This window comes from Dendropsophus ebraccatus, chromosome 7 (genome assembly GCF_027789765.1).
Source record: "Dendropsophus ebraccatus isolate aDenEbr1 chromosome 7, aDenEbr1.pat, whole genome shotgun sequence".
NCBI lineage: Eukaryota > Metazoa > Chordata > Amphibia > Anura > Hylidae > Dendropsophus > Dendropsophus ebraccatus.
This window is the reverse complement of record NC_091460.1, coordinates 24,613,904-24,758,082: the sequence shown is the minus strand read 5'-3', so window position 1 is coordinate 24,758,082 and position 144,179 is coordinate 24,613,904. Positions and strand designations below refer to the sequence as shown.

Sequence of the window (144,179 nt, the reverse complement as noted above, 5' to 3'; positions counted from 1 at the left end):
TTATGATGAGCACTTACAGTTAAATGTGGCACTCTGACAGAGTAAGAAGTATTGGCTAAAGGCAATATTATGGCTGCTGTCACAAAAGGCTGCTCTCTTCATCAGTGTTATCGACAATCTTTGCATAGAGCCTACCTGAAAGCAGACTCTATGCACAGATGGCCAATCCCACAGGATGGAGGTAAGTGACTTACCCCCGCCCATCGGTACAAGCGATCAGTCAGTGACAGGTGCTTATCCTGTCACTGGCTACCTTAAACGCCATGATTGCTATAGATCGCAGCATTTAAGGGTTCATGACAGGCAGCTGCTGGATCACAGCTGCCTGTCATTATCTATGGCCCCAGACACACTTTTATGTGTGGGTCCACTTTCACTGCAGAGTGCAGAGGCCCTTGCAGCAGGAGTGTATAGATACATTCCTGAAGTAAAGGGTCTTCACTTCAGGAACGTATGTATACACTCTTGCTGCACGGGCCATGTGCAGCAGGAACGTATATATACATATCCGATCTCATAGCATAGATTATGACATTAATATTCTTCAATCTTTACAAAGTTTTCTGTATTCTAGGACTTGTAAGTTAAATATACAGAATTCTCCTTAGAATATCTAAATAATATCTAAACTAGTTTCTACACTGACAGCTCTTAGAATATATAAGCTAGCTGATTTCACCTACCAGCCTATAAAACGATTCATCACCTAGGCTGCCATACAGAGCTGCTCTCTGCCAATATCCGATCATTTACTGAAGAGGTAATGCAAACACCTATTAGTCAGCAATGTCCGGACAATTTCTTCTTCCCAGGACTGCATTGTTTTGCAGTGTCCTGCTGCTGATACAATGTCTATGCGCCGAACCTCAATGTGTTAGAGAGAAGAAACAATCTTTAATTGATACAGATTTGTTCCAGAATGGAGATATCATTATCGGAGGAATATTCACTGTGCATTATGTATTTTTAGGTGAATCCACCATTGGATCAATAGAGTCACAGAATTATTGTCTTATGTAAGTACTCTATGTAAAACTACAATAAAGCAGAGAAATAGGAGATTGAAGGACCATCCAGTCTGCCCTCATGTTATACTGTTTGTGTTACCTGAGACCTGTACTACATTTTTGCTAGAATTTTTAGAATTTAGAATTTTTTAGAATTTTGCTACATTTTTACATTTTTGCTAGAAGTTTGTTCCATACTATTTAATGAAGGCTATTAGTCTTTAAAGTGTCACTGTCATTTCATTTTTTGCAGAAATCAATAGTCCAGGCGATTTTAAGAAACTTTGTGGGGACTTGGGGGGTGATGGGAGAGCTTCAAACTGCTTTTTCGTGATATAAATGCATTTTTCGGCTAATAAGCTTATTTACAAAGTTTCTTTAAATCACCTGGACTATTGATTTCTGCAAAAAATAAAATTAAACAACAGTGACACTTTAAGTAAAATTTCTGATTTTCCCCCAATTAATATTAGACTCTGCCCCCTTTTTCTGTTTTGGTTGTCTAAGCTGAACTGTTTATTCTGAATTGGGCAGGTGGTCCAGGATGCAATAAAATAGACTACACCTACCTGGCCTCCTCCTCCTTTGCTGACAGTTCCATGAGCTCCCAGTCTCTGCCACAGTCCTCTTCTTATAGCAACTCACCATAGATATCAATGACCAATGGAACTAGTGGTCTGACAGGAAGTAGTTGTGTTGCAGGAAAACCTAGGTAAAATGTTAAAAGGTTTTTCTAGGATACTTGCTTTCTTCCAGAAACAGCACCATATCTGACATCAGGCTATGCTTGGTAATATAACTTGGCTCAATTTACTTCAATGGAACTTTAGCTTTTGTTTCTGGAGGAAAGCAGCTATGTGTTTCTAATCCTGGATAATCTTTTTAACATCAAACACATAACAGGACAACACAGACTGACAGAAGAATCTGACAACAATAGGACCAGAAAACACTCCCAAAATAAAATATATATATAAAAAAATAATATATATATATATATATATATATATATATATATGAGAGACTAAACAGGGTATAGACAGCATACAAATGCAAACCAAACAATATCAATATAAATCAATATATGCAGATTGAGACAGACTAGACTTGTTGTACCTAATTTAGTTTCTATTGTAGTGTCTGTAGTGTTTTTTCTTCTTACACCTTGGTGTAAAAGTGTACAGTATCTAGTGTCACAGGTTAGGACAGGTGGCCGCTGTTCCTTACTCCAACCTCTAGATGTCACACTCTTACAATACAGCTGCAGCTAATACTTCGGTCTAGCTACACACACACTTCCTTTATAACAACATCTTCCTTTTGTAGTTGGTTAATTAGTTCCTGGCTACTTATTACCAGTTACTCAACCACTATGGGTCACTAGACAAGACTCCTAGGGAAACCGGAGACAAGGAAGTCTTCACCCTTGCCTACACTGAGGATTCTACAGCTAAAACAGGGCAGTCACCGACCTTAGAAAAAAGGGACAGATAACCGGACCTGCTGTAGAGCAAAGTACCAGCAAGTACTCTCTACTGACAAGCCACTCAACTTTGTTTTAACGGTTCTACAGGCCAGCTACACCAGGAGCAGGGACCTGGGATTTGTACTACCCCAGAAGGACAGAAACCTAACACTGAGGGGCAGAAAGAGGTTAGGTGAGATAACTAAGACTCATCCATACGTGAGTATGAGGATTTCTCCAAACACTCTAAGGCTGCGTTCACACTACGTATATTTCAGTCAGTATATTTCAGTCAGTATATTTCAGTCAGTATTGCAACCAAAACCAGGAGTGGATTAAAAACACAGAAAGGATCTGTTCACACAATGTTGAAATCGAGTAGATGGCTGCCATTTAATGGCAAATATTTGCTGTTATTTTAGAACAACGGCTGTTATATTGAAATAATGGCCGTTATTTACTGTTATATGGCGGCCGTCCGCTCAATTTCAACATTGTGTGAACAGATCCTTTCTGTGTTTTTAATCCACTCCTGGTTTTGGTTGCAATACTGACTGAAATATACTGACTGAAATATACGTAGTGTGAACGCAGCCTTAAGATGCTTCACCACATCCCGGCAGAGTACATGGTACATTAGGCAAGGGCCCTCCTGTCCGGTCCCTGACACCTGTTACCTTACTGTTTTATTCTATCAACTCACCTACCTGTTGTAGAATAATTGCTGATTATTTATTGCACTAAGTACCTGAACACTGTTTTAGATATTTTCAAGTAAAGTTTGAAAGTTGTTTAAAGTGGGACTCTATCATCTCTGTTGCCGCACTTGCACCTACACCTCGCACCTCACCTTAGTTCTGATCAAGGTTTAGTTGCCGTATTTCTGGAGGTGTGTGTTACCACTCCTGGCCACCGTGAAAAGTAGCCTCCAAAACACCAGAACCCACCAGCAGGTCGAACACCAGTTGCAGCAACTCATGCCAAGGCCCTATTCCAGTATAGTCTATAAGCTAGTTTGAGCAGGCCAGCTACCAACGGCCTACATACAGTAAAGCGTCTGTGTCGGAATTCCTTCCACAAAGTGGCACATAGGACTTTTCTCCACATTATGCATTTTAGACACCATAGAGAAACTTCACTGTCAGGTCTGAAGAGGGGTATGAGCCTCGGAAAAGGAGACCATGGCCATAAGTGCAACAAAAAAGACTTGCCAAAGTGGGTTAACTTCAGATGCAAAATTTGTTGCATTCGAGGACTGACTACTCTAAGTTTGCACATAGAAAGTTTTTATAAATTGTTGGTTTATTGTCATAAAAATAAATGTATATTTTAATGCATCGAGTTTTTATTTTCTGTTTTATATACACAGGCCTTTACCTTCTTACTATAGATATGTTCTAGCTCTGATATTTGCCATAGATGAGATTAACAAGGATCCTGATATTCTTCCCAATGTGACTCTGGGATACCATGTGACTGATTCCTGTAACAATGTGAATAAGGCCATAGAGAAAGTGTTACAGATTATATCTGGTCCTGGGGACGTAATTCCTAATTATTCCTGTACTGATCAATACAACTTAGTCGGTGTTATTGGGGATCAGTCCTCGAAGACTTCTTTACAAATATCAAATATACTAAGTATGTATTGTTACTCGCAGGTACGAATAGTGAAGCAAAAGTTGTGTTTTATAGGCTATGTTCACACAACATCAAAAATAGATAAAAGGCATCCGATTTTGATATTTTAAAAAACGTCCATTGACTGCATTGACTGCAATGGCAATGCTTCGAAGTTAATGGGAAGACAGACGTCCAATGCATACAATGCATTGAATAACGGACGTTTTTACCACGGACGTCAAATTAATGAACATGATCATTTTCGGACGTCTTTTGCAAACAGCGGACATTTTTTGTTAGTTGTTCACACACAGTTTTTCTTTTGTCACCGTTCTTTCTCCATTTTTACTATTAACCCTTAGAGGATCGGGCCAATTTGCATTTTTGCAATTGCGTTTTTTTCCTCCTTGTGCTTAAAAGGCCATAGCACTTGCATTTTTCACCTAGGAACCCACATGAGCCCTTATTTTTTGCACCAATAATTGTACTTTGCAATGACAGGCTGAATTTTTCATAAAGTACACTGCATAACCAGAAAAAAAAAAACAATGTGTGTTTGGGTGTATTGTTTTTACGCCATTCGCCCTGGGATAAAACTGATTTGTTATATATGTTCCTCAAGTTGTTACGATTACAACAATATATAACATGTAAAACTTTTATTTTAAGTGATGGCTTGTAAAAAATTCAAACCATTGTTAACAAATATGTTCCTTAAAATCGCTCCATTCCCAGCGTTTTTATCCTTTGGTCTATGGGGCTGTATGAGGTGTCATTTTTTGTGCCATGATGTGTTCTTTCTATCGGTACCTTGATTGTGTATATACGACTTTTTGATCGCTTTTTATTACAATTTTTCTGGATTTGATGTGAGCAAAAATGCACAATTTTGCCCTTTGGGATTTTTTTGCGATTACACCGTTTACCGTGCGAGATCAGGAATGTAATAAATTAAAAGTTTGGGCAATTACACATTCAGCAATTATGCACGCAGCTATACCAAACATATTTATTTATTAATTTTTATTTTTATTATGGGAAAGGGGGGGGTAATTCAAACTTTAATTAGGAGAGGGGATTCTTTTATTAATAATAACATTTTTTTTTTTTACACTTGTGCTAGAATCCCCTCTGGGGTTAGGGTTATTCTCCCTGGGGTTAGGGTTATTCCCCCCCTGGGGAACTTCTAGTGTATGCACACTGATCTCTCACTGAGATCTTTGCAGTATAGTTACACTGCATAGATCGATAAGATAGGCACTGGACTGTTTTCGGCTGCTGCAGCTGAAAGCAATCGAGTGCTGAGCTGGGATCAGTGCCATTACGGCACAGACCCCAGACAGTGGCAGATGTAAGAATCCCCCCGTGACTATGCCATACACTGCAAATTAAAAGGAAAATCTGGCCATCATTTTGAAGTTAAAATGTGGCCATATTTTTAATATATTAATGTGCCCCTTCGGAGTCAGTGTGAAATTGGATGGCAGTGCAATAAATTACGACTGCTAAATATTGAACATGCTCATTATTTGTGACCGACTTCTGCAGCATTTGACAGAAAAAAAAGGAAAAATTGGCAGCATATCTATGACTCTGCACAGTCCACACTACAGGTTGCAAGCTGCTTGTACAGACAAAAAAAACAGAAGGTGCAACAGCAACCAACAGGTGCAGGGGCTCTCCGAATATACTCTTCCCAGCGTACACACGGTAAACACCTGCTCTGTAGATATTAAAAAGTGAGGATCTTAACAAACTATTTGATCAAACAGAGCGTACCATGTCGCCACGTTAAGGCGTCCTTGTGTTTTTGACTAAATCATGCCCTTTCTTGGCCCTGTAAATGGAAAAATTAGGTCTCTTAGAAGGAAAAGAGGAAAACAAAAAGTAAAAATGCAAGTTTGTCCCTAAAGGGTTAATGACCATCCTATTACACCTGTTTGCAGCCATTAACCATGATAATTTAGGTGTGGGAGGAAACTACGCCTCCTCCCCACCTTACCATGTCCACTGCTTGCCCATCAGACATACGGGGCTCAAGAGTAGTTCGCACAAAAATCAGTATAGATAGATTAATAATCAGTTTGGATAAAGAACCTTCTAAGTTTTTCTTCTTCATTAGCCCCTTCGCGTCAGTAACATGTATATATACGTACCCCGTGCCTGTTGGAATGTATATTTACGTTCCTGACACTGACAGGGTTATTAATGAGCGCGGGAGCGCTGCAGAGAAAGCGATCCCGCTCTCAACAGTCTCCAGGGCTTGGAGACAATGGGAGTCAGCTGTGATCCCTACAGCGATCGCGGCATATAAGGTGCTCAGTGACAGATCAAGCATCTATTACTGAGTGATCAGGACCCAATCGCATGTGCTGACAGGCGGGAGTAAGCTCCTTACCTCCATCCTGTCGGATCGGCAATCTATGTGTAGAGCCTTCTCTAAGGCAGGCTGTATACATAAATCGCTGATAACACTAATCTATGCTATGCTATGGCATAGCATAGAGCAGTATATGCAATCTAATGATTGCATGTTTTACTGTCTAAAAAAAAAAAAAAAGTTTTTAAAAGTATTTAAAAAAAAACCTCCCAATAAAAGCTTAAAATATCCCCTTGCCCATTATAAAAAATTAAAATCCGATCTATTAAAATATACCATTATTGTTCCCGCGCGGTGAACGGCGTAAACGCAAAAAAAAAAAAAAAAAAAACGCACCAGGATTGCTGATTTTATTAAATTATATATCACAAAAAAATTCATAAAGAGCAATCAAAATTTTTCTGCTACACCAATATGATATTAATAAAAACTAGAGATTATTGCGCAAAAAATCACACCCCAACCAGCCCTGTAGGTAGAAAAATAAAAGCGCTATGGCTCTTAGTGAGGAACATTGCATTCATTTGACCCGGACTTTTGTGCATCAAAGGGCTCTGTCTTGAAGGGGTTAACGAGTCAACCCCTAAAACATCTCACCTATCCACACAATATTTCTTATTTGACTCACTATTACATTGGCTGAGAAAAAAAAAATGGAGGTTTATTCTATTCTATTTTTTAGATCAGCTATGGTGCTACAGATATTATTTTGACAAATAAGAAAATACATCCATATTTTTTCCAAACACTTCCCGATGACAGAACCCAGTATCTGGCGATTGTGAAGCTTCTGATATATTTTGGTTGGACATGGTTCGGAGTTATCGCCTCTGATGATGATGGGGGACATAGACAAATTCAAGAATTAAAGACAATAACAAAAAATCATGATATCTGCATTGAGTTCATTATTAATATGAGATCTGAGGAAGCAGAGAAGAAACCAAATATTTCCGAGATGGATAAAATAATATTTAGTAGATCAACCTCGAAGATCATTGTGCTTTGTGGCACCATTTCATTTCTTACAATGTCTTATATTGAGTTAAAAACCAGCAGCGGCCATGAGAAGACAATTATAGTCCCTGCAGGGCCAAATTTTCATGTTCTGTTATCTTCCATATTTAAAAAAACTCTCCATGGGAGTCTGGTATTTTCTCCACCCACTAAAGAGATACCACATATGAGGACGTTCCTAGAAGCCGTGAGTCCCGCAAATCGTCCCAATGACTTGTTACTGGAACATGTACTTGCACTGTTTTTGAACTGCTCAACTTCCAATCCCATTCTGAACACGATATATGAAGGGTCTCTTAAATTCAAGCTTTACAACTGCAGCAAAAGTATAAAATTAGCAAGAGTTGGCTATAATACATACTATACAAAATCGTTTGAAACATCTTATTTAGTTTATAAATCTGTCTATGCTATGGCCCATGCTGTCCATGAAATGCAAATATGTATGCTTAGAAATCGTGAGGGAAGCATGAAAAACTCTAAACACATGGTGAAGGTAAAATAATAATAATAATAATAATAAATTATTTTTTAGGACACTGGTGGATTCCTTTAAGACTAGGGACAACTTAGATTTGAGAATTTTGAATTAGGGGTAGACTGTGTACAACAATATAGAGTATGGCCATCCATGCTTCCCCCACCACTTTCTAGAATAGTATAAAAATGAAAATAGGTAAAAACTTGGAGAAGTTCTAAGCTGTAACTAAATAATATTGTGAGAAAAAAAAAACATGCCATTTTATAACTTTTTGTAGTACTTTTTAAGAAAAATTTACTTCCAAGATCCATTGGGAGAATTTGTCTACTTCAATGAGAAAGGAGAAATGACCACTAACTATATCATAAGCACCTTTGCTTCTCTTAATATTCCAAATTCTGATACATATGTCTTAACAAAATTTGGGGAGTTCAATGAATCATCGAAAGATGAAGAACGGCTGGTTATCCAACAACCACCCAAATTGTGGAAGAATGGTAAGGTCTGTGTCATAATTTTCACTTAAAAATACATAATCCTTAACCTTATAGTAATTAAGGAAACTTTACCCTTCAGCCAAACATTTTTAGGCTTTGTTGCCACAATGTAAAAATAAGTGCAAATAACATCCGCAGTCGCAAACAACAACCATCATTAATGAACATGAAAGTTAATAATGGCCGTTGTTTGCACTTTCTTTTATATTGTGTGAAAATAGCCTTAGGCTATGTTTACACAACATAATTTTTCAGTAAAAAACGGACACTGATTCAGCATCTGTTCTTTACTGCAGGGGTGGCATTCAATTGAAGTTAATGCCATGCCACCCGCTGTGCCCACACAGTGTTATGTTACCGCCCGTTCTTTAAAATAATGTACCTGCCTATTATTTCAGGACGCTGTTCAATGAACAGTGTCCAGAAATAATAGCTGTTCAAACAATGTAATGTGCGGCGGCGGGCACACATTACATTGAAGTGAATAGCTAATTGATTTGCAGGCACACCTGGTGGTGCCTGCAAATCAATAGTAAAAAAAAGGATGTTCCTGCAGCCAATATAGAGGTAACGGCTGCAGAAACGTCCTAAATGCAGCTCAGCGACCAGCAGTTTAACAGCGTCCATTGCTATGCAATGGACACTGTTAAATCAAGTGTGAACATAGCCTCATCCTTTTTTAGTCAAACATTCTAAAGTTATTATTTAAACACAGTAAAATATTACCAAAGGGTGACTGTAATTACCACCATAATATCATAATGCACTCTATTATAGTTAATGGGAATTTGCCCGGCAGTGCACACATCTTATAGAATAATGGTCTTACTTGATTACACCCATTTAAGAAGTGATAAGGCTTATTATTTACCTAATTTTCTGAAAAGCGGACAGTTATTTTCACCTGTTCACACATTGCTTTCCTTCAAAAAGGATGGCCATATTTTTACAATATTTTACTTTGTGTTAACATAGCAAGAGCTATAACTTTTCTTACTTATTTTTCTTAGCACCAAATGAGGTCTCTTAAAAGTAATGTCTTACGGCACCATTTTTGAGTTCATACAAGTTAACATTTTTATTTTATATTAGGAGAGAATAATGAACAAATGTGTGATTTTTCTCTTTTTGTGTGTGTGTGTCTAAGTATTTAGCTGAGTTGCCCTGATCACATCATTAAGTGAAATCTGTAGAAACACAATGGGGGACATTTACAAAGGCCAAGGAGAAGGCGCAGGTTCACCCCTTCTCCCTTGTGTACACCTGCCGTGTCCTCTGCTCACAGGGTATTTAGGCTTGCAGGCATAAATCTTGATCTATATCTACACCAGCTGGAAGCAGATGCAGATTTGGTATGCTGGACACAGAGTCTTAGTGAATTTGGCTGGGGGAAAGGGGACGGGGTCAGTCTTCATAAATCACCCCCCCCCCCTTCCCCCGCACCCATTATGACTATGTTTACAAATAGTAGTTCTGTCAGTCTTATGGTCAGTCTTTTTTCAACCAAAAACTCGAGTGGGCTGAAAACACAGAAACTGTGCAAATGACTGATCAAAAGAGGGACGAAAATACTATATGTGAACAAACCTATTGGCCTATTGGGTTCTAAAAAATTATTTTCATTAGTGAAGTGAGCATCCGCCTGACATAATCAGTGGTCGCACTTCAATTCTACTGTGTTATAAAAATTTTTTTCATTATTGAACTGAGCATGTGCCTTACATAATCAGTGGTCTCACTCCACTCCTACTTTGTTTTAAAAAATTATTTTCATTAGTGAAGTGAGCATGCACCTCATGCTTAGTGAAGTGAGCGTGCGCCTTACATAATTAGTGGAGACACTCCACTCCTACTACGTAGTAATGAAAATGAGTTTTCAGAACACAGTAAGAATGGAGTGCAACCACTGATTAGTTAAGGTGCATGCTTACTTCACCAATGAAAACAAATTTTTAGAACACACTAGGAGTGGAGTGCGAGCACTGATTATGTAAGGCGCACACTCCATTCCCTGATCCCAGTTACTTGGTATAACTCAATAGGAGTTTACAAGAGTTTACAGTGCCCAGTGAGTGAATAATATGGACTGTGTCTTCACTGGTCCCTGTGAATTCCTATAGGCACCCGTTTACTTGGTGAACTGAACACTTGGTTCACAGCTTCAACAAACAACCACCCACAATCATCCCTCCTATCCTCTCCTCTCTGTCCCTATATGGCTCTGTTAGTCTCTCCATGCTCTGCTGTAACTGCTTGCTGCCATCCTGCTCTCGCCTCAACACACAGCCAACTGGCCGCCTCCGTTACCTCCACCTTACATAGAGGGTGCGGGAGAACTGCTAACATCACAGAGGGGCCTGCAGCTGATTGGACGCCCAGTGATGCTCCACACAGCTAACATGTGCAACATGTGAGAGGCCTTTAGCCTTTGAGAAGCTCCTTAGATACCACAATCACATTGACTTCCACATCTAATGGATTACATGACTTGGGTTAGAGGTTTCTCTGATTTCTGGTTATGAGTCATAGCTGGGTTAGTGTTGTTGAAGGTAAGGACACCATTATTGTACAATTCTAAGTCATGGGACCTCCCAGTAAGGCAATTTGTGATGCTCTATTTTTTCTATACCTTCTCTTATTGTAGTATTTTTCATTATTTTTCTAGTTTCCAATCTCTAAATGTTCTGAGGATTGTCCTCCAGGTTCTAGAAGAGTCGTGAAGAGAGGAATCCATAAGTGCTGCTATGACTGTGTCAAGTGTTCAAGAGGAGAAATATCTACTAGGCCAGGTGACATTGTCTTTTCTTAAAGAAGCACTCCCTCTTTTTTCTTTTTAATTGGCTCCCTGGCTGTATGCTTACCTGTATACTCAACCAAGATGATCGGTTTTCCATTCATTTCGATGATCCAACGCCTTTCAAATCCTGCTGGCACCCAAGTGACCTTTTCTCTTGCTGCCCCACACCTATAGAGGCTGGAAGCACTCTCATAAGGATGCATTGAAGACACTGATTTCTATCCTTTAAAATCTCCACAGACAGAAAAGATTTGATGCAAGCGTCAGCGAAATCTGAATGGCGTTAGAGCACTGGAATCACTCCTCACTGTGGAATGTCACACTGTGGTGAGGGGTTTTGCAGCTGGGGGCTACGTTCACACGACTTAAGTTTCCGGCCGTAGCGCGTGAATAAGCGGCTGGAGATTAACGTAGTTTGCGTACAATGGAAAGTATACGATCTACAGCCGCACAGTTCACACTACGTACGAACTTACGCCCGGATCGTATGCGGCGCCGTAGAAAATGAACCAGACCATTGTTTCGGGACGGAAATGCTGTAACTTACGCCCGTAGCGTAACATGTGGTCTCGTACGTAGTGGTGATTTCTTCATTTTAACACCTTTTTGTGCCGATCCAAAAGGTTTCCATGGGGTGTCCGGGGCTAGGTGAATATATCCAAGTAAAAGACCACTGTCAGATCACTACGTACGCTGTTTTGGAAGCGTACGTAGCTTACGGGCGTAAGTTCGTGCACCGTACGTAGCCGGCCGCAACTTGTGTAAATCCAGGCCGGAGTTTTACACGTATATGTGAAAAATATGCGGCCGGACATATACGTAGTGTGAACATAGCCCAAATCTGTGAATGGAGCTGAATTGTTATACCACACACAACCTGAAGACAGGGGTGGCGCTGCCTTTCAAGAAAGTAGCAGTGTCTTTTTCCTAATCCTGTTTAAGGCTATGTTCACATTACATAAGAGACCGGCCGTTCCGTGACCCCGGCCGGATAATCTTTCTGGCGGCAGAGCTCTGATGCGGGCGCATCAGCGTGCGCCCGCATCAGAGCTTCCCATAGCGCACAGTGAAGCAAGCGGCCTGAGCCGCTTGCTTCACTGTGTGAACTGACAGGTCAGTTATTTGCGGCCCCGCGTGGGATCCCGGACGGAGCGTGTACGATGTGTATACGCTCTGGCCGGGATCCCATTGAAAGTAAGGCATTGTTCCACCGTGGTGTGAACATAGCCTAACTATGTAACAAACATGTTGGGGGAGATTCAAGGGTGATGATTCAAATGTTGCTTTCATCTGAAAATTCCCCCTTGTTTACTCAGCTAGCTTTACCAAGAGGTTCATGTATTTTGATAAATCCCATATACTCAGATTTTCTTCTAATCTATACCTGGGTACTAATGTAAAGGATGAAACCTTGCCTCCCTTCCAGCAATACTATGTCAGAAGAGAGGCATGTTATTATACACTTTTTGGCTACTTGGCAAGTTTTGCACAGACCTGTAAAATATTTCAATTTTTGCACAAGTCAGGGCTTTGTCCAAAAATGTTGCCACAGATTTTGATACCATACCTACCCCATGCTAACAAACATTGGTTAGATTGTGTTTTGAATGTTGGAATTAATTTCAGGCCAAGTTCACATCATGTTTGAACAGCGGCAGCTGTCTGAGATGTTCACCTGCAGCATCGGCCGGGTGAACAACACTTCATGTTAGATGGAATGTGGCCACATTCGGTCGTGCCCGCTCTCCAAATAACTAAAGCACACAATGTACAGTGCCATATTTTACATTGCGTGCACAGGGTATGTTGTGCGGCCACTATTCACTGAACAGGGGCTGCACAAAATAGACATGTTTTTTTTTTTTGCACAGCCACATAGAACAACGGCCATACTGTATACTGAGTGTATACACTACGGCCGTTGTTCTATTGAAACTAACATTATTTCATATAATATCATATAATATCAATAAATAGCGGCTGGTGTTGCAATCTGCAACAATGGCCATTATTTATTGAAAATATACATAGGGTGAATGTGGCCCTAGGGTGCATGCTCGAGTCAGATCGTTCAGCATTTGAAAATGAGTGGCTGAAGAAGTTGGATGCCATCATAATAGGTAGTCTGAGAAAACATGGATACATAGCCTGTGGCTATGTTCACACTGTCAAAATGGCAGTTGTTTTTACTGGACGAACACCAACAAATAATGTCTTTTATTTTAAAACAATGCACACTTTTATAATATCAATAACAGATGTTTAGTTTTTTTAAAATAAGGGCTGTTGTTCGCTGTTAAATGATGGCCATCCAATAGAGACAGTTGTCTACTTAACGGTGTGTGAACATAGCTCACTGTTGTATCCATGTTTTTTAAGACTCCATAGGGCTGCCCAATGATCACATACTTAAGCAGGGTCGAGCTGCCCCTACAACTGCCCCCCCACCCCCCCGTGTCATACCATCGCGGAAGGGAGATCCTTCCAGGCTTTAGCATTACAATGGCGCTGATCCTGTTTCTGCAATCTCCGCAATATAAAACCTCTGCAATGAAACTAAACAGCATAAGCGCAAAATTGCTGATTTTTAGTCACATCAAATCAAGAAAAATTGCAATAAAAAGATCAGAAAGTCACATATATACCAAAGGAAAAAAGCATTGTAAGGATGGTAATAGAGCAATTTTAACCCCTTAGCGACCCATGACGTATCTGATACGTCATGGTGCCGGGGTGTGTGTTCAGAGCGGGGTCCCGCCGGGACCCCGCTCTGAACGGCGCTGATCCCGGCTGACACGTGCAGCCGGGCCGTGCCTCTGTTAGCCGGCGCGGGTCCCGTTGCCGCGCCGGCTAATTAAGCACTTCAATGCAGCTGTCAAACCTGACAGCTGCATTGAAGTGCTTTATGCACACTATCCCTGGTGTCTAGTGGGTCGGATCTCCGGGAGATCCGTTCTTCTGCCCGTGCCGGGCCTCAGCGTCGGAATAACGCTGATCCCGGCTCGGCAATAGATTGCTATGGCCTGCAGCAGGCCATAGCAATCTATGACCAATCTAATCGATCTTTGCTGTGTATATACACAGCATTGATCTCTATGAGAGATCAGTGCTATGTATATACAAGCCCCCCAGGGGGGCTTCTAGTCCATGTAAAAAAAAAAGGAAAAAAGTGTTTTTATTAATAAAAAATCGACTCCCCTAATAAAACTCCAAATCACCCCCCTTTTCCCATTTTATAAATATAAATTAATAAATAAACAAATAAATAAACATATTTAGTATCGCCGCACACGTAATCGCCCGAAATATTAATTAATCTCACTCCTGATCGCGCACGGTAAACGGCGTCAGCGCAAAAAAATTCCAAAGTGCAAAATTGCGCATTTTTGGTCGCATCAAATCCAGAAAAAATGTAATAAAAAGTGATCAAAAAGTCGTATATGCGCAATCAAGGTACTGATAGAAAGATCACATCATGGCGCAAAAAATGACACCTGACACAGCCCCATAGACCAAAGGATAAAAGCGCTATAAGCCTGGGAATGGAGCGATTTTAAGGAACATTTATTTGTTAACAATGTTTTGATTTTTTTTAAAAGCCATCAGATACAATATAAGTTATACATGTTATATATCGTTGTAATCGTAACGACTTGAGGAATATGCATAACAAGTCAGTTTTACCATAGGGCGAACGGCGTAAATGCAAAACTCCCCGAAATCAAAACAAATTCGTTTTTGTTTTCAATTTGACAGCGCAAATGATTTTTTTCCGGTTTCGCAGCATATGTTATGGAAAAATAATGCCGGTCATTGCAAAGTACAATTGGTTTTGCAAAAAATAAGCGCTCATATAAGTCTCTCGATGAAAAAATGCAAGCGCTATGGACTTTAAACATAAAATGGAAAAAGCAAAAGGGCAAAAACGAAAATTGGCTTTGACCTTAAGGGGTTAAAGAACGTTGTGATTTAAAAAAAAAAGGCTTTACATTTTTAAAACTGATCAAATAAAATAAAAGTTAACAAGTTGCATATCGTTGTAATTGTACAGACTTAGTACATACAGTAGATAACATGTCAGTTTTACCATAGGGCGAATAACAAAATTCAGTTTTCTCTTTAATTTAACAGCGCAAATATTTTTTTTTTTCAGATTTTGCAGCGTATTTTATCTAAAAAGTATGTCTGTCATCTCAAAATAAATTTAGTGGCACAAAAAACAAAGGCTCATGTGAATCTGTAGGTGAGAAAAGTGTTATGGCGTTTTAAAAACAAGGAGGAAAAAATAAACCAAAAATTAGCCTGGTACCGAAGAGGTTAATATTTAATGTGATTTAAAAATTGCTTACAATTTTTTTTTTTTTTTTTTTCATTTTTACTTTAAGGCATATTATATCATATTATATCTTCACACACTTTCCTTTTTGCAGGCAGCATAATGTGTCAACGGTGTCCAGACAATCAGTGGCCGAATGACATAAACCAGTGTGTGCTAAAGCTTATTGATGTTCTGTCTTTTAAAAATGACCTCACAGTACTTATAGTCTCAATAATTTCTGCCCTTTGTTTTGCCAAAACATCTATAATCTTGGGCATCTTCATTCTATTCCGAGACACTCCAGTGGTCAGAGCCAATAACCAAACCCTGAGCTTCATCCTACTGGTCTCCATCATGTTGAGTTTCCTCTGTGTATTCTTGTTCCTGGGTCGCCCTACACATATCACCTGTATGCTCCGCCAGACTTCATTTGGGATCATCTTCTCAGTAGCCATCTCTTCTATTCTGGCTAAAACCATCATGGTCTACATGGCCTTCAAAGCCACCAAACCTGGAAGCTCCTGGAGGAAATTTATTGGTGTAAAAATTACAAACTGTGTTGTCTTCTTCTGTTCATTTCTTCAAGTGTTACTCAGTATCATCTGGGTATCTACATCTCCTCCATTCCCAGAACAGAACACTCAGTTATATCAAGACAAGATCATATTCCAGTGTAATGAAGGGTCAATGCTGGCCTTCTCCATACTCCTGGGCTATATGGGACTACTCGCTGCTGTTAGTTTCATTGTTGCTTTCTTGGCCAGAAATTTACCAGATAGTTTTAATGAAGCTAAAAACATCACATTCAGCATGCTGGTTGTGTGCAGTGTCTGGGTGGCTTTTATCCCGGCCTATATGAGTGTTACTGGGAAGAATACAGTTCTTGTAGAAATATTTGCTATAATATCTTCAAGTCTTGGTATTTTAGGCTGCATATTCTTCCCGAAATGTTATATAATACTGCTGAGACCAGAGTTAAATATAAAAATTAGTTTATCCAGACAAATATGTAACAAATAGTGATGAGCGAATCGTGAAATATTCGAATATTCGATATTCGTATGAATATCTCCCGAATATTCAATTGAATATTCAATCCCATTAAAGTCAATGGGAAAAAAGTATTCGATTATTGAAAAACATCTATTCGACCACTTGGAGCTAAAAAACGGAAGCTGTGATATTTGAACGCTTATCGAATATTTTTTGAATATTCGGTGAACTATTCGATAATATTCTAAAGATCGAATACCTTACTATTCGATCGAATATCTATTCGATCGAACAGTATTCGCTCATCACTAGTAACAAACCATTAAAATAGATCTTTAAGACCTTAGATACATATGAGAAGCAGCAAAAATAAAGTTAATTGTGTAATAGGTAACCTTTACGTAAGTAAATAATAATAAAAAGAAAATTACATTTTAGTGCCTTTTTATTGGGTAATAGCATCGGGTGTGTCGGGTTTTGATCCATTCAAATAAAATGAAATAAAAAACTGTATATTACACTATTGAATGTATTTGTTTTCGATTAAGTAAAAATGCAGTAAAACTTTGTTTCTCCTCCTACCATGCTTGGCTCTTTCTTTTAGCCAATAACTATGCAGGGGGTGTGTGAAAGGCCCTAGTAACACGCAGGCATCGCGAGAATAGCGTCTACACACATTGGCTTGCTTACTCATCAGATGCCATCTTGAATCTAGTGAGGGAGAGATCCTGGAGTAGGGACAGTGAGGATTTTAGCTGATTGTAGGCAGGCAAGATCGCAAAAGCTATTCTTATAGCTACTATAATACACAGCACAGCATATAGCTCTTAAAATACAGTGAATAGGCCGGCTACCAACACATCAGCTGCTTATTCTCACAAACAGACAGGCAGCTGCTGTTTATTCTGAAAATAAGGCTTCATTGGACCTATTTGCTCTTACAATCTAATTGTTGTAGGATAAGTTGAGGGATATATCTTGGAGTAGGGACAGTGAGGATTTTCACAGATTTTAGGCGGGCAAGACCTCAAAAGCCCTTGATAGGGCTACTACACAGCACAGCATAGAGTTCTGTCCATACAGTTCATAGATTATCAGTAGTGAAGAGTGAATAGTGAAATATTCGAATATTCGATATTCGTATAAATATATCTCCCGAATATTCGATCGAATATTCGATCCCATTAAAGTCTATGGGAACAAGTATTCGATTATTGAAAAACATCTATTCGACCACTCAAAACGGAAGCTGGGGGATTTGAATGCTTATCGAATATTTATCGAATATTCGGCAAACTATTCGATAATATTCGATAGATCGAAAACCTTACTATTCGATCGAATATCTATTCCATCGAACAGTATTCGCTCATCACTAATTATCAGCACATCAGCTACCTAGACACTCAGGCAGGCAGTTTATTATTCTCCTGAATACACCTGTATTGGCCTATTTCATATTACATTCAAAAAGTCGCAGGACACCTTATTGCGCTCTGCGCTACATATGAAAAAAAATACATAAGTACATAAATCTTTATAAACCTATTCTATGTGCCAGTGTTGGCTTAGTTGAATTCCTGTTAGACAAAAATTGTCATGGGAGAGGTTATTGCAAGGTTTAAAAAAAATACTCTGTTATGTATCGCCTGCCACCATACGTTATACTTTCATGTGCAATAAAGGGCATATGAAAGTGCCAGACAGGTTTCAAAATTTAAACAGATTGTGTCTAACCACATCACACACAATGTTGGTTAGCAGTTGGTGATGTGTGATTTCCCCCTTGCCTATGCCATCTTTGGTTATCCTTGTATTTTTTCCTTTTTAAAGAGAGGTTATGTTGTGTTTGGAGTGTATTGTTACGAGGCTGTGATAGTGGCGTAATATTAAGATTTGTATTAGATCCACCCAGGCATGCTTCCCCTGCTGTCCCAGTTGCATTCCATTAATTAAATCAATGTTTGAGGTGTCATTGTGGACTTGGTGACTCCAAATGGTCAAATTTATGTTTCCAAGAAACAATTGTTTACTCACGGTTTTTCTTTTTTCACTGTCTTTTCTCTGTTTTTACTATTAAATTAAGAGGACTTTTCAATTAAAGACACACTCAAACAGCAATTAGTCCACACAGCCAATCCTCAAAATAACAGAAGTCATTTTGGACTCAAAATGACAGACGTCATTTTAACCCCTTCAAGACCGAGGTCATTCGTGCCATAATAGAATGCAGGAAGACTCGGCACTCGGTAGCTGCTTCACACACAGGTTTATTCAGCGTACTTAATTACAGCTGCATGCGTAGCGGCTCACACTGGGCCTTTCTCAACAGCAACAGCAACAGTAGCTGTTGAGAAAGGCCCAGTGTGAGCCGCTACGCATGCAGCTGTAATTAAGTAAGCTGAATAAACCTGTGTGTGAAGCAGCTACTGAGTGTCGAGTCTTCCTGCATTCTCTTGACTTCACATCTACGTGCACCGGACCGAGGCTGAGGTGCTGATCCCTCTTCCTAATTCGTGCCATGATGTCAGGGCCAAATAATGCAATGTTCCTCCCTGCCTTCTAAGAGTCATATTGCTTTTAATTTTCCACCTACAGGGACAGTACAGGGCAGCAATCCTTGTGGGTTTTTTTTCCGTTTACGCCTTTCACTGTGTGGGAACAATAACGTAATATCTTAATAGATCGGACCATTCCGCACGCTACAATATATAATATTATTATTAGAGATGAGCGAACCTCGAGCATGCTCGAGTCGATCCGAACCCGAACTTTCAGCATTTGATTAGCGGTGGCTGCTGAAGTTGGATAAAGCCCTAAGGCTATGTGGAAATCATGGATATAGTCATTGGCTGTATCCATGTTTTCCAGACAACCTTAGAGCTTTATCCAAGGTCAGCAGCCCTTGCTAATCAAATGCCGATCGTTCGGGTTCGGATCGACTCGAACCCGAACCTGGTTCGCTCATCTCTGATTATTTATTAAATTTTTTTAAACTATTTTTATGATGAGCAAGGGGTTATTTTAAACTTTTATGGGAGGGGGGGGGGTTGAAGGTTTATATATATATATATACTTTTAAAAACTTTTTTTACTACACTTTTTTTACACTTTTGTCCGTTTAAAACTATTTTAATCTATTGATTGCATATACTGATCTATGCTATGCCGTAGCATAGCATAGATCAGTGTTATCAGCAGACTCTATGCAGAGATCGCCGGACCGACAGGACGGAGGTAAGAGGCTTTCCCCCGCCCATCTGTATACGCAATCTCTTGTCACTGAGTACCTTAAATGCCACAATCTCTATAGATGGCAGCATTTAAGGGGTTAATGAGCAGCAGCTGCGGGATCGCAGCTGCCTCTCATTATCCTTGGCTCCCCGGATACTGATATGTGTGGGACCGCTCTAACTGCAGCGATACCGCACACATCTACAGCCCCTTCAGTCAGGAACCTATTGCTGACATGAAGGGGTTAAACATTTTAAACAGACAAGAAGAAATGTTGTGGGAACATGAATTTTAGGCCATTATTTTTTTTAAAAAAGAGTAGCACCAAATTTCAATTGGAAATTGCACCAAGCTTTCAAAAGTAATATTGAGATCAATCAGCAAGATAACTTGAAGTGTATCACATTTTAATTGATAAAACTTTTGTGGTTTGATTTTGATATTTTAGCATAGATTTTGATACTGAGATTCTTAAGTCTTTATAAAACTCTTTTGTTTTCTATTCATTGCATGTTAAAAATTAAGATCTGTTCTTAGAATATCTAAAGAATATCTAAACCTAGTATCCCCCGACATGAACATTCACAGCTCCTAGGATATATAACACTAGCTGATTTCACTTACGAGCCCATAAAAGAATTCATCACATAGGCTGCCATACAGAACTGCTCTCTGCCAATGTCTGATCGTTTCACTGAAGATGAAGAAATGCCAAAAACTGAATCTTCTTCCTAGAACAGCATTGTTTTTCAGTATCCTGTTCCTGACCCAATGCCTGAAACTAAGCAGCGGTCCTCAATGTTTTATAGTGAAGAAACAACCTTTATTTAATTCAGATTTGTTCCAGGATGGAGATATCATAATCGGAGGAATATTCACTGTGCACTATGTACATGCATATCTATACCCCTATGGACTAATAGAGTCACGGAATTATTGCACCATGTGAGTAGTTTTTGTTAAAATACATTAAGACATACTAATATAGAAGGTTGATGGTCCATCTTGTCTGTCCTCGTAATATACTGTTAACATTACCCCAAACATGCTACATTTACTTTTTGTTCATTTTCAACTACATCTACTAGAAATTTACTCCACGCATCTATAACTCTTTCAGTAACTTTTTTTCAAGACTTTTCTTCCCTGGTTTTCTCCACAACTCATGTAAGACAGTTCTCTCTTAAGGTACTAATTATCGTCCGTACTTGGCCTATTACAGACTGTTCCTGCCGATAATCGTTTAGTGTAATTGGTTATGCTAAAAGGCAAAAATTAGCTGACATGCACAATGTTGGCTGATTGTTGTCTTAAAGCATGTTTAAAAAAAAAAAAAAAAATCACGATAGCGAAGGTCTGCTGGTCACCGCTCTGTGCAATAAGCGGTGGCAGCAGATAGATGCTCTAATCTACTGGCCACCCTTCAAACTAAAGATTGTGTAGCATCATCAATGCTTTTCTTCCCTCTTCATGAATTCATGCTAGCCTAACTGTGTTGGAGCTGTAGTCTAGGGGTAAACCTTCCATCTTCAAATAAATAGCGGTTTGTTTGTGTTTTATTTTTTCCTGGGTGGAACTTTTCCCTGATGGAATTGAAATATAGGTATTTATTTATTTACTTTTCTCATTACTGTGTAAAAAATACTGAATTTAAAAACTGATTTGAACTTGATTGGATTTTTTTTTGTACTTGTAAAATTGATATAATAATGGCAAAAAAAAAAAAGAAATATATATCTATAGTTCAATTGCATTAGGGGAATCGAACCTATCAAACTGTTGTTAATTTCTACACAGACAATTTACCCCTGGACAATGGCTCCTGCACAGTTAGGGTACTATTACACGGAACGATAAATGTCTGAATCGGCCCTATACGGCCTATTATCGTTCCGTGTAATAAACACACTGATCAGCAGATGATCGTTGTCATTGGCTGATCATTGATATAGGTTCTGACCTATAATTGTCGGCCACCGACCATGCACCGCTACGTGTAATAGCGGTGCGCGGACGGCGGCTAACGATTTGCTAAATAAATAAATTACCTATCCATCGTCCAGGGCTCCTCCTGCTCCTCTTCTCCCTGGGTCCCGCCCGCTGCAGCTCCAGAACAGCCTTTCTTAGCTGACAGGACGCTCAGCCAATCACAGGTCGGGACCACCATGGCCAGTGATTGGCTGAGTGGCCTGTCAGCTAAGACGGGCCGCTCTGAAGCTGCAGCGCGCAGGACCCGGGGAGAAGAGGAGCAGGAGGAGCCCTGGACAGGGGATAGGTAATGTATACCAGTTTATCAAAGGCTGCAAGGACATCAGTAATAAGCCCTGTAAACGAGCGCCGATCTAGCAGATCAATGCTCGTTTACATTTATTATCGGGCACCTATCGGCCCGTCTAATAGTACCCTTAGGCTTGGAAATTCAACTAGATCTAATTGCAGATTAGGCTTCTCTAGGAAGTTTATATCTGAAATAAACACTCAGAGACACTGGTTGACACTGAAAGCAGTGGTGAAGTGGGCCAGAGAGCGGCACAAATGCTGAGCCACAACTCCTCTCCTCTGTGACTCTTCATTATAGAAGGAGACCCGAGATTGTGGGTAATCCAATCCATGGACAATTCTCTGAAAGGTTACATAGTTACAAGGGGACTACAGCATCACAGGTAGGATGCAGGTGCTGACAGATTCCCTTTCTACTTACCTCCATTTCTTTACCATACGCTCACAAATCAACAAGTCTAAGTGGTCCTGTCCATTATATTATTGAGCTGAAGGTCATCTCTATAAATGAACTATTACCAGTATAAAGGCTTTTAGCAAAGAAGAGTAGAAAGCTAAAAACCGTTTTGGAATCAGCATCTTTTATCCTTCTTACAAATGACTTTAGTTTAGAGGTGGAAGGGGTGGGGGATTGTAAGTGGCTTTGAGTGGCTTTAAGTAATTTTTTTTTACTTGTCTCTGCACAGACCTTTACCTCGTTACTACATATATGTTCTGGCTTTAATATTTGCTATAAATGAGATTAACAAGGATCCTGGTATTCTCCCCAATGTGACTCTGGGATACCATGTGACTGATTCCTGTAACAATGTGAATAAGGCCATAGAGAATGTGTTACAGATTTTATCTGGTCCTGGGGACCCAATTCCTAATTATTCCTGTACTGATCGATACAACTTGGCCGGTGTTATCGGGGATCAGTCCTCAAAGACTTCTTTACATATATCAAATATATTTACTATGTACGGTTACCCACAGGTAAGAATTTTGAAACAGAGTTGGATTTTCCAATTAATTAACATTTAATGTCATTACAAATAGTTAGGTATATTTGACCCGAGTGTGAAATTTATGGAAAACTTAAAAAAAAAATCTCACTCCAGTGATATTATATTATGAAAGTAGGGCATTTAAGTATGTAAGTACAAGCAGCAATGGTGATCCCTACATCTTAAACAGTTTATCAAAACAAAAGCCAACAACAGTTGTGAATATACAGTGTTTCATGCTGTTTAGCTGTTCACAAGTTTAGTTATACTCTGTTGAGGCATGGCATCCCACTCTTCTTGAAGGATGGCCCACAGGTTACTGAGGCTCTTGGGTAAAGAGTTACATATTTATTTAATACTTCTAAATTCTAATATAATATAATCCAAATAGCTATGATACAGGATCCAACATGGGTCCATTCGGCAGTTAATGTCCTAAAAACAACTTTAAACTTTTCGCCCTGTGTCAAATTGGCGTAGCCTAGAGCCTAGTAGCCTAGCCTGTCTGTGCCCTAGGCTTGCACCGCCTCTCCATCCCTTCTCGCCCTCTTCATCATTAGGAATGCCCAGGCAGAATTTCTCCTATCCACCACTTGTCTAAACACTGCACATGTGATGGATAGGTAAGGCACCTGTGCAGTGTTTAGACTAGCAATGAAAAGGAGAAATCCTGCCCAGGAGTGCTTCTAATGATGAAATGGGTGGGAAGGAGGGTTGGAGAGGTGGTGGGGGCCTAGGGCACTGACACTCTAGGCCACGCCAATTTGGGCTGCAAGTTTAAAAGTTGTTTTAGGACAATAACTGCATGACCTGCTGAACGGATTAAAAGCAGCTATCCGAAGGTACAAGTGTATGGGGGGGGGGGGGGGGGGTGATTGTGAGTACATAGTCGCTTTAAAGAAGCACCACATAGAAACGTAGAAGATTGTCAGTAGAAAAATATCATTTGGTCCATCTACTCTGCCCTTTTAGTACTTCCCTTCCTATTATCTTAAGATAGATACAGTGGTACCTTATATTCAGGGCTGTATTAACAGCTGCTGCTGCCCTAGGCACTAAACCTGAAGACGCCCCATCTTCACGCACGTATTGGCGATACCAGACCTGACCAATACCACTATACCCCCTACCCCCCTGGAAAAGACACCAGATTTACTGGCAAGTCTGAACAGGAGGAGGGAAACTAAAATAATAAAAATAAAAAAAAATAGTTTTTTTCTGTCCCCCTGCTCCCTGGAGCTCCCTTTCTGCAAGGTGCTGCCCTAGGCATCGGACTACGGGTGCCTAGTGGTAAATACCGCCCTGCTCATATTATGACTAACCTGGTAAATGCGTGTTTTGAAAGATGAGCTCAGGATTTTTAAAAATTATAACTCAGTTAACTAGCTTTACTTTGCAAAACTAGCAGCTCCCCCTGAGCCTACATGTTAATCCTGTATGTTCTGCACTCCCCTTCACTGTTCAATCACACTCCGGAGCTGCTGCCTGGCTCTCACATGGACATTGCACAGCACTACTACCCTTACAGTGTCAGTACTGCCCAGTACAGGTTCGAGAGGCGGCAGGAGCTATTCCAGTGAAAAAAAAGGCAGACATTTCAAAGTAACAAAAATGTTTATCCTCAAGGCTGGCATTTAACATTCACCATATCTGTCACGGCTGTGGCCACCTCTCCGACCCTACAGGGTGACTCACAGAACCATGATTCTGCTCCTCTCACCCATTGTTGGATAGCATGCCAGCTTACTAAGGGTGCCTTTACACAGAGAGAGATTTACTGTATCTGACAGATTTTTGCAGCCAAATCCAGGAACAGACTAAACAGGGGACATGTCATAAAGGAAAGATTGAGATTTATGCTCTTTTCAAATTCATTCCTGGCTTTGGCTTTACAAATCTGTCAGATAAATTTCTCTGTGTAAAAGAGATTTAAAGGGCCATTGTGCCCTTGATTGGCCGCAGCCTGCAGCTTTTCTTTATTTAAACTCTGGCTTTCCTTTTGTAGACTCTGCTATTGCAACCTTGCATAGTGGTTCCAGCTCTCCTGCACTCTGTGACTCCGGCTTACCCCCCCCCCCCCCCATCGGTAGAAGCGATTGAATGGCTGAGAGGGTCCCGATCAGTCAGTGACAGGAGCTTGTACTGTCACTGACTACCTTAAACGCCTATATCTCTATAGATCGTGGCATTTTAGGGGTTAATGACATGCAGTTGTGGGAGCGCAGCTGTCTGTCATTATCTTCGGCTCCAGGGACACTGATGTGTGCAGGACCGCTCTCACTGCAGCAGTCCCACACACATCAAACCCCCTAACAGTCAAGAACGTACATATATTCTCATGCTGCATAGGGTATGTGCAGCAGGAAAGCATATGTACTGTACATATTGCTGACGTGAAGGGGTTAATAAATCTTGCACAGATATTTATGAAGTTCACAAAAAAAAAGTGCAAACACAATGATAAATGTCCCCTATGTGTTTAGACTATCACTCAATGCTACTGACTTAATGGGGGTATAATATGGTCTGAACTAGTATGAATTGGCCTAACCCGAAATATACCCTGGGGTATAATTCACACAACATCAAAAATAAAGAAAAGGCGGACGATTTTGATATTTAAAATAATGTTAGTTTTTGCCGTGATTTACTTTACTGCAATGGCAATGCATTGAAGTCAATGTGAAGATGGACGTCCAATGCACACAATGCATTGAATAATGGATGTTTTTACCGTGGACGTCAAAATAATGAACACGATCATTATTTTCGGATTTATTTTGCAAACAGTTTTTTATTAGTTGTTCACACACAGTTTTTCTTTTTTCACCGTTCTTTCTCCATTCTTACTATTAAATTTAATGGACTTTTCAATTAAGACACACCCAAAGGCCAATTAGTAATCCCAAACTAGAAAAATGTACCAGCAGCCGCTATTGCACTAAACGAAGGCAGCTAAATAACAGCCGTTATTTTAGCCTCAAAATAACGGACGTCATTTTAAACGGAGCTTATTTTAAAGGTTTAAATTTTTAAAAGCCTTCAAATAATATAAAAGTTATACAAGTTACATATCGCTGTAATCGTACTGACTTGAGGAACATAGATAACATGTCAGTGTTACCATAGGGTGAACGGAGAAAAACACGAAACCCCTCAAAATAAAAGGAATTATATCTTTTTTTCCAATTTCATTGCACATATAATTTTTCCTGGTTTTGCACCATATTTAATAGAAAAATTAAGTATGTATTTGCAAAGTATAATTGGTGCCGCAAAAAAAAAAAAAAGGACTCATGTGAGTCTGTAGGGGAAATTATGCAAGCGCAGAGGCCTTTTAAACGCAAGGGAAATTAAATTGGCTCCGTCCTTAAAGGGTTAAGTTATCTGTAGTTAGCGTGCAGGTTTAATCATGTGATAGATTTATTGCCAGCATCATTATGGATGTGATGATACTAAATATGTGTAATTTTTTATTTTAAGATTTTTTTTTCTATTTTTTGTGTTGGGGACTATGGGGGTTAAGGCTATGTTCAGACTTTGTAAGAGACCGGCCTTTCTGTGACCCAGTCGGGTCACGGAACGGCTTGTCACAGAAAAAAATCATCCCGGCCAGTACTGCAGTATCGGCCGGATGATCTTTAGCGCTGCAATGAATAGCGGCCACAGAAAACTGACATGTCAGTTTCTCGCAGCGCCGCTAGGAATCCCGGCAGGAATGTATACTATGTGTATTCACTCCGGCTGGGATTCCCTCAGCCCTCAGCACAACATTTTGTACTATTTTGTACTATTCACGGCCGTTGCAGCAATGGCCGTGATTAGTACGGAATTTATGTTGTGTGAACAAAGCCTAAGTGTGTATTTTACTTTGTTTATTTATATTTTGTCAATGTTTTTTTTTACTTTATTTTACTGTCCCACCATGGGGACTTTACTTTAGTATTGCCTGATTATTGCTGATCTCTACTGTAATGCAATGTGCCTGTTATAGGCAAAGCTGACCAAGCTCAGCCTTAGGGGGGGTTCACATTGAGGAATTCTCGTGGATAAACTCGAAGGAATTCCGACGGCTGTACACGCTCACGGTTGGGCGCCTTTCCGCCCGCTCCATAGTCACCATTCTATGGGCTGGCTTATTCCGCATTCCGCCGAAAAAATTGATATGTCAATTCTTTTGGCAGAATGCGCCGGCCCATAGAATGGTGTCTATGAAGCTACGGAAAGGCCCGTACAGCTGGCGGAATTCCGCAAAGTTTATCGGCAAGAATTCCTCAATGTGAACCCACCCTAATAGAGCATTTATAAACATAGATTTATCTAAAAGATTTTTTAAGCCAAAGCCAGAAATAGATTTGAATTGAGAAAAGAAATCTCAGTCTTTCCTTTATGACCTGTTTATAGTTTGTTCTTGGCTTTGGCTTCGCGAACCTGTCATATAAATCTGCCTGTGTAAACGCTACATTATGCTATGTCTGATTAGCAAGTGCCTTGGGGAAGCCCTCCTGATGTCTCAGCAACCATGGCGGCTGTGCGATAGTTTCGCCCAGCCCTGATGGGGAAAAGGAGGAGGATTTTCTTTTCTTTCAGCACTATAGGTGCTATAGGAATTTGAGTGAGAACAAAGCTTAAAGTGTAACTGTCATATCCCCCCCCCCCCCCAGAAATCATTATGTAAGCGATTTTAAGAAACTCTATAATAGGTTTTATTAGGCAAAAAAGCTTCTTTCTGTACTCAAAAGGCAATCTCCCAGCTTCCCCCCTCACTTCTTATCTGTGCATTATCACGCAAACCCGTCTTCATTACAGAGAAGCCAGTGAAGATGGGTTCTGCTATGTCCATTATATCCTATGGAGGTGGGAGGAGCCAAGGGGGGTGAGCAAGAAGGAAGAGAAGACATGAAGGTCAGCTGTTGGTAGACTGGGCACCTAAAAAGCTGGATTTAGAGGTCTGAAAGGTGAGTGCTTATCTAGGAACTTGCTGAGAGAAGATTGCAGGATGTTGTGCTGTGCAGGACTGCTCCTGCTCACTTGGTCCTCTCAGCGCCCCCCCCCCCTCTCCATAGACACATAATGGACACAGAAATCCTGCTTCTTCTGGTGTCAGGGGGAGCTACAAAAACAGCTTTTTCAGTACAGAAGGAAACTCTCTTGGTAAATAAAACCTATTACAGAGTTCCTTAAAATCACTTGTACTATCGATATTTATTGTTTTAGAAAAATGACCCTGAAATGACAGTTACCCTTTAACCAGAGAGTTGAGAATGTGGCCCAGGCATGGCATGTGTGGGAGGTGGAGTAGAGGTTGGTGGTGCAGAATAGAGAGACAGTAATCCAACATATACATTTTTGAGGCTCTCATTTAAAAAAAAAAAAAAAAAAAAACATTGATATTAAAATTAAATTTGGAATTGACAATTAAAAAACAATGTAATGCTTGTTTTCTTCCTGGATCTGTATGTGTCTCCCACTGTCACCCCCTTCTACTCTTATGTTGCTTTGTTGTAAAAATATTTAGCAAATTTGAGGAGGGGGAGGGAAAAAAAAAGAAAGAAAAAAAAAAACGAGAGTCACCTCTACTGACATGTTTCATCCTGCTTGAAAAAGAAGCAGAAGGCAGAAGACATAGACGTTATCATTAGAGATGAGCAGACTTTTCAGATTTCTGGTTCGTGAGAACCAGAAGGATCGGCGTCGGATTCCCGCTGTCTGCTCGCTCCGTGTAGCGGGTGGATACCTCCTAAGGAGGCATTGGCTGTATTCCAGTTTTCCAGGCGTTCTTTAGGAGGTATCCACCCACTAAGGAAGGACCTTAGGGCCTTAGGGGTTGCAAGACCACTTGTTACGGCCTGCCTTCTCCCTCTTGCCTCCCCACTGCCTCATCGAGCCTACGGTGAAACACAGTGCAACTCTCTGCTCACCATGCTAACTGCTTATGATGAGCTCTCTCCTCCCACTAAGGCAGGGCCTAGGTTTCTCATTGTGGCATCAGGTTCCCATAAAATGGTGGCGCTGTGTGACAGTTAGTAGAGAAGTTTGGTTCCAAACTTAGTAAACTTTTTTTCACTTGAGGAGAGGCTGGTCTTTCTTCTTCCCTTGCTTTGGACAAACCTGCTCCACTATATTGAAGGGCCGTGGCCATGAATAGGGGGAGACTTTGAGCTTTAAGAATACTAATAAAAGTGATTAGGCATAATCCTGTGCTCATGCCACTGTCCTAAAACATCTTAAAACATTTCGGGTTAGGTCGAACTCAACCAAAATTCGGTTCATTAACAAACCAAATTTTTGTCAAAGTTCAAAACGAAACCGGCTTCGACAGGTTTGGTTTGCTCATCTCTATTCATTATCATCATTATTTTGCACTAAAATTAAGTTATTGTTATTGACCTGACCTGAGGAATATTGCAGTTTTTTTTTTTTTACTTCACTTTGCAAAGATATTTTTTTCTGTTGTTGTAGTATACTTGACGATAAAATGTATGGTGTGTATACAAAAGTATAGCTAGTGCCATACAAAACAAGCCCTATTACAGATCTGTAGACACAATTCTTATATATATATATTTTTTTTTCCTTAACTTTCTATAGCAATAGCTGAAAAACACAAAATTGGAAAGTTATACCATTCTATTATATTTTTTTTAGATCAGCTATGGAGCTACAGATAAGATCTTAATCAATAAGAAAATATATCCATCCTTCTTCCAAACTCTCCCCAATGACAGAACCCAGTATCTGGCAATTGTGAAGCTTCTGATATATTTTGGTTGGACATGGTTCGGGGTTATCGCCTCTGATGATAATGGGGGACATAGACAAAGTCAGGAATTAAAGACAATAGCAGAACTTCATAATATCTGTGCCGAGTTCATTATTAATATCAGATCTGATGATATAGAAGGTAAACCGATCATTTCAGAGAAGGATAAGATAATATTTAATAGATCAACTTCAAAAATCCTTGTTCTTTGTGGTACAGTTTCTTTACATACAATACATTATATTGAATCGGAAAGCAGTGGAGGCCATGAGAAGACATTAATACTCCCCGCAGGGCCAAGTCTTCAAGTTTTATTATCCTCAAAATACAAAAAAAATCTTCATGGGAGTCTGGTATTTTCTCCATCCATTATAAAGATACCACGTATGAGCAAATTCCTAGAAGACGTTAGTCCTGCAAATCGTCCCAATGACTTTTTACTGGAACATATTCTTGCCACCTATCTCAACTGCTTAACTTCGAATGCCGTTCTCAACACTCTGCATGAAGGGTCCGTTCGATCCAAACTGTACAACTGCAGCAAAACGATCAAATTAGTAAGAGTTGGCTATAATACATACTACACAAAATCATTTGAAATAACTTATTTAATTTATAAATCTGTCTATGCTATGGCCAATGCTGTGCATGAAATGCAAATACATCTGCTTAGAAACCATGATGGAAGCATTAAAAACTATAAACATATGTTGAAGGTATTTTTCATATGTACTTTATTTAGAGCATGTATGGGTGGGTTCCTTTAAAGGAAAAGTCCGGCCCTGGCAGGGTTGTGACAGGTGGCAGGGGCAAGGAGAGCGTAACACTGAAGCAATTCTTACCTTTTCCCTTGCCTGCGATGTGCCATCTGACCAGCCCCGTGACCTCCACTGGAATGCATTTTCCCTCGAGCTGTAATGATGTCACAACGTCCTGGCTGATGGAAAGCAGACTCATCCAATCAGTGACTGGTACGGCCTCCCGCCCCAGTCATTGACTGGCTGAGCATCCAGTCCATCAACTAGGTTGTGATGCAGCACAGGAGAGCCTAGCGTGGTGATCCGGTGCCAAAGAGGCATGGGGTGAGGGGAATTAGTGCCATTGGGTATTTTCCCTCGGTGCCCTGCCTCGGTGCCTGGTCAGACTTCTCCTTTAAGACCATTTCATCGCTTCCTTCTCTATCTCTTTCTAGGATATTGTAAAACTTTTATTAATAGATGAAAACTTGGAATCACTCTAAGCTGTAACTGTATGATAATAAATAACAGAATAAAAAACATGCCACTTTATAACTTTTTGTAGTACTTTTTAAGAAAAATTTACTTCCAAGATCCATTGGGAGAATTTGTCTACTTCAATGAGAAAGGAGAAATGACCACTAACTACATCATAAGAATGTTTGGTTCTCTGAATAATACACAATTAGATACATACTTCTTAAAAACGTTTGGGAAGTTTAATGAATCGTCAAAAGATGAAGAACAGCTGGTTATCCAACAAATACCCAAATTGTGGAAGCACGGTAAGGTCAGTGTCATAGTTATCCCTTGAAATATACTCAAATGATTAACCCTTAAGTGACCGAGCCAATTTGGGCCGACTTGTTTTGTCTTTCTTTTCATTAACCCTTAAAGGACCGGGCCAATTTCAATTTTTGCATTTTCGTTTTTACCTCCTTGTGCTTAAAAGGCCATAGCAGTTGCATTTTTTCACCTAGAAACCCAAATGAGCCCTTATTTTTTGGGCCACTAATTGTACTTTGCAATGACAGGCTGATTTTTTTTCATAAAGTACACTGTGAAACCAGAGAAAAAATTCAATGTGTGGTGGAATTGAAAAAAAAAAAAAAAAAAAAAAAAAGGATTTCTTTTATTGGGGGGGGGGGGGCTGTGTGAGATGTCATTTTTTGCGCCATGATGTGATCTTTCTATCAGTATCTTGATTGCGCATATGTGATTTTTTGATCGCTTTTTATTACAATTTTTCTGGATTTTATGCAACCAAAAATGTGCAGTTTTGCACTATGGGATTTTTTGCGCTTGCGCAGTTTACCAGGCGAGATCAGGAATGTGATAAATAATAGTTTGGGCTAGATAATTTATTTATTTTTATTTATAACATAGGAAAGGGGGGAGGGGGTCAAATTTTTATTTGGGGAGGGGCTGTTTTTTTTTTTTTTTTTTACACTTATACTAGAAGCCCCCCTGGGGCTAGGGTTATTCCCCCTGGGGGACTTCTAGTATAAGCACACTGATCTCTCATTGAGATCTAGTTATACAGTACAGATCAATCTGCTGCAGCCGGAAGCAATTGAGTGCCGAGCCGGGATTAGCGCCATTACGGCGCAGACCCCCGCAGGTTCAAGATTTGTGGATCTATCCTGCGGGAAAACGTCCCGGGGAGCCAATCAACCACACTAGACACCAGGGATGGATGCATACAAGTAATCAAATGCAGCTGTCAACTTTGACAGCTGCATCTGATTACTTAATTAGCGGGCACGGCTAATGGACCATGCCCACTAATAGCAACATGTGGCACCCGGGACCGAGGTGGTTCAGAGCGCTCCCTCTGCGCGGCCCCACTCTTAACACCCGTAGGCGGCCCTGGATGGACAGTATCGTCTAGGGGTTAATGCATTCTAAGGCTCACACACAGTAAAGTAATACTAAAATAGAGCCAAATTAATAATAATAATGCGTTCCACTGAAGTCAATGGGAAATTGGTCATAATTGATTACAGCTGTCAAAACAATGAATATACTTATTATTTACTACCTGCATTCTTAAAAGAAAAACCCAAAACACCAGTATGTTTCCCTTGTTAACATATTACGACAGTGTGTGAACTTTTTTTATTCTTGATCAACAGTGCCATATGAAGACTTTTTAACCCTTAGGGGACACAGCCAGTTTTCATTTTTGCGTTTTCGTTTTTCCCTCCTCGTGTATATAAGGCCATAGCGCCTGCATTTTTCCACCTAGAGACCCAAATGAGCCCTTATTTTTTGCGCAACTAATTGTACTTTGCTAAGGCAGATGTAATTTTTGCCTAAAATGTGCCGGGAAACCAGAAAAAAATTATATGTGTGGTGAAATTGAAAAAAAAAACGCATTTCTTTTATTTGGGGGAAATGTGTTTTTACGCCATTCGCCCTGGGGTAAAACTGACTTGTTATGCATGTTCCTCAAGTCGTTACGATTAAAACGATATGTAACATGTATAACTTATATTGTATCTGATGGCCTGTATAAAATTCAAACCGTTGTTAACCAATATACGTTCCTTAAAATCGCTCCATTCCCGGGCTTATAGCGCTTTTATCCTTTGGTCTATGGGTCTGTGTGAGGTGTCATTTTTTGCGCCATGATGTGATCTTTCTATCGGTACCTTGATTGCGCATATATGACTTTTTGATCGCTTTTTATTACAATTATTCTGGATTTGATGCGACCAAAAATGCGCAATTTTGCACTTTGGGATTTTTTTGCGCTGACGCCGTTTACCGTGTGAGATCAGGAATGTGATTAATTAATAGTTCGGGCGATTACGCACGCGGCGATAGCAAACATGTTTGTTTATTAATTAATTTATTTATTTTTATTTATAAAATGGGGAAAGGGGGGTGATTCAGACTTTTATTAGGGGAGGGGATTTTGTGTTATTAAAAATACTTTTTTCTTTTACTTTAGACATATACTAGAAGCCCCCCTGGGGGGCTTCTAGTATATGCACTCTGATCTCTCATAGAGATCCATGCAGTATAGTTATACTGCATGAATCCATGAGATCGGTGTTCTATTACTTTTGGCTGCTGCAGCCAAAAGCAATAGAATGCCGAGCCGGGATCAGCGCCATTACGGAGCAGACCCCGGCCCGGTATGGATGCAGGGATCGCCCCCCCGCAATCGCGCCGCAGGGGGGCGATCCCCCCACTAGACCACCAGGGATGTATAACCGCAAGTATTTAGAAGCAGCTGTCAACTTTGACAGCTGCTTCTAAGTACTTAATTAGCGGGCACGGCGATCGGACCGTGCCCGCTAATAGCCGCGAGCCCGGGCTACACGCGGCACCCGGGATCGCGGCAGTTCAGAGGGTGGTCGCCGCGCGACCCCCCTCTGAACTCCCATAGCGGCACGAGGACGTTAAATAACGTCCTGGTGCAGCTATGGGTTAATGTACTTTCAAATCTTATTATATACTTTCCCTTTCTTTTTTTGGGAGGGGAGGGGGGTCATGATTATTATTTTTTTTTTTTTTTGTATTTTTTGTTTTAAAATGACTTCACCATGCTGTGTAGATTATTTTCTCATATATATATATATATATATATATATATATATATATATATATATATATATACCATTACTGTTGGTGTTTGCCATGGCCATGCATAAAACTAAATTTAACTGGAATATTATTAAAGGTGGAACAGGCAGGAACCAGGCCCAGTAGCAAGCTGCAGCGCTTTCACATCGCTTTGAAATCAAAGCAACTGCAAGGGCCCCCTTGGGGATGGGGGCCTTAGTCAGTTGCCCTGTTTGCCCCCCCCATGCTGGCCCTGCCTGCCACCCTTGGTGGAGTGGCAGGGAGCGGAGCAGCGCTAAAAAGGCAGGCGGCTTGATGAGCGGAGAACAGATCAAACAAAGCACTTTGTTTTGTTTAGATCAGCGATTTGCTCATCTCTCGTTTGTCTCTTTTCAGCCACTCCCCATCCTCTCTGTCCCTCTCACCATTGACTTACTAAGGTAACATGTCACCCGATCAGTCAGTGAGGTGGCAGCTCATCTCAAACATGATGTTTTTTTACAACTTTTTCTTAGTGAATGATGAGTAAAGGAATCAGGAGGGAGGAGATAGTCATTTTCTTCCAAAGTATTTGACTAAGGTAAAAAAAAATCCACAATACATGAACATGTTTCATTCTCTCATTACACTTTTCAGATTCCAGTCTCTAGATGTTCCGAGGATTGTCCACCTGGTTCTAGAAGAGTCATAAAAAGTGGAACCCATAAGTGCTGCTTTGAGTGTATCAAGTGTTCAAGGGGAGAAATATCTAATGGGACAGGTGACATTGCATTTCCTTACAGGGGGTATTTCCATCTGGGCTAGTTATTCACAGCATAAGCCATAACTAAAAATGGGGAACCCGAAATCCCCACAGACAACAGCCTTATTCCCAAAAAAATCTATGGCAGCTTTTAGCTGGTGTAGATTTTTTGTTTTACAAAGCAATGTAAGCATAAATAATAATAAATCTTGTGCACAAGATGGAACACTTTCCTTTTCATAAGGGTTTTGGACATTAAAGGAGACCTGTCAGCCGTCGTGCCGGGGTGACAGGCTCCCGACCCCAGCTAGAGCCCCTTATTCTGACCTCATCCCGCCGAGTCCCACTGCTGAAGCCGGTCCCGGGACGGAGATATCCCTGCCAGAAGCCGGCGCCCGCGTTGTGGAGATAGGTCCGCCGTCCATGGAGAATGAATGGAGCCGGACTCATCTCTGTAGCGCGTGCACGGCTCCATTCATTCTCTATGGACGCCGGACCTATCTCCACAGCGTGCGCGCCGGCTTCTAACCGGGATATCTCCGTCCTGGGACTGGCTCCGGGAGCGGAACTTGGCCAGATGAGGTCTGTATAAAAAGATCTAGCTGGGGGTCGGGAGCCTGTCATCCCGGCACGGGGGCTGACAGGTCCTCTTTAAAGCGGCTCTGTACCCACAATCTGACCCCCCAGAATCGCTTGTACTGTCAGATAGCTGCTTTTAATCCAAAGGTATAAGTGGTTTGGGGGGGACAGGTTGTGGGTACAGAGTCACTTTAAAGGGAAACTATCGCCGATTATATGTCCCGGCATCTGCAGGGCTGCTTATTCCAGTGCCAGTCTTCTTATGTTTCTTTGTGGGGCTGTTTAGGAGGAATTTTTTTGCAGAGAAATATGAAGCAGATAGCCACAACATAGGAAACTTAGGTCAGCTCTCCATGGAGACAGTGTACACTTGGTCCAATACTGGGGCATGGACGAAAGAAACTGACCGAAAAATAAAAATAACACCAATAGTTAAAGGCCATACAGGTCCAGAACCTGTCTGAATAGAGATGCACACTGCATACTTACCCAATGCATGTTTCACTTTATGCCTTTGCCAAGAGTTTAGCTTGAAAAAGCTATAACATGAAAAATGGGTTGGGCGAGTAGGTGTTATGTATCTGTCTTAAGGCAGGCACTGGGCTTATATTTGAAAGGCATGTATATCACTTATATACTTCAATGTTAAACTTTTACATTTGGTCATAATTGAGCTACAAGATCAGCCTATGATATTACCATCCTTCGTGATATGCAGTAAAAAAATGTATATCACAAAGCATATTTTAAAGCATATTTTTACATTTTTGCACATTTCCATATTTTACAGACACCATAACATGTCAAAGGTGTCCCGAAGATCAGTGGCCGAATGACATGAACCAGTGTGTGCCAAAGCTTATTGATGTTCTGTCCTATGAAGGGGACACAGTAGTTATTGCAGTCACCATTATTTCAGTATTTGTTTTTGTGAAATCTACAGTAATCTTGGGCATCTTTATTGTATTCCGAGACACTCCAGTGGTCAGAGCCAATAACCAAACCTTGAGCTATATCCTCCTGGTCTCCATCATGTTGAGTTTCCTCTGTGTATTCTTGTTCCTGGGTCGCCCTACACATGTCACCTGTATGCTCCGCCAGACTTCATTTGGGATCATCTTCTCAGTAGCCATCTCTTCTATTCTGGCTAAAACCATCATGGTCTACATGGCCTTCAAAGCCACCAAACCTGGAAGCTCCTGGAGGAAATTTATTGGTGTGAGAATTCCAAACTGTGTTGTCTTCTTCTGTTCATTTCTTCAAGTGTTACTTAGTATCATCTGGTTATCTACATCTCCTCCATTCCCAGAACAGAACATTCACTTATATCAAGACAAGATCATATTCCAGTGTAATGAAGGGTCAATGCTGGCCTTCTCCATACTCCTGGGCTATATGGGACTACTCGCTTCCATTAGTTTCATTGTTGCTTTCTTAGCCAGAAATTTACCAGATAGTTTTAATGAAGCTAAAAACATCACATTCAGCATGCTGGTTGTGTGCAGTGTCTGGGTGGCTTTTATCCCGGCCTATATGAGTGTTACTGGGAAGAATACAGTTCTTGTAGAAATATTTGCTATAATATCTTCAAGTGTTGGTATTTTAGGCTGTATATTCTTCCCGAAATGTTATATAATACTGGTGAGACCGGAGTTAAATACAAAAAGTAGTTTATCTAGGCAAATATGCAACAAAATATTAAAATAAGTTTCATCTTTAAAGGAGAAGTCTGGCAATTTTTTTTAGAATCCAACAGTTTGCAGGAGCAGGAGGAAATTTGACAACAAGTATGAACTCACCTCTCCCTTCTCGGGACCTTGAGCACCCCCACCGGAAGGCATTTTCCCCTTAGTTGTAAGGACGTCAGGACTTGGTGGAAAATGGCTACCCCGGCTAATAGACTTGCCGCTCAGCCAATCAGTGACTGGAGCAACGTCCTGTCCCAGTCACTGACTGGCTAAGCGGCCAATCCATCAGCTGGGTTATGACATGTGCTGCACCGTGTTTTCCAGAGCCCAGAGGGGGTCCTGAGGCCAGCCCTACCGCTTTCTGCCTGCACAAGGAGTGGTAAGTTATACTTGTTATCGGATTTAAAAAATGGCCAAAATTCTCCTTGAAGAACTTAATCACATGGGCAAAATCTTTATTTAAGTGAATAATAAAAAGAACACTTTTAGCATTGGGTAAAGACATTAAGAAATATATATTATGATAATTTTTTGGAGGCAACATGATTCTTGGTTATAACTGTGGTAATCTAAAGGAAAATCTTTCAGCAAAGCAACAACAGCCTTCTGGCTCTATACCCTCTAGTATGCAAAATCTTCTGTAATCAATTACATATTTCAGCACACGGCAGCATACTGTAACTACACCTCACTATCCTCTAAATGTTTCAATAAAGGTGTATCTGTGTACTGTATATGACAGGTGATATATGTAGACAGGGCTGGTCACAGATGGTGAAATCACTCGGGTTGGGGCTTGAGCTCACAGACGAAATCTAGCAAAGCTTTATTTTATATATCCTTGTATGATAGTTTTATTTAAAAACTTTTTTTAATATTAGAATTCCCCTTTAGGTATACTAGATTTAAGCAAGAGGAATTAATGTCATTGCTTGCTATGGAAAACTGTCCCACTGTATTCTCCCCGCTCTGATTAATGAAGTACACTATTGCTATTGGGAAATAAAAGTAAAAAAATAGAATAGCAGATACTGTATATCAAAACGGTTGATGACTTTGTTCCTGCTATCATAAGTTTTTTTTTTTTTTTAAAAAGACGTCCGTCATTTTTCTGTTTGACAGCTCCCCAGTGCCCAGCTGTTGGTACATTATTCTAGTTTAGGTGGACTTATTGGCCTTTGGGTGTGTCTTTAACCGCTTCATGACCAAAGGTCAAAATGAAGCAGCGCTCTCTTCCTCCCCTTAAACTTTTATTTTTCCACCTATAGTGCTGGTTTGGGTGTCATTTTTTGCACCATGATGTCTTTATTTTTTTGGTTTTGATAATTTTTTGGGTTTTGATAATTTTTTATTAATATTTTTATGATATATATAATTGTACTTTTTTTCCCTCTTCATTTACGCTGCTCATACTGTAGGGTGATTATTATTTATTTATTTATTTTTGTATAATGGGAAAGAAGGTAATTTAAACGTTTATTGGGGTTTATTTTATAAGGGCTTCTTAAGAATGTGTTTTAAAACTTTATTTTTACACATTTTATAAGTTTATTATATATGCAATGCTCAGATTGCATACACTGATAAATGCTATGTTCTTCCAGTTTCTCAGGATTGTATCCAGCATTTCCCTTGCACTAGAGGTGGAGGGCTGAAAAGCAAGTGGCTTGACGAATGGAGTGCTGATCAAATGAATCACTTACAGTAGCTTCATTTAGATGAACGATTCGCTAATTTCTAGTCTTGATCAGTCAGTGACAGGTGCTTATTCTGTCACTGACTTTCTTAAAACCACAATCCCTATGCATCACTGTGTTAAAGGAGTAATAACAGCTGGGTGATGTTTTTTTTTTTTTTTTTTCCAGACAAAAACATTTCCTAAAACTGCCCATAACAATCAATCAAAGACTAGTTTTTCTATGGATCCCCTGCATACAATCCTGTTTTAATGGCTGAGAACAGAAAACAACAGTGAATAAATGCTTTATACATCCAGAAAGGTTGTATCCTTTAAATAAGCCTTCCCAGGCATCCAATGTACTATTATCCAGTGACTCTGCCATAAAATTTCACACAATAACCAGTTATAAACTCCACACTGACCTAACAGGCTGACAGAGTAAAGATTAGCAAATCTAAAGAAATAGATCAGCTGTGAGACACTCCTCAACCACCTCAAATAGATTAATTAATAGAAAATTTCAGTTACAAGTAAAAATGAGACCGGACATATGTAGAAGAAAGGCCATAAAATGGTTGACAAACAAACCCAACAGACCAAGACATGAGCAGAATCCAATGCTAAAAGCTAGTGCTTGTTTTCTGAACAAGGGCACCTTTATTAACCCAACAAAATTCAGTGCACTCTTGAACATCATGGAAATGAGCCTGTCACCATAGATTCATAAAAACAAAAAACAAATGATAATAATAATAATAATAATAATAATAATAATAATAATAATAATAATAATAATAATAATAATAATAAAAAGCAAAGGACTGTGAGCATAGCCTATAGGAGGTCAGTAATCACTGAAGTCATTGAATTTTACCTGAAGAAGATTTATTTTTTTTTCCACCAAGGTTTCATGATTTCATACAAAAAATTTTTCCCGACACCTGTTTTAAAAGGGTTGTCATTAGAGATGAGTGAACCCGCTGGATTTCTGGTTCGTACGAACAAGACATCTAGGCATCTGACTCCCGCTGTCTGCCGGCTCCGTGCAGCGGGTGGATACAGCCTAAGGAACGCCTGGAAAACTGGGATACAGCCTATGGCATTGGCTGTATCCCAGTTTTCTAGGCGTAACTTAGGCTGTATCCACCCGCTGCACGAAGCAGGCAGACAGCGGTAGTCAGATGCCGAGATTTCTGGTTCGTACGAACCAAAAATCCGGCGGGTCCGCTCATCTCTAGTTGTCATCAGGAGGCGGGGGAAAAGTGAGGATTAAGCCATGGTATAACATGGGCTGTATGTTCCCACAGCATAGCTAGAGTTCAAACCACTGTAGAAGGAACCGAGAGATTGCAGTCCATTTATTTGGGGAGGGAGTCCTTGTTCTACAAGTCCAGTGTTAAACCCTTTACTCTGGTGTTCTTCACCATAACCCCTTATTCTTTGCCTTACGCAGTGTTATACCATCCTAACCAACCCAACTCTATACCTCCACAAACTCTGCTCTCCAAGTCAACTTCCAGTCACAGTAATACTCCTCCCTGTTCTCTGAACTTCCTTCAGTCACTTTATACTCAGTGAATTCTGAACAGTGGATTCTGCTCCTCTAATCATAAAGTAGACTTAAAGTGACTGTACCACCAGGCCCAGGCTGAAGCACTGGAGGCGGGCCGACCTACCCTTAGTGGGAGGAAACCCTAGCCCCTCTATGATAGGGTTCCATTGATTTTAATGGAATCACGTCATGGAGGGGCTGGGGTTTCTTCCCACTAAGGGTGGGTCGGCCCACCTCCAGTGCTTCAGCCTGGGCCTGGTGCTACAGTCACTTTAAGTATCACTACCTCTTCGATATTACTAACTCTCAACTCAAGAGTTCCTCTATGACTCAGATGCAAGAAGGCCATGTTTTCCGGCAAAACTGTCTATGTAAATCGCAATTCTAGGGCATAGACACTCTAGGCCACGCCAATTTGAAACAGGGCTGCAAGTTTTAAAGTTGCATTTTACGACAATAACTGCATCACCACCCGAACGGACCCCAGGACAGATATTGGATTAAAAGCAGCTATCTAAAGGTACAAGCGGTTGGGGGGGGGGGGGGTCAAATTGTGGGTACAGAGTCCCTTTAAATGATGGCAGCATAAACTAATGACAGAAATGCGGAACAGATCGGTCTATTACTTATATCATTCTGTTCAGCTGTTCTCCTAATCTCCTGTCATGTCGCAATACTCGCCACAGAGTTAGACTTTGACGTAAAAGGGGCCACCCTGGTATTTCCCTATTTATGTTCCAATACTGGCAACCGAGTGGGACTTAAGGGGCTACGTATCAGGGTGGTTTGATGTACTCCCCACTGGGAGGCACCCCCTTGGCAATAGGCTTCCTTCCCCTGGAGGGATATCTGGCTATTCCCGTGTTTTGAGACTCATAACTGAGACTCCACTGACCCTTCTTTTTGCACATTTAAATTTATAGGGAGCAATGCATCAGTGGAGTCTCTTTAGTGAGTACTCCATCTGATTTTTTTGTCGCTGGTCTCCCTGAGCTCAGCGATTGAAATTGTTGGCTTATAATATCTACCACATCCACACATCGCACGAGCCCAGCTACTAGGATATATAAGCTAGCTGATTTCAGCCTATATAACAATCCATCACTACTATACAGACCTGCGCTTTGCCAATACCTAATTATTTTCTTACAATGAGTAAATGGAAATATCTATTAGCTTATAATGTCTGGAAAATGTATTCTCCCTAGATCAACATTGTTTTTCAGCGTCTTATTACTGACACAATGCCGAAAACTAAGCAGCGGACCTCAATGTTTTATAGTGAAGAAACAACCTTTATTTAATACAGATCTGTTCCAGGATGGAGATCTCATTATTGAAGGAATATACACTGTGCATTATATGTACACAAATCTATACCCCAATGGACTAATAGAGTCCCAGAATTATTGCACAATGTAAGTATTTTCTGTACAGCTACCATGTATTTACTTACTGTATATCACCTCTGCTGGAAGTTTGTTCCAGGCATCTACTACTCTTAAATAAAATAATATTTCCTCAAATTGATTTAGATCTTCTCCCGAGTAACCTCAGATTGTTGTAGGTAGAGCTATGGAGACTCACTGGGTCGGGCCCAGTAAGTCATTGAGTTGTCCACATTGTTGTTCTCCCCCAATACCCCTCCCTCATTGTTGGATTACCATGGATACATCAAGGGTGAGTTCCGTGCATGAGACATATTCTCATTCAATAAGGTTCCTGCAGAGACCATACCTGGTTTGGACATATTTGCATTTAGACAGTACAAGTTTAAGGGTCCTTCAGACACAGTCAGACAGCTATACACATTAAGGACTTCCCCATGTTTCATACAGGCTTTGCTTTTTGCTATCTACTCTGAATTGCCAATCCCGACCATCAAAAATCAACATACACCTAATGCAGTATATTATAAAGGGATACATTGCACTTCCCCAGCTATTGGCTATTGGCACATCCTAGCTGAAAGGAGCACAAGGTATAGGATGGTGGAGGGATACCTTAACTGAGTACATAGTAGAGGGCGATTGATATCGCAGATCTTGCCAGTGGGCTCAGAGACATGGTTGGCAGGGGGCTGTAGGTGATGTTTTGGGGGCCACTGATTCAGGGCTCATGGAAGCAGAGCTTATGACAGATGCATCCCAGGTGCTTCTCAGAAGTGCAGACCTCCATGCTTGCAGTGGTTTATAGAGTCAGAGAAGGGCAAACAAAGTCTGAAGATGGACAGTAGAGAGTCCAGCAACCAAAGGTTAGGGTTCACAGAGGTTTTGGTGTGGATATGCTGACATTAATAGGTAATTGTTGGGTGATCCCTTGGTGAACTCCTGGAACTCCTGCAGAGCACATCTACACCACTCTCCACATGGTCGGGGACCATTATACAGAGGAAGAGATATGAAGCTTAATGCTATGCTACACCAATGTTATATCGATTTCGTTCTTCTTCGATGGGAACGTCTGAAGTCTGACTTCATGAACCATAAAAGGACAGCATATCCCTGAAAATTATCATCACTTTATATGAGAATAACCCTTTTACTTTGCTGCACAACTCCATCTCTAATAATATTTAATGTATCTCTGCAATGGCTACATATCATAAAAATAAATCTAATTTCAAATTTTACTTTTAACCAACAAAGCGCTAATGATTTTTGCCCCGTCCTATATTTCGTCTCCTATTTTCAGAGAACCCCACCCCCCCCCGATATTAAAGAGGTACTCCAGTAGCAAAAAATTGCTTCAATTTTAATTTAAAAAAATCCCCTAATAATATATAACTTTCTAATATAATGTTGATAGTTGCTTAATTTCTATATTTTCTGACTTGTGCCTACACAGACCTTTACCCTGTTACTACAGATATGTTCTAGCTCTGATATTTGCCATAGATTCGATTAACAAGGATCCTGGTATTCTCCCCAATGTGACTCTGGGATAAAGCTAAATCATTTTCCATATTACTGACACCTTTGGGTACATTAACTATATTGCACCAGCATCAGTTAACAGACAAACCTTACCTACCAAACCTTCTCCTATGTCTCTATCCTTACCTACCAAACCTTCTCCTATGTCACTAACCTTACCTACCAAACCTTCTCCTATATCATTATCCTTACCTACCAAACCCTTTCCTATGTCACTATCCTTACCTACCAAATCTTCTCCTATGTTACTTATCTTACCTACCAAACCTTCTCCTATATCACTATACTTACCTACCAAACCTTCTCCTATGTCACTATCCTTACCTACCAAACCTTCTCCTATATCACTATCGTTACCTACCAAACCTTCTCCTATATCACTATCGTTACCTACCAAGCCTTCTCATATATCACTATCCTTACCTACCAAACCTTCTCCTATGTTACTATCCTTACCCACTAACCCTTCTACTATGTCACTATCCTTACCTACCAAACCTTCTCTATGTCACTTATCTTACCTACCAAACCTTCTCCTATATCACTATCCTTACCTACCAAGTAGGGATGGTCCGAACCCGCCTAGGTTCGGGTTTGGAAGAACCCGAACGCTCAGCATCGGATTCCCGCTGTCTGCCCGCTCCGTGCAGCGGGCGGATACAGCGGGAGGACCACCTGGAAAACTGGGATACAGCCTATGGCTATGGCTGTATCCCAGTTTTCCAGGCAGTCCCCCCCGCTGGATCCGCCCGCTGCACGAAGCGGGCAGACAGCGGGAATCCATTACCGAGGGTTCGGGTTCGTACGAACCTGAACCGAACTCGGTTCGGACCATCCCTACCGCCAAGCCTTCTCATATATCACTATCCTTACCTACCAAACCTTCTCCTATGTCACTTTAAAATTTACTAAAAAGAATAGGACCCAGAACAGACCCTTGTGACCACCCCCTGTAACCAGTCATTTTTTAACAGGGTAACAATAGCCTTTTACCCACAATTATAAGGAGGGTCCCAACAGGTGCTGTGTGTGAGCACAAGACCCTTCTTTGAGTGTAATGAAGGGTGTATGGGATTCCATCTTTCATTTTTATATCTGTCAGCCCTTACACTTGGTGCATTGGCTTGATGAGTCAACAAGTCCATACTTCGAAATGTAATCAGCATGGGTCTATGGGACCATGTGACCCATACGCAATGACAGTTAATGTTGGATGTTGTTTGGTTTCTCCTCTGTTCTGGCATACATGTCAGAGATGGGAACTATGGTGAAAGATAGGCCAGCTTTTAAGAGATGTAGGAGGATTTTTCTTTTATACTTTTCCCTTTTTGGTTTCTCTGCAAGTAAATGTACAGGAAAAAATGTTTCCTGACTTTTTCACCCACTTTAAAATGAACCTTATCTTGGGGTGGGTGTGCAGCATTGTCAGTTTGCAAAAGTGGTGCAATTCTGGAACCTGGAAGTCTTTTTGCATCGTACATGCTCCTACATGTGTTTCTACAGCCATAAAGTAGGCTTCAGAAACACTAGCTCTTAGACATTGCTAACTCTCAACTCAATTCAAGAGCTCCTCTAAGACTCGAGACTGTGATATTTTGCATCATGGCAATAAGGTAACGGAGTCTTGCACTCTGTTATTGGTTGGAGTTGTGCCACAGAAAGCATATAAAGGATCCAGGACTTCTGTCAAGCTTCATCATGAACACTCAAATTTAAAGGACCAGGGGCTTGTGGACTCCTTTAGTGAAAGGCCCCGCAGCAGTGGCATGGTCTTCCTCTATTGTAGCTACGCTACTGCTGATGACATGTCAACAGTTTATTTTTCAAGGAAAGTGACTCTTCTTTAACCCCTTCACGTTAGTAATATATATATATATATATATATATATATATATATATATATATATACATATATATTTCTACTGCACATACCCTGTGCAGTAGGAATGAACATATAAGTTCCTGACTGTGAGGGGTTTAATGTGTTTGGGATCGCTGCAGTGAGAGCGGCCCCACATACATCAGTGTCTCCCACAGCTGCCTCCCATTAACCCCTCAAACGTAATGATCTATAACCTCTTAAGGACGGAGCCAATTTTCGTTTTTGCGTTTTAGTTTTTTCCTCCTTGTGTTTAAAAGGCCATAGCACTTGCATTTTTCCACCTAGAGACCCACATGAGCCCTTATTTTTTGCGTCACTAATTGTACTTTGCAATGACAGGCTGAATTTTTGCATAAAGTACACTGCGAAACCAGCAGAAAATTCAATGTGTGGTGAAATTGAAAAAACAAACAAACAAACAAACAATTCTATTTAGGGGGTTTCTGTTTTTACGCCATTCGCCCTGGGGTGAAATTGACTTGTTATGCATGTTCCTCAAGTCATTATGATTACAATAGTATGTAACCTGTATAACTTTTATATTATCTGATGGCTTGTAAAAATTCAAACCATTGTTAACAAATATACGTTCCTTAAAATCGCTCCATTCCCAGGCTTATAACACTTTTATCCTTTGGTCTATGGGGCTGTGTCAGGTGTCATTTTTTGCGTCATGATGCTTACTTTCTATCGGTACCTTAATTGCGCATATACGACTTTTTGATCGCTTTTTATTAATTTTTTTTCTGGATTTGATGCGACTTAAATTGCGTAATTTTGGATTTTGTTTTTTTTTTGGCGCTTACGCCGTTTACCACGCGAGATCAGGAATGTGATTAATTATTAGTTCAGATGATTACGCACGCGGTGATAGCAAACATGTTTATTTATTTATTTACTTTTACTTTTAAAACCTGGGAAAAGGGGGGTGATTCAGACTTTTATTAGGGGAGGGGGCTTTTTACTAATAACAACACTTTTTTTGTGTTTTACACTTATACTAGGGGTTATTCCCCCAGGGGTTATTCCCCCCTGGGGTTAGGGTTATTCTCCCTGGGGTTAGGGTTATTCCCCCTGGGGTTAGGGTTATTCCCCCTGGGGTTAGGGTTATTCCCCCTGGGGGACTCCTAGTATAAGTATACAGATTTCTCATTGAGATTTTTGCTGTATAGTTATACAGCAAAGATCAATGACATCGGCACTCGGATCCTTTTGGCTGCTGCAGCTGAAAGCATCCGAGTGCCGAGCCGGGATCAACGCCATTTTGGCGGAGACCCCGGCCAGCGCAGGGAAGTGCTGCATCCGGTAATCGGATGCAGCTGTCATCTTTGACAGCTGCATTTAATTACAGTATTAGCGGGCACGGCGATCGGACCGTGCCCACTAATAGCCGCGGTCCCGGGCTATGCGCGGCACCCGGGACCACGGCGGTTCAGAGTGAGGTCGCCACGTGGCCCCGCTCTGAACACCTAATGCGGCCGCATGATGTACCGGTACTCAGTGACAGGACAAGCTTTTGTCACTGAGTGATGGCATGGCTGCGGGGGTCCCGATCAATGGTACCGACAGGAAGGGGTAATCCACTTACCTCCATCCTGTCGAATGTTCGATCTATGCAGGCTCTACACATAAATCACCAATAACACGGATGGCATAGCATAGATCAGTATATGCAATCTAAAGGTTGCATGTTATACTGTAAAATAAGAATGTAAAAAAAAAGTGTAATAAAAAAAAAAGTTTTGAACAGTATTTTAAAAACCCTTGTAAACCCCCTCCCCAATAAAAGTTTAATAAACCTATTTGCCCATTATTAAAAATTAAAAGGATAAAAAGATAAATAAACACATAAACATATTATACTGTATATTGTAGCATGCAGAATTGTTAGATCTATTAAAATATAACATTATTGTTCCCACACGGTAAACAGCGTAGTGGGGACACCAGGATTGCTGATTTTATAAAATTATATATCAGGGAAAAAAATTATAATAAAAAGCGATCAAAACTTTTCTTTTTACACCAATATGATATTCATAAAAACTAGAGATCATGGCGCAAAAAATGACACCCCAACCAGCCCAGTAGGTGGGAAAATAAAAGTGATATGGCTCTTAGAGGAGGAACATTGCATTAATTTGACCCGGACATCCGTGCATCAATGGGCTTTGTCTTGAAGGGGTTAAATAAAATGTTAGTATGTAATATTTTTTACTTGCAGTTTGATTCTATATTGATATTCTTCTTTTTTTTCCCTTACTTTTCTAAAGAGAATTGTCCTTAAAATATCTACTGCATCCATACACTGAGCAAGCACAGCTTCTAGGATATATAAGCTGGCTGATTACCACTCACATAACAGTTCATCACTACCATACAGACCCACGCTCTGCCCATATCGCATTACTTTAAAAAAAAAAAATGAGTAAATATCTATTAGCCAATAATGTCCGTACAATTTCTATTTGTTAGAACGGCTTTGCTTTTCAGTGTCCTGTCGCTGACACAATGCCTAAGGTCAAGCAGCGGACCTCAATGTTTTATAGTGAAGAAACAACCTGTATTTAATACAGATCTGTTCCAGGATGGAGATCTGATTATTGGAGGAATATTCACTGTACATTATATGTATACAAATCTATACCCCAATGGATTAATAGATTCACAGAATTTTTGCTCCATGTATGTATTTTCTGTACAGCCACTGTACATTACAGCATAGAAATATACAAGTTTGACAGCAGAGATGTATCCTTTTTTTTTTTTTTAAATCTTATAATATGTATATCCCAAGCTTTTACTTTTGTTCTAACCATCAACTACTATTTCCTCCACAACTGACTGCTGATTGTTATAATCTGATCTAGGAAGATTTACTGGACCGGGCACAGAAAGCCTAACTTATTGAGTCTCCCACCACGTTGTTTTGCTCCCCATCTATTTTTTTGTTCTCTGCGTTTTTTTTAAGCCCAGCACATTATACTTTTTCCCAATTAAACAAACTTAATGGACCTTAAAGCGGCTCTGTACCCACAATATGCACCCCCCCCCCCCAAAAAAAAAAAACACCTTGTACCTTCAGGTAGCTGCTTTTAATCCAAGATCTGTCCTGGGGTCCGTTCAGCAGGTGATGCAGTTATTGTGCTAAAACACAAATTTTTAACTTGCAGCCCTGTGTCAAACTGGCGTGTCCTAGAGTGTCTATGCCCTAGGCTTGCATCACCTCTTCATCTATCTTCATCATTAGGAACGCCCCTGGACAGCATTTCTCCTATCCATCACCTGTCTGAACACTGCACAGGTGCCCAAAAGATTCAACACATGTGCAGTGTTCACACAGGTGATGAATAGGAAAAAACCTTCCTGGGGCATTCCTTATGATGAAGAGGACGAGAAGGAGGGATGGAGGGGCAATGCAAGCCTAGGGCACAGACAGTTTAGGTCACGCCAATTTTACACAGGGCTGCAAGTGTGTTTTTTAGGACAATAACTGCATCATCAGCTGAACGGATCCCAGGACAGATCTTGGATTAAAAGCAGCTATCCGAAGGTACAAGCGATTTTGGGAGGGCAGATTGTGGGAAGAGAGTCGCTTTCATTATCGCTGGTTTATTGTTTAGTACTGGGGCTATGTTCACACATGAATTTTCATTGCTTTACTGCAACATTCAATTACCATCTTATCTTCCTTCACTGTGTTAACACAATGAAACTCAAATATGTGTGAACACAGCCTAAGAGCAGGCCAGGCAGGTCAGGTACATTCACTTTATATGTTGCATATGAACAGAACAACGCCAGCATGGGCTAAGGCCCTGGAATGGTACATTTGCTCTAAACAGTCACTATAGAGCTGTATGGCTATGTTCACGAATAATAAGTCTGTCAGTCTTTTGGTCAGATTCGTTCAACCAAAATAAGGGGGGGGAATTGACAGGGCAAAATTATAAAAAAAAAAAAATCAGCACAGCTTGGCCATGTTGCCACTTCGGGGGAATATCAAGGAAGGTGGCCATGTTGTTACATAGACGGCCGCTAATTATGATCATGATCATTATTAGAGGCCATTTAAAGAGATTGCTGCCTTCCGACGATATTATCATGAAGTGGGGACACAGCCGCTCTGTGTTTTCAACCCAATCCTGATTTTGGTTAAAAAAAAAGACTGACGGAAATGCTATGTGTGAATATAGCCTATGCTCGTAATGTAAAGTGCCACAAAAACTAGTGTCTATATGGCCAGTGATGTGTAGAAAGGATATTTGAGGCAACTCTCACCCCCCCCCCCCCCCCCCTTCCCTTTTACAAGTTAGCTTTCCCTCATTGTCGGTGTTTCTCTCCAACTAGGAGTCTTAAACGTGACTGGTGAAGTATGCCAAATAAGAGCAGGGGCGGTCTTGGCATTTCTGGGGCCCCAAGTGAAGTCATGTCCGTTCCCCCTCCCCCCTCGACATGTGCTTCCCCCTTCCCCAGCAGTCCTCTTATAACCCTCCTACCATCATACAGAGATTACATATTGCCTCAAAACTGCTCTGAACAAAACAGAAAGATATCACCAATGGTGCTATTACATAATACTGCCACATTATGAGAACTATCACTACAAGCCAATAACAGAGTGCAGATACATCCAGTGACTCACAGGGGGCGTTTTCTCTGACCAGCATCTATTACTTCTTTTTTTCTCTCTCCATCCCACATGGGCCACCTTGAAGTCTTCTCCCGGCTGTGAATCCTCTCTCCAGAATCTGTCAGAGAAATATTTTAGGCTCCAACACATACAGTAGTAAGGTCCCCTGTACCCCTCTATAGTAGTTGCACCCCTCTGTGCCCCCACAGATTTAAGGTGTCCCTGTGCCCCCACTTAATAATTAGGTATGTTCTGTGCCCTAGTATAGTAGTAAGGTATATAGGCACCTCTGTGCAGTCCCAATGTAATATAGACCGTTGTGTGCTGCCCTCAGTAGTAAATACCCCTTGTGAGCTGCTGCCAGTAGTATATACCGCTTGTGTGCTGCCCCCAGTATTATATACTCCTTGCAACATGAACTGGAGAGAATGGAATGGCTGCACATCCCATCTATGGCTGATACTAATGCCGCTAGGCCTATATTAAAAATCAACACCAGAGTGTCTGTATATGAATTGATCAAGCCATATTGCCCCGTGTACCACCGTGCAGGTCCTCTGGTCCACACGGGTCCCTACGCTAACTCCACACCGTGTCGGTCAGCGACCGCCAACCCCGCAAAGCGTGCACGTGCATGGAAGGGAGGCCATGGAATGGCCCTGCAACCCCAATGTCACAGGACCAGACCCAAAAAGCCCCACCAAAACCCGGCCAGCACCACCGGCGGGGAAGGCTGCCCTCAAACGACACAAGTATGGATATGGTATTACACTTACCATTGCTGCTCTCACAGAATGGGGAAGACATAGGGTCCAGACATGTGAGCAAAGGCATATCCTGCTAATTTTGGTCATGTGGGTCTTATAAAGGAGTGCTAGCTGTTCAGAGAGGGAGAACTGTAAAACACGAACTGGAGAGAATGGAACAGCTGCACATCCCATCTATGGCTGATACTAATGCCGCTTGGCCTATATTAAAAATCAACACCAGAGTGTCTGTATATGAATTGATCAAGCCATATTGCCCCGTGTACCACCGCGCAGGTCCTCTGGTCCACACGGGTCCCTACGCTAACTCCACACCGTGTCGGTCAGCGACCGCCAACCCCGCAAAGCGTGCACGTGCAGGGAAGGGAGGCCATGGAACGGCCCTGCAACCCCAATGTCACAGGACCAGACCCAAAAAGCCCCACCAAAACCCGGCCAGCACCACCGGCGGGGAAGGCTGCCCCCAAACGACACAAGTATGGATATGGTATTACACTTACCATTGCTGCTCTCACAGAATGGGGAAGACATAGGGTCCAGACATGTGAGCACAGGCATATCCTGCTAATTTTGGTCATGTGGGTCTTATAAAGGAGTGCTAGCTGTTCAGAGAGGGAGAACTGTGAAACACGAACTGGAGAGAATGGAACGGCTGCACATCCCATCTATGGCTGATACTAATGCCGCTAGGCCTATATTAAAAATCAACACCAGAGTGTCTGTATATGAATTGATCAAGCCATATTGCCCCGTGTACCACCGCGCAGGTCCTCTGGTCCACACGGGTCCCTACGCTATCTCCACACCGAGTCGGTCAGCGACCGCCAACCCCGCAAAGCGTGCACGTGCAGGGAAAGGAGGCCATGGAATGGCCCTGCAACCCCAATGTCACAGGACCAGACCCAAAAAGCCCCACCAAAACCCGGCCAGCACCACCGGCGGGGAAGGCTGCCCCCAAATGACACAAGTATGGATATGGTATTACACTTACCATTGCTTCTCTCACAGAATGGGGAAGACATAGGGTCCAAACATGTGAGCACAGGCATATCCTGCTAATTTTCGTCATGTGGATCTTATAAAGGAGTGCTAGCTGTTCAGAGAGGGAGAACTGTGAAACACGAACTGGAGAGAATGGAACGGCTGCACATCCCATCTATGGCTGATACTAATGCCGCTAGGCCTATATTAAAAATCAACACCAGAGTGTCTGTATATGAATTGATCAAGCCATATTGCCCCGTGTACCACCGCGCAGGTCCTCTGGTCCACAAGGGTCCCTGCGCTAACTCCACACCGTGTCGGTCAGCGACCGCCAACCCCGCAAAGCGTGCACGTGCAGGGAAGGGAGGCCATGGAATGGCCCTGCAACCCCAATGTCACAGGACCAGACCCAAAAAGCCCCACCAAAACCCGGCCAGCACCACCGGCGAGGAAGGCTGCCCCCAAACGACACAAGTATGGATATGTTATTACACTTACCATTGCTGCTCTCACAGAATGGGGAAGACATAGGGTCCAGACATGTGAGCACAGGCATATCCTGCTAATTTTGGTCATGTGGGTCTTATAAAGGAGTGCTAGCTGTTCAGAGAGGGAGAACTGTGAAACACGAACTGGAGAGAATGGAACGGCTGCACATCCCATCTATGGCTGATACTAATGCCGCTAGGCCTATATTAAAAATCAACACCAGAGTGTCTGTATATGAATTGATCAAGCCATATTGCCCCGTGTACCACCGCGCAGGTCCTCTGGTCCACATGGGTCCCTACGCTAACTCCACACCGTGTCGGTCAGCGACCGACAAACCCCGCAAAGCGTGCACGTGCAGGGAAGGGAGGCCATGGAATGGCCCTGCAACCCCAATGTCACAGGACCAGACCCAAAAAGCCCCACCAAAACCCGGCCAGCACCACCGGCGGGGAAGGCTGCCCCCAAACGACACAAGTATGGATATGGTATTACACTTACCATTGCTGCTCTCACAGAATGGGGAAGACATAGGGTCCAGACATGTGAGCACAGGCATCTCCTGCTAATTTTGGTCATGTGGGTCTTATAAAGGAGTGCTAGCTGTTCAGAGAGGGAGAACTATGAAACACGAACTGGAGAGAATGGAACGGCTGCACATCCCATCTATGGCTGATACTTATGCCGCTAGGCCTATATTAAAAATCAACACCAGAGTGTCTGTATATGAATTGATCAAGCCATATTGCCCCGTGTACCACCGCGCAGGTCCTCTGGTCCACACGGGTCCCTTAGCAGGAAGCACCTGTGTACATAAGGGGAGGATCTCCTAGCATTCTCCCATTCTACCTGCAGAGGAATGGAGAGAGGTAAGAGCTTGTTCACACTTGTGTTGCTTGGCGTCCACTTTTTCCGCCGGTGGCGCCTGCGGGGTTCGGGGGGGCCCTTTAGGGTCTGGTCCTGTGACAATGGGGTTTCGGGGCCATTCCGTGGCCCCCCTTCTCTGCTTGCGCACGTTTTGCGGGGATTGTGGTCGCTGACCGGCACAGTGATGTTTTTTTCGGTTAGGGACTCATGTGTATCAGAAGACCTGCACGTGGTACATGAGGCAATATGGTTTGGCCAAATTATATACTAACTTCTGATGTTGGTTTTAAATGTAGCTGAATAAGCTTTCGTGTCAGCCATGGGTACGATGTGCAGCCATTTCTGTCTTTTTGGCTTGTGCATATTTTATGTATTCTGTCCCTTTTTTCATTGTGGCTAGCACTCGTGCTTTGTAAGACCCATGTGATCCAAATTAGCAGGAAGCACCTGTGTACATAAGGGGAGGATCTCCTAGCATTCTCCCATTCTACCTGCAGAGGAATGGAGAGAGGTAAGAGCTTGTTCACACTTGTGTTGCTTGGCGTCCACTTTTTCCGCCGGTGGCGCCTGCGGGGTTCGGGGGGGCCCTTTAGGGTCTGGTCCTGTGACAATGGGGTTTCGGGGCCATTCCGTGGCCCCCCTTCTCTGCTTGCGCACGTTTTGCGGGGATTGTGGTCGCTGACCGGCACAGTGATGTTTTTTGGTTAGGGACTCATGTGTATCAGAAGACCTGCACGTGGTACATGAGGCAATATGGTTTGGCCAAATTATATACTAACTTCTGATGTTGGTTTTAAATGTAGCTGAATAAGCTTTCGTGTCAGCCATGGGTACGATATGCAGCCATTTCTGTCTTTTTGGCTTGTGCATATTTTATATACTCCTTGTATGCTGCCCCCAGTAGTATAAAGACCCCTGTGTGCTCCCCCAGTTATATATAGACCCCTGTGTGCTGCCCCCAGTAGTATATACCCTTTGTGTGCTGCCTACAGTAGTATATAGACCCCCTGTGTGCTCCCCCAGTTATATATAGACCTCTGTGTGCTCCCCACGTTATTTATAGATCCCCTGTGTGCTGCCCTGAGTTATACATAGCCCCCCTTTGTGCTCCCTAGTGTACTATATAGACCCCTGTGTGCTGCCCCAATTGTGTATACCCCATGTGTGCTCCCCCAGTTGTATATACCCCTGTGTGCTCCCCCACTTGTATATAGCCCCCCTGTGCACTTCCCCAGTAGTATATAGCCCCCTGTGTGCTCTCCCCATCTTTATAGACCCCCTGTGTGCTCCTCTGTTTATAAAGACCCCCATGTATGCTCCCTCCATTATAGAGCCCCCCTGATTGCTCCTCTGTTTATATAGCCCCCCCCCCCTGTGCACTCCCCCCTCCATTTATATAGCCCCCGTGTGTTCCCCCGGTTTATATAGACCTCCGCTGTGTGCTCCCCCCTCCCATATAGCATATAACACAAAAAAACAAACAGTTAAACTCACCTGGGTCCTGGCGTCTCCTCTTCTCTTCACTCTTGTGGCCGCGGGAACTGTTTTCCCTGCAGTCACAAGAGGCTGCTCTCCTGTTGTCATGGCACTGGTGCTCCAGTGACTCCTCTAGAGCGCTGGCACCAGAGACACAGAGCGGCCTCTTGTGACTAACAGGGAGGGAGCCAATGGCTCTCACCCTGTCAGTGCCGCTGCTGCCTGTAACCATGTGCGCTTTTTACGAGCGCACATAGTTATAGTTAAGATTGCAGCAGCGGGGCAGCGGTCTTGGGCACTAGAGCGTGGCCCTCTGGATGTCGGGGGCCCCGAGCAATTGCGTGGGCTGCTTGGTGCCCAAGACCGCTTGGTGCCCAAGATCTCTCTGTTAAGCCTATTTCTGGAGAGATCTCTGGCTTGGCATATATTCCCAGTCATGTTTTTAGACCTCTAGTTGGAATGAGACACTGACTGTAAGGGAAATTTAACTTAAAAAGGGGATGTCAGAGAGCTGCTTTACTCTACTGACAGCCAGAAATAATCATCATGATCCTTAATTAAAGTAGTAGGTAGCGTTAAAAACAGGCCATTGTTTGTACAGAGCATTATAGAATACTTTGCAAATAATAATTTTTATGACTGTACCATACTGCAGCTGTTTTTTTTCTCTTTTAATAATGCTTTATATGAATACTTTTTTATTTGTATAGTGCACTCAGATTCCACAGCATTTTACATAGTTTCGACAATTATTGCTCCCTGTCCCCAATAGGGCTCACAATCTAAATACACCTAACTGTATGTTTTGGGTGTGGGAGGAAACCGGAGTACCTGGAGGAAACCAACACAAACTCTTTGCAGATGTCGCCCTTGGTGGGATTTGAACCCAGGACCCCAACTATTACAGAAGCTAATGATGTATAAGGCTATGTTCACACTACCTATATTTTTGTAAAACTATGGCCGTTGTTGTTGATTGCACCAACAGCCATCATAATTATGAAAATATATGTTACATTGAGGCCTATGGAATCCTGGGCGGAGTGTATACACTCCGGCTGGGATCCCTAGCCACTGCGAGAAAAATAGCGACCGCAGAAAACCCTGTCAGTACACACTATGGAGCGACATTGTGTGCAGTGGGGAGTTCTGATGCGGGCGCGCACAGATGTGCCCGCATCAGAACTCTGCGGCGCAACAGATCATCCAGCCGAGGCTGCAGTACTAGCTGGGATGATTTTTTCTGAAACCGGTGGTTCTGTGACCCGGCCGGGTCTCAGATAGAGATGAGCGAATTTGCCGAAGTTCGGGTTCGTTTGAACTTGGACTATTGGCTTCTGATTGCCGCTGTCTGCAGCCTCCGTAAAACAGGGTAGATGCAGCCTTACGGACCGCCCAGAAAACTGGGATATAGACATTGACATAGGTTTTATCCCAGTTTTCCAGGGGATCCTTACGCTGCACCCACCCTGTTTACGGAGGCTGCAGACAGAGGGAATCAGAAGCCGATAGTTCAGGTTCAGACGAACCCGAACTTTGGCAAATTCACTCATCTCTAGTCACAGTCTCATACTAAATGTGAACGTAGCCTAATAAATAATAAAACAATAATACATAATAAAATAAGCAAATAATGATAATTATAGAAAAAGAAAAAAAAAAAGAGACAACATTTACTAGTTGTTTAGTTAGATTTAGTTTTTAATATTTTTTTTTCCCCCACACACAGACCTTTACCTTGTTATTACAGATACGTTCTGGCTTTATTATTTGCTATCGATGAGATTAACAAGGATCCTGATATTCTTCCCAATATGACTCTGGGATACTATGTGACTGATTCTTGTAACAATGTGAATAAGGCCATAGATAATGTGCTACAGTTATTATATGGTCCCGGGCATATCATTCCTAATTATTCCTGTACTGATCATTACAACTTAGTCGGTGTTATGGGAGATCAGTCCTCAAAGACTTCTCTACAGATAGCAAATATCTTGAATATGTATGGTTATCCCCAGGTAAGAACTGTAAAGCAGAAATTATTTTAGTATTATTAATATTTATGAGTTGAGCGAATATTGAGCATGCTCGAGTTCATCAGAACCAGAGTGTGACAGCTGAAGTTTGATAAAGCCCTTACGTTGTCTGGAAAATATGGATACAGCCAATGACTATATCCATCTTTTCCACATAGCCTTAGGGCTTTATCCAAGTTCAGCAGCCGCCGCTAATCAAATGCCGAAAGTTCGGGTTCGGATCAACTCAAGCATGCTCGAGGTTCACTCATCTCTACTACCTATTGCTCTAAACCAAGGCTGCATAATGCTGACCTACACAGATGGGGCTGCAGGATGATGGCTGTAGCCATTTTTGGTTATTGGCAGGAAGTGGCATGGGGATCCCAGTTCTTCCAGGCAATGGGGTAATGGCATTCCATAGGCTGACACAAAGAAGTAGTACCTAGGTTTGAACCCATACCCCGACTCACTTTATGGGTACAGATGCTGCAGATAGCATCATGGTCTTTCCCGGCACCAACACGGAAAAGCTGCCACACTATTGATTACAGCGGGGGGTTCTTTGTAGCAGGCACACTGCTAGACCGTACCCCTTCCCCTTTTGCCTCTGTGCCAATGAGCTGTGAATGGGTCTTGACGCTGGCTTGGTGGAACAAATATATCTTCAACCTCTGATGATGACAACATCTGGGGACTGATGTTCAACATGGGGTCTGCAACATCATCATCATAGTCTGGGACTACGTTTTCCTCTCCTAAGCTCTCTTATCCAGTTCCATGCTGTACGAACCCATACTTTTGTCATAGGCTGCCCCTTCCTTGCTCTCCTGACTGCTTTAGGACCAAGAAACCCTGGAGCCTTAATGCTGCTGTCCAATCACTGACTGTTGTGACATCCCTCTAGGAGATCTTCAGAGTAAAGTGGCTGTGGGAGTGCTAGGTTCAAATATAGTTCTCTTACTGATGGTCCTCCAAAGCTGACTTGGGACTGAGACATGACACAAGACAGAGCAGAGGAATCATCCAGCCTATGGCATGGAGTAGTGTTGTCCCTGCTTTATAAGGACCCTTCTAATGATTGTTGGATCCGTAATTGGCTACTGACCGCAGTGGAAATTGAAATTTGTATAATTTCTATTCCATAATAGACTAGCTTGTATTCACCTGACCACTGGGGACTACTGGGAGTTGCAGCCTAATATCCAAGCCTGTTAGGATCACCGCCACTGCCACTGGCCATACCCTGAATGGGGCCAGACTTCTTTGCCTTCTTTGACATCCTTGTAGAGGAAAATTCACCCTGGAGAACTGGTTTATTTGAATTGAACCTAAATTGACAAAAAATGTTGCCACTTAAACTAACAGGGATACAAAGAGTGCCACACAGGGGGAGGTGAAAGGATATTTGAAGGGGGATTGGAACATATATAATGGTTCATTAAAAAAGAATATAAATTTTATGACGCTGAGCCACCAATGTCCACTACTGTCCTGAAATCCTGTGAAACAAATTTTTGACTGCTTCATTCATTTCTAATTGTAACATACAATATAAGGTATAATAAAGAGTTATTCTACGTTTTTATATTATTTAAAACATTTATCTCTTTTTAACATAAGGTAAAAAATTACAGTTAGAGGTTAGTTGGATTATGTCATGTGTTCTATTCTTTTAGATCAGCTATGGGGCTACAGAAAACATCTTGACCAATAAGAAGATGTATCCATATTTCTTCCAAACACTTCCCAATGACCAAATCCAGTATCTGGCAATTGTGAAGCTTCTAATATATTTTGGTTGGACATGGTTTGGTGTTATCGCCTCTGATGATGATGGGGGAAATAGACAAAGTCAGGAATTGAAGACAATAGCAGAAGTTCATGATATCTGCATTGAGTTCATCATTAATATCAGATCCGATGATGCACAAGATAAACCGATAATTTCAGAGAAAGATAAATTATTATTTAGTAGATCAACCTCAAAAATCCTTGTTCTTTGTGGTACATTGTCTTTACTTACATTACATTATATTGAATCAGAAAGCAGAGGTGGTTATAAGAAGACATTAATATTCCCCGCAGGACCAAATCTTCACGTTCTGTTATCTTCAAAATGTAAAGCATTTCAAGGGAGTCTGGTATTTTCTCCGGCCTATAAGGAGATACCACCTATGAGGAGATACCTAGAAGACGTTAGTCCTGCAAATCGTCCCAATGACTTGTTACTGGAAAATATTCTTGCTACCTATTTTAAATGCTTGACCTCAAATCCTTTACTGAACACTGTGCATGAAGAAGTTTATGAGTTGAAACTGTACAACTGCAGTAAAAATATAAAAATAATAGGAATTGGTGAAAAATATTACACTTATAAATTTGGAATAACATATTTACTATATAAATCAGTTTATGCTATGGCCCATGCAGCCCATGAAATGCAAATACATATTCTTAGAAAGCGTGATTTAGGAAACCAGAGACAAGTGCTTAAGGTAAATCCTTTCTTTAACGGGGAACTCTGGATAGGGGAAATTATTTCTTTTAAAAACTTGTTGAAATTGTATAGATGTCTCTATTAGAGATGAGCAAGTACTAAAATTCTCGGAAGCTCGTTACTCGAGACAAATATTTCATGATGCACGGGTGCTCGTTTTGAGTAGCGAACCTCTCAAAAGAAACATTTTAACGCACCCCTTTACATCATGTTGCCTATGACAACTACAGATTGCATAGGCAAGGGGGAAATCAAACACCACTCACCGCTAACTGTCATTGTGTGCATGTTATTTGGTCAGACACATTCTACAGTGGTGTGGTTCTCATAAAAACCATGTAAGAGACCCTGTAATTTGAATGTTCACACTTTAAATCCTTTAAAGAGTATCTAAGAGAAGGGAAATTTAAATTAAATTTGATGGAAAAAACACCCACTACTACCGCCTGATTGATCCTACCTGCTAAAGAGTAACTTTTTCAACCTAAAAGCAAAAATTTATTTTGTGGCCCTTGAGCCCTCCAACACTCCCATTCAATTTGATTTGATTGAATTAAAAAAAAATTAAAAATTAAATTTGATGAGTCACTAACCACAATAAAGAATCATTATACTCAACTCTCTGAGTTTCTAAAGGAAATTAATTAAATGAATAGCTGTTACTATGGGTACCTGAAATACAGAAGAGAACTGCGGGAATGTGAAGATGTTTTTAAGCATCAATATGACCATATACCTATAGAAAGACACTGAACCTATCTTTTAATCTCAAAAATGAATGTACTGGGGTGGGGGCAGCCAGTGGACGCCCTCACTATTTATCATCCATTGCTTATGTAATACTATTAGTTTCACTTTACTGCTTATTGTTTTCTCTATGAGAAACCTATGTATGTTCTTTTAGGTGTATACATACCAACAGCACTCTTGATGTCTATTTACTTATTCATTTATTTATTCTGCTACTAGCCCACACGTTACACTGTCCATCTGTAGCAACCCCCTCTTGTATTTTTTTTTTTTTTTTAATCTTGTCAGTCTTGGTTCATTGTTGTTTTTTATGAAATGTAAAAAATCATGTTTTAATAATATAGTAAATTCATTTTTTAGATTAAAAGAGAGATTCAGTGTCTTTCTATAGGTATTTGGTTAGCCACTAAAACCCAGGTCACATTAACACTCATTCTTCCACACACAATACTATCTATACTTTCTTTGTATTGGAGGATATCTGCGTAACTTTCTTATATGCCCAGGTCATCTAATCTGGCCAGCTAATCTCTGCTATCGACATGTAGGATTCCCACATAATGCTACAAGCTTCCAAAGCCTCTCCTGCATGATGATTGACTGAAAAAAGCCACCAAACAAGCAGGAAGAGGAAGATTCCATTGTCAAGAGTATCGCAAGATGCTTGTCCGAGTAACGAGCACTATCGACTACCCTAATACTCGAACGAGTACCTAGCTCGGACGAGCTTGCTCGCTCATCTCTAGTCTCTATATAATGTACTACTATGTCTGAGTAGTTCTTCGACACTGGTAGTTGATTAAAATCCAGAAAGTGAAGAAAACTAGTCTTATTTTTATCCACTCTGTCTCCTGCTCTCTCTGCTGCCTCCTCCCCCCACCTCTGAGACAAAGGTCATATGACCACTGTCTCACATTCAGTTTGTTCGCTGAGCAAGGACTGAGGATGCAAAGATGACAGAGGGTGAATGGTGGGGGGTCATGGGGGAAGAGCGGTGAGTCATGGTGGGGAAGGGTCAAGGTTATGGAGGTGGGAGAAACAGCATGTTCGGAGCATGCACCACAAAGACTATTGGGAAACGAAGACTGAAAGCAGTACATGGGAAGACGAATATGTTTGGACACAGTTCACAGCAGACTTGGCTTTTTAAAATAACAGCTTGGCGTTTATTGGCAGCATAAACAGTCCAGAAAACATAAGTACAGCAACACCGTGCTTTTTAAGAAAAAAACAAAACACAAAGGTCTTGCCCGTCTAGGCACTTACTAACAAGCAGGTCACCTGTCTGACACTTCAATCCGCAGTATCACACGGTATGAATAAGCCCCAGCAGCGGCAGTATTCTTTCCAGCTGGATCGGGGGGAGGAAATGGCAAGTCCCACTACCAAAACCTACCTGTCATTCCATGTAAATCCAGGCCCGGTAAAACTAAATAATAACTCAGCAGCATAGTACTGCTGAGCAACAGATCCCTCCTGGACTTACCATCTCACCGTGCGCATCAACCTAGGTGAGATGTACACCCCCTCGAACACATCTCCTGTGACATGTCTACAATATATATATATATAAACACCAGTTGATTTAAAAAAAAAAAAGTGCAATTTTTCTTTTTCATTGTAACCTCAAAGAGTCATTTAATTTTTGCCCACATACCCATTTGAGGGCATGTTTTTTGAGGGCCAACTCTTACCTTTTATTGCTGCCATTTTGGGATTCATGTAACTTATTGATTAACCTCTTAAGGACATAGGACGTACCGGTACGTCCTATGTCCTCACTTGCACTTCAAAGCGGGGCCGCGCGGCGGCCCCGCTTTGAAGTGCCGCGATCCCGGGTGCCGCGAGTAGCCCGGGACCGCTGCTATTAGCGGGCACGGTCTGATCGCCGTGCCCGCTAATTAGCTAATCGGAGGCAGCTGTCAAAGTTGACAGCTGCCTCCGATTACCGGAGGCAACGTTTCCCTGGTGTCTAGTGGGGGAGATCGCTCCTCCGGGACCTTGTCCCGGAGGAGCGATCTCCGTTACTGATGCCGGCCGGGGACGCGTCCAAGATGGCGCCGTCCTCGGCTCGGCACTCGTTCGTTTTCGGCTGCAGCAGCCGAAAGCAAACGAGTGCCGATCTCATGGATCTCTGCAGCATATCTATGCTGCAGAGATCTCAATGAGAGATCCAAGTGTATATACTAGAAGTCCCCCAGGGGGGCTTCTAGTATATGTGTAAAAAAAAAAAAAAAAGTGTTGTTTATAGTAAAAAGCCCCCTCCCCTAATAAAAGTCTGAATCACCCCCCTTTTCCCAGGTTTTAAATAAAAGTAAACAAATAAATAAATAAATAAACATGTTTGCTATCGCCGCGTGCGTAATCGCCCGAACTATTAACTAATCACATTCCTGATCTCGTACGGTAAACGGCGTCAGCGCAAAAAAATCCCAAAGTGCAAAATTGCGCATTTTTGGTCGCATCAAATCCAGAAAAAAATTAATAAAAAGCGATCAAAAAGATGTATATGGGCAATCAAGGTACCGATAGAAAGATCACATCATGGCGCAAAAAATGACACCTCGCACAGCCCCATAGACCAAAGGATAAAAGCGCTATAAGCCTGGGAATGGAGCGATTTTAAGGAACGTATATTGGTTAACAACGGTTTGAATTTTTTACAGGCCATCAGATACAATATAAGTTATACATGTTATATATCGTTTTAATCGTAACGACTTGAGGAACATGCATAACAAGTCAGTTTTACCCCAGGGCGAATGGCGTAAAACACAGTTCCCCCAAATAAAAGAAATGCGTTTTTTTTTTCAATTTCACCACACTTTGAATTTTTTTCTGGTTTCGCAGTGTACTTTATGCAAAAATTCAGCCTGTAATTGCAAAGTACAATTAGCGGCGCAAAAAATAAGGGGTCATGTGGGTTTCTAGGTGGAAAAATGCAAGTGCTATGACCTTTTAAACACAAGGAGGAAAAACCGAAAACTTAAAAACGAAAATGGGCCATGTCCTTAAAGGGTTAACTTTTATTAAACCTTTATTGGAAAGATAATAGAAAAATATCATTTAGTTCTCCTTTTTTAAATATTAAACTCACACTCTTTAGTGTGCTGTAAAAATAATATATATATTTTTTTAAGTAAAAATTTATTTTGTATGGAGAATATAATGACATTTTATTATTTGGGGCGGGGTAGAATGGAGAATTTTTAAAGATTATGTTTTATTGTACTTCTTTTTTTTTTACTTTTACACTAGTGTACATTAGTGTATATTATCTAGTGATCTTTTGATCACTGATACAATACACTGTAGTGTATTGTATATGTCAGCATTATGCTCACAAGCAATCTAGAGGCATATCCATGGCAGGCCTGGGGACCTTCAGAAGACCAACAGGTATGCCATGGGAACAGATCGGAAGCAAAATGTCGGCGCTGGACCTATGATCGGCAAGTATAGCAGCATGGGACCACTGGGACCGGTTACTTGCCACTGTTATGATTTTACAATGGCATGTAATGGGTTAAACTACCTGGAGTGGAAGATTTTCCACTTTGGGTAGTTACTGCTGGAAATAAGCTGTCATACTAACAGCTGATCACCCGCAATGTAAGTGCAAAAGCACGTAAAAATACGTAATGGTCGGAATATGGCCCATTAGTGACTGCATATGCGTAAAAAGGCGCATGTGCTCACTAAGGGGTTAAAATAGTTGAAAACATTTCCAGCATTATACAAAACATCAGGTAGCTATTGGGGGAGAACAGAAGGGGCATGGTTACTACTGTGTTCAGAAAGCAGTCTGAGGCCTATGTGGAGACTCAGCCTAAAGAACAGTAAGAGGCTATGTTCACACAATGTTTTTCAGCTCAGTTTAAAATGATGCCCGTTATTTTGAGGCTAAATAACGGACGTTATTTAGCAGCCTGGCCTCTCCTTAGTGCAATAACTGGTGTTTGAGCATTATTTTAGTTTGGGGTTACTAATTGAACTTTGGGTGTGGCTTAATTGAAAAGTCCATTGAATTTAATAGTAAAGACAGAGAAAGAATGGGGGGAAAAGGAAAACTGTGTGTGAACTACTAATAAAAAACGTCCGTTGTTTGCAAAAGGTGTCCGAAAATAATGATCATGTTTATTATTTTGATGTCTGAGGCAAAAACTTCCGTTATTCAATACACTGTGTGCATTGGACGTCCGTCTTGCCATTGATTTCAATGCATTGCCACTGCAGTCAGTTAAATCGCGGCAAAAACAGACATTATTTTAAATATGAAAAACGGCCGCCTTTTTCTCTATTTTTGAGGTTGTGTGAACATAGCCATAACTATACATGTTCTCTTTTCAGTACTTTTTAAGAAAAGTTCATTTTCGAGATCCCATGGGAGAAATTGTTTATTTTAATGAGAAAGGGGAAATGACCACCAATTATCTTATTGAAAATGTGGAATTTTTTAATAATTCAAAATATAAAAAATACAATTTAATACATTTAGGAGAGTTTAATAAATCATCAAAAGAAGAACAGCTGCTTATCCATCAATCACCCACATTTTGGAAACAGGGCAAGGTCAGTGTCAGAATTTTGATTGTAACTGAATATTCAAAAAAAATTAAAATGAAGAAGCAAAATGATAAAATAAAAGCTAAAAAAGTTGAATTTCCAAAAAATGGAGAGGAAATGTACTTTGATGATACTTTATGATAGTATTTTACTATAGTAGGACAATGGACACACCTGCATCATGATTTTGGTTATAGATTGACACCATGACCTATACAGAGGCTCAAGGACCTGGTGAACCCTCTTATTTGCCCTAGAAGGTATTTTAAGCATTTTGCCACAATTATTTTGCCACAATGTTTTTATTTTATCATGACTTTGCACAATTTACAAAAATGCAGTAAAAATTTCCAGGCTCATACTTGTTGGAGTCTTTCTAATAAATCTGCCTACAGGACCTTTCTGGTGATGTCATCAAAGGTTACTGCAGCACTGAGGTAGAGGAGGAAGTTATGGGGAGAATGTGGGAGGAAATGTGGGAGAAAGGAAAAGGTGAGACCAGCAAGTGTAAGGGAAGGGGTGGGGTGCGAAGCATATTGACTGAGGAGCACTTTATAATCTATTTGTTTGTATTGGGGACCATAACCAGAAATCTCTTTGAGTTTGTGTTTGGGTATCAAACAATAATAAAAATTAGAATTTAATATGTTTTGGTGAGGTTTTTGTTTCATAAAATCAAGTGTGGATGAAACGAGCATGTGATTCACAATAGCCTCACAATGTTGCCAGTGTTGCAACAATATTATAGCTATTGTAGAAAGCATGTGGGTATGGTTTTTCCTGCACATGATGATTGCTGCTTCTTACATTTTCTCTTAGAAGGTATACTTCAAGACTTGCAGAGGGCAAAAGTAAAAAAAAAACCCTTTAAAGTTGTATTTTCTACAAACACTTCTGTCTGTCAGTGTATCATTTAGAGGGAATTGTTTAGCAAATTAGGCCTCGCCCCTTCTTCCCTGGCCATTTTCACTAATAAGCTCACACCTCCTAGTAAATCCGTCTGGGCACCCACCCAGCGTACCAAATCTACACCTGGTCGAAGCAGGTGTAGATTTGGATCATGATTTACGCCTCATAATAAATGAGGCGTGGGAGGATGCCACAACATATCCTCGCCCTTCTGCACCGTCCCCCCCCCCCCCCGCCCATCCAGCGAGTGAGCAGGTGATATGGCAGGCCATCCGAGGCTTACGCCTCAGAGGAGGTGCAGTTTAACCCCTTCTTCCTAGCGTATGTTGTTGTTGTTGTTATTATTATATTAGTATTATATTTATTATTTATTTATTTCTCTCTATTATTTCTAGTTTCCAGTTTCAAAGTGTTCTGAGGATTGTCCTCCAGGTTCTAGAAGAGTCACAAAGAGAGGAATTCATAAATGCTGCTATGACTGTGTCAAGTGTTCACAGGGAGAAATATCTAATGGGACAGGTGAATTTGTCTTTCCTTTAAAATAAAAGAGAGACAACCTACAAAGTCCTGCCTATATCAATCTATAGTGCAACAAAATACCAAACAAAAAACCAAAGAACTTGCACAATAAAGTAAACGTATGAAAAAGAGTCTTTATTATAGTCAAACAATTCATAAAAGCAAATAAAATGACATATGGGATAGAACACAGAGGTCAAAACCAAAGGGGGAGGAAGACATCAGTGTGGTATAACAAAGTAAATGAAGATGGAGTGTACTGTGATAGAAGTGTATTAAGACACTGCCATCTAGTGGTCGTTATTTGTATGGCAAACAAAAGAGGCTTCTAGCAAGTAGAAAGCAAAAACATTTAGAACAAATAAGAAATAAATAAATAAATAAATAAATAAATAAATAAATGGAGTATAGGGGAAACTGTATGTGACCCCCCAAAAATATTGGCAATAATGCAGGTAGGTGGGTATAGTAATTAACCTAACATGCACAATAAAGAAGGAATAAAGTGACCATACACAAACTGCCTAAACCATAAACCAACACTGAAGTCTTACCCCCAGTCTGGCACAACAGTCCGACGTACGTTTCGCTCACTTCATCAGGCCTTCTTTAGACAACTCGCCTGCCAGCCATGAAGCGGTTTTTCTGGTATGGCAGAAGATCATGGCTTGTGCTATAGTGATGGATCCATAGATGTTACACAGGGGCTGGAACTTCTCCTCACGGCTGTTGCAGAGCACATAGTACTGCTTGATGGTGTCCAGAGTCTCCTCTTCTCGCTTCAGTTTTATGATGTTCGGTTCAGGGACGACTTTCTGAGCAAATCTCCACACAGAATCCTTAAATGTGGCCGAGAACAGGAGCATTTGGCAATCCCGCGGCAGCATCCTCTGGATGCGGATGCTCTGGTCCTGGTGTCCCTGTGTTGCTATCATGATGTCCGCTTCATCCAGCACAAACACCTTCATCTTCTTGGGATCGATGAATATCAGCTTGGAGCACCAGTCCAGCACGGTGCCGGGGGTCCCGATAACTATCTGTTCAGCAACCTTCTGCCCACGCTGCAATCTGACCAAGTGAGCGAAACGTACGTCGGCTGTTGTGCCAGATGGGGGGTAAGACTTCAGTGTTGGTTTATGGTTTAGGCAGTTTGTGTATGGTCACTTTATTCCTTCTTTATTGTGCATGTTAGGTTAATTACTATACCCACCTACCTGCATTTTTGCCAATATTTTTTGGGGGGTCACATACAGTTCCCCCTATACTCCATATATTTATTTATTTATTTATTTATTTTTTGGCTTATTTTTTGGCTTGTTCTAAATGTTTTTGCTTTCTACTTGCTAGAAGCCTCTTTTGTTTGCCATACAAATAACGACCACTAGACGGCAGTGTCTTAATACACTTCTATCACAGTACACTCCATCTTCATTTACTTTGTTATACCACACTGATGTCTTCCTCCCCCTCTGGTTTTGACCTCTGTGTTCTATCCCATATGTCATTTTATTTGCTTTTATGAATTGTTTGACTATAATAAATACTCTTTTTCATACGTTTACTTAATTGTGCAAGTTCTTTGGTTTTTTCTTTAAAATAAAAGGTATTAAAAAGGAGGTATTCCCAATAATATTTTAATAGACTATACTATTACTTTAAGATCAGTGTAAAACCTTTGGCACCCCCACTAAGGCAGCACTTGTCGCCTTCACAGTCCTCACAGCTCCTTTCCAGTGTTAGGGTATTTCAACAGTGAACACCACTGAGTGAGACATAACAATGATAAGACCGCCGTGCTGGACCAATTATAATTGGTACAAAGTGATATCTTATCTCGACAAATTTTATTCCAATATCCAAAATGTCATTACTGTATTGCATTTATATCCAGAATTCTTTCAATTCTTAGCTTTTCAACAGTTCACCCAATAAGTTGAAGATTCTAGAGCAGGTTAGTTTCTGCACAGCCATCTTGATGCATTTGGGAGACTGCTTAGGACGGGATTCAACCAAAACAATAATCACGTACAAAATATAACATGTCATTAATGTCATACCTGCCAATATGAAGCTTCACAAATGTAAGATAGAAAAATAGGCAGAGGTTTGTATTCTCACATATTTCCTTTGTTGTAGACAGCATAACATGTCAGCGGTGCCCAGAAGATCAATGGCCGAATGACATGAATCGGTGTGTACCAAAACCTATAGAAGTTCTGTCCTTCAAAAAAGACGCATCAGTCCTTGTAGTCTCTATTATTTCAGTCTTACTTTTTGTGAAATCTTCAGTAATTTTGGGCATCTTCATTCTATTCCGAGACACTCCAGTGGTCAGAGCCAATAACCAAACCCTGAGCTTCATCCTCCTGGTCTCCATCATGTTGAGTTTCCTCTGTGTATTCTTGTTCCTGGGTCGTCCTACACATGTCACCTGTATGCTCCGCCAGACTTCATTTGGGATCATCTTCTCAGTAGCCATTTCTTCTATTTTGGCTAAAACCATCATGGTCTACATGGCCTTCAAAGCCACCAAACCTGGAAGTTCCTGGAGGAAATTTGTTGATGTGAAAATCCCAAACTGTGTTGTCTTCTTCTGTTCATTTCTTCAAGTGTTACTTAGTATCATCTGGTTATCAACATCTCCTCCATTCCCAGAACAGAACATTCACTTATATCAAGACAAGATCATATTCCAGTGTAATGAAGGGTCCATGCTGGCCTTCTCCATACTCCTGGGCTATATGGGACTACTCGCTGCTGTTAGTTTCATTGTTGCTTTCTTGGCCAGAAATTTACCAGATAGTTTTAATGAAGCTAAAAACATCACATTCAGCATGCTGGTTGTGTGCAGTGTCTGGGTGGCTTTTATCCCGGCCTATATGAGTGTTACTGGGAAGAATACAGTTCTTGTAGAAATATTTGCTGTAAAATCTTCAAGTGTTGGTATTTTAGGCTGCATATTCTTCCCGAAATGTTATATAATACTGGTGAGAACGGAGTTAAATACAAAAAATTGTTTATCGAGACAGATACAAGCAAAAATATATAAATAAGTTCCTATTTTTAGAATTTGATGAAATTTGGACTTCTTAAATGAAAAATACATCTCACAATGAAATAATAAAGTGAGTAATAAAGTGTACCTGTCATTTTAACTTTCAAAATGTAGATTAAGAGAGATGTGAAATAAAGCATATTTTCAATTTACATTTTTTTTTAAATTTATTTTTTAGTTACCATACTTTAAAATAAAGCTATATTTACTTCAAAGAGATGTACGGTCCCCTGAAGCTTTTAACTTTTTGTTCTTTTGCTGTTTTAAAAAGGGCCCTAAATGCAGAAAGTCACAGTAATCTGTGTCCTTACAGAGAAGGCAGTCATTTGATTCCTGGTTGAAAATGTGACAATTAAAACATATTTGTTAAAAATTATATAAACTACAATAAACAAAAAAAAAATAAGTAATCCTATGTACTGTACATAATTGAATTTATTTTAATGGGCACTGCCATTAACCCTTTCAAACCCGGGTCAAATAATGCAATGTTCCTCCCCGCCTTCTAAGAGCCATAGCGCTTTTATTTTTCCCCCTACAGTGCTGGTTGAGGTATAATTTTTTTTTTTTTGTGCCATGATCTATAGTTTTTACTAATATCATATTGGTGTAATAGATTTTTTTTTTGTTTTTTAAATGAATTTTTTCTGATATATAATTCTCAAAAAAAATAAGCTATCCGGTCCACCTCCACTTCAGTTTACGTGGTTCACGGTGCAGGAACAATAATGTTATATTTTAATAGATTGGACAATTCTGTATGCTATGATATATATATATATATATATATATATATATATATATATATATATATATATATGTATATATATATATATATATATATATATATATATATATAGTATGTTTATTTATTTATTTATTTATTTATGAACACATTTTAATTTTTATAATGGGAAGGTAATGATTTGGTCTGCAACAGGCCAAACCAATAGAGCACCGATCTTATTAATAGGTGCTGTATAAAGCATACTACACTGATCTTTATGAGAGATCACTGTAGTTATATTAGAATTCCCCCAGGGGGACTTCTAATTACTGTATAATTATTATTATTATTTTTTTTAAAACTTCCCCTAATAAAAGTCTGAATCACCCCCCATTTTAAAAATAAAATTAAATAAATATGTTTGGTATCGCCGCGTGCGAAATCACATCCCTGATCTTGCACGGTGAGCTGCATAAGCGCAAAAACATGCCAAAGTGTTAAATTGCGCATTTTTGATCAAATCAAATCCAGAAAAATTATAATAAAAAATGATCAAAAAGTCACATATACGCAATCAAGGTAACGATAGGCTATGTTCACACAAAGTCAAAAATACAGAAAAGGCATCCGATTTTTATTTAGCTGACAGCAATTGCAATGCATTGAGGTCAATTGGAAGACGGACGTCACACAATGCATTAAATAACATACGTTTTTACCGTAGACGTCAAAATAATGAACATGATCAGTATTTTCAGACTTCTTTTGCAAACAGCGGACGTTTTTTATTAGTTGTTCACACACAATTTTTCGTTTGTCACCGTTCTTTCTCTGTTTTTACTATTAAATTCAATGAACTTTTCAATTAAGCCGCATCTAAAGGCCAATTAGTAATCACAAACTAGAATAATGTACAAACACCAGTCTTTGCACTAAGGAGAGGCCATGCTGCTAAATGACGTCAGTTATTTTAGGCTCAAAATAATGGACATAATTTTAAACGGAGCTGAAAAAACATTGTGTGAACATAGCCATAGAAAGTACAGATCATGGGGTAAAAAATAACACACCTTACAGCAACATAGACCAAAGGATAAAGACATTACAAGCATGATCAGTTTTAAGGAATGTTCATTTTCTGTAAAAGGTTTTATTTTTTTAAAAGCCATCAAATAATATAAAAGTTATACAAGTTACATATCGTTTTATCATTCAGCGTAAAAATGAAGCCCCCCAAATAAAAAGAATTGCATTTTTTTTTTCAATTTGGCTATGTTCACACAACGTCAAAAATAGAGAAAAGGCGGCAGATTTTTCTATTTAAAATAACGTCCGTTTTTGCTGTGATTTAACTGACTGCAATGCAATGCATACTGGGCATAGCTGTGATTGCTAGACAACGCCAATAGCAGCAAAGTTTGCTAATTGGCTGCTCAGCAGCCTTTCAACAAACTTTATTGTTTTTACGAATGCCGCACCCGAACACAGTCCATGCTCGAATCCATGTTTTCAAGTACACTGACTTGAACTTTACAGTCTAGGTCCACTTGTCACTATGCATTAGCTTCACCTGTATAATTCCTATATATAAATCAAAATTGTTTAGTAGTCTATTCACTTTGTGTGAAAAATAACTGAAATGTCCTTAGAATATCGAAATCTAAACCTGGCACAAACACACAATCAAAGCTTCTAGGATATATAAGCTAGCTGATCTCACTTACTGGCTCATAAACCCATCCATCACTTAGGCTGCCATACAGAGCTGCTCCCTGCCGAAATTTGACGATAAAGAAATGCAAACACCTATTCATGAGCAATGTCTGGAAATTTTCTTTTTGTTAGAGCAGCATTGCTTTTCAGTGTCCTCTTACTGACACGATGCCTAAAGCTAAGCAGCGGACCTCAATGCTTTATAGCAAAGAAACAACCGTTACTGAAAACAGATCTGTTTCAGGATGGAGATATCATTATTGGAGGAATATTCACTGTGCATTATGTCTATGCAATTGAAGGGGTAATAGGTTCCCGAAATGATTGCAAATTGTGAGTACTTTCTGTGGAACTCCATTAAACATAGAACCATTATGCCAGATTCACACAAGTGTATTATGGTTACAAGTCTAAGGGTGCTTTTAGATGTGACGATTTGTTGGTCGTGGGGGGCAGCAAACCAGCACTGATCAGTGAGATCAGCACTTGTTTGCAGTGCCTTTACATGATATGACAAATCAAGGGGCCCGGGCTGGTTTTTGTATCGTTCGTGCAGCCCGGGAAACTGACAGCACAGGTATGTACGGTATATATTTGTGCTATCAGTTTAACGATCACAACATGCTGGATTACAAGCAGTGCAGATGTAAGTGTTCACTGCTGCTTGTAATCTTTAAAGGGGTACTCTGGCAAAAATATTTTGCTTTCAAATCAACTGGTGTCAGAAAGTTATACAGATTTGTAATTTACTTTTATTTAAAAATCTAAAGTCTTCCCATACTTATCAGCTGCTTTATGTCCTGCAGGAAATTGTGTTTTTTTTTTTTATCAGTCTGAAACAGTGCCACATTTGTCCATGTCAGGAACTGTCAAGAACAGTAGCAAATACCTATACAAAACAATTCCTGACATAGACAGAGGTGGAAGCAGACAGCACTTTGACTGGAAAGAATACACCACTTCCTGCAGGACATACAGCAGTTGATAAGTATGGAAAAACTTGAGATTCTTTAAAAAGAAGTAAATAACAAATCTATATAACTTTCTGAAACCAGGTGATTTGAAAGAATAAGAGTTTACCTGGATAACCCCTTTAAACTGACAACACAGATATAGGCTTTGTTCACACTACGTATAAGACCGGCCGGTCTCTGCCAGGATCATTTCAGCCGGTACTTAAATATCGTCCGGATGATCGTTCCGGCCGCAGAGCTCTGATGCGGGTGCATCATTGAGCGCCCGCATCACAGCTTCCCATAGCACACAGTGAAGCGAGCGTCCGGAGCCGCTCGCTTCACTCTGTGAACTGACAGGGTTTCCTACGGCCACAATTCATTGAATTGCGGACGCAGAAAACTGAAATGTCAGTTCTTTGCGGCGGCGCACAGGATCCCGGCCAGAGCGTATACAATGTGTATACGCTCCGGCCGGGATCCCATAGGTGAATAGGTAGTGTTCACTATGGCAACAACGGCCGTGCTTTTACGTAGTGTGAACATAGCCATATACATATATGTACGGTCACTTTTCTTTTATCTCTATCGGGTTCACATCCCCTGTTTACACAGAAATTAACCTTCCCTACCGCTGCATTGGGGACTCATTGTGAGGTGTTAGGAATTACTGCTCCTAAATCCTTCTCTTCTGAAGCCTTCACTAACACAGAACTGCCGATATGATACTGGAATAGAGAATCTCTTCTCCCCAAGTGCATTATTTTTATTTTTATTTTTTAAACATTGAACTGCAGTTTCAAATGTTTCGACCCTTTACCTATTAAACATATAGTAAATATTTATTAAGATAGCAGTCAGTCAGGGCACATTGAGTGTCCAGGAAGGTCTCTCTAAAGGTCATAAGAGGACCCGGGTGGGACTTAACTGAATTTACTGTGCTAAGGAATGCCCCTGGTTATATTTAAACTTTTTATATTTCACAGGGACATATCTTGGGGTGATGGGGTTTTATTTAAAATTTTCTTTAATCGGAATTCCAGCACCTCCCCCTAGCTGGCTTCTGCTAAATACTTCTCTTGACCTCTTTTATCTATACAATGTTCTATTGTTTATGGACTGTAAACTAGTATGGTCAGTCTAACCATATAGTGCTTTATGTAACTCTACTACACAGTGTCTAGTTGTGTTACCCCAATATTTTAAGGTTGATGATGAATTATAAATAAATATAATGCATATCAGTTAATAGAGAGGGAAAAATATATTGTACATTTCTTCTCCATTTTCTCCCCACACAGACCTTTACCCTGCTACTACAGATATGTTCTAGCTCTGATATTTGCCATAGAGGAGATTAACAAGGATCCTGGTATTCTTCCCAATGTGACTCTGGGATACCATGTGACTGATTCCTGTAACAATGTGAATAAGCCTACAGAGAATGTGTTACAGATTGTATCTGGTCCTGGGTACATCATTCCTAATTATTCCTGCACTGATCGATACAACTTGGCCGGTGTTATCGGGGATCAGTCCTCAAAGACTTCTCTACAGATATCCAATATACTGACTATGTATGGTTACCCACAGGTAAGAATTGTGATTATTATTATAAAATAAATGCAGAAGCTGAGTTAATGAGGCATGGCACTGTTTATAGAAGAGATGAATAAGAGAAATCCTGCCCAGGTGTGTTCCTAATGACATGGAGAGTTGGTGGATATAGTCTCTATATGATTTTATGATGCTCTCTTTAAGATTTATTACCCCTGTCATCAGGGCCGTATTTACCACTAGGCACCCGTGGTCCGGTGCCTAGGGCAGCACCTTGCAGGGGGGCAGCACCAGGGAGCAGGGGGACAGAAAAAACTATTTTTTTTATTTTTTATTTTTTTAGTTTCCCTCCTAACGTTCAGACTTGACAGTAAATCTGGTGTCTTTTCCAGGGGGGTGGGGGGTATGGTGGTATTGGTCAGGTCTGGTATCGCCAATAGGTGCGTGAAGATGGGGCGTCTTCAGGTATAGTGCTTAAGGGCAGCAGCAGCTGTCATCCCATAAACTTTTAACTTGTTTGTTTGTTGATTATTCTGATTGACGGGAAGTCGGGAAGGAATTTTCTCCCTTTGATGGGGCAATTATCATCTGCCTCATGGGGGTTTTGCCTTCCTCTGGATCAACACAGTAGGGTTTCCCTAGGTTGAACCTGATAGACTCTTGTCTTCTTTCTAACTTATTAACTATGTTACTATGTTTGTTTTTATAAACATATTTTTCCCTGCCCTTATTGATTTCTTTATTGTATAATGTTATGTTATCTTCTTTTAGATCAGCTATGGAGCTACAGACACAATTTTGACTAATAAGAAGATCTATCCGTATTTCTTCCAAACACTCCCCACTGACCAAACCCAGTACCTGGCAATTGTAAAGCTTCTAATATATTTTGGTTGGACATGGTTTGGTGTTATCGCCTCTGATGATGATGGGGGAAATAGACAAAGTCAGGAATTGAAGACAATAGCAGAACTTCATAATATCTGCATTGAGTTCATCATTAATGTCAGACCTGATGATACGGAAGATAAACCGTTACTTTCAGGGAAGGATAAAATAATATTTAATCGATCAACCTCAAAAATCCTTGTACTTTGTGGTACAATTTCCTTTCTTACAATACATTATATTGAATCGGAAAGCAACAAGGGTCATGAGAAGACATTAATACTCCCCGCAGGGCCAAATCTTCATGTTCTGTTATCTACAAAATCTAAAACAACTCTCCATGGGAGTCTGGTATTTTCTACGAACTATAAGGAGATACCACATATGAAAACGTTCTTAGAAGATGTTAGTCCTTTAAATCGTCCCAATGACATGTTACTAGAACATATTCATGCAATGTATTTTAACTGCTTGACCTCAAATCCTGTACTGAACATTATACATGAAAGATATCTTAACTGTAAACTGAAAAACTGCAGTAAAAATAGAACATTAACACGACTTGGTGATAAATACTACACTAGAAAATTTGGAATAACATATTTGATATACAAATCCATCTATGCTTTGGCCCATGCCATCCAACAAATGCAAATAAATATGCTAAAAAATTATGAAAGAAGCTTAAAAAATCATAAACATATGCTAAAGGTAATATGCTTTTTAAGAAGGTTATTTAGCGCTACAAAAGCATGTCCACTTTCCCAGCTCTCTTGTCTCTAGTTCACGTGTGGTTTGCAATTAAGCTCCATTTACCTCAATAGATACCTTAATACAAACCCCACCTTATCTGGAGACAGGAGAGGGGAAAAAGTGGACATGTTTTTGTAGTGCTGTATCGCTGAAAAACTTTTTAAGGCTATGTTACCACAACTTGTGATGAAATATTTTGGTTTGACAGGTTTGCTTGAACAAAAACAAAACAAAAAAGTTTGAAGACCCAAACTTCTACCCAAACTTTCGTAAGGACCCAAACCTTATGGAAGTCAAAAGGGTCCCAAGCTTTGGGCCACAAAAAAGCTGTAAAATTGGTGTAGAAAGGGGTTGAGGGTGACAAATGCAACCAAAATGTGAGTTAACAACAGGACTAATTCAAATTAAATTCAAATTTTAAACTAAATTTTAAAAGCAGTTTCTGAGTATTAAAATGCAACAAGTGATTAATACCAAGATAAAACAACCTTCTCTGTGGAAAGTAATTAGGAGAACAGCAAAGAGGATGCAAAACATGGGATGGGGTGATGAGGTTATCTAGACCCCCACATGGACTGAAGACTATGAAAGTCTGGAGGAAGAGGTGGTAGACACGCAGCCTCAGCTAACCAGTGGTCCATAACTAGTTAGACGGCTGGTAAGGGCCAACAAGTCCAGGGCACAAAAAAGCCAACTCGGGGGACTTCATTGGCATGGCATCTTTTCTAGCAAAGTGCTGACAACAAAACATAGGTGGTTGACATGATTTGTTGCCAGGAAGGGGTAGAGGTCTGTAAAATAATGTAAAAAGAGGTTAACAACAGGAATATGGATAGGTAAGAACTGGGGTAGGGTTATCTAACAACTGGGGTAAAGATAAGTAACAACTGGGCTAGGGAAAGTACTAAAAGTTAATTTATAAATAAGACAGGCTTCATTTCATGGGTCAAACCATTTTTTTCAAAATGGGTGCTTGTTCATCTTTGCAGCCATCTTCTATTTCAAACATATGCTGCATTCTGCATAACTGATGTTTGAAGATGTGACTCCATGGGTAAGAACTCCAACAGCTGACACACTTTTTAACTTTGTGAAGTTTATGTTCATACAAACAATAAAATCCATCAGATTTTGTAAGATAAAGTGAAGGGTTGATTTGTACTAGATCCAAAACAATCATTACAAGGTCCTAAACCCTCATGGACTAAAGCCCACGATAAAATGAAAGGAAGAGGAGGTGGACAACCAGGCCCAGCTACCCAATCTAGTACTGGTCAGTGCTCCCAGAAACTGAGCTCAACAAAGCTAGCTCGGAGGAGCTCCCTGGAATGGCATCTCCACTGGCAAAGGGCAGTGATGACAAGACACTGTAGGTTTGCACGTTGAACCACTAAAAGTGGGTAGAGAGTGAAAAGTAAAATGAGGGTAACAATAGAGATATATTTAGGTGACAACTGGGTTAGGGAAAATAGTTCAAATAGTAACACTAAAACTTAGCAATAATATCAAAACTTTAAAATATAAAAAATGAAGACCACATCAAAGAAGGGATGTGGCCCTAATTGTCCACGGGGTTAATGTATTGATGGCTGGGCCTCAGACATGAAGCGTTTTTATGCTTGTCGTATCACCACCCTGGATTATTAGACGTCAATCATTGCCTCCTGCTGTCTATTCTTCGTGTCAATCTTCCTCTTCTGCCACCTCTTCATACTCTTACCATGGCTGATGCATCACTAACTTCAGCACAGCCGGGGATAAACTAAAGCTGAAGGTGTGCTAAAACTCATCTGTCTGGGGGATGAAATATTAATCGGTGAAATTGAAAAACATTTTATTTTTCTAATTTAGGATTTTAAATTTTAACCCTTTCCCGCACAGGTGCGGGTGTTCAGAGCGGCAACCCCGCTCTGAACCGCGGCGGTCCCGGGTGGTGCCTGTAGCCCGGAACCGCCGGTATTAGCGGGCATGGTCCGATCGCCGTGCCCGCTAATACAGTAATCAGATGCAGCTGTCAAACATGACAGCTGCATCCGATTACCGGATACAGCATTTCCCTGGTGTCTAGTGGCGGAGATCTCCGTTACTGAAGCCGGACGGGGACTGCTCCAAGATGGCGCCGTCCCCGACTCGGCACCCGTTTGTTTTCGGCTGCAGCAGCCGAAAGCAAACGAGTGCTGATCTCATTGATCTTTGCTGTATATCTATACAGCAAAGATATCAATGAGAGATCAAAGTGTATATACTAAAAGTCCCCCAGGGGGGCGTCTAGTATATGTGTAAAAAAAAAAAGTGTTGTTAATAGTAAAAAGCCCCCTCCCCTAATAAAAGTCTGAATCACCCCCCTTTTCCCAGGTTTTAAATAAAAGTAAATAAATAAATAAATAAACATGTTTGCTATCGCAGCGTGTGTAATCACCCGAACTATTAATTTATCACATTCCTGATCTTTTACGGTAAACGGCGTAAGCGCAAAATATCCCAAAGTGCAAAATTGCGCATTTTTGGTCGCATCAAATCCAGAAAAAATTTAATAAAAATAGATCTAAAAGTCATATATGCACAATCAAGGTATCGATAGAAAGTAAATATCATGGCGCAAAAAATGACACCTGACACAGCCCCATAGACCCAAGGATAAAAGCGCTATAAGCCTGGGAATAAAGCGATTTTAAGGAACGTATATTTGTTAACAATGGATTTTTTACAGGCCATCCGATACAATAAAAGTTATACATGTTATATATCTTTTTAATCGTAACGACTTGAGGAACATGCATAACAAGTCAGTTTTACCCCAGGGCGAATGGCGTAAAAACACATTCCCACCAAAAATAAAAGAAATGTGTTTTTTTTTTTTTTTTTTTCAATTTCACCACACTTTGAATTTTTTTCTGCTTTCGTAGTATACTTTATGCAAAAATTCAGCCTGTCATTGCAAAGTACAATTAGTGGCACAAAAAATAATGGCTCATGTGGGTCTGTAGGTGTAAAAATGCAAGTGCTATGGCCTTTTAAGCACAAGGAGGAAAAAACGCAAAAACGAAAATTAGCCTGGTCCCGAAGGGGTTAATATTGTTCAATGGTAAAGCTGATATTTTATCTATATTTCTCAGGTCAGTACAATACCAATAATACCCAATTTATTTATTATTAAATTTATATTATTATTATTATTATTATTATCAATTCAAAATGTGCTTAAAATTGCTCTATTCTTTATGTGCTTACATGCTTTACCATGGAAAACCAGGAACATGATAATTTAACGGTTTGGGAATTTTTGCATGCGGCAATATCATATATTATATAGATAGATAGATAGATAGATAGATAGATAGATAGAACAAAAGGGGAAGTGTTTATAGGGAAAATATGAATGTTCTTTATTTATTGTTTAAAAAGATATATAAAAACCACACACTCACACAGGTACCAACACTGGGTCATACAATGCCCCCCCCCCCCCCCTACACATGGACTAAAAGTTAATAAATATATATGCAGTTAAAGTAAAAGTGCTCAAACCATGTAACAGGGCTCAAATGGTTAAAACAACCAATGGCCAGTAACATGAGGGAGGAAAATACACATAAAGTATGCAACATCACAAGGACAGGGGGGGGGGGGGGGGGGGCTGACAGTAAGGCACCAGTACGCCCATCACACATCCCCTGCCACAAACTGTGAACCAGCATTGGAGGGTCCCGGGTCCACAACCCAACGCACGTTCCACTACAATAGCTTTTTCCAGGATTAAAGGTTACCAGCTCTAATAGCTCCTTAAATACATATAACATATACCTACATCATGGATTACAAACACACCTCTTCTAATGCAAACATGTGTAGAACAGCAGAATAGTGGGCGCCATGTTGGACCGAGTCAGCTAACCCTGAACGGAGGCAAATAGTTGCCAAAAAAACCTCTGCACATACATACACATGAAGAAATAGTCCCTGCAGTGCTAAAATTATGCCAATACATGGCATCAAAGTCGCCACTACATCTAACTTTATGACAGATAATGAAAGAAATGAGCAGCGAGGGAAAAAATAAAGAGGGTATTGTCATGCATATATATATATATATATATATATATATATATATACATATACAGTATATATACAAAATACAAGAAAAAATAAAAATAAAATATATAGTAAAAAATAGGAAAAATAATGAAAAATGAATAAAAAAAAAAGATGCAACAAAGCCGAAAGTGCAAATGTCTTTAGACATGAAAGAATATATAAAAAAAAATATAAAAAAGGATGAAAAATAGTGATGAAGTAAGGAATAGCAATCTGAGGGAAGGAAAGACATGAAGATTAAAAGTGGAAACAGAGATGAAGACCACAAAAATTAAATATAAGGTGCATAGAAAGAGTTACGGCCCATAGACATGTAGGAAGTGCAGTTAGAAAATCAAGTGCCAATCAGAACAGGCAAAGTGAATGATTAATGAAAATTGAGTGTACCCATCATGAAAACAAAAAATAAAAATAAAAGAAGAGAATAACCAAAGAGAGAAAAATGGGAAAGAGAAAACAAAGGAGACTAGAAAGACAAAGGAAGAAAAAGAAGAGAATAATAACCAATGAAGAAAAGGGGAGAAATATAGAAATAGTAAAGAAAAAAACATAAAGGAGAAATAATTCTGGGACTAAAGAAAGTGACAGAAAAATTAAATAAACCAATGGGGAAAGGAGAAAATGGTTTGAAATTGGGAAAAATGTCCAAATGATGCCTAAACAAAAAGAATAAATAATATGTGGCTATGTTCACACAATGTCAGAAATAGAGAAAAAAGGCGTCCGATTTTGATATTTAAAACAACGGTCACTGAAAAAAACTTCCACCTAAATAGTTGATGGATGTAGATACACTACATGAACATAGAAACAACTATCACTGAAAAACATGTAGGTTTAAAACTTCTAACAGATTTTATTGGATATACATTAAAAACGTGGTCCAAAGAAAAAGCAAAATATATCACCAAACATAGAAAAAACTTAGTGAATGATGCCGCACTAAACAAAATATAATATAGAAGTAGTGTGTCTATTTATTCATCTATTCCCACACTACACCCTAATCGTTGCATAAATATACAGTATAGTGGCATCAATCTACCACCCCGGTCTCAACGCATTTCTCCCCTCCGGGATCATCAGGAGACCAAACCTGTAAACTCAAATGACAACAAAAATATGTTGCCACTATATCCCGTGTCCCTAGGGACAATTAGGGATGGTATTGCAAGGGCACTGTAAACTTTCACTCAATAAATAATGTATAGGTTATGCTTAGAAAGTGTCACAATCGACCAACCAGTGCCATAATAAAACCGGGCTCAAACGAGCCACTTACGATCCCCACAGACAGATGTCCGGTCTCACATAGTAGTGCCTAATTGTCTCTAGGGACACGGGATATAGTGGCAACATATTTTTGTTGTCATTTGAGTTTACAGGTTTGGTCTCCTGATGATCCCGGAGGGGAGAAACGCGTTGAGACCGGGGTGGTAGATTGATGCCACTATACTGTATATTTATGCAACGATTAGGGTGTAGTGTGGGAATAGATGAATAAATAGACACACTACTTCTATATTATATTTTGTTTAGTGCGGCATCATTCACTAAGTTTTTTCTATGTTTGGTGATATATTTTGCTTTTTCTTTGGACCACGTTTTTAATGTATATCCAATAAAATCTGTTAGAAGTTTTAAACCTACATGTTTTTCAGTGATAGTTGATATTTAAAACAACATCAGTTTTTGCATAGATTTATCTGACTGCAATGGCAATTCATTAAAGTCAATAGGAGGGCGGACGTCCAATGCACACAATGCATTGAAAAAACGAAGTTTTTACGTTTTTACGTCCGTTTTTCAATGCATTGTGTGCATTGGACGTCCGTTCTTCCATTGACATTAATGCATTGCCATTGTAGTCAGTTTTTCTTTTGTCACAGTTCTTTCTCCGTTTTTGCTATTGAATTCAATGGACTTTTCAATCGAGCCGCATCCAAAGGACAATTAGTAATCACAAACTAGTATAATGTACAAACACCAGTCATTGCACTAAGGGGAGGCCAGACAGCTAAATGACAAAAAGTCGCTGGTTGACCTCAGGGAGATCAACCAAAACACTGCAGAGAGACCATCACGTGTCTCAACGTCAGTGTATTCTAGAACATTGCCCCCTGGGATATCAAATATGCAAAAGAACACTGCAGAGACACCATCACATATCTCGACGTCAGTGAACTAGCCAGACCTTCCCTCCGGGAACGAACAACCAAGCCAAAGGCGTTCTCCAGACAAGGAAACCACCTCAGCAAGGTATCCATCCAAAGACAGCTGTTTCGGGGTTTTGCCCCTCATCAGTGTGGAGTAGGTTTCTGGCTAGTGGGAGCAATGACTAGTGAGTGCATGCAAAAGGACGCTGGTTGACCTCAGGGAGATCAACCAAAACACCGCAGAGACACCATCACGCGTCTCAACGTCAGTGTATTCTAGAACATTGCCCCCTGGGAAATCAAATATGCAAAAGAACACTGCAGAGACACCATCACATGTCTCGACGTCAGTGAACTAGCCAGACCTTCCCTCCGGGAAGGAACAGCCAAGCCAAAGGCGTTCTCCAGTCAAGGAAACCACCTCAGCAAGGTTTCCATCCACAGACAACTGTTTCGGGGTTTTTGCCCCTCATCAGTGTGGAGTAGGTTTCTGGCTAATGGGAGCAATGACTAGTAAGTGCATGCAAAAGGACGCTGGTTGACCTCAGTTGACAGCTAAATGACGTCCATTATTTTAGACTCAAAATAACGGGTGTCATTTTAAATGGAGCTAAAAAAAAAAAAATGTTGCGTGAACATAGCCTGTTTGTAATTGAAGTGCATAATAGGGATGATAAAGTGACAAAGTGCTGTTATATGCTGTAATGGTGTACGATAATTGACATAAAGTGTCAACATGCTAAAGTGAATGTGCGTAATAAATGCATAATGAGAATCATAAAGTGTCGAATGGCTGGAGTAAATGTACATTGTAGAAGACATAAAACATTAATGAAAATGGAGAAAAAGTGGCAAAGGCTGACCAAATTTTACAAAGAAGTAATAGAAGTAACGATTTTTTTTTTATATATCTTTTAAAACAATAAATAAAGAACATTCATATTTTCCCTATAAACACTTCCCCTTTTGTTTGTATATATTGAATCGTGCATTGGGATTTTTTTTTTATTATGCTGGGGATTTTTCTCTTTGTTAATTCATATATATATATATATATATATATATATATATATATATATATATATAATTCATATATATATCCGCTAGACGACCCTGGACGTACAGTTACAACATAGGTGTCTGTCACCAGATGTCCCTGGATGTACCTGTACGTCCTGGGCCTCTAAGGTGCTATGAAGCATGCTCCTGAGCGGAGCGCGCTTAAAGGCGGGTGGGGGGTAGCTGCAGTGAGCAGACAGGCCCTCACTGTTACTGATAGACTGCAGCAATCGCGCTGCAGCCTGTCTTTACCCCCTGAAAGGCCGTGATCACAGCACGATCGCAGCATTTAAGTGTGAGTGACAGGAGCAGCTCCTGTCACTCACCGATCGTGACCCCTGCAGTGTGACTTTGGGAGTCACCATCCCTTTCACGGACGGCCTGAGGTCTCTTATTTTCCTCTGTGCGGTCTGATCGGCGCTCTGCTGATGGAGTCTGCCACAGACAGGCATGATGAGCAGAGTGCCTATAACACTGATCAATGCTATGCTATACAGTGTATGCAACCTGATGATTGCATGTAAAAGTCCCCCAAGAGGACTTAAAAAGTGTTAAAAAATAAAAAATTGTTTATAAAAAGACCCCCAAAGCCCCTCCACAACAAAAATTTAAATAACCCCCCTATCCCATTTTCTAAATAAAACATATAAAAATAAATGAACACATTATAAACCATGGCTTGCATAATTGTCTGATCTATTAAAATATAACAATCGTCATTGCAAAGGCATAAACGAAAAGAGGGGGAAAGTGGCAGGATTGCAGATTTTTTGTGTATATATATATATATATATATATATATATATATATATATATATTTTTTTTTTTTTTTTTAAGTAATCAAAATGACCTAGCTACAGAAGTATGGTATTAATAAAAAGTAGAGATCATGGTGCAAAAAATGACACCCCATACAGCCCTGTAGGTGAAAAACTAAAACCGTTATAAGTCACAATAGATCCATTTTATTAATAATTAATTGCAAAAAAAAAAAAAAAAAGGATTTCATAAAAAAATAAATATAACATAAGAGAATCTGTGTAACCTGCATATGGTTGTGACCAATAGAATATTGAAATCCTGTCACTTTTACCGTATAATGCATTACGTAGACACAGGAATCCCCCAAAAGTTACCATATTGCATTCTTTTTTATGATTTCACCAATTTATATTTTCAAAAATAATAATTTTGGGGTTCTATCATAAGTTGTATTGTAGAATGAAAGATGCCATTACAAAGTACAACTACTCTTGTAAAAAACGAGGCCTTACATGGCCTTGTAGAGAGAAAAATTAATGTGCTAGAGCTCTTAGAAGGGAAGGAGGAAAAATAAAAACGCATAAATGAAAATTGCCGCGGTCCACTAGGCCATTTTGGCCTTGGTCCTTAAAGGGTTAATTAAAAACAATAGGAAAATTCGGTTGATTGCAACTTTTATTATGGGAGGGATTAAATTATACATTAAATTAAATTACCCCCCCCCCCTTTTTTAGACTTCTTAAGGGATTTCCATAAGCAATATTTTAATTGCTCTAAGAGATCAATGCACCACCTCTGTACCACATTGATTCATTAATTTAGCTTTTGACTGTAGACAGGCTAAATCAATCAGTAATAACCAGTCAATTTATGAAACAGATTGACATAATGCAGGAACAAACATTTCTATACATGATCTCTTTTTAGTACTTTTTAACCCCTTGCCTCTAAAGCCTGTTTTGGCCTTAATGACCAGGCTCATTTTTCAAAATCTGACCTGTCTCACTTTATGCTCTTATAGCTCAGTGATGCTTTAACGTATGCTAGCGATTCTGAGATAGTTTTTTCGTCACATATGACACTTTATATTAGTAGCAAAATTTGGTCACTACTTTGTGTATTTTTTGTGAAAAACATCAAAATATCAAGAAAAATTTGAAAATTTTGCATTTTATGAACTTCTGAAATTCTCTGCTTCTAAAAAAGGAAGTCATAGCACATAAATTAGTTACTAAATCACATTACCAATATGTCCTCTTTATTCTTGCATAATTTGGGAAACATATTTTACCTTTTTAGGGTGTTACGGGGCTTAGAAATTTATGAGCAAATTATCACATTTTGTGAAAATTTCCAAAACTGATTTTTTTTAGGGACCAGTTCTTTTTTTAAATGGATTTAGAAGGCTTGTATACTGGAAACCCCCATAAGTGACCCCATTTTGTAAACTAGACACCTTAAAGAATTAATCTAGGGGTATAATGAGCATTTTAACCCTACAGGGGCTGGAGGAAAGTATTCACAATTAGGCCGTAAAAAAATCGAAAATTTAAATTTTCAAATAATATATACGTTTAGATTAAAGTTTCTCATTTTCAAAAGGAACATGAGAAAAAAAGCATGCCAAAATTTGTAACGCAGGTTCTCCTGAATACAACGGTACCCCAGATGTGGGCGTAAACCACTGTATGGGCACACAGCCGGGCTCAGAAGTAAAGGAGCGCCAATTAGCTTTTTTAATGCAGATTTTGCTGAAGAAGTTTCTGAGCGCCAGGTGCATTTGCAGAGCCCCTGTATTGTCCGCAGAATAGAATCCCCCCAAAAGTCACCCCATTTTCGAAAGTACACCCTTCAAAGAAATCATCTTTGGGTAGGATGAGCATTTTGACCCCACATGCATTAGAGGAAAGTATTCAAAATTAGACAGTAAAAATGAAAAACACGAATTTTTCCAATAATATGTTGGTTTAGTTTGAAATTTCTCAATTTCACGAGGAACAAGAGAAAAAAAGTACCCCAAAATTTGTAAAGAAAGTTCTCCTGAATACAACGGTACCCCATATGTGGGCGTAAACCACTGTATGGGCACACAGCAGGGCTCAGAAGAAAAGGAGCGCCAATTAGCTTTTTCAATGCAGATTTTGCTGAAGAAGTTTCTGAGCGCCAGGTGCATTTGCAGCGCCCCTGTAGTGTCCGCAGAAGAGAAACCCCCCAAAAGTCACCCCATTTTGGAAAGTACACCCCTCAAAGAATTCATCTTGGGGTGTGGTGACCATTTTGACCTCACAGGTATTAGAGGAAAGTATTTAAAATAAGACAGTAAAAATGAAAAACTTGAATTTTTCCTATAATATGTTTGTTTAGTTTGAAATTTCTCAAATTCACGAGGAACAAGAGAAAAAAAGCACCCCCAAATTTGTAAAGAAGGTTCTCCTGAATACAACGGTACCCCATATTTGGGCATAAACTACTGTATCGCCACACAGGAGGGCTCAGAAAGAAGGGAGCGCCAATTAGCATTTTCAGTTCAGATTTTGCTGAAGAAGTTTCTGAGCGCCAGGTCCGTTTGCAGAGCCCCTGTAGTGTCCGCAGAAGAGAACCCCTCCAAAAGTCCACCCATTTTGGAAAGTACACCCCTCAAAGAATTCATCTTGGGGTGTGGTGACCATTTTGACCCCAAAGGTATTAGAGGAAAGTATTCAAAATAAGACAGTAAAATTGAAAAACTAGAATTTTTCCAATAATATGTTTGTTTAGTTAAAAATTTCTTAATTTCACGAGGAACAGGAGAGAAAACGTACCCCAAAATCTGTAACGCAGGTTCCCCTGAGTAGAACGGTACCCCATATGTGGGCATAAACCACTGTATGGGCACACAGCCGGGCTCAGAAAGGAAGGAGCGCCAATTAGCATTTTCAGTGCAGATTTTTCCGAAGAAGTTTCTGAGTGCCAGGTGCATTTGCAGAGCCCCTGTAGTGTCCGCAGAATAGAATCCCCCCAAAAGTCATCCCATTTTCGAAAGTACACCCTTCAAAGAAATAATCTTTGGGTAGGATGAGCATTTTGACCCCACATGCATTAGAGGAAAGTATTCAAAATTAGACAGTAAAAATGAAAAACACAAATTTTTCCAATAATATGTTGGTTTAGTTTGAAATTTCTCAATTTCACGAGGAACAAGAGAAAAAAAGTACCCCAAAATTTGTAAAGAAAGTTCTCCTGAATACAACGGTACCCCATATGTGGGTGTAAACCACTGTATGGGCACACAGCAGGGCTCAGAAGAAAAGGAGCGCCAATTAGCTTTTTCAATGCAGATTTTGCTGAAGAAGTTTCTGAGCGCCAGGTGCATTTGCAGCGCCCCTGTAGTGTCCGCAGAAGAGAAACCCCCCAAAAGTCACCCCATTTTGGAAAGTACACCCCTCAAAGAATTCATCTTGGGGTGTGGTGACCATTTTGACCTCACAGGTATTAGAGGAAAGTATTTAAAATAAGACAGTAAAAATGAAAAACTTGAATTTTTCCTATAATATGTTTGTTTAGTTTGAAATTTCTCAAATTCACGAGGAACAAGAGAAAAAAAGCACCCCCAAATTTGTAAAGAAGGTTCTCCTGAATACAACGGTACCCCATATTTGGGCATAAACTACTGTATCGCCACACAGGAGGGCTCAGAAAGAAGGGAGCGCCAATTAGCATTTTCAGTTCAGATTTTGCTGAAGAAGTTTCTGAGCGCCAGGTCCGTTTGCAGAGCCCCTGTAGTGTCCGCAGAAGAGAACCCCTCCAAAAGTCCACCCATTTTGGAAAGTACACCCCTCAAAGAATTCATCTTGGGGTGTGGTGACCATTTTGACCCCAAAGGTATTAGAGGAAAGTATTCAAAATAAGACAGTAAAATTGAAAAACTAGAATTTTTCCAATAATATGTTTGTTTAGTTAAAAATTTCTTAATTTCACGAGGAACAGGAGAGAAAACGTACCCCAAAATCTGTAACGCAGGTTCCCCTGAGTAGAACGGTACCCCATATGTGGGCATAAACCACTGTATGGGCACACAGCCGGGCTCAGAAAGGAAGGAGCGCCAATTAGCATTTTCAGTGCAGATTTTTCCGAAGAAGTTTCTGAGTGCCAGGTGCATTTGCAGAGCCCCTGTAGTGTCCGCAGAATAGAATCCCCCCAAAAGTCACCCCATTTTCGAAAGTACACCCTTCAAAGAAATAATCTTTGGGTAGGATGAGCATTTTGACCCCACATGCATTAGAGGAAAGTATTCAAAATTAGACAGTAAAAATGAAAAACACAAATTTTTCCAATAATATGTTTGTTTAGTTTGAAATTTCTCAATTTCACGAGAAACAAGAGAAAAAAAGTACCCCAAAATTTGTAAAGAAAGTTCTCCTGAATACAAAGGTACCCCATATGTGGGCGTAAACCACTGTATGGGCACACAGCAGGGCTCAGAAGGAAGGGAGCGCCAATAAGCTTTCTCAATGCAGATTTTGCTGAAGAAGTTTCTGAGCGCCAGGTGCATTTGCAGCGCCCCTGTAGTGTCAGAAGAATAGAACCCCAGCAAAAGTCACCCCATTTAGGAAAGTACACCCCAGAAAGAATTCATCTTGGGGTGCAGTGAGCGGTTTGACCCCACAGGTATTAGAGGAAAGTATTCAAAATAAGACAGTAAAAATGAAAAACTAGAATTTTTCCAATAATATGTTTGTTTAGTTAAAAATTTCTTAATTTCACGAGGAACAGGAGAGAAAACGTACCCCAAAATCTGTAACGCAGGTTCTCCTGAGTACAACGGTACCCCATATGTGGGCATAAACCACTGTATGGGCACACAGCAGGGCTCAGAAGGAAGGGAGCGCCAATTTGCTGGAGCAAAACCGCAGCTAGTAATAGTTATTAGAATAGCGCAGTTACTAAAATACAATAAAAAATGAGATTACAGGTAATGTGGGGTGGTCACGGGCAACCTGGGGTGGTTATGGGCAACCTGGGGTGGTTACAGAGAATCTGGGGTGGTTACGGGCAACGTGGGGTGGTTACGGATAAACTGAAGTGCTTATAGGTAATCTGGGATGGATACCTGTAATTTGGGGTCGTTACGGGCAATCTGGAGAGGGTCACAGGCAATTTGGGTTGGTTAGAGGCAACGTGCGGTGGTTATAAGCAACGTGCGGTGGTCAGAGGCAACGTGCGGTGGTCAGGGGCAACGTGCGGTGGTCAGGGGCAACGTGCGGTGGTTAGGAGCAACGTGCGGTGGTTAGGGGCAACGTGCGGTGGTTAGGGGCAACGTGCGGTGGTTAGAGGCAACGTGCGGTGGTTAGAGGCAACGTGCGATGGTCAGAGGCAGCGTGCGGTGGTCAGAGGCAACGTGCGGTGGTTAGAGGCAACGTGCGGTGGTCAGAGGCAGCGTGCGGTGGTCAATGGCAACGTGCGGTGGTCAGAGGCAGCGTGCGGTGGTCAGGGGCAACGTGCCGTGGTCAGAGGCAACGTGCGGTGATTAGAGGCAACGTGCGGTGGTAAGAGGCAACGTGCTGTCGTCAGAGGCGACGTGCGGTGGTTAGAGGCGACGTGCGGTGGTTAGAGGCAATGTGCGGTGGTCAGAGCCGACGTGCGGTGGTCAGAGGCGACGTGGGGTGGTCAGAGGCAACGTGCGGTGGTTAGAGGCAGTGTGCGGTGGTTAGAGCCGACGTGGGGTGGTCAGAGGCAACGTGCGGTGGTTAGAGGCAGTGTGCGGTGGTTAGAGCCGACGTGCGGTGGTTGGAGGCGACGTCGGGTGGTTAGAGGCGACGTGCGGTGGTTAGAGGCGACGTGGGGTGGTTAGAGGCGACGTGCGGTGGTTAGAGGCGACGTGTGGTGGTTAGAGGCGACGTGCGGTGGTTAGAGGCAGTGTGCGGTGGTTACGGTCAACGTGCGGTGGTTGCGTGCAATCTGGGGCGGTTATGTGCAATCTGGTGTGATTACGGACAACCTGGGGCGGTTACAGGCAACCTGGGGCGGTTACGGGTAATCTGGGGGGTTAGGAATAATCTGGGAGTAAACTGCAGTTATTACTATAATAAAAAAAAGTGTGTTTTATTTTTTTGTGTGTTTGTCACTTTTTGTACTTTACATATTCATTTTCACTGTATTACTATGATTACTGTGATATTTTCTATCACAGTAATCATAGTTCAGTGACAGAGACCAAATTGGTCTCTGTCACTTTAAATTTTCAGAGTTGGCTGGTTGTGGAGCGCATGCGCACTTCATAACCAGCCAGGACGTCGAGGAGGAAGGAGCTCCGTGGATCCGGTGAGTATATGGGGAAGGGGGGGTGACTGGGGGACGGGGGTGACAGGGGGGGTGGGGGGCGACTTGGGGGGCGACACTGTAATACTTTTTATCCCCTGTCACCAATGATTTATGGTGACAGGGGATAAAAAGTGCCGGCAGCACTGGGAACAGGCGATCGGCGGTATATAGTATATACCGCCGATCGCCTGCTCCGGGACCACACGGGGGGGTCCCCGATCACTGCCCCATGCTCTCCGCTACCTCCGGTGGTGGAGAGCATGGGGCTTTGATCATTATTTTATTTCCATCCCTGCGAACAAACATCGCAGGGATGGGGGCGGCCATCTTGGATCTGATGGCCGCCCGGGTACGGGGATCTGGGGGCTGATCGGGGGGCTGATCTGGGGTCTGAGGGGACATTTTTCATCTCCCCCCACCGTGGATTCACGGTGGGGGGAGAGGAAAGCTCTCGGCGGCGCCGGTAATTCCCGGTACCGGAGATCACCGCTATAACGGTAATAGCGGTGATCTCCGGTATCGGGGGACAAGGGGAGGGGGCCGGGGGACATACTAGTTGTGGCGGTGGGGGGAGGCAACGTGCTGCAGCCTCCCCCCGCCGCCCGATCGCCCGATCTCCCCATAGACGCTGCGGTCGCATTGACCGCGGCGTTTATGGGGTTAACTGCCCGGGGGGAGCGCGGCTCCCCTCCGGGCAGAGGCAGCAGGGGGATGCTGTGTGATATAGCATCCTCCTGCTGCCCGATCTTCTATAGGGACAGCGGGGGGAGGCAGGGAAGCCATGACGTTCCTGGAACGTCATGTTGCGGGAACTACCTGCTTTACATGACGTTCCAGGAACGTCATTTTGCGGCAAGGGGTTAAGAAACATTCATTTCAAAGATCCCATGGGAGAAGTTGTCTTTTTTAGTGAGAAAGGAGAAATGACAACAAACTATCTTATTGGAAACATTGCTGTTATAAATAATACAAAGTATAAAACAAATTCCTTAATATGTGGAGAGTTTGATGGGTCATCTAAAGAAGAACAGCTGGTTATCCATAATGAACCCAGATTTTGGAAGCGTGGTAAGGTCAGTGTCAGAATTTTTATTTCAACAAAATCCCCCCCCCCAAAAAAAAGACTATAGAAGAATGATTACTCCTCTACAGGGTGTAATTTCTGCAGCACTACTGACACAGACAGCTTTCCCAAGTGTAATGTATTTTCAGGGGAGGATCAGCAGTAGGGAAGAGCGAACCGAACCGTTATGAACCAGTTTCGTTAGGAACTTTGCAAAAGGTTCAGTTCGGTACCGAACCAAACTTTGAGAAAGTTTGTTACGAATCTGGTAAAAATAACAATGGCGACGCAAAATTGTACTTTTTTCACAGAATAGACCAGGATACAAGGGATTATCACTCCTATAATGCCTTGTATCCTGGTTTTCTGTGACTATCAAGATGTGTGCCGTCACCCCTGTTAGGGTGAGAGATTAGTCTCCTCAGATATACCTGGGTGCTGCCTAATCAAAAATGTAATGTGACAGCTGTCTGTGAGTATCAACCAAGACACATGAAAGCAACTTGAGTGTTCAAGCTTATTGAATTTATTAAGGGAAAGTCTCAGTTCATATCTTTACAATTCTGGTTCAAAAAAATAGGATAAACCCATTTAGCCACAACAAAAAAGAAAAAAAAAAAAAACAGTCCAAAATAAAAGTTTCATCAAAGTCCCATCAGCTGTCCCATCGCTGCACAGTTTTGAAGAAAAATGTTGGCGACTCATTGGGATTCTTGGTGTCCAAGACTGTGCACCCCAGTGCTGTTGTCTGGTCCTTTAATTATGGCCAAGAACAGTACATGTCTGTTACTGCCCATTGGGTCAACATTCCCCCAGAAGACCACCAAAAAGTTAGCCCATTCTTGCCTCTGTCACCTCCCCGGTGCTTTAGGGGGGCAGTTCTGCAAAATTTCTGCCTCCACCAGCTTGCAACCATCCACCGCTTTGACTGCAGTCCAACCTGCCCCGGTGTCTTACCAACGATGTCAGGCCCGGCACTCCCAGGCTGTCCTCCATTTTGTGAGCCTGGGTGAACCGAGCCACAGTCGGCAGGAGCTCCTAAGGACCATCAGGTAGGACATATATGAATGGCTGACCCAAGGTCAACTAACGATGGGAAGTGTTGTAGCACACAAAGAGAGGAACCTTTTCTCTGCAGTGCAGCAGGGACGGCCGAGTCATACACCTTGTACGGCACATGTGATAAACCTCATAGTGCACAGGTTTCTTCGAACATGTCGTGCCAATTGTTGATACCTTTTGAGGACGTTGACTCTGTGAGCAGGCATCAATGACATCATCCCACTCGTCCGTGTTCTTGAAAGTGCTGTGAACAACATCATCAGTGAGGATTCCCAGGCCACCACTCCAAGGCTGAACATCCTCCTCCTACATGAATAGTCTGTTCTCAATCATACTGGCCTGGGTGCAATCAGGTACTGCCTCCTCCTCCTCAAATAGTCTGTTCTCAATCATACTGGGCTGGGTGCAATCAAGTGGTGCCTCCTCCTCCTCCGTCAATTGTTTGTTCTCCACCACACTGGGTCCAATACAGTACTATTACTGCTGCTGGTTCCACTCTCAAATGTCTTTTTTTTCACCCTACTGGGTCCAAGGAACTTTGGGGGACATTTATCAAACTAATTGCGCCTGTTTTCTAATATATTTAGTTTGCACTCAAAATAAATCTGATATGAATTTATGAAGCTTTTTTAGACAAGACTATCCAAATTAGATGCCACTTTTTGAATTAGATTTTTTTTGTTAATTAGATCGAAAGTGCGCCAGAATTCTTTTTTAGCTAAATTTATTAACTGCGCAATTTTTTAAAAAGTCGCTTATATTGGCACATCGCTAGGTCTGCTCTGAACCAGGTGAATTTATTAGACTAATTAAAAGACCATTATTTTTAAGACACATTTACTATACTATTAGATAATTTACATAAATTTGACTAAACACATTAGATTGGAAATTATGCCAAAATTGTGTTTTTTGATTTGTTAGTAAATATCCCCCTTTGTGTCCTATGTCGCGTGTAATCACTTACACCTTGGCTAATTTTTTTTCACTATTTTTGCACTTTGATTTTTTAACTTTTTTCATAGTAATAGCAACTAAACGAAACTATACCCTATCAGGCTCCCACTATTGTAGCTGCAATTATTCAGTCATTGTTGCAAGATTCGTTTTAAGGTTCGTTTTGTAGAATCCGAACTTTACGAAAGTTCGGTGGATCGAACCGAACCAAACTTTTCAAAAGTTCGCTCATCCCTACTCAGCAGTGCTGGCGATAAGTAACTGTGCTGGGTTCAGGACTTTATCAGCCCCGCAGTTTCTGAAGCAGCCATTGGTGGCAGCAGAGGGGTCATGTCACCCCTTACTAATTAAATGAAAAATACTTTTTTTTTATATATAAAGGTATTTTACAAAGTTATATAACTTAAGAAATACAAGCCCCCCAGCAAAACCGCTTTAAGCTTACCCTTTTTTTTTTTCCCCAAACAAAAAACTGTCACCATGAAAATACTATCTATGATTTAGGCATCATGTTATAGAGCAGAAGGAACTGAGCAGATTGGTGTATAGCTTTATAGGGAAATACAAAATATAATGTGTACTTTATTGATTGAAATCTCTGATATTACCAGACTAAAGTCAAGTCCATTGAGTAAAAAAGTTTGACACGTCATAAAAACATCATGAAAGAACTTGATCTGACAGAATTCAGTAATGAAGAAGTAATAAAAATCTATTCAAGCAATATACAGCATGGCAGCGTTTTTGCTTTTTGCTTCATGTCATGAAAACATGTCAAAAGATTTGATCAGTCTAGATCTGGGTATTTAAACCTGTACCGGTCAGGAGAATTATCTTGATTAGACCTGTACCGATCAGGACAACCAGCAGGTAAGTATACACTCTCTCCAGTCTCGTTTTCCCAATCGGTACAGGTCTGAACATTGAGATCTGGACCGATCAAAACTTTTGACGTGTCTTTATGACATCATGGAAGAACTTGATCCGACAGCATGCAGTAGTGGAGAAGTCATGAAAATTTATTCAAGCAACATACACCATGGCAACGTTTTGAGCCTACTGGGCCTTTCTTAAGCCTCAGGCTTTAAGATGCATATTCTACAACTATCAGGTACTGTTGGAACTTTTTGTTTCATGTCATGTCTTTAAGACATGTCAAAAGTTTTTCCAAAAAGTGACGATTTAAATGAGCCATATTGAAAGATTTTAATTGGTTGGGATCTGAATGTTCAGACAGTGTTTGACCAGGAAAACAAGCCAGGAAAAGTCCGCATATAGCACATTATTTACCGACTCAAGTGTCCTGTGACTAAGAATAGAAGTCTATGGGGCCATCTTGCTGACATATACACAGTGAACAAGGGGCAGTAATAGTAGGAGCTGGTTGTTGAAGGCATGGACGTAGTGACCGTACCCATGTAATCACCAACACATAATCACTCTAAAGTAAAGCAATCTGACCTCTTATATCTCTTTTCTCTAATTATACTATCTCTCATTATGCTTTTCAAGATTCCAGTCTCTAAGTGTTCTAAGAAGGTTCTAGAAGAGTCATGAAGAGAGGAATCCATAAGTGCTGCTATGACTCTGTCAAGTGTTCACAGGGAGAAATTTCTAATGAGACAGGTGACATTGTCCTATGTTTACATGGGCACTGTCGCTAAAAATAACTTCTGTCATGTCATCAGACATGTCAAAGGTTATTGATCTCGGTGCTTATTGAGAGCCGCTTGGATCAGAAGATATGACCGGGGAGAGATTGCGGCACCAGGATCCTCTCACCAGCCAATCGATTATTCCATCAATATTTCCTCATACAATTACATTGAGAATATTGATGGACTGAGCGACCCCCCTGGACTGCATAGTGGTGCTGGGTCCTCCCCTCGGCTATATCTTCAGATGAGGGTAAGTCTCAGCAGTCTGACGACATGTCAAAAGATACTTTTAGTAACAGGTAAAATTAAAAAAAATGTTTAAGAAGTATTCCTTGCAAGTATTGAAAATGTTCCGGATGTTATAGTGGGGCCAGCCGGTAGTTGTAGTTCTCTGGGTAAAGATATTAGTGTCACAACAGCTGAAGGTTATCGGCTTGATCTCGGGCACCTTTCTCTTGAATATTTTTGGTCCATTTCCGCCTAACCCACTATCGGTCGTTAAACTGGACCCCCTTCAGTCTGGTTTCCGTCCTCTCCATTCTATAGAAACTGCTCTCACTAAAGTCTCCAATGATCTCTTCACTGCCAAAATCTAAAGGCGACCGCTGTCTGCTAATTCTCCAAGATCTCTCTGCAGCTTTTAACACTGTAGACCACCAGCTTCTCCACTCCATGTTTGACTCTGATCTTTCCGTCACTCCTCATATTCAATCCCTGTCACGTTCTTGTCTCCTGCACCTAAAAAAAAAATCTCTAAAATCTGTCCCTCCCTTACTGTTGAATCTGCTAAAATTCTGATTGTTGCTCTGATCCATTCCTGATACAATATAAACTTCTCCTGCTCACCCACAAAGCTCCCCACAATACTGCCCCTCCCTACATCTCCTCCCTTATCTCTGTCTACCGTCCTCAACCCCCCCCCCCCCCCACACACACACACGCCAAGCATTAAAAGGGTTATCGAGCGCTACAAATACATGGCCACTTTCTTCCAGAGACAGCCCCACTCTTGTCTACAGCTTGGGCGAGGTTTTGCTGCTTAGTTAAATTGAAGTGAATGGAGCTTAATTGCAAACCACACCTGAACTCGAGACAAGAGTGGTGTTGTCTCTGAAAGAAAGTGGCCATGTTTTTGTAGCACTGGATAACCCCTTTAAGCACTTAGACTTGTAGCATGCAGACATTGATTTACATTTGTAAAGTGCTGTTGAATCTACTGGCGCTATATAAATAATAATAATAATAATAATAATAATAATAATAATAATAATAATAATAATAATAATAATAGTTCAAGGTTTTCTATGGGGATTTGCTTCAACACTGGACAGTCCCTGACACAGACAGATGTGGTAGCAGGGGGCATCGTGTCAGATTGTAGAGAATGCATCCCTTCCCGCAGGACATTCAGCAGTGGATAAGTACTGGAAGACTTGAGATTTTGTTTTGGCTAAACCTGCTAAAAGAGTGTTCATCACATTGTAAAAAGGAGAATGGGAAATAATCACATGATCTCAGGGCAGCCCATAATGCCTTGCAAACAGCCCTTGCAAGGAGGCAATAAAGGGGTGATGTCTTAAATTAACACTATAAAAAATTATGCGCATAGTCTTGTAGCCGTTACAGAGATGTGGTGTTAGGAGATCTTTGTGAGGGACAGTTAACAGTGAACAACTTGGATAGGAGTAGGACCACACAAGCACAGTAAATGTAGATAAGGCCATACCACAAAGAAGAGCCATAGCTAGCTTTTTCTGCCCCGGTGCAAAGATTTGGATTGTCCCTGCTGTCTACCCCCCCCCCCCCACCCCATCCTCCGTATTAAGGAATATTCCTCTATTCTGTTTATTTCTCCTTGAAGTAGAGTTTTATTTTCTGACATATTTTCATTTTTGCAGACAGAATAACATGTCAGCGGTGCCCAGAGGATCAGTGGCCGAATGACATGAATCGGTGTGTGCCAAAACCTATAGAAGTTCTGTCCTGCAAAGAGGACACATCGGGCCTTGTAGTCTCTATTATTTCTGTCTAATTTTTTGTTAAATCTTCAGTAATCTTGGGCATCTTCTTTCTATTCCGAGACACTCCAGTGGTCAGAGCCAATAACCAAACCCTTAGCTTCATCCTCCTGGTCTCCATCATGTTGAGTTTTCTCTGTGTATACTTGTTCCTGGGTCGCCCTACACATGTCACCTGTATGCTCCGCCAGACTTCATTTGGGATCATCTTCTCAGTAGCCATCTCTTCTATTCTGGCTAAAACCATCATGGTCTACATGGCCTTCAAAGCCACCAAACCTGGAAGTTCCTGTAGAAAACTTATCGGTGTAAACAGTACAAACTGTGTTGTCTTCTTCTGTTCATTTCTTCAAGTGTTACCCAGTATCATCTGGTTATCTACATCTCCTCCATTCCCAGAACAGAACACTCACTTATATCAAGACAAGATCATATTCCAGTGTAATGAAGGGTCAATGCTGGCCTTCTCCATACTCCTGGGCTATATGGGACTACTCGCTGCTGTTAGTTTCATTGTTGCTTTCTTGGCCAGAAATTTACCAGATAGTTTTAATGAAGCTAAAAACATCACATTCAGCATGCTGGTTGTGTGCAGTGTCTGGGTGGCTTTTATCCCGGCCTATATGAGTGTTACTGGGAAGAATACAGTTCTTGTAGAAATATTTGCTGTAATATCTTCAAGTGTTGGTATTTTAGGCTGCATTTTCTTCCCGAAATGTTATATAATACTGCTGAGACCGGATTTAAATACAAAAAGTAGTTTATCGAGACAAATATGTAACAAAGCATGAAAATAAATCTTGTCATTTAGGAACTTTACACATTTTTTCTATTTTAGAAAATACTCCTTTATATTTTTAGAGCTCAAAATTTGATAGGAAATTTTCTGTTGCAATTCACACGCTAAACTGCTGACACTGTTAGCTTTTAGTTGAAGGAGGCACATGTTACCTTTCATATATCCATCTATGCTTCCATAACTTGGAATGCTTCCATTTTCTGGTGCCATGTGTTCCTGGTATTCCTACCACATTGTCCGTATTTCTTATGTCCATGATTCTGTCTTTCCCATAATTGCTGCTGCATCCAGCTGTCTAATGGAGTTTCTCCTATTTCATGATATAAAATTTTTTCTGTTGTATATGGTCGGATACTAAGCTTGATGCCTACACAGTAAATTTAGAGTTGTGAAGATGCTTATAACCTTATAATTGAACTACCCAATTCAGCTCCCACACCATAAGACAAGACTGAAAAAGTGTGAACATGAGGTATTACACTTGTCATATGCTGGTAATCACCTTTAATTACTTTTCTTATCATTTCTCAAACATGAGTAATGAGTGACATCTTTCAAAATGTAGTCACTAAGGCAATCAGCCAATCTTGCCAGTTTCTCCTTCCACCACCTCCAGGAAACAACTAGTTTGTTAGGAGAAGCCATGGCCATCCATACATTTTCCTGTTATTCAAATGAATATTTGTCCAGGTTATTCAAGGATAACTCAAATCTACCAGAAAAGCTTCTCATATATGTGGGGATGTCCATATACCCTACTGTGGCACTACACACTGCTTGCTTAGTAGGCAACTAGATATATGCCTATCCATGCTGTTAGTTTCTTTAGAGGGTGTTGCATGGGAATGATTTTCAGAAAAGGTCAAACAAGTTGTGAAGTCATTGTATCTTTAACCCCTTCCCGCACGAGGACGTAACTACAGCCAAAAGAAATTGAACACTGATCTTATCGATCTATGCTGTATATCCTATACAGCATAGATCTCTATGAGAGATCAGTGTGCATATACTAGAAGTCCCCCAGGGTCCCCCAATTTTCCTGGGTTAAGGGTTGAAATTCAAGAGATAGGCTGGAAGCGGCTGCTGTCACATACTGATAGAGCTAATAAATGGGAAATCTTTAAATCCACATGAAATAACTATGGCTAAATTTATTTCTATAGGTAACAAATGTAATTGATTAAAATCAAATCCTGCATGGCTTACAACTGAGGTTAAAAGGGCTATAAATAACAAAAACAAAGAAAAAAAAGGGCATTAAAAAACAATACAAATCAGAAGGGTCAGCTGTAGCCTTAAAGAATTACAGAGAGGTCAATAAAACCTCTAAAAAAGTAATAAAAGCAGTATTAACAGATATTAATACATCATAACATGTGGGAAAACACTCTAGTATAGGGATTCCCGTCCGTGCTGTCCGTACTTCACAGAGCAAAAACAGGATGTGTGAACTGAAGAAGGAGCATAAGGAAGCTGCTGAAGAACCTCTTTCAGGGTAATGCATAAGTGGTGTGTGTGTGTGTTTATGGGGGGGGGGGGGGTTGTAGCTGCCACAGGTAGAAGAGGAGGTGAAGAACGGAGCCAGTGTTGTGTGCATCTCTGCCTGTCTGTTTGTATGTGCGTGTGTCTCTTCCTGACTGTGTGTTTTTCTGCCTGTGTATATGTATGCGTTTGTGCCTGTGTGTAAAAACGTCCATGTGAGCAGAGGGGTTGGTTATGAAAACAGAAGTGCTGCTCTGTAATGCTGGTTTACAGGTGGAACAGTATGTATTAAAGAAGTGTAATGTTGGGTAGTACAGGTGGAACAGTATTCATTGGTGCAATGTGATGTTGGTTTACACAGTCTGTGTGTTGTTGGGTTATATACAGTAGATGGAGCTATATGTATAAATGCAGTGTGATGTTGGGTTATGCAGGTGAAGTAGTTTTTTTGCTGCACTGTTATTTTGGTTTACTACAGGTGAAACAGTATTAATTCTTCACTATGGTGATGATTTGGCGCTGAGACATTATGGGCACTACATGGTGGTATATAGGACTGTGTAGTAGTATGCCTTTGTTGGTGGGCCAACAGCATCAACATGGATCGCCTGATGAGGCCTGAGAACAAAAAGTTTGAAAAACCCCTTCGTAGACCATGTACAATGGGTGATGCCATTTAACAACCCCCACACTTCCCACCCCAATATGAGAGCCAAATAAGAATCAGGAATGAAATCATAGACTTAAAGAGTATATTGTTTCTATAGACTTATATTCTATGACATTGAAAGCTCTACTTTTCTGCATGTTCCTGTTTTCCATGTTATACAGACCATTTCCTGCCTTCTACAAATATGTCCTGGCTTTCATGAAATAAACAAGAATCCAGATATATTACCCAATGTGACTCTGGGATACCATGTGATTGATCCGTGTAACAGTGTGAATAAAGCCATAGAAAGCTTGTTTGATGTCCTATCTGGTCCTGGTGATGGCATCCCAAATTATTCTCATCGAGGCTCTGAGAAACTGGCCGGGATTATAGGAGATCATAATGTGGAGACTTCTTCCTTTATGGCACATATAGTGAACATTTATAGATACACACAGGTAAGAAACCTGGAATAACTAGCTGTTTCACAATATAACTAGTGTCATGTCACAAGATTATAATTTAGATTTTTTTTTACTTCAACTTGTTTGCCAAGCGTTAAGAGCTAGAAAGCCTCCTCGCTCCCCTTCCTATCTCTATTCATCTTGTCAGCCAAGCCTTAATTTTAAATGTTGCACCCATGCAAAAAATTGTATGCACATCACAGTAACAAGATTTAGGAACAGGCTGTTTCAAGGAAAAATCTACTTTTCCCCTATCCACAGGATAGGGAGAAAGTAAGAGGTCGCTGTGGTCTGACCTCGGTACCCCCCACAATCTCTGTAACAGGAAAGACAAAATAGGCAAGAGGCAGCATTCCGTGCGATACCGCAGACAGTAAGGTAGGGAGTAGGTAAGGTAGGTAGGGCAGATTGTAGTGGGGTAGCTTACCTTGATGCCACTTGGGCTTAGTGCGTATCAACCAGAATTAAGGGGTACAGATGTGTCTGATGCAACGCCTGAAGTCCACGATGGTGATTGCAAGCTGGCTGGAGAACTAAAAACAGGATGCTCCCATGTAGGAGCCAGTGGGTACAAACTTCAAAACTAAAAACATGTAAAAATGTTTTAATGAAATGCACATATGATGCGTTTTGGGAATCAAAAGTTTAAGTATACACATAAAAGGGCGCCAATCCCGCCCACTCCTTTGCAATAAATAAATAAAACACTTTTATCACTCTATGATATATCCAAACAGTTACATGTCACGCCTATTGTAATAGGGTAGAAGGTGGCTGTACAATAATGTAAATAAAACACAGAAATGCACATGTTTACAGTGTTAGGCTATGTTCACACAACATATATTTCCTTAAAATACCGTGATTATTCCGAAAATATATGTTGTGTGAACATAGCCTAACACTGTAAACATGTGCATTTCTGTGTTTTATCTACATTATTGCATGCTATTTTTATTTATTTATTTATTTTTTGTTTTTATTTTTGATCTCTTATTTTTGGCTTCTGTATTAAGAATAGAACCATGGGTACAGCACATGACCTGCAGCTCTATTCATTTCTATAAAGCCAACGGAAAGAGTCGAGTACAGTGCTCTATTTATAATACAGAAGCCTGGGGCCTGATAAGGAGATCCGCGGGGGGTACAGAGGTCGGACCCCGCCATGAACTCCTACTTTTCCAATATCCTGTGGATCTTAATTAAGCAGGGACTGAGATATAAACTACTGGTAACACTTAAGAACAAAAGGCCAGATAAAACATTGGTTTAAAGCATTAAAATATGTCCCCTAGTTCTAGAACAAGATTCTTTTAACAGATTAAAACAGGGTTAACTTGTACTAAAAGAGGGAGAGGAAAAGAAAGGGCTCCTAATAAAACACAATATCTGGCATTTCTGGCCAAAAAAGGGGGACAATCTTATCGTCATGTGCTGAACAAACTGTTGTATCTACTTTGGTGGAATGATCATAGCCTATTCTCTTTCGGCAGAGGTTGCACAATTAGACTTTTAATCTAAAGATGCTTGTACCCAGATCTTCCACCCCCACCCCGGCGACACTCGTACCACTACTACCCCATGAGCTTTCTCTCTTTTTGTCAGTTTTTAAGCCCATACTGTGACTAGCATTAGCATATTCAGCCTCTGAGTTGATCACAGCACAGTAGAATATAAATTTATTTTGAAAAAAAAAAAAAAACTCACTGCCCAAGAACACATTTTGTGCAGATGATTTTTTTTCTTGCTGCTGAGCCACTAAACACGACTGAAGATAGTTTTTCTAATGTCATAGGTTTTGCGGCACTAGCAATGGCAATAAATTCCCAAATGCACAGTGCAATACAAAACATAGTTTAAATTGCCACATGATACAACCTTCTATACAAGGTCAAAGAGTATCCATGTCCGACCTACTGTACAAAGTGTTAGCCATTTCATTTTGCATACCCTGTCTAACATTTCCCCCCACACACACACTACTTTAACTCACTCAAAACTTACAAATCACTATCTCTATGAAAACTCTGTCTGAAACGTCTTCAAGCTCTTGTGAGGAAATAGCTGTAGTTCCCAGTTTTGTCCCTATACTCTATCCCTACCCTATATATACTGTATATATGCCGAGATTTTAAATCAAATGCTAACATTTGGAAAATTTTGGGTAAACTTTAGTGATATTTTCCCTGCCCAAATACGTTTGGACCTAACTCCATATAATCATCTTTCTTTTATATTTTATCTAGATCACCTATAGCACCACTGATCCTTATTTATCCAACAGGAATATCTTTCCGTCCTTGTATCAAATTCTTCCCAGAAATCACATCCAGTTCACAGCAATTATTACGTTACTGAAGCACTTTGAATGGACCTGGATTGGTGTGGCTGCATCTGATGATGATGATGGAGAAAACCAAGTTCAGGAACTAAAGAAAACGGCAGCTATTCATGGCATCTGCATCGAGTTCATCATCCCAATCCCGAGGTATACCATCGGAAAAGGCAATAAGCTTCCAGATAAGAGCATGCAAACTCTTCTCAAATCAACCTCAACGATTATGGTTTTGTGCGGCACGCTTCCGATGACTGAAATCAATGCTTTAAAAACAATTTGCAGCTTCAAAGCAAAAACTCTGATTATACCAGTGGGTTCAATTGTTCACATTCTATTAGCCCAAAAAGTGAAGAAATCATTGGACGGAAGTCTGGTGTTTTCACTACCAGTAAAAAAAATTCCACTTTTAAAAATATTTCTAGATGATATAAGTTTCGAAACACGTCCGAGTGATTTTTTACTCCAGTCTATTTTCTCCTATCATTTCCAATGTCTGTCTTCAAACAGACTATTAAACATATTAGGACGGTCATTTATGAGAGTGAATTTACAAAATTGCAGCAAAAGCTTTAAGCTAAATGATTATAAGAGGCACATCTATATCACTAACAGACTGACAACAACTGTCCAGATTTATAGAGCTGTTTATGCTTTGGCGCATGTTCTGCATGAAATGCAATTGTATAGAACTAAATATCACACCAACAAAAACAAGAACAATCTCAGACACATATACAAGGTAATAAAAGTATATAAAATAATCAAAGTAAAAATGACATAGAAATATCTGAATAAACATGCTGGCGAACATTATTTACTGTAGGTAGTCCTATGTCCTTTATCCTTTTTATACGTTTCATTTAATAGTAAATGCCTAAGTATGAGCACTTTCGCATGGACATGACTTTTTATTTTTATTTATTTAATTTTTTCCAGAATGTCATTTGATGTAAAATTGGCAATTACATTTTTTTGTGTGTGTGTGTGTGTGTTTTAACATTGTTAAGTGAGACAGACTAGTCTGGAGTGGCAGACTAGTCTACCTAAGATGGGGCAGCATCATGGCCAGTGATTGGTTGAGTGGGCTGTCACCTCCAGACCTCTCTGCAAGGGTTTATCGATATTAGTCGAACATGACGTTTATTGTTCGTATTCGGCAATCACAAACAATTTGTTGGATGATCAGAATGGTTATAATGATCATTTTCAAACATGCAAATGTTTATCTTGCGATCTACGCAACTGCTCAACTTACCTCCCAACAATTTGAAAGAGCCAATGAACATGTGGGGAAAGAAGGACATGTCAGGTAATGTAGTAGCCATGTTTACAACTGGCATTATTGTAATTGGCTGTATGATTAGCGTCATCACGTACGTTACGTACATGCTATAAAAACGCAACAATGAGGCGAATTTTCTCACAGTCTTTCCAGATTTTTGTGCCGTTCAGTAGGAAGAGTGACACGAGCAGGGACAGCGTCTGAATTTAGATTGGCAGCAATATTCACAGTGAAGGGAGGGTGACAGAATCCCGTGTTTTAGCACTATAAGGATTAATTTCTTAACCCTGTAGTGACCAGGCATCCATCAAAGTCTATCTTGTCCATTATCTTCACAATGTATTTGAGTTCTCTGAGGCCAAAAGGGGAGGCTCGCTGAAACATTTTGACTTGCTGAGGTGACTGTACCCTGTGGCCCAACATTCCTTGCGCTTATTGCATGACATGTATGCGCATCACTCCGTGTATACGCACAGGTGAATAAAAGATACCCTAATGCTACAACCTTGTAATTGCTCCGCTATTGCGTATTTTATGCTTTGCAACTGATGATCTGTACGCACCGAAATGTACACTTCTATTGTACGTTCATTATTCGTTTGTGAATGTTCGGCAAAGGCAAGCCAAACCAATCACAATTTTTTTTTTTTTTTATCTTCGTGTTCAGGATCAGAATTTATGCATTTTTTTTAGTCTTTAGGAAAAGTTAATTTTCAAGACCCCACTGGAGAAAAGGTTTTCTTTAATGAGAAAGGAGAAATGACCTCAGAGTTTGAAATAAGAAGTTTTGAACCTATACCTCTGGAAAATTATCATATAAAAAGAGTTGGCAAGTTCACTGCAACTTCTCAAAAGCAGAAGCTTGTTTTGTTCAAAACTCCTCAATACTGGAAATATGCTGAGGTTCGCATTTTTATATTACTATGACAGCATTTTAGCCTTAAAGGGGTTGTTCGGCCAGGACCCTTTTTTTGGTAATGCCTGGACAAAGGGTGAGTGAAAACAATAACATTTGCTTACCTCCCTGGCTCCAGTGCTGCCGCTTGCTGCCTGCATTCCATCGCTTCGGTTCCCTGGTGTGTGGGCACTTGTAGGTGTTCGGACATGATGTCTAAAGCCCGTTCAGCTATTCGGCAGCTGAAGCGGTGCCTCGCTTCTGTCCCTGAGTGGCTGAGTGGGTCTGGAACGTCACGTTTCAATACCTGTAAGCAAGTTCCCAACAGGGGACCAGAGCAATAAAATGCAGGCAGAATTGGCCCTGCAGCATTGGAGCCAGGGAGGCAAGTGAATGTTATTATTTTCACCCGCCTATGTTTCTGACAATCAATATAATCTGTGTTATTTGTCCTGGAAGTCTTCCATGCACTCTGTTTAGATGTTTTTCCCCCATACTTTCTGTGTTGGTAGCTTTGGTACCAGAAGAAATATTGCAAATCTGACTGTGGCCATAGATACATGACCACCTTGCCATTAGAAAAACCCACCCTTGATTCAATATAAAGGCTTTCAAGATGGTGGCCATGTTACGTAAAAAGACTTAAAGATAGGCCCCTCATAACTTGCTGGGGTATTCACATATGTCATTTGCCTTTTTGTTTCTGAAATAAAAGGGTGGTCTGAGACCTTTGACTCATCCTGTATTTAAATTGACAGAGACCCATCTCTGTCTCTGTTTGAGACTCTAAATTCCAAACTTCTCAAACAATACAGTCCTTATGACAGGTGCAAGGAGGTTGCTATGGTGAGCAGCTACTGGGAAGTGATCCCTACTGACCTCCCCCACATCCCCCCTCCTAGCCATCTCCATGCTGGGGGCAACATGGGGGGAAAAAAGCCACAGCAGAACGATCCTTCCTCAAACCCCTCTCCCCACCCTCGCACTGCCGAAAAATATTGAGGTATGGAAGCCTAACAGAACATAAACACAGATGAAACAAATTGAAATAAATAAATAAATACTTAAATAAATTTTAATAATATATTTCTAAATGTCTATTTCTAGGCCCCTTTGTCAAAGTGCTCAGCAGACTGTCCTTCAGGTTACAGAAGAATCTTTAACAGTAGAGTATGTAAGTGTTGTTTTGGCTGTCTCCAATGTCCAGAGGGTGTAATTTCAAATGATACAGGTAAAAAAAAAATTCCTTTACATTTTACGTCAGATTCAGACACCGGGAGCCTAGTCAAGAGTAATTATGTGCCTAATGTCCTAAGACTAGGGAGTGGGCTTTCACAAACAGCTTTTAATGACAGGTTTTTATTCTGTTTTGGTCACATCCGGTTTCCTACCTAGTTTTCCTTTCTAAAGACTCTCCCACTCTAGTCTTGATACCCACAATCCAGAAATAGAAGACGACTGAAGACTTCTGTTTCCTGGTGCTCACTTCCTGAGAACTCATGTCTCGCAATTAAGCTGCAGCATTGGTGACATCATGCATCCATTTGACAAAACCATACTCACACATGATAAACGAGATACACACTTGCCGCCCCCCATGCCTCAGAAGGATTACTTCCGAGATGTGAATTAACAGAAAGTGAGCCCCGGGAGTAATATTGTTTAGCTTTCTTCTGCTCCCCGGACAATCCTTTTTAATAATATACCAATTACATAGAATGTGTGTGTGTGTGGGGGGCTTAGATATGTTCATAGAAAGAGAAATGAGCCATGATAAGGGGATCATATACAAATGTTGGATCTGTTTTATACTTTATTCTGATGTATTACATGTAAATAATAAGCTGCCATATTTTTATTGTAGATCAAGGGACCTGCCAGAAGTGTCCAGAAGATCAATGGCCGAATGACAACAATCAATGTGTATTAAAGCCAGTTGAATATTTATCCTACACCAGTGACCCCATAACTATTATCATTTCCAGCATTTCTTTATTTTTCTTCATTATTACCGCTATTATTTTGGGCATCTTTATTCTCTACAGAGCCACCCCAATCGTCAAAGCCAACAACCAAACTCTGAGCTTCTGTCTATTAGCCTCTATTATGCTGAGTTTCCTCTGTGTCTTCTTGTTCATGGGTCGTCCTCTCCATGTAACCTGCATGCTTCGCCAGACTTCATTTGGAATCATTTGGTTATTCTAGTCTACATGGCCTTCAAAGCCACAAAACCCGGATGTACCTGGAGAAACTTCATCAGTGCTAAACTTTCCAGCTCTATAGTTATTATTGCTGCTCTTCTCCAGGTTATCATCAGTACAGTCTGGTTATCTGTTTCCCCTCCATTCCCAGAAGCCAATACTCACATCTATTAAGACAGAATTATTCTTCTCTGTAATGAAGGGTCAATGTTAGCGTTTTATGTCTCCCTGGCTTACATGGGGATTCTTACTATGTTGAGCTTCCAATTTGCCTTCATGTCCAGAAATTTACCAGATAGTTTTAATGAAGCTAAAAACATCACATTCAGCATACTGGTTGTGTGCAGCGTCTGGGTGGCTTTTATCCCGGCCTATATGAGTGTTACTGGGAAGAATACAGTTCTTGTAGAAATATTTGCTGTAATATCTTCAAGTGTTGGTATTTTAGGCTGCATATTCTTCCCGAAATGTTATATAATACTGGTCAGACCAGATTTAAATTCTAAAAGCAGTTTGCTTAGATAATGTGAACATTCAGTATCAATAAGTTATACATTATAAAATATGGGATGGATATTAAAGGTCTTAAAAAATAAAAATTATGTACTTTTAAAATTTAAAATTGCTTATAAGAAATAAAGTCCTTGAACATTAGTTAATAAATAACACGTATTCTCATTTTTAAACATCCCTTTTACTGTTTAAGGCTATGTTCACACTACGTAAGTACCGAAGCAATCATAACCGTTGTTGCCGATTTGCAACAACGGTTGTGATTACTACTGTACTTATGTAGTGCTGCATCTAAGGGAATCCCAGCCGGAGTGTATACACATAGTATAGGCTCCGGCAGGGATCATTAGCGCTGCCACAAGAAACTGACATTTCAGCTTTTTGCGTCCGCTATTCACCGAATAGCGGGCGCAGAAAGCCCTGTCAGTTCACACAATGTGTGCAGCGGGGAATTCAGGTGCGGATGCGCCCGCATACGAATTCAGCGGCAGTGAAGATCATCCGACCGGTACTGCAGTACTGGCCGTGATTAGTGATGAGCGAATACTGTTCGATCGAATAGATATTCGATCGAATAGTGAGATATTCGAATATTCGATATTCGTACAAATAACCCGCGAATATTCGATAAATATTCACCCTCCAAATGGTCAAATAGATGTTTTTCACTAATCGAATACTTGTTCCCATAGACTTTAATGGGATCAAATATTCGATCGAATATTCGAACATTCGCGGGATATTCGTACGAATATCGAATATTCGAATATCTCACTATTCGCTTATCACTAGCCAGGATGATCTTCTCTGACACCGGCTGGATCACGGAACGGCCAGGGTCTAACAACGTGTGAACATAGCCTTAATTATGCAGATGTAAGAATACTGGTAAGATGAGCAGAAATCATTCAAATTTTCAAGAAAATGTACAACCCTATTATAAGAATATATTAGAGCCGACCTGTCCAGGGTTTTAGCTGTTTAAACTAAGTGCAAGGTTGCATCGGGCTTCTTAGTTTTATTTCATGCATTCATTGCTTTAACAGATGGAGCCCTCACCCTCCGAGATAGCTGTCTCTTTCTTATAATGAAAATGAGCTCCAAAAGTGCAGGGAATGTTTCTCCTGGACACAAAAGCCCAGCTATGAAAATCCCATCACTTACCTGCAACACCCCTATGCTCACATCGATCTGCCTTCAGCTGCTTTAATGACATCCACTTAGCTATACTTTAAACTTCACCTACTGATATCCCATATGAATGTTCGGCAAACCATGCACGATTCTCTGAGCTTCTCCAGGCTGCCTCTAGGGCTTTTATGAGCTGTCATAAGCCCAAGCACAGACCAGTCATTGATAGAGACAATTGAATAGTATTCGATCCAATAGCTATTCGATCAAATACTGCACTATTAGAAAGATTTGAGTTTGATCGAATATCGGGAGCTATTCGAATCGAATCGAATATTTCACTATTTGCTCATCTCTAGTCATTGAAGCTCCTGAGAGAAGTAAAGCTCTAAATAGGCAAAGATGAAAGTTAACCTAGTTGTATCTAAGCAGTTGGAGACACATAAAAGTGAGTACAGGGGCGTTCCAGTAAAGTGGTGGGATACACATAGTTGGGCTTTTGCATCCATGGGAAATAACCCTGTGCTTTTTTTATATATATATCATTTCCATATTCATTAATTAAAAAAAAAAAAAAAAAAAAACTCTCTCTCTCTCTTTAAAATTGTATGTAACATATTTATGACTCACAGGTCACAAGAATGTAGAATGGGAGGGAAATGTTTGACCTTAAATAATGGCAACTGGGACAGCAGGGGAAGCATACCTGGGTGCATCTAACATGCCACAGTCGTAATATTACGCCACTATTACAGCCTATCAATTATACACTTCAAACAGAATATAACCTCTATGTAAAGTGGAAAGAATTCATGGAAACCTTCTGTTCTTACAGTAGTATGGACAGAAAGCCACATTTTAAGGCAAGAAACATTTTCATGCACCCCTTTAAAATAAAGTTGCTTATGACAACAACAGATGGCAGAGGCAAGGGGGAAATCATACAGCATCCATCGCTAACTGTCATTATGTGTTTGATGCCGTCCAACACGTTCTCTTTAAATTTTCAAAGTCCTCTGCCACTTCCATATGCCCTTATTACACATAAGGGAGTGTGGGTCTCATGGCACACATGGAGTATACAGCCGTATACCTTCTCTGATGTATAATAGGAATGCCCTACAGAAGACAGCAGGCGTTAGACTTTAGGTTGAGCACAGCATGCAGAACAGTAGCACCACGCTTTAATTCTTTGCCTTGGCACACAAGGAGTATACAGCCGTATATGATATTTAGACAGATAGACTGCAGCCTATTCCTCACAGTGAATACACTCCAGCTGCCTGCCTGAACACATCTATGGGGCCTATGTGCTTCAAGCCAGTTTAACAGCTGTATATCTTTAGATAAATGTTTTCCTTCTATAGCTTTAGCCCTAACAAGGGCTTTTGTGGTTCTCTCCTGCCTAAAATCACCTAATACCTGACTGTCCCTGCTACACACTGTCTCTCTCTCTCTAGCTCCAATGTCTTTATGATGGGCTCTCCTTAAAGAGAGTCACTACCACTTTGACCCACGTCGATAGACCTCTCACTAGCCAGCCAACACCTTGCTCTGCACTGATGAGGAGCAAAAACCCTGAAACGGCTGTCTGCAGATGGGAAATCTTTTCTTTTAGAGACATTGTTTGGCTTGGCATAAAATCCCCAGTCAATGTTCTAAGGCTCCTTGAATGAGCGAGACTTGACTTCAAGGGACATCTCTTTGCTCAAGAAGTGTAAGAGCTATTTTGCATATCCCCTCTCTGAAGCGCCAAGTCTCATCTGAAAATGAAACTCAAATACACTATTCTTGTACTGTGAAGGTCGCATGGTTTAGCCAGCCATTGAATGTAGGAATTTTTTTTCCCACTGCCCATGTGCTCCTAGTGCCTGTCCCACCCCCTGTATAGTTATTGGTTGAAAAAAAAAAAAAACGCCAGGGAAGGTGGGAGGGGAATCAAAATTTTACTGGGGTTTTGATCGAATACCTTGATCGAGTATTTAGAAGAGTGTGCTATTCGATAGAATACCTACTCCATCGAGTAGTACTCGATCATCTTTAGTAGTGACCATTTAACCCTCAAATATTTTTCAATTAATTCAGAATTTCAGAATGAAATCTATTTTTTTAATTTTTTTTTCTGTTTATTTTATTTCAACAGGAAACACAAAAAAATAAGCACTTCATAGAAATGTACTAGGACCGCACTACAAATATAGTCAGAAACTGCTATTTGGACACATGAAAGAGCTCATAAGGAAAGATTTTGTTAGGAATGTTTTTGGGCACCATGCATATTCGCAATGCCCCCATAATAATGCAATATCAACCTCCGAAGTGGCCCCATTTTGGAAACTAAATCCCGCTCGCTTCATTGTGTGAACTGACAGGTCTTTCTGCGGCCGCAATTCACGGAATTGTGGCCGCAGAAAACTGACTTGTCAGTTCTTTGCGGCGCCACATGGGATCCCAGTCAGAGCGTATACGATGTGTATACGCTCCGGCCGGGATCCCATAGAAGTAGAGGCAACAACGGCTGTACTTTTACGTAGTGTGAACATAGCCTAAATCAGTATCTCAGTCTTGTTTTTTGTACTTTTTTGCATGGGGTTGTGCATGAGTCTTATTCATTTCTTGCTTTTGGTCCTTTATTTTTACCATTTTTGGGATAACTTGCTGGGGGTCTAACCAGCCCGGCTTCCCCCCCCCCCCCCCTCCTGGTGGAGCCCCTTACACTTACCCCTTCCTCCAAGTCCCGCTCCCGGAGCCCGTCCCACTGCCGAGATATCCCCGTCGGAAACCGTGCACACGCTCACCAGAGATGAGTCTGACGCCCATAGAGAATGACTTGAGCAGTGGGCGGGCGGGCTACCTTTAAAGGAGAAGTTGAGGCAGGGCGATTTTTGCCAGAGGTGCCAGAGAGGGGGAGGCTGAAAGAAATAATGTGCTCTCCCTGGCTCCAGCACTGATGCTGTGTATCGCCACTCCGGTCCCCTGGGTCATCGGCCACTTTCTATTCTGAGTTGGGACCCGGATGGTAACATGCCAACCAGCGCCCATAATGGGGTCCCATATTAACGATTTGCCTGTCTGAGCGTGCCTTACATGTCACAACCAGAGTCCCAACTGAGACCACGAAGCAGCCTGGACCTGGGGGACCGGAGCAGCGGTACGCAGCATCGGCGCTGGAGTCGGGGAAGGTTAAATCTTTTTATTTCTTTTAGCCTCCATGGCACAAAAAAATTGCCCTGCCCAGACTTCTCTTCAAAGCAGAATGCATGTGTATCCATCAGTCGTAACAAAATCTGTAAAAATTATTTGCAACTCGGAACTGCAATGCACTGTACAATTTCTCCACAGAAATCTGAGAGTTTGATTTAGTATATTTATTCATAATCTTATTTTATTTTATTAGTAAATCGTCAGTGGAGAAGCCGACTAAATATGCTACAGACAATTCTTCTCTCTTAAATCCCCTCTAAGCCTATATAAGATCAGGGATATTGCTCAGCAGCCAGACCTGTACACTGAGCCACCACGTTACAGATCTGTACTGCTACAGATACATGGAACAACGTAGAACAGGAAGATGGCTGATATTTGTTCTCTCTGCAAAACAGTATTTCTCCTTGTTTTAATGTCCCAAACAGAATCCAAAAATCTGAGCTCAGGACCCGGATGTTCTATCAGGGGTAAAAAATATGCCTTGAATGGTGAATATTTTAAGGATGGAGATTTTATTATCGGAGGGATTCTAAGCGTCCATTATTTACATAAAGATTTCAGCAATCCACATCAGTTTATGCCACATTTCATGTGTATGGTGTAAGTAAATTCCTGGGGGTTCCCGTTTTAGATCAATAAAGATTTAACAATATATCAATGCAATTTCCTACAGCTTGTCGACAAAATGTTCTCATTCACTGACAGCAAACACTAGTCATGAAAATGATAAATAACCGAAGCAAAATATATTAAAATGTTTTCTTTTCATTTGTACAATAATGAGCTTTATGTAGATGAAATGAAACATGTTTTTTTTCATATAAGGTACTTATATTCATTATTTATTACGTTTGTCCTCTTTCCTTTGTCCTTTGACATTAACATCAAATATACACAGATAATAAATAATTATTATTATTTAGGCTATGTTTACATTACATAAGAGACTGGCCGTTCCGTGACCCGGCTGGGTCACGGAACGGCCGGTCTCTGCAAAGATCATCCTAAAGTGTAACTGTAATTTTGCAGAAATCATTAGTACGATTTTAAGAGACTCTGTAATAGGTTTTTGGGGCAAAAAGCCTCTTTTTGTACTCAAAAAGCTATTTTCCAGCATCCCCCATCACTTCTTATTTGTGCATTATCAGGCAAAGCCGTCTTCTTTACAGAGGAGCAAAGTGAAGAGGGGTTCATTATAACCTATGGAGGTGGGAGGGGATGAGGGGGATGAATGAGCAAGGCAAGCAGACGAGTAGCTATACAGTTTTCAGACTGTCTGGGCACATAAAACACTGGAGTCAGAAGTCAGAAAGGTCAGAGCTTATCTGGGATCTTGGTGAGAGAAGATTGCAGGATGTAGTGTTTTGCAGGGCTGCCTTTTCTCCTCTCCGTGTTCACTCACCCCCTCCACTCCTCCCCTCTGCATTTGACACAGAAATTCTGCTTCTCCTGAAGGGGGGTTGGGGAAAAAAAAAAAACCTGCTTTGTGAGTACAGAAAGAAACTACCGTATGTTTTGCTTTATAGGACGCGCCTTTTGATAAGACGCACCCCTGATTTTAGGGGGGAAAAATAGAAAAAAAAATATTTTGCTCATTGTCACAGTTTGGAGATAGCAGCAGTGTGATTGGTGCCAATCCCCCCATATAGTGCCTCACATAGTAGCCAATGCCCCCATATAGTGCCCCACATAGTAGCCAATGCCCCCATATAGTGCCCACATAGTAGCCAATGCCCCCATATAGTGCCCCCCATAGTAGCCAATGCCCTCATATAGTAGCCAATGCCCCTATATAGTAGCCAATGCCCCACATAGTAGCCAATGCCCCCATACAGTGCCCCCATTGTAGCCAATGCCCCCATACAGTAGCCAATGCCCCCATACAGTGCCCCCATAATAGCCAATGCCCCCATACAGTGCCCCCATAGTAGCCAATGCCCCCATACAGTGCCCCCATTGTAGCCAGTGCCACCCATAGTAGCAAATGCCCCCATACAGTAGCCAATGTCCCCATACAGTGCCCCCATAGTAGCCAATGCCCCCATACAGTGCCCCCATAGTAGCCAATGCCGCCATACAGTAGCCAATGCCCCCTGCGACCAGAAAAACAACAAACAGGTTACTCACCTGTCCACCGACACCAGCAGCTCCTCTCCCGTCACTCGGGTCTCCCGTCATCCTCCGGCACAGGCAGTGGGGTACAGAGAGACTGCCTGTGCCAGAAGTGTCCTGCAGCCGCTGCAGAACACTTCCGGGACACAGGCAGCGTCTCTGTACCCCGCTGCCTGTGCCGGAAGATGACGGGAGACCCGAGTGTCGGGAGAGGAGCTGTTGGTGCTGGCGGACAGGTGAGTAGGACAGCGATCCCCTCCGCCCGCCCAGCCCGCCCCCTCCATCGCCGCTTAGCCGATCAGGAGCCCAGGAAAGTGCTGCTCATTGCACTTTCCCGGGCTTCTGATCGGCTCAGCTGAGCGGCGATAGAAGGGGCGGGCTGGGCGGGCGGAGAGGATCACTCAGGGCCGCTCACTATGCATATGCATAGTGAGCGGCAATACAGGGGGCGGGCGGGACGGCTTCCTTGCGGTGCACAGCACTGCTTGGGAGCCGTCTTCCCTTTATAGGACGCACTTGGTTTTTCCTCCCACTTTGGGAGGAAAAAAAGTGCGTCTTATAAAGCGAAAAATACGGTATCTTAAAATTGCTTGTACTATTGATATTTATTGACTTCTGAAAAATGACAAATTGAATGACAGTTACGGTTTAAGATGTGCTTTAGAGTGGTTTCACTCTGCGGCTAGATGTTATCTGTGAATGAATAGGGACATATAAAATGTTATAACTACAATTTTTTTTTTGCTTGCAATCCCCATCCCCCCCATTTAGCCTATGCTCACACACTGTCAAAATGACAGCCGTTTTTATTGGATGGTCGTCATTTAACAACAAATAACGACTGTTATTTCATAACATTGACCGCCCAATAAAAAAGCTTGCGAGCATAACCTTAAGTGAGTCACACATGTGCCCTGCCGATCCACTTATTATCTATGAAAGTAAAAGTCCGGTGACTTTTAGGCTATGTTCACACTACTAAAGTTTCCGGCCATAGCGCGCTCCGTGAATAAGCGGCCGGAGATTTACGTAGTTAGCGTACAATGGAAAGTATACGATCACATACGTGCACAGTTCACACTATGTACGAACTTACACCCGGATCGTATGCGGCGCCGTAAAAAATGAACAAGACCATTGTTTCGAGACGGAAATGCTGTAACTTACGCCCGTAGCGTAACATGCGGTCCCGTACGGAGTGGTGATATCTTCATTTTTACACTTTGATTCGCCGATCCAAAAGGTTCTGTGGGGTGTCGGGGCTAGCCGAAGATATCAAAGTAACCGACCCCTGTCAGATCGCTACGTACGCCGCTCGGGAAGCGTACGTAGCTTACGGGCTTAAGTTCGCGGACCGTACGTAGCCGGGCGCAACTTGCGTAAATTCTGGCCGGAGTTTTGCACGGATATGTCCGGCCACGAAAAATATGCGGCCGGACATATAGGTAGTGTGAACATAGCCTTAAAATGTGTCAGTCGGAAGAGGCAGGGGAGAATATAATAAGCAATCACTATTTACTTCTTCCAGTGCCCCAGAAGAACCGCGTCACAGACTCTGGGAGCCCTGTTGAAGGTCATTTTCTCCTAAGTTACAACGTTATCACAACTCGGGGGAAACCAACCCACCCGGCTGATGGGTTGCCCCATCAGCCAATCATTGACTGCAGCAGTGTTCTACCAGAATCACTGACTGGCTACGTGGGCAGTCCATCAACCGAATTGTGATGTTCCAGCCAAAGGAGATCCCGGAACTTGGGTGGGGTCCCAAAGTGACAAGCAAGCACTGCAGAGGCACGGGAAGAGGTAAGTAGTAATTGTTCATTATTACCCCCCTCCCCCGCTGACTGACATAGAGAATAAATTAAGATAGATGTGTATGGATAATTTGGCAAAGAGTTTCCAGACTATACTAAGGATCCATCCATTACCTGAGGGAGAAGTCAATCTACTGAGAGGAAAGAGAATTTCATTATTCTTTACCACATTTATGATAATGTAGCTTTATTGAGATGTAGTGCACAAACATTTTTCTGTAAAATTATTGATGTTAATAATTAGAGATGAGCGAGCAATACTCGATTGAGTAGCTATTTGATTGAGTATTGCACTACTCAAAACATTTGTTTTTTTTTTTCGATTGAGTATCCGATTGAATATTCAAATCTAAACAAAAACTTGTAGCCTGTGGGGGCTATAATGGAATAGACGGGATCCCCTTCCTGTCTATTCCATTATAGCAGAAAATTAAGTGTATATTTTATTTAAAAAGCAAAAGTTTGTTCTAATTTTGCTATTGTAAACAAAAATATCAATATTAGAAAGAAAATTTGCTATTTTTAAAAAATATAAATTGTTATAGGGAGTGGTATTAGTGGTATCCCAGCATTAATACCAATCCCTGTAATACCTTATATTTAATTAAAACAGCTAATTTTCATTCTAATATTGATATTTTTCATTTACAATAGAAAAATGGAAATGAAAACAATACTGTGTTAATTAAAGATACTGTAAATATATATATATATATATATATATATATATATATATATATATATATATATATATATATATATATTGTGGACATGTCACTGGAGATGTGTTCGAGGGGGTGTACATCTCACCTAGGCTGATGCGTAGTGTGAGATGGTAAGTCCAGGAGGGATCTGTTGCTCAGCAGTGCTATGCTGCTGAGTTATTATTTATTTTTACCGGGCCTGGATTTACTGGAATGGTGGATAGGTTGGTAGTGGGATCTGCCATTCCCTCCCCCTCGATCCAGTATGGGTTTTGGGATCAGGTGAGCTCTGATCCCAATCAGCCTGAGAAGGCAAAAGGTGAGCTCAGTGTGCAGGGGAGTCTCTCAGACAGGAGTGAACAGCCTGTATGGTGTGTTCGCTAGGAGCTGGGGCTTATGCACACCCTGCAATATTACCTGCCAAGTGAAGTGACAGAGAGGTAACCTGTTGTATTAGTAAGCGCCCAGACGGGCAGGACTTTTTGTTTTGTTTATTCTCACTGCACGGTGTTGCTGTATTTACGTTGCTGGACCGTTTATGCTACAAATAAACACCAAAGCTGTTTTTAAGTCCAAGTTTGCTGCCTGAACTGTGTCCTAACACACCATCCCCCCGGGAAGATCCCTACAATATATATAATATATTTATGTACTTACTTATTTATTAACAGTATATTTAATTGAAACAACATTTTTTTGCTTCAGTTTGGCTATTGTAAATGAAAAATATCAACATTAGAACAAAAAATACTGCTGGGGACCGCTAATACCGCTATTACCTCTACCTGTGATAGTGGGGTAATACTGCTTCCCTGCTTTCCCAGTTGCATTCCAGAGGTGTTGGCCTCATTTTCTTAAGATGTCATTATGGACTTGGTGACCTCCAAGTGGTCGAATTTAGGTTTAAAAGAAAGTAGGTTTAAAGGTTTAAAGAAAATAGTAAGTTTTTTACTATTGACTTTAATGAGGTTTGATATTTGATCGAATAGTCGAGCATCACGGTCTATTCAAATCGAATTTCGAGATTTTGAATATTTTACTACTCATTCATCTCTATTAATAATAAATATAAATTCCTTGTCAGCAGTAATATGTCAGCTTTAGGCTGGGTACACACTACGTATATTTCAGTCAGTATTGTGGTCCTCATTGCAACCAAAACCAGGAGTGGATTGAAAACACAGAAAGGATCTGTTCACACAATGTTGTAATTGAGTGGATGGCCGCCATTTAATGGCAAATATTTGCTGTTATTTTAATACAATGGCTGTTGTATTGAAATAATGGCAGTTATTTACTGTTAAATGGCGGCCATCCACTCAATTTCAACATTGTGTGAACAGATCCTTTCTGTGTTTTTAATCCACTCCTGGTTTTGGTTGCAATATGAGGACCACAATACTGACTGAAATATACGTAGTGTGAACCCAGCCTTATGGATCAATATTAGATGGTGGCTTATCAGAGAGGATTCCTGTCCCTATATTAGAAATATATATTATATATTCCTCCCATTCTTTTATTTAGCTAGGGATTATCAGTCCTGAAGGGCAGCAAGGTCTGCATTCTAGACAATGTCATTTCACATATCCTCCTATAAAACGGACTCTGAGGCAACACAAACTGAATAAGTGTGTATATTTGTTTATTGTTCTGTATTTTCTGGCATATAAGACGACTTTTTAACCGACTTTTTTACAAGTTGGAGGTCGTCTTACACATGGTTATATATGATCGTGCATTACGGTGGGGGGGTTCAAAATGGCCCCATCCCCACCGCATAGGGCGATCATTATAAAAAAAAAAAAACATTTTACTCACCTAGGGCCCGTTCCCGGCCTCTGTGCGGCTCCCATACCGTTCCCGAAACAGGCAGTGTGACGTACACCACCTGTGCCAGAGATGGACATCGCCAAACCTCTCCTGGGCAGCCAAGCTTCTCATCGGAGAGGTTCGGCTGCCGGGAGTGCTTCGGGAGAATGAGAGAGGCTTTGGAAACTTCCGGTGCCTCTCTCATTCTTCCGAAGCTCTCCCAGCAGCCGAGTGTCTCCGAGCCTATCCAATGAGATGCACGGCTGCCCGGGAGGGGTTCGGCGATCTCCATCTCCGGCGCATGTTGTGTACGTCACACTGCCTGCGCCGGGAACGGTATGGAAGGCGTGCAAAGGCCAGGAACAGGCTCCAGGTGAGTTTAATGTTTTTTGCTTTTTTTAAATTTAGCTGCAGTTAACTCCTGCCTGAGCTGTGCAGGACTGTGCTAAGGCAGGGGTTAACATTTTCCGGCATATAAGGCAAACACATGACTATCTTCTTTTAAGTTAGGGGTCATCTTATACTCCCAGTCACCTTATACGCTGGAATTTAATTTAACTTGTATGTGATATTAAGATAAATCTCTCAAATGTTGCACTTTCTCTTCTCCATGTTATACAGACCATATCCCACCTTCTACAAATATGTGCTGGCTTTCATTTTTGCCATTGACGAAATAAACAGGAACCCGGATATATTACCCAATGTGACCCTGGGATACCATGTGATTGATCCGTGTAACAGTGTGAATAAAGCCATAGACAGCTTGTTTCGGATCCTGTCCGGTCCTGGTGATATCATTCCCAATTATTCTCATCGAGGCTCTGAGAGACTGGCTGGGATTATTGGAGACCATACTGTAAAGACATCTTCCTTCATAGCACATATATTGAATATTTATAGATACACACAGGTACGATACAAATAGAATCACTAGTTCTTATATGATGTAACTGATGCTGATTAGGAAATATTTTCCCACTATTTTTCAGGTATATGTTCTTTTGTCAATCGCTCAACAAGTGGTCATTACTGGTACTGCAAGTAAAAAAAAAAGTAAAATCTCTGTCAGGAACCAGACAGCAGGACAAGACAACACAGTGAGCCCTAAGCTCAGCCCCGCCCACTGTCCTCTACCTATTTGCCACAATCCGCCCTAAGATGGCGGCGAGCAACTGGGCGTCAGTCCCTGCACTGGCTAGGTGGGACACAAAGACAAGACAGACAGACAAAACACAATAAAGAATGGTCGACAGTCCGGGTCACAACAATTGGGCAGCAAAAGTACAAAATCACAATCCAAAGGCAAGGTCAAAAAACAGGCAGTATGGTCAGGGGCAGGCAGCAAGCAGGAATGGTCAGAAATACAAAGCAGAGTCAGAATAAACAGAGCAAGAATAGCAAACACAGAACCAGGCAGAGACAAGCTCAATATCCGGCAAAGATATCCCAGACTGAGGTAGTTATATAGGAGGCCAGGGTTCTGATCCAGAACATCATTGGACCCAGGGCCGGCCTTAGGGTAGATGGCGCCCTGTGCAAAACTTTCTTTCGGCGCCCCCCCCCCCCCCCCCCGATACCCCATAATAGTGACATAGACTAAATCCCACAGCCTCCCACCCCTCCAGACAACCCCCACAATCAAACCACAAATGTAGTGGGAGGCTGAAGGATTTAGATATGGTAGACTAAATCCTACTACAATGAGCGCCACCTCTAAAGCAAAGCCTTTTAAACCACCCGACCCCCGATAAAGGTACTTACCAGCACACAGGAGGACAGGTGCCTCCGCGGCCGTCCATGGCTTTCCTGATTGGCGCTCCTGCAGACAATTGTACACAGGGGCGTAGCTAGTTTTTCAGTCTAGGGAGGGGCGAGCGAGTCTGAGTGGGCCCCCAACCGATTATGTTACCCATAGGGAACATAAGCAGGTTACCATGCCTATCTATCTATCTAGTTGGGTGACCTCCATCATACTGACTACAAGACGCTGTGAAATCTGGGTGACCTCCATTATACTGAGTACAAGATGCTGGGAAAGCTGGGTGACCTCCATCATACTGAGTACAAAATGCCAGGAAAGCTGGGTGACCACCATCATACTGACTACTATACAAGATGCTGGAAAGCTGGGTGACCGCCATTATACTGACTACTATACAAGATGCTGGAAAGCTGGGTGACCGCCATTATACTGACTACTATACAAGATGCTAGGAAAGCTGGGTGACCGCCGTTATACTGACTACTATACATGATGCTAGGAAAGCTGGGTGACCTCCATTACACTGACATACAGGATGCTAGGAAAGCTGGGTGACGTCCATTACACTGACATACAGGATGCTGGGAAAGCTGTGTGACCTCCATTATACTGACATACAGGATGCTGGGAAAGCTGGGTGACCTCCATTACACTGACATACAGGATGCTGGGAAAGCTGGGTGACTGCCATAATACTGACTACGATAAATCATTGCCAATCACAAATGCTATATAATTTTACTAGCCCAGGAAAGACTCCTTCCAGCGAGCAGCATATGGCAGTAGTATCAGTGCAGAGCACAGGCTGCTGCTGCTGGCTCTGGTTCATAGCATGGACATTGGTCTGTCCCAGCACACTGAGGGATGTGGCTGCTGCTATGTCCCTATGTTATTCTCACTTTAGGCCCACTCCCTCCTTTATCTCCCTCTCCTAACCTGATGCTTCTCAGCAGGATAATGAAGATTTTGCACCCAGTGTCCCACTCGCGGTCGGTGCGGGGGCGGGACTTGCATACAGGGGCGGAGCTTACCGGACATACTAGGAACAGTAATTTACCGGGTCCCCAGTAAACTCGGTGGGCGGGAGCGCGTCCCTACTGGCTGCACATCTAACAGACATAGGAATCTCTAAGCTAGATGTGCTGAGTGCCTGCAGGAGAGCCCCAAAGCAACCAGCATGGGAGGAGGGGAGGCGGACAGCTAGAGGGGGCGCTTCCGCAGACAGCACATGTAACTTAGAGATTCCCATGTCTAAGTTATATGTGCAGCTCTCTGTCTGCCAGAGCGCCCCCTAGCTGGCCAGGAGTGATGCGCCCTGTGCAATTGCACAGGTCGCACACCCCAAAGGCCGGCCCTGATTGGACCATCCCCCTGATCTCCAAGCACAGACAGCTGAGAACAAAACAGATCCACTGGCAGGAAGACCTGTCAGTCACAGCAGAAGCAAAACACAGATTAACCCTGACATGGCCAGACAGAGCTCAGCAGGTAAAGTCGGGTGTGTCTCTCAAGGTGAGCAAATAACCAGTGTTCACACACTACAAAACAAAACACAGAAACAGAATGCAAGAAAATCAGCACCTTCTCGGTCGCACAGCATGAGCAGAGGGGCGCATAATGCTCTGCAGAGATACCATCCTGACAATCTCTCAGCAAAATTTGATAACACAAGATATGCTGAGTTCTGTGACATAAACATTTTAGATGATTTGGAGCACAATTCACAGAATCATAGGCTAAAAGGTAACATGTAATAATACGCAATAAAAGCAAGATAATTTCTGAAGTCCCAAAATCAATCTTTATAAATAATTTATTGGCATTGGTATTAGGCCAATTGCCTGGTATACCAATGCATTGTTTTCACTGGATTATAACCCATCATGGCCCCTACCACATGTAGTTAAGTAACAAACATCAATGGTAGATATGCAATAAATTGCTATGATGTTCACATCTATTTCTTATTACAGTATCTTGTCTCTTATTTCCCCCTATAATCTGGGGTTCATCAGGAGACAATCAAAAATGGAACCTCCAACAGGGATATTAGATATCTAACATGATATAGGCATCACAAGATAACAGCCACATAGTGATAAATGTATAGGTAAGAATATGTATGGCTTACCCACTTGCCATGATTTACAAACGTACTGGAAGTGACGTCCATTCAGGTACATACTGAAGTATAGCATTCTGTACATCACGTGATCTTGACAGTCAATCATGTGATTATCAGCAGTCTTACCTACGAAAGTGATATATGACTTTGGGACACATCACTGACCATGTGATCACAAACTCTGATCACATAATAATTGGTATCACTTAATATTGTTGAATGGCTGGCAATTGTGGATTCCGTGATCTAAGGTAAGTATATTATTACACAATAATTGCAATATACCTGTGTCTAATATGGGGGTACACCTTATCCACCAAACAATAATAAATAGCATATATGATGATGTCAATTAGTCATACTAAAGGGATATTATAAAAGGAAAAGAATGGATAACTAGAGGAAGTTTAGTGTGTATCAATCAATACACAGACCAGATGCTAAGAGGAGAAAGAGTGTTACCATGTATACCCCTATACTCCAAGAGCATGCTTAAGTATTATTTATACTCCACTCTTCCTAAGGCTAGCTATTCATAGTATTGTAATCAGGTCTCTCCTTGTATTACCTATACAATCATGTTTCCGTTGTATAATTAGAAAGTATGGTAAGTATGTTAGAGCTCCACCAGGAGACACCAGTGGACTGGTGAGTATATGTTTATTTATGTTTTTTTTTTTTTTTTTTTACATGAGTAGACCATCTTCCCAAACCCATCCCAAACTTGCAGAAAGTTCAAATTAAACTTTTTGCAAAGTTTGGAACAAATCTAGGTTTGGGTGGCTTGCGTCACTCATCTCTAACAAAAGCTCCAAACATATATCTGATATCCTGAACAAATACTGGCCAATCGTATGGGCGGGAGGAGATATCTCAGTGGCCCAGTGTCACATTCCGTTGAGGCCGGAGCCTTAATGATCGTGCATAGTCTTATGCACGCGACCACAGGTACCTCAGGTTACCAGAAAAACCAAAAGGTGTCTTCATGCAGAGCATGCCCTTGTATTGGACAAATGAAAATAGTGAGATGTACAGCCACAAGTTAGACATACAAAATCTCAGATTATATCAGTTGCAAATCACGTGGAGTGGTTTACCTGTGTCAATATTCTTGTCCCGGTGATTACATTGGCAAAAGAAAACAGGGCCGCCGGCCCAGAGCTCTGTTCAAAACAAAGGAGCTGGGGCTCATCTGGATATTACCGGGAGGCACAAAAGTCGGACCCCCCACTGGACTGTCACGTCTGGTCCATTTCTAAATCAGACATGGATGAAGCAGATATATTAGAGAGCCACATAGACTGGGACCTGCCCCATTACACTATCGGCACTTGGGATGCAGTAAGTGGCTTACAACTAAACTGTACATATCCTAGGCATTTATCTCTGTGTGGCTGTTTTCTTGTTATACCTTTATCATGACGGATATCTAATATCCCTGTTTACATCATGAAGGCCATCCTTATTGCGTTCAGTTTTTGATTGCCTCCTGATGAACCCTAGAATACAGGGGAAATGCCCTGAGACAGATATTGTAATAAGAGATCTTATCTGAGTGTTTTTCTGTGATACATTTATATGATTTGGAAAAGAACTTCCAAGGAAAAAAAATCAGATTGAATCCTGAAAAGGCTCCTAGGAGAAAAAGGTAGGGCCTGTTCAAACTGATTAAAAATGGCAGAATTTTAAGCAGAGAACGTGCTGCAGACGCCGCTAGAAAATACAGCCTGACGTATTGATAAAATGCCTGACGCGCATCCAGTCTCCACCGCTCAATTCTTTGGGTGGAGAGCGCAGGTGCGTGAGGCATCGCATTAAATCAAGGTGGCTGAATTTCAAGTGCGCTGCTTGAAATTCCACCAGTGTAAATGGATCCTAAGAGACTTGATTGACAGATTCCTTTCTGCACATGAAGACTGCTGAAAGGGGATATTTCGTTAAAAAAAGAAAAAGAAAGTAAGAACAAACAGAACATTACGGCTACATAACAAGCTGCATAGCCCCAAATCTGTCAAAATGCCCATGCTAAACCCTCTGCATTGTCTGAAATTTCCACAGTAGGCACGTGAGCATTAAAAACCCATAACAATAAAAAAGGTTCACTGGTCTGATGAATGGCGTTTTCTTTTGCATTTCAAAGTACAGTGTTTTCCTGCATATAAGACTACTTTTTAACCCAGAAAAATCTTCTAAGTCAGGGATCGTCTTATACACCGGGTGCCGTCTTATAGTGCGGTTGCTGAAAACTTTGGAACGGGATTGGAGAATCTGCAGTTGCCATATGCGGTGAGGGAGCTCAAAAACAGCTTCATCTTTGACCATATGAAGGGCAGAGCAAGCTTCAAGGGCCAGAGGAATGGAAAAAAGAGATATGGATGAGTGGTGCTGTACCCAGAAAAACATACCTGTTTCATCCATCTGGCCGCCCTTTTATCATACCGGTATAACTGCACCTCCTTTTCTGCCTCTCAGATCTCGCTACTGTTTGATGTTTTGCTAATTTTGGTGTGTTGGAAGAGGGGTAGTCTTATCCAGCGAGTATATTCAAAACTCTATATTTTAACTGAAAAAGTTGGGGGTCGTCTTATATGCCCAGTCGTCTTATATGTCGGAAAATCTGGTACATGTTTATTACCTACTTTGGCTAGTAGGATTTGTGAAGATGTTCTGTGAGGCCACCATTTGGAGGTAGCTTTGAGAAGTCTTAGAACATGACTGAGGATTTAACTAGAGATGAGTGAAGAAAAGCAAAATTCACTGTAAATTGTGCTGTTAATTTGCTTCGTTTTCTAAAGCTAATTTAAAGCGATCCATTAACAAACTTCCCTAAACATGACAGTTAAGATGGTGGCCGCACATGTTAGCTTACAGTATTGTCACTGGGCAGGAGAAATGGATTACCTATAATCCTTTGAGCCCCGCCAATCACCTGCTGGCCCCCTCTGTGATATCAGCACCTCCCCATCTGTTTTAGGTGATTTTCTTCCTGGAGGCGGCCAGTCGGCTGTGTGTGTAGTGAAGCAGCAGACCGTTAGAGAAGAGCAGGGAGAGAAATACAAATAGATAGAGGGACAGAGAAGAGAAGATAGGAGGGTAGATTGTGAGTAGGTTCTGGGTTGATTGTGGGTGGTTTTCTGTAGCGGCAGGAAAGCCAGTGTCCAGTACGACAAGTAACTCTGTGCTTGTTTTGTGCATTATACCAGGTCAATGCTTGCTGTTTTTGTGCATTATATAAAGTCACTGGGCACTTACTGAGCATTATACCAAGTCACCGGGCACTGACTGAGCTCTATACCAAGTCACTGGGCACTGACTGAGCACTATACCAAGTCACTGGGTGCTGACTGGGCATTATACCAAATCACTGGGTGTGAATTATACCAAGTCACTGGATGCTGGTTGGAGATTATACCAAATCAATTGGTGTTGGCTAAGCATTATACTGGGTGTTGCGGGAAAAAAAATCAAATTATCAGTCAGTGGGTGCTGAGAAAACAGTGTCCATTCAAACCAGTCTGTGGGTGTGGTGCTTGAAGTTAACCCAGTTTTCCTGCTCAGTGGAGTTCCTACTTAGTCGGATTACTGGAAAGTCAGTTCATGTAAATCTTTACTTTATTGTCTTGGAAAATAAACATGACAAAAATACTAAAAAAAAAAAAAAAACAGATTTAAATCCCCATCAATTCCCTTCAAACCTCTGTGCAGTAAAGTTTTCAACTCCTATTATTCCCAGTGAACCCCTCCCCACCCCCCAAATTGGTTAATCTTTGGCCTGCACCATCTATTGAGGCACCAGTAGTGGCACTATGGCCCATATAAATACCGTATTTGTCTCCCTCTTAATCTATTCAGCTTCCTCAACAATTCACATGTAAATGCACACTAAATCACACAAGGTTGCCACTAAATTGCTTTATCACAGTTGTTTTTATCACAGTTAGAGAACAACATCCTCATCCATAACTTGCAATATTCTATCTTTCAAGAAAAGCATCAAAGCCTCCCTTCAACGTACTGAATGTATCATGTATGCAGTGTTAAACAAGTTATCCAGCACTACAAAAACATGGCCACTTTCTTCCAGAGACAGCCCCACTCTTGTCCCCAGCTTGGGCAGGGTTTTGCTGCTCAGTTCCATCGAAGTGAATGGAGCTTAATTGCAAACCACACCTGAACTGGAGACAAGAGTCGTGTTGTCTCTGAAAGAAAGTGGCCATGTTTTCGTAGCACTGGATAACCCCTTTGATGACCCCTTAATTACCCATAGGCTATGTTCACACATGGTACAGACAACAGCCATTGTTTGGCACTAAAAAACAACAGTCGTTGCACTGAGTGTCAAACAACGGCCGTTGTTGCATTAAAAATTGCATTAAAATCAATGCATTTTTAAAAAATTTTGTCGCTTTTTGTCAATTATTTCCACGGCTGTAGCAAACAACGGCCATTGTTCAATACACTGCGTGACTTCAATGGGACAATGCGCTAGGAAGCAGGCAAAGGCTTCAACAAGGAATGTCAGCACAGGTGTAGAATTGATAGGAGAAGGTGATTGGTGCACTTACCAATTAGAGATGCACTGTCCCTTTAAATATGTCACAGCCAGCATGCACTCACCCTAGGAGGCGGGGACATGTGCCGGCCAGGACTACGGGGAGCGGGAGTGTGGAGTAGTTAGATGCTTCAGGGGGCCAAAAAGAAAGTGGCGCCAGGCCGGGGCATGTTGGCACTGGGGACCACAGAAGACAGGGAGAGTGAGGGTGGTGTTAGCCTGGAGCACAGGATGTTGCCGCGACCGTGACAGTGGCCAAAGCTAATGTTCAAAGTCATGTTCAATTGCTTATGGATGGCTTTATTTTCATATTAATCGGGATGGTCTACAGAAGCTAAATTATGAAAATTTTATCTTTGTTCAAATACTTCTGAAACTAACTATTATATGGTTTCTCTAGATCACCTATAGTGCAGATCCTCTTTTATCCAACAAGAAGATCTTTCCGTCCTTGTTCAAAATTCTTCCCAGTTACCAAATCCAGTTCACAGCAATTGTTATGTTACTGAAGCATTATGAATGGACCTGGATCGGTGTGGCTGCATCTGATGATGATGATGGAGAGAACCAAAGTCAGGAGCTGAAGAAAGCGGCAGCTATTCATGGCATCTGCATCGAGTTCATAATTTTAATCCCGAGGTATGACATCGGAAAAGGCAAAAACCTTCCAGAAAAGAGTATACAAACCCTCTACAAATCAACCTCAACAATCATGGTCTTGTGCGGCACACTTCCGATGACTGGACTCATTAGTTTACAAACCATTTGTATCACTAGGGCAAGAACTCTGATTATACCGGCCGGTTCAATCGTTCACATTCTATTAGCCCACAAAGCGAAGGAGTCATTGGATGGAAGTCTGGTGTTTTCATTACGATCCAAAAAAGTTCCACTTCTAAGAAATTTCCTCGATGATATCAGCCTCGAAACTCGTCCAAATGATTTTTTACTTCAGTCTATCCTTTCCTACCATTTTCACTGTATAACTTCAAACAAGCTATTAAACATGTTAGGGAAGTCAATTGTAAAAAGAAATTTTCGAAACTGCAGCAAAAGCTTAAAGTTAAGTGATGACAAAAAGAACATATATATCACTAACAGATTGGCAACAACTGCACAGATTTATAGAGCTGTATATGCTGTGGCCCATGCTCTACATGAAATACAATTGTATGGGTCTAAATATCGCTATAGCAACATTAACAGTATTTTCAGACACATATACAAGGTATATACTAACGTGTTCCTGTTAGAAAATTGACAGGTTTTTGTCCATTTTCCCTGTCGTTTTAGTGTAGCGGCATATTAACTAAAGGTGGGCAACACAATCTTTGCAAAAACCTTACCAACTAGTCATTTTTCTCAAAAAAACAAACTGACAAAAATAAACTAAAAGTAGGGTGTGTCCTTTAAAATTGCTCTCAATCAATAGATTTATTAACCCCTTCCCAACAACAACACAGAGATATATGTTCCTGCTGCACACACCAAGTGCAAGTACGTATATGTATGTTCTTGACTGCGAAGGAGTTTGATGTGTGCGGGACCACTGTGGTAAGAGCGGTCCCGCACACATCAGTGTCTGGGCAGCTGAGGGTAATGAGAGGCAGCTGCGATCCCACAGCTGCGTCTCATTAACCTCTTTAATGCCGCGATCTATAGTGATTGCGGAGTTTAATGCTGCGTTTACACGTAACGATAATTGGCCCGATCGTACGATTAACGATGTCGGAGTAACGTTTTTTTTTTTCATAACAAGCAGCGTTTAGACGGTACTATATATCGTACGGAAAATTCGTTGTGCGATCGTTTTGCGAACGCTTAAGCCTATCTCACACATTGGTTAAATCGGCGAACGACTGTTCACACGGAACGATTTGCTAATTTTTTGCGAACGACAAACAACGATTTGATAACATGTTGAAAGATCAAAATACACGATGTATCGTTTGTCGTATGATCGTTCGCTGCGTTTACACGTACGATTATCGTTCGAATTCGATCGTTATCGCGCAAATTTGTACGATAATCGTTACGTGTAAACGCACCATAAGATACTCAGTGACAGAACATGCATCTGTCACTGAGTGATCAGGACCCGATCGCATGTACCGACAGGCGGGGGGTAAGCCTTCTTACCTCCGTCCTGTTTAATCTGCGATTTATGAATAGAGTCTGCTCTCAGGCAGACTCTATGCATAGATCGCCGATAACACTGATCTATGCTATGATACGGCATAGCATAGATCAGTACATGCAATCTAATGATTGCATGTTTACTGTAAAAAAAAGTGTAAAAGAAAAAAATTAGCATAGCAAAAAAAAGTTCTTAAGAGTATTTTAAAAAACCCTTATACCCCCCCCCCCCAATAAAAGTTTAATATACCTCCTTGCCATTATAAAAATATATATATATTTTTTTTTTATAAAATAAGCATATTATCGGAATTGTCCAATCTATTAAAATAACATTACAGTGAATGGCGTAACCGGAAAAACAAACAAACAAAAAAAAAAACACACACACCAGGATTGCTGATTTTTTAAAATTATATAGCAGAAAAAAAATTATAAAAAGCGATCAAAATTTTCTGTTACACCAATATGACATTAAAGGGGTTGTCCAGCAAAAATCTTTTTCTTTCAAATCAACTGGTGTGAGAAAGTTATATAGATTTGTAATTTACTTCTATAAAAATGTCCTAAATGTCCTGCAGGAAATGTTTCAGTCTGACACAGTACTCTCTGCTGACATCTCTGGCCGAGACAGGAACTGTCCAGAGCAGAGGAGGTTTTCTATGGGAATTCATAGAAAACCGACAGAGTTCTGGTCTCGGCCAGAGATGTCAGCAGAGAGCACTGTGTCAGACTGAAAATAAAACATTTCCTGCATGACATCCAGCAGCTGATAAGTATGGGAAGACTTGAGATTTTTTAATAGAAGAAAATTACAAATCTTTATAATTTTCTGATATCAGTTGATTTGAAAGAAAAAGATTTTCACTGGGCAACCCCTTTAATAAAATCTAGAGATCATGGCGTAAAAATGACACCCTGTAGGTGGAAAAATTAAAGCGCTATGGTTCTTAGAAGGCGAGGAGGAACATTGCATTAATTTGACCCAGAGTTTTGTGCATTAAAGGGGTTAAGCATTTTATTATGGGTTTTCTATCAGCCACTTCTAATATGGTGGGATGGTCGTGTTTTTAAAGAAACCCTCCAGATTTACTAAGGGCAATGGGAAACATTAGTGAATTTGACACAAAAAATCCTGACACAACCAAAAACATAACACCTTAAAATTTACAGATTTTTAGTAAATGAGGTCCAAGTGTTTAACCCCTTAGTGACAGCCGTGCTGCCTTTTCATGGCGGCCACTAATGGGCTTTATTCCGATGTTTACGCTTTTTAACGGCGGACGCATCGGAATAAATTGCCGCCCGGCGGCGGCTGAGCGGGGAATCAGCTGTCAGTGTGACAAACGACCCCCCCCCCCCCCCCGAAACTGCCCAGAGTGTGCCATGACAGCGGCACCTAATGGGTCCCGGTGGGTCCCGGTCGGCGCTGTGGGTCACTTACGTGATCGCGATGTCCCGCAGCGGCGCATGGTCCTCCGATGTCTCCATGGTGATTCCGGGGTCCTAATGAAGGCCCCTGGGGTCACCATAGAGATGCCTCATGCTGACAGGGGTAGCCGTGCAGTACATTGCAGTACATTAGGTATTGCAGTGTATTGTATCAGTGATCTAAGTATTTTACACTAGTGTACAGTAATGTACACTAGTGTAAAAGTAAAAAAAAAAGTGAAAAAAATGTGCACCAAACACAAAACAGCCCCCCCAATAATAAAAATGCATTACATTCCCCATACACAATAAAACTTTACATACAAGTGATAAAAAACACAAATCCTATACATATTTGGTATCGTTACGTCTGTAACGACCTAATCTTTAAAAATATTTCAATAATTATATCCCACAACACATGCTGTAAAAAAATAAATTAAAAAACAGCATCAGTATAGCTGTATTTTAACAATCCACTTTAGAAAATACGTCATAAAAGAGACCAAAAAGTCATATACATATAAAACTTGGTATCAATAGAAACTACAGATCTTTCCGCAAAAAATAAGCCCAAAACCAGCTCTGTCGCACAAAAGATAAGAACGCTATGGATCTTGCAATATGGTGACGGTTTTTGTGGGTTTTTGCTAGGAAGATAGTTTCTATTGCGCCAAAATGGTAATAGTTAAAAAAACCTACACAAATGTGGTATCGCCGTAACCGTAGTGACCCAGATAATACATGTATTATGCTATTAGTGACCGCCGATACGGATTTTTACGGCTATCACTAATGGGCTCTATTCTTCTGCCATCAGCTCTTTATGGCGATGGCACAGAGTAGTGCAGCAGCGTCGGTAATGCCCGCAGCCCCCTCCTCTCAGCTATCGGAGGTAGCTGAGGGGTTGGGGCAAAATGTGGGCTCAGTCCTGGCCAGTCCCCTCACCGGCGGTTGCCGTTATTACCAGTATAACGGCGGCCACTGATAACGGGCATGAATGCTTTCATCTCTTCTCACTGTGAATACACGGTGAGAGGAGATGAAAACATGTCCCCCCCTGTCCCCAGGATGAACCCTAGTGACCTGGTCACTGACCCTCCCCTCCCTGGGTGGCTATCTGATCCAAGATGGCCGCCACCATCACTGTGAACAGACTCTGTTCACAGTGATGGATTCCTAAAAATGATCAAAGCTCGATTCTCTCCACCACCGTAGGTCGCAAAGAGCATGGGGCAATGATCTGGACCGACCGGTGTGGTCCCAGTACAAGCGATCAGCGGTATATACTATATCAGTGTAGCACAGCAAACAAAGCAGAGGTGTGATGTGACCTTTCGGCGATCACCACTGCCTCTTTTGAGCATGCTTGAAAAAGGCGGTGGAGATCGCCAAAAGGTCGTATCATACCTCTGCTTTGTTTTCTGTAATGCACTGATGTTTTTTACGTGGGATAAAATAAAACAATTTAATTTTTTCACAGACGTGCTGTGGGAAATTTGTATATCTAGCTGAATTGGATCCTTGGTTAGGAATGTTCCAGCTGGCACTCGGACTCGGTCTTGATAGTGCTGCCTATATTCTATTTGACTATCTATCTACTGTATTTATCTATCTATCTATCTATCTATCTATCTATCTATCTATCTGGAATAACATATGTTACGATTTTATACAATGGTATTCTTTTTTATTCCCCCCCCCCCCCCCTAGATTTTAGGAAAAGTCAGTTTTCAAGAACCCACCGGAGAAAAGATTTTCTTTACTAAGATGGGAGAAATGGCCTCAGAGCTTGATATCCAAAGTTATGAACCAATGCCTGGGGAAAATTACGTCCTAAGAAAGTTTGGCAGATTCACAGCAACTTCTCAAATCAGACCAAGGCTCCAATTATTTAAAACTCCCCAATACTGGAAATATGTTCAGGTGGGTTTTCTTTTGCTCCTATGGCAACTCTTTTTCTTTGATCTATTAATTAATTGTGATACTACATGTTGCCCCCCCCCCCTCTATATAGCAGGTAAAAAAAAAATCACTTTAAGTAATCCAATAAAAAAATAATTTGTACCCAAAAATACTATTAGATGGTGTAAGAGAGGCATGGTTTGGGAGCACAGATATCTGCCACTGAAGTGGTTAAACTGTGTCTGGTAAGCCCTGGGTGTGTCTCTGGTAACCAAGGGGTTAACCCAGACACAGGTAAAGCAGGATTGATAGCCTGGTTGTCTGTGTTGGCCATAGCTAACATAGACAGATTGTAAAAATACGTACTGGGACCTGTTTTTTCTGGAGTGAGTGAGGTTGGCAGTGGGACGCTCACTCCACCCGGGCTTCGGTCCTGGGCTTCCATAGCCCACAGCTGGGGGTCATCAGGGCCTTAAAAAGAAGCTCACTGCAGTGCTGAGGGTGGCCATACCTGGAGAACTGTCTGGAGTCTGCTGGAATACTGAAGGCATTGCATGGGCCACACCATACTTTGTTATTTGTTCCATGGGCTGGATAGCTGGTCCCACGTATAGTCAGGGATTGGTTATGTACTAGTAAGTGCTCAGCCGAGCAGGGTTTATTTGTGTTTAAGCCTTTGTTAAGGTTTGCTTTGTGTGTTGACGCTAAGTGTGAAATAAAAACACTTAAATTGGACGTTACCCTGTCTGTGTCCCTGCTTACTGCACTGCTACCTAGGATCGACCAGAGCTATTCCCCACAATGGTTATTTTATTTTGCCATCTTACATACAAAATGTGGTACATTAAAGGGGTTGTCCCGTCATAACTGATAAAAAATACTGCTAGGGGGAAACATAACAATCTTGTATACTTACCTGTCTAACTCTGCCTCGTGGTCTGTCACTTTCCTCTCCCTCAAAGCTTTAATGATGTGACATGTAGACAGAAAAAAAACGTTATCTTCTCGCCCTATGACAACACCCATGGAGAGCATCCACCACCTTCTCGCCAGACAGGAAAAGTCACCAGGAATTTTTCCATAAGTAGGTCGGACTTCCCATTATCCCCAGTTCAGTTTCCTGTCTGGTGAGCAGGAGATGGTGGTGCTGGAGCCCCCCCTAGGGTAACCTAGAGCCCCCCCTAGGTTTAGAGCTGAGGATCCCCAATGGTCGTTGTTTACCTTATGTCCGGGTGAATCCTGCCAGCGTAAGTCCTTTCAGATGGAGGCCGCATGGTAGTTTGCTGGCCCGACTCCCCCAGCCGCTCCGGTCAGTTCCCCCTTTGTCTCCTCCTGGTGTTTGCCGAAACGGTGGCCGGTCTCTTGGGAGGTCGGGCCGCATTTCCATTATCGGCGGCGTAGTTGCACACATCCACATTCTGTCCCATCACAACGAAAATGTTGGCTTACACAATGTATAGAGATCTTTGCTGTCTGTGCCTTATAGTCATAAATTAAGATCGTATGAGACATATGAGAGATGGGAAGTGTCCATTGAGGGGATGTGAAGGCGGTAGATAAGTGCCTGTTGTCAGAAAACAGTACAGTTGTTTCCCTGATGCATTGTCGTCATTGCCATTCAAGACATTGACCCAGTAGGACATGAAAACATGTACCAACCATGACCTTATCAATGTATCAATGGTGGTGTAAAACCTGCTATACGAATACAATTTTAAAGTGTAACCCACATTTGCCCTGTGATAGTACAATAAAGAGCTATCTTTGCTTGAGAATTAATGTATGATAGGTATTCTCTAGTGAGTCACATTTGTTTCCTAAATTCAGCGGCGATCCACCACCTGCAAGTTGGCCAAGTAAGATTTAAATGAATGCCAGGGTAAGTACTGTTGTTTCCTGCCTAAACCTTTAACTTTGAAGGTTTAATTTGTACTTATTTGTATTAAAGGGGAAAAGTTTTTGAGGAAGAAGGAAGGAAAGAACTGTAATTATTGGGAAAAGTGGGCATGAGAGAACCGAACAGAGATTTGTTACCAACTTTGCAAATAGTTCATTATACAACCAATTTTTTGTAAAGTTTGAAATGAGTTTGCGAAGATGGTGGGCACATATTTTAGTACACATACAAAAAAGCCTATACTTACCTGTCTACCATCCTGCAATGTCCTTCTGTGGGTCCCTGGTGTCCTGCACTGATTGCAGCTGCCTCGATCCTGCACAGCCAATCACTGAGACGGGACAGCACCACGGCCGGTAATTGGCTGGGCAGGCTGTTCTCTTGTCTCAGTCAGGAAGTGGAGGCAGTTGCGATCAGCTGCAGAAACTGGAGGAGCACAGACAGGTAATTATTGATGAATAAACTTGCTGAACCACACTAAAACGGAAGCGTTTGCTGATTGTTTGTATTTTAGAAATAATTGCTTTTTTTTGTAATTTAATTTTCTTTCAGGCCCCTGTATCAAAGTGCTCTGCAGACTGTCCTCAAGGATACAGAAGAATCTTTAACAATAGTATACATATGTGTTGCTTTGACTGTATTCAGTGTCCAGAGGAAGAAATCTCAAATGATACAGGTAAAAAATTCCTTTAAAATTTTACTTTATTTCTTTTGCATGTTAGAAGCCCTATTACATTTCAAGCACTAAATTAGCACTTAAAGGAATATTTCAGGCAAATTTACTGATCAACTATCCTAGTACAGCTCATTAGTAACTAATTGGAGGGGTGCTGAATGAACAGTTTTCCTTATTCATTGTGTAGTGTTGACGATGTGAAACTTCAGTTCAGCTCTTATTCGCTTTAATGGGAGCTGTGCTGCAGTTACTTATCGCAACTGCTACACAATGGAGACAAACTTTGTTTACTATGTAGTGCAGCGCCGAAAAGCTGATTGGAATGGGTGTCGTCATCATGCCAATCAGTTACTGTTGAGCTTTCCTAAGATAGCTCATCTGTAAATGTTGCTACACCTTTAGGCCGGTTTCACACTATGTGTGACAGCGGCGGTTCCAGTGAATAGCCGCCATACAAAACTGACATGTCAGTTTTTTGTGCGGCCGCAAGGAATCCCGGCCAAAGTGTTGCAACAGCCATTAATAAATGAAAAAAATATGTTGTGTGAACCTAGCCGTAAGCTTGAAAGGTTATTGTCAGGGACAGGGAGGCTGGGACAAGACAAGACAGTGGGCCCTAGGTCTAAACCCACCCACTGTCCCTATCTACTTGCCTCAGTTGGCCGCGGGCAGCCGCGGACAACCACAAAGACGTTCCCTATACTGAGTATGTGAAACACAGAACAATAAAAACGGACAAACACAATAAAGAATAATCAAATAAGCCAAGTCAGAACCAAATGGGTAACACAATACAAAATCAACAAACAGTTGGTTAGTCAAAGGTCAGGCGGGAGGTCAGATGACAAGTCAAGCAAGGCAGAGGGATTAGGAACGGCGATCTCTGGAATAGACAGGGGAGCTGGGATCAGGGAATACACCTTAATAGCCAGCGATCAGGGGATCAGGGAATACTTCTTAATATCCAGCGATCAGGGGATCAGGGAATACTTCTTAATATCCAGCAATCAGGAACTGACTGCTGGCTCTTTTAATATAGGTTTAAGAGCTCGGACCAGAACATCATTGGTCCAGACTTTAGACTGAGTCCTGACCACAAACAGCTGAAGTACTGCATAGCGAGTGGCAGTGACATCTGACACTCACTCTGGGTGCTAAACACCACCCAGCTTAGCGAACGGAGCCTGCGGCATCCCTGGTTATTAGGGGTGCCATTGGGTATCCGTGATGTCACACTGGAGGGTGTCAGGAGCGAGGCACGGAGTCTGAGAGCGGTGCTGGACCCCTGTCAGGTAATTTCCTGACAGTTATATAAGAAAGGATGCAGCAATAACACTTATGAGAAATGCGAAGATGGCTCAAGACTACTGCTTGCTGTTACAAAATTTCCTTCCACATTTTTGAAGTAAACGGAAGTTGTGGAGCTATTGGTAGGAATGAGCCAACTCAAACTGCCAAGTTTGAGTTCATGCATGAACCCACATGTTCATGCACATGAACCAATACAGGAACAGTAACGCGTCTTTCTGAGTATCTGTTTGTTGTTCTGCAATAAAGTTAGTCGAAAGGCCGAGCCATCAGCAAGATTGTGTGTATCCCAGTTTCCCTGGAATGGTAAGGTGGGAAATGTGACTGGGGCATATAATAACGTTAATAGGGCATTTCAGGGCATAATAATGGGGGTCATCTGCCCTAAAGGAACTGGGGGCTTAGAATGTCAGTAGAACATAAGGAGGGATTGAAAAACCTCCACAGATTCAGACACTAGGGAAAGGTTAGTGGGATTGTTTGGTCTAAAGAATAGCCCACAAAAAAGAGTTCTTGGTTAAACTGTTCTCTTATTGTTAATAGCTAGAGGCTGGTTAAATTGTTTGGTCCACTGTATAGCTGGAAAAAAGATTCTTCTTTAAATAGAACCACAATTGGTTACAAAATACCAGTGACAAAGATCAAGTACAATTCCATACATAAAACCATTATACTGACCATATTCAGTATACAGGGAACAAGTATAATACCATACATAATATACTATATCCAGTACACTGAGGCCAACTTCATATGAAGGCCCAATGATAACATATTACCACCACATAATACACATAATAACTACATGTTACCATTATAGTCTTACGAAATAAAGGTATTATTACCAACAGCCCTATACAAGGAGCAAATAATCTCACCATGCCATGACCACATATTAAATGGGAAGTCCCATGAAAATAAAAATAAAAAAGGCAGGAGGATGCAGGAACTTAATGATCTATACTTACGCATCCTCGTGCTTCCGCAGCACTGCTTATGGCCCCAAGTTGTCATTTTCAGTTGGAATCCATTTATGTCACATTGTTCTGCCCCAGTAACTGGTTGGCTGAGTGGGCAATCGCTCAGCAGGGTGCATGATGTTGCAACTGGAGGAGCTGCTGGACACTTGCAGTTGTCAACTGGACCCGGGAGTGGCGCTATGGGGCACAAGGATAGGTAAGTTTACTGTGTTATGACACTTCTGCCTTTCTGCTTTTTTGTATTTTGTGGGACTTCTCCTTTAACACCCCCTAATGACTAATACCATCATACTGTACAGTCATGGCCAAAAGTTTTGAGAATGACACAAATATTATATTTTCACATGATCTGCTGCCTTCTGGTTTTTATGTGTGTTTGTCAAATGTTTTTATCACATACAGAAATATAATTGCAATCATATGATGAGTAACAAACGCTTATATTGACAGAATGAGTTAAAGCAGCAAGTTAATATTTGCAGTGTTGACCCCTCTTCTTCAGGACCTCTGCAATTCTCCCTGGCATGCTCTCAATCAACTTCTGGACCAAATCCTGACTGATAGCAGTCCATTCTTGCACAATCAATGCTTGCATTTTGTCAGAATTTGTTGGTTTTTATGTGTCCACCCGTCTCTTGATGGCTGACCACAAGTTCTCAATGGGATTAAGATCTGGCGAGTTTCCAGGCCATGGACCCAAAATCTCTATGTTTTGTTCCCTGAGCCATTTAGTTATCACCTTTGCTTTATGGCAAGGTGCTTCATCATGCTGAAAAAGGCATTGTTGATCGCCAAACTGCTCTTGGACGGTTGGGAGAAGTTTCTCTTGGAGGACATTCTGGTACTATTATTTATTCATGGCTGTGTTTTTAGGCAAGACTGTGAGAGAGCCGATTCCCTTGGCTGAGAAGCAACCCCACACACGAATGGTTTCAGGATGCTTTACAGTTGGCATGAGACAAGACTGGTGGTAGCGCTCACCTCATCTTCTCCGAATAAGCTGTTTTCCAGATGTCCCAAACAACCGGAAAGGGGATTCATCAGAGAAAATAACTTTACCCCAGTCCTCAGCAGTCCACTCCCTGTACCTTTTGCAGAATATCAGTCTGTCCCTGATGTTTTTTCTGGAGAGAAGTGGCTTCTTTGCTGCCCTCCTTGAGACCAGGCCTTGCTCCAAGAGTCTCACAGTGCGTGCAGATGCACTCACACTTGCCTGCTGCCATTCCTGAGCAAGCTCTGCACTGCTGGTAGCCCGATTCCGCAGCCGAAACACTTTTAGGAGACGGTCCTGACGCTTGGTGGTCTTTCTTGGGCACCCTGGAGCCTTTTTGGCAACAATGGAACCTCTCTCCTTGAAGTTCTTCATAATGCAATAGATTCTTGACTTAGGTGCAATCTTTCTAGCTGCGATACTCTTCCCTGTTAGGCCGTTTTTGTGCAGTGCAATGATGACTGCACGTGTTTCTTTAAAGATAACCATGGTTAACAGAAGAGAAATAATGATGCCAAGCACCAGTCTCCTTTTAAAATGTCCAGTTGTGTCATTCTTACTTAATCATGACAGATTGATCTCCAGCCCTGTCCTCATCAACACCCACACCTGTGTTAATGGAGCAATCACTGAAACCATGTTAGCTGGTCCTTTTAAGGCAGGGCTGCAATGATGTTGAAATGTGTTTTGGGGGATAAAGTTCATTTTCTAGGCAAATATTGACTTGCAAGTAATTGCTGTTAAGCTGATCACTCTTTATAACATTCTGGAGTATATGCAAATTGCCATTCTTCCTATTCATTATCTTCCCCACTTGGCGCAGACTATCATAATGACTTCTTCTAGTCACCACTTATCTATGCAGATCTTCCACTTACAGTGTTTGTCAGATGCACATCATAGGCATGCACTTTTATAACACCAACTACCCACCTCTATACAAGCTGCCTATCGGCACTGCCAGTTAATCTTTAGCACTGCACCATTCAATTTTGCAGCCGGAGCGCAATAAAGACTTCAAGTAGGTTCTATGAATCTTTAATGAAAAGAGTCTTCTTACTATTCGCTCTCCCAAAAATATCTGTTTGGTAAAGACTGCTGTAAAGTTTCGAATACAGGATCTTAGGAGCTCAGCCAGAGTGACTCACTAGAGTTTTTGTGGTCTATGTATTTTTAGAGGGTACTATATTATATGTATTTTATTGTATCCTTGTTGTGCACATTTCTATTGTTTGGCTAGCCAGGATTTCTCTTTATCTTGTGGCAAGTTAATGTCTATTGAATATACTCTTTCATTTCTATATGACAATATTTCATAATAATGTTTAGTCCTTGCATTTGCCTTATTTGTTTTCCAGCTAAAGGGACCTGCCAGAAGTGTCCAGAAGATCAATGGCCTAATGACAACAATCAATGTGTATTAAAGCCAATTGAGTTTTTATCTTACATAGGTGACTTTATAACCATTGTCATCTCCAGCATTTCTATATTTTTCTTCATTATTGCCGCTATTATTTTGGGCATCTTTATTCTCTACAGAGCCACCCCAATCGTCAAAGCCAACAACCAAACTCTGAGCTTCTGTCTATTAGCCTCTATTATGCTGAGTTTCCTCTGTGTCTTCTTGTTCATGGGTCGTCCTCTCCATGTAACCTGCATGCTTCGCCAGACTTTATTTGGAATCATCTTCTCAGTGGTTGTTTCTTGTATTCTGGCCAAGGTTATTCTAGTCTACATGGCCTTCAAAGCCACAAAACCCGGATGTACCTGGAGAAACTTCATCAGTGCAAAACTTTCCAGCTCTATAGTTATTATTGCTGCTCTTCTCCAGGTTATCATCAGTACAGTCTGGTTATCTGTTTCCCCTCCATTCCCAGAAGCCAATACTCACATCTACCAAGACAGAATTATCCTTCTCTGTAATGAAGGGTCAATGTTAGCGTTTTATGTCTCCCTGGCTTACATGGGGCTTCTTGCTGCGCTGAGCTTATTTTTTGCTTTTATGTCCAGAAATTTACCAGATAGTTTTAATGAAGCTAAAAACATCACATTCAGCATGCTGGTTGTGTGCAGTGTCTGGGTGGCTTTTATCCCGGCCTATATGAGTGTTACTGGGAAGATTACAGTTCTTGTAGAAATATTTGCTATAATATCTTCAAGTGTTGGCATTTTAGGCTGCATATTCTTCCCGAAATGTTATATTATACTGGTCAGACCAGATTTAAATTGTAAAAGCAATTTGCTCAGATAACACGTTTATCTGACAATAGTTATACTATATAGAATACAAAATGATAGATAAGTGAAGCAAATTTGCAGTGATTCCTTAACATAATTTGCTAACAGGGCAGCCAAGATGGTGGCTGCACATGTTAGCCTATAGTACTGTTTTTTGGGGGGAGCAAGGGATTATTCATAATGCCTTGCTCTCATCCAATCACCTACAAGCTCCATTGTGATGTCAGCAGCTCACCATCACCCCCTAAAAAGGGTGATTTGCTTCCTGGAGGTGGCCATTCGGCTTTATGAAGAGCAGGGAGAGAAGTACAGACAGATAGCGACAGAGGAGGGTGGATTGTGAATAAAGATGAGCGAAGCAGTCAAAAATTTGTTTTGCGAACTTTGTAAATTTTTGGGTAAAACTTGTTAATATTCATGAATCAAATCTTAACAAATTTCAGCCAAACAGCCAAACTATATAACCTACAGTACTGCAGTTATTACAGAATAAAAAATTTGTTAAAACATGTGGTTGTAAAAGTGTCAAACAGCCAGTCAATCATCCACTTTTTGCAATGGAAGCAGTGGACATTGGCGTGACAGCGGCAGGAAATAGAAAATCTTTCTATTAAAACATTTCACACGTTCCAACCCTCAGTTAGGAACATTTTTCTCTCATCTTGTGTTGCAATAAATTGTCCTCTGTAAGGATGTTCAAATATCTAAAGAAGTCTGTCCCTTTTCAGGCTTTGGCCAGTGGCAGCGGGAGAGGTAGCAGTCAAGGGGGTGGAAGTAGCGGAACATAGGGTCATGGTAGCGGCCATCCTAACAGGATTTAATGAAGGTTGCAGCTCCCATTAAGGTCCAGTGGTCAGGTAAGTAATAGCCAGGCTGTTATTGTGGAATCCATCCTTCAAAGTTCCAGCTCCACAGCAGTCAGTAGTAAATCCCAGAGCCAGCAATCATGGGAAGGGTCCGGACTGTGCTAAGTTTGTCCAAAGATTTCTGGCTGATGGTTCCCCAAACAATGATTACTGTCAAGACACGATAAGAGACGTGGCCGGGGAAACTCCCCCTGGACTCTTGGCCACTGTACTCAGAGGACCTTTTTGCAGAGTGGGAGGACAGTCAGCATCTGGAAGGCAGCAATGTAATTCCAGGGGTTTTTAGGCCCTCAAGTAGTCAAGAGAGCCAGGCAGGGGCATCTTCTTTCTAATAAACATGATGGAAATACATGTGACTAAAGAAAGACAGGAATCCCCAACTAGGATGATAATGTTGCAGACCCCACAGGGAATCTGGTAGCACAGGCGTCATCATCTTCATCAGGGCACAAAGATTTGTTTGTTCCATCAAGCCAGCATCAGGTCTTAAAAAATACTTTTATTTCCAGAGCCAAAAGGATACAGCAAGGTGTACACCATCAGCTAGTTGGCATTCATGAAAGCCCAGGATATAGCAAGGGGTTCAACTATAGATATCTGTGTGGCATTCAGGAAGTCTCAGGCACTATACGGGTACCCCAAGACAGGAGCAGCACCCAACAGCAGTCAAACAGTCCAACTGCTTAACAGACAGTTTTTCCATCTTGGTGGCAGCAAAGAGCATGATACTATAAGCTCCATCTATGATCACAAAGTGGGTTGGGTTTGGGTACAAACCTTGGTAATGTACAACTTCTATGCGGCAGCATATGGAACAACACTACACTGCCACCCCCACACCACTTCAACAGCTACCATTGTGCAGCCCCATCTCTGCAAGTCAGGATTATGCAGCCTTGTTTGGACGTCATAGTTTCTTCACATCTACCTCTGCCTCCCCCATCTCTACCAGGGGGAAAACACTGCCATTGCTGAGCCATGAGTCACTGTCTGAAGCCATGACAAGAAGACCACAGTATGCTAGCACCCACCCTACATGGCAAAGATAAACAATGGACAAGTGGCTAAGGTGATTGTCCTGTAGTTGTTAATTTTATATAAAATTATATTATAACAACTTGTTATATAATAATTTTACATTAAAAACAAAAATAAACAAAATAAAACTACTGTGTCTAAACTTAAAAATATAAAAAATAAGTAAAGATGAATGAATAATGAAACACACCATAAAATAAGGGTAAAACTGGTACATCCTCACACTAATTCTTTCCCAATAACAACCTATACAATCTATAATATATCCCCCAAAACTCCTACTAACCATAACATATTAATGAACTATATACCCTACTAAATACAACACACTACTATATCCTATATACTATAAAAGGGATAGGCATACAGCATGAGCCAGTAGACATTGGCAAAGGGCAAGACACTCCGAGCATACCCCAAGGCAGCGGTGGTGTTAAATACGATGTGTTTTACAATGAACAATATCTTGGTATAATATAATGTAAGTCATATATACTGCTGACCTCACCATAATAGCACAACACTATTCACTGTATAAGGTAATTGTAATACTGACATAATATCATATTCTATACTAAGGGGACGTGTATACGTTGGAAACAGATACATAAGCACTATTCCCGATTCCATGACAAATGTAGGGTGGTGATGCCAGTACACAGCACGATAACTATACATCCATAACTGGAAGCAGGTTATGCTGATGAATAGAGAAAGAGTTCTATATTTGTTATGGTCATATATGTACAGACACACACACTCAATTATAATAAACGCACCCACACATGACATTGACAGGGAGTCATGAACCCTATATAAATGGTAGTCACCAAGATGGAGGTTGGGTTGGATCAGGGCTGTGAGCCCTATGTCACAAGAAGGATCCAGAGCCTTCAAGGAGAAGGTTATGTCACATGAGGAATCCATGATGGAAGAGTGAAGGAAGGAAGGTCATCCAGGATGCTTGAGTGAAGCAACAGCTGCCTGAAGCTCGTGACGATTTGTAAGACAAACCCTTCACTTCAAAGGACTCTGATATGAACTATGGACACTAGACACTAAGGGCTGTAAGACGTTTTTCTGATATTCATTTCTATTCAATTCTGTAATTTCACTACTTTTAAAGAAGAAGCAATAAATCTCCATTTTATAAAGAAACCTCTCTGATGTCATCCTACTGCGGCGAGCCATAAACTACAGGTGCCAACGCCATTTTCTACAGGTGGCAATACACAAGAGGCTAGCAGTGCGCCTGCTCTGACGAACCACTCACTGAGACCAGTAGTTGCAGCTACCATTGCGCAGCCCAATCTCTGTTGGGCCATGTTCACATGGCGTATGAGACGGGCCGTTTCGTGACCCGGCCGGGTCACGGTGCAGCCAGTCTCTGAAAACATAATCCTGGCCGGTACTGCAGTACCGGCCGGATGATCTTTCTAGCCGCAGTGTTCTGATGCCGGAGCATCAGCGTGCACCAGCATCAGAACTCCTCACAGCACACAATGAAGAAAGCGGCCAGCGCTTAATTGTCTGAACAGACAGAGCTTTCTGCGGCCACAATTCACTGAGATGTCAGTTGTTTGCGGTGCCGTATGGGATCCCGGCCGGAGCGTATTCTGTGTGTATATGCTCCGGCCGGGATCCCATAGAAGAGCATGGAGCGTTCCTAGGCGTACAAAGTACGGCCATTGTTGCCGATTGCAACAATGGCCGCACTTTTACGCTGTGTGAACATAGCCATAGCTGAACAAGTCAGTATTATGCAGCCTCGGTTGGAAGTATTATTAATCGAACTGTTCAAGAAAAGTTAAGTTCGAGTCGAAAATCTCAATTTTTTTTTTTAGAACCTCGAACTGAACTGAACATTTTACTGTTCATTCGAGTTAGCGTTTGAGTTCGGGTAAGTGTTTGAGCTTCTTTTTTGTCAGCCAATCAGTGCAGAGCAGAAACATTATTGCTGAGGTGTAGGGGTCTCATTGGCTGCTAAAATCACATGATCACGTCACATACAAGTCACTGTGTCGCGTTCTGGGTAGAATATTCCCCTCATTCATTAATCACAGTGCTGCGTTCTGGGCGCCATTGTCTCCTCACTCACTCACTCACTCACTCACTGTGCTGTACAGACGGCTATCATAGTGTATCATCTGACTGCATGCAGCCATTTTGAGTAGTCCCCATGCAGCTTTCTGGATGCCATTGCCTCCTCACTCACTTTTCTGTACAGACAGCTATAGGTAGTAAGATTAGTGAGATTACAGAGATAGGCATTGAGATTAGAGAGATTAATGGGGTGTTCATCATAGTTCCACTAGCATATTTGCAGCAAGCATTTCCCTGTCCATAGACACCATTGCAGCCACAGCAATAATTAGCTTTGGGATTGCAGGCTGCATA

At 41.2% G+C, this 144,179-nt stretch overlaps 3 protein-coding genes and 3 pseudogenes across 3 annotated transcripts; 5 read left to right on the top strand and 1 right to left on the bottom strand.

Annotated features, from left to right (window-relative positions):
* Window positions 1-69: 69 nt before the first annotated feature.
* On the top strand, window positions 70-16,605 carry LOC138796521 (vomeronasal type-2 receptor 26-like). Its single transcript, XM_069976126.1, has 6 exons — window positions 70-181; window positions 2,581-2,665; window positions 3,842-4,133; window positions 7,158-7,818; window positions 8,279-8,470; window positions 15,698-16,605. The coding sequence occupies exons 1-6, from the start codon at window positions 70-72 to the stop codon at window positions 16,603-16,605; spliced, it is 2,250 nt and encodes a 749-aa protein (XP_069832227.1).
* An 11,549-nt stretch (window positions 16,606-28,154) lies between these two features.
* On the top strand, window positions 28,155-37,182 carry LOC138796520 (vomeronasal type-2 receptor 26-like). The gene is made up of 5 exons (XM_069976125.1): window positions 28,155-28,235; window positions 29,730-30,560; window positions 31,147-31,371; window positions 34,791-34,914; window positions 36,266-37,182. The coding sequence occupies exons 1-5, from the start codon at window positions 28,155-28,157 to the stop codon at window positions 37,180-37,182; spliced, it is 2,178 nt and encodes a 725-aa protein (XP_069832226.1).
* Window positions 37,183-56,382: 19,200 nt separating this feature from the next.
* Window positions 56,383-68,745, top strand: LOC138796519 (vomeronasal type-2 receptor 26-like). Its single transcript, XM_069976124.1, has 5 exons — window positions 56,383-56,451; window positions 58,128-58,946; window positions 64,049-64,270; window positions 65,569-65,692; window positions 67,829-68,745. The coding sequence occupies exons 1-5, from the start codon at window positions 56,383-56,385 to the stop codon at window positions 68,743-68,745; spliced, it is 2,151 nt and encodes a 716-aa protein (XP_069832225.1).
* LOC138797111 (ATP-dependent RNA helicase DDX19A pseudogene) lies at window positions 66,283-66,912 on the bottom strand (annotated as a pseudogene).
* A 2,548-nt stretch (window positions 68,746-71,293) lies between the features above and the next one.
* Window positions 71,294-97,259, top strand: LOC138796518 (vomeronasal type-2 receptor 26-like; annotated as a pseudogene).
* A 1,450-nt stretch (window positions 97,260-98,709) lies between these two features.
* LOC138796517 (vomeronasal type-2 receptor 26-like) lies at window positions 98,710-107,106 on the top strand (annotated as a pseudogene).
* The last annotated feature ends 37,073 nt before the right edge of the window (window positions 107,107-144,179 follow it).

Bases quoted from the DNA above. Each gene is read 5' to 3' on its own strand.
- LOC138796521 (XM_069976126.1), top strand. From the start codon at position 70: ATGGCTGCTGTCACAAAAGGCTGCTCTCTTCATCAGTGTTATCGACAA. The intron at 2,666-3,841 runs GTGAGATAACTA...TTATATACACAG, and splicing joins GAGGGGCAGAAAGAGGTTAG to GCCTTTACCTTCTTACTATA. The intron at 8,471-15,697 runs GTAAGGTCTGTG...TCCTTTTTGCAG, and splicing joins ACCCAAATTGTGGAAGAATG to GCAGCATAATGTGTCAACGG.
- LOC138796520 (XM_069976125.1), top strand. From the start codon at position 28,155: ATGGACACAGAAATCCTGCTTCTTCTGGTGTCAGGGGGAGCTACAAAA. The intron at 31,372-34,790 runs GTCAGTGTCATA...TACACTTTTCAG, and splicing joins AATTGTGGAAGCACGGTAAG to ATTCCAGTCTCTAGATGTTC. The intron at 34,915-36,265 runs GTGACATTGCAT...CATATTTTACAG, and splicing joins AGAAATATCTAATGGGACAG to ACACCATAACATGTCAAAGG.
- LOC138796519 (XM_069976124.1), top strand. From the start codon at position 56,383: ATGGGAGATCAGTCCTCAAAGACTTCTCTACAGATAGCAAATATCTTG. The intron at 56,452-58,127 runs GTAAGAACTGTA...CTATTCTTTTAG, and splicing joins ATATGTATGGTTATCCCCAG to ATCAGCTATGGGGCTACAGA. The intron at 58,947-64,048 runs GTAAATCCTTTC...TTCTCTTTTCAG, and splicing joins ACCAGAGACAAGTGCTTAAG to TACTTTTTAAGAAAAGTTCA.